The 144,179-nt window shown below is 41.4% G+C and overlaps 5 protein-coding genes across 13 annotated transcripts in view; 4 read left to right on the forward strand and 1 right to left on the reverse strand.

Annotated features, from left to right (window-relative positions):
* Positions 1-10,107: 10,107 nt before the first annotated feature.
* Positions 10,108-85,894, reverse strand: LOC139480329 (FYN-binding protein 1-like). Of its 8 annotated transcripts, none has more exons than XM_071263385.1 (16): positions 84,603-85,894; positions 32,438-33,665; positions 31,794-31,932; positions 31,217-31,317; positions 30,157-30,185; positions 28,864-28,907; positions 28,282-28,317; positions 26,830-26,865; positions 24,513-24,636; positions 23,645-23,710; positions 23,206-23,365; positions 21,478-21,530; positions 16,727-16,786; positions 14,149-14,195; positions 12,132-12,181; positions 10,108-11,056 (listed from the first exon to the last, which is right to left on the reverse strand). In XM_071263385.1, exons 1-16 carry the CDS (start codon positions 84,708-84,710, stop codon positions 11,034-11,036), a joined length of 2,304 nt encoding a protein of 767 aa, XP_071119486.1. In that variant the 5' UTR covers positions 84,711-85,894; the 3' UTR covers positions 10,108-11,033. The 8 variants fall into 8 exon arrangements, with proteins under 8 accessions (XP_071119486.1, XP_071119487.1, XP_071119493.1 ...); XM_071263386.1 differs by lacking the exon at positions 16,727-16,786 and adding an exon at positions 19,246-19,275 and having other exon boundaries at positions 84,603-85,748; XM_071263392.1 differs by lacking the exon at positions 84,603-85,894 and adding an exon at positions 68,682-68,760.
* Positions 85,895-94,307: 8,413 nt separating this feature from the next.
* Positions 94,308-103,314, forward strand: LOC139479902 (uncharacterized). The gene is made up of 6 exons (XM_071262821.1): positions 94,308-95,181; positions 95,554-95,640; positions 96,543-96,710; positions 97,175-97,210; positions 98,784-102,824; positions 103,137-103,314. The coding sequence occupies exons 1-6, from the start codon at positions 94,308-94,310 to the stop codon at positions 103,277-103,279; spliced, it is 5,349 nt and encodes a 1,782-aa protein (XP_071118922.1). The 3' UTR covers positions 103,280-103,314.
* Positions 103,315-105,646: 2,332 nt separating this feature from the next.
* On the forward strand, positions 105,647-117,395 carry LOC139478733 (uncharacterized). Of its 2 annotated transcripts, XM_071261344.1 has the most exons (3): positions 105,647-105,842; positions 113,261-115,975; positions 116,598-117,395. In XM_071261344.1, the coding sequence occupies exons 1-2, from the start codon at positions 105,812-105,814 to the stop codon at positions 115,969-115,971; spliced, it is 2,742 nt and encodes a 913-aa protein (XP_071117445.1). In that variant the 5' UTR covers positions 105,647-105,811; the 3' UTR covers positions 115,972-115,975; positions 116,598-117,395. The 2 variants fall into 2 exon arrangements, with proteins under 2 accessions (XP_071117445.1, XP_071117444.1); XM_071261343.1 differs by lacking the exon at positions 105,647-105,842 and having other exon boundaries at positions 113,221-115,975.
* A 5,539-nt stretch (positions 117,396-122,934) lies between these two features.
* Positions 122,935-130,772, forward strand: LOC139479920 (uncharacterized). The gene is made up of 3 exons (XM_071262842.1): positions 122,935-122,998; positions 123,655-124,222; positions 126,252-130,772. Exons 2-3 carry the CDS (start codon positions 123,940-123,942, stop codon positions 130,292-130,294), a joined length of 4,326 nt encoding a protein of 1,441 aa, XP_071118943.1. The 5' UTR covers positions 122,935-122,998; positions 123,655-123,939; the 3' UTR covers positions 130,295-130,772.
* A 6,365-nt stretch (positions 130,773-137,137) lies between these two features.
* Positions 137,138-144,179, forward strand: part of LOC139480164 (uncharacterized) — a 12,875-nt gene continuing 5,833 nt past the window's right edge. The window contains exons 1-2 of the mRNA XM_071263197.1: positions 137,138-137,201; positions 143,873-143,978. Of these exons, the coding sequence (XP_071119298.1) occupies positions 143,891-143,978 (88 nt within the window). The 5' untranslated portion in view covers positions 137,138-137,201; positions 143,873-143,890. The remainder of the gene's footprint in view (positions 137,202-143,872; positions 143,979-144,179) is intronic.

Below are 144,179 nucleotides of genomic sequence, written 5' to 3' on the forward strand. Positions count from 1 at the left end.
AGTGACAACTCAGTATGGACGTATGACACTCAGTTGGAAACAGTGGCAACTCAGTATGGACGTATGACACTCAGTTAGAAACAGTGACAACTCAGTATGGACGTATGACACTCAGTTGGGAACAGTGGCAACTCAGTATGGACGTATTACACTCAGTTAGAAACAATGGCGCTCCAGTATGGACGTATGTCACTCAGTTGGGAACAGTGGCAATTCAGTATGGACGTCAGACACTCAGTTGGGAACAGTGGCAACTCAGTATGGACGTATGACACTCAGTTGGGAACAGTGGCAACTCAGTATGGACGTATGACACTCAGTTGGGAACAGTGGCAACTCAGTATGGACGTATGGCACTCAGTTGGAAACAATGGCGCTCCAGTATGGACGTATGACACTCAGTTGGGAACAGCGGCAACTCAGTATGGACGTATGACACTCAGTTGGAAACAATGGCGCTCCAGTATGGACGTATGACACACAGTTGGGAATAGTGGCAAGTCAGTATGGACGTATGACACTCAGTTGGGAACAATGGCAACTCAGTATGGACGTATGACACTCAGTTAGAAATAATGGCGCTCCAGTATGGACATATGACTCTCAGTTGGGAACAGTGGCATTTTAGTATGGACGTATGACACTCAGTTGGGAACAGTGGGAACTCAGTATGGACGTATGACACTCAGTTGGAAACAATGGCGCTCCAGTATGGACGTATGACACTCAGTTGGGAACAGTGGCAACTCAGTATGGACGTATGACACTCAGTTCGAAACAGTGGCAACTCAGTATGGACGTAAGACACTCAGTAAGAAAAACAATGGTGCTCCAGTATGGACGTATGACACTCAGTTGGAAACAGCGGCAATTCAGTATGGACGTATGACACTAAGTTGGGAACAGTGGCAACTCAGTATGGACGTATGACACTCAGTTAGAAACAATGACGCTCCAGTATGGACGTATGACACTCAGTTGGGAACAGTGGCAACTCAGTATGGACGTATGACACTCAGTTAGAAACAATGGCGCTCAAGTCTGGACGTATGACACTCAATTGGGAACAGTGGCAACTCAGTATGGACGTATGACACTCAGTTCGAAACAGTGGCAAGTCAGTATGGACGTATGACACTCAGTTGGAAACAGTGGCAACTCAGTATGGACGTATGACACTCAGTTGGGAACAGTGGCAACTCAGTATGGACGTATGACACTCAGTTCGAAACAGTGGCAACTCAGTATGGACGTATGACACTCAGTTGGAAACAGTGGCAACTCAGTATGGACGTATGACACTCAGTTAGAAACAATGGCGCTCCTGTATGGACGTATGACACCCAGTTGGGAACAGTGGCAAGTCAGTATGGACGTATGACACTCAGTTAGAAACAATGGCGCTCCAGTATGGACGTATGACACTCAGTTGGGAACAGTGGCAACTCAGTATGGACGTATGACACTCAGTTCGAAACAGTGGCAACTCAGTATGGACGTATGACACTCAGTAAGAAAAACAATGGCGCTCCAGTATGTACGTATGACACTCAGTTGGGAACAGTGGCAACTCATTATGGATGCATGACACTCAGTTGGAAACAGTGGCAACTGAGTATGGACGTATGACGCTCAGTTGGGAACAGTGGCAACTCAGTATGGACGTATGACACTCAGTTGGGAACAGTGGCAACTGAGTATGGACGTATGACACTCAGTTGGAAACAGTGGTAACTCAGTATGGACGTATGACACTCAGTTCGAAACAGTGACAACTCAGTATGGACGTATGACACTCAGTTGGGAACAGTGGCAACTCAGTATGGACGTATGACACTCAGTTAGAAACAATGGCGCTCCAGTATGGACGTATGTCACTCAGTTGGGAACAGTGGCAATTCAGTATGGACGTATGACACTCAGTTGGGAACAGTGGCAACTCAGTATGGACGTATGACACTCAGTTAGAAACAATGGCGCTCCAGTATGGACGTATGACACTCAGTTGGGAACAGTGGCAACTCAGTATGGACGTATGGCACTCAGTTGGGAACAGTGGCAACTCAGTATGGACGTATGACACTCAGTTAGAAACAATGGCGCTCCAGTATGGACGTATGACACTCAGTTGGGAACAGTGGCAACTCAGTAGGGACGTATGACGCCTCAGTAAGAAAAACAATGGCGCTCCAGTATGGACGTATGACACTCAGTTGGAAACAATGGCGCTCCAGTATGGACGTATGACACTCAGTTGGAAACAATGGCGCTCCAGTATGGACGTATGACACTCAGTTGGGAACAGTGGCAACTCAGTATGGACGTATGACACTCAGTTGGGAACAATGGCAACTCAGTATGGACGTATGACACTCAGTTAGAAACAATGGCGCTCCAGTATGGACGTATGACTCTCAGTTGGGAACAGTGGCATTTTAGTATGGACGTATGACACTCAGTTGGGAACAGTGGCAACTCAGTATGACGTATGACACTCAGTTGGAAACAATGGCAATCCAGTTATGTTTATTATCTCTCCCCCTAGTAATATAGACCCTAATATACAATACAAAAAATGTATATATAAATTCCATGTCTACATCACTATCAGTGATTCAGGAAGCCAGTTGCAGTTTTAACTCCACGGCCAAAAGAATTTCATATAAACAAATAAATATTTGACATAGCTGTTTATTTTTATTTCGACCGACCTTCTGTGGAAAAGCTGGAAAAAAAACTGTGAAACAAAATAAAGTAAGTGTGGTCTTACAGGGTGCACTGCTATCCCTCTCTTAAGAAATGCTCCATCCCTGGACACATTTCGATCCAATCTAATTGATGACTCTGGTGTATAACATTAGCTGACCAACTCTCCTACATATATGTCTACAGTTTCGAGAGACCACTTCCGTGGTCCAGTGGATAGAGACATTCAAAGATGGTACCTTCTGTTACCCTGCCTTGTGCTCAACATTAGGGGGAGATAACGAGGACGGGTTGGCTCATAGTCAATGTACTGCATATGTGTCTTGAGTGGAGTATTCATGTTAAACTGCTACAATGTACTATAAAACCAGAAAGTCTGGACTAGTACAAGCAGCCACACACATGCAATAATCTTGAACATGACGTTAACCCCATTTCATTTTAGGGTGGTCGGGTAGCCTAGTGGTTAAAGCGTTCGCTCGTCACGCCGAAGACCCAGGTTCGATTCCCGACATGGGTACAATGAGTGAAGCCCATTTCTGGTGTCCCCTGCGTGATATAGCTGGAATATTGCTAAAAGTGGCGTAAAACCATACTCACTCACTCACTCCATTTCCTTTTAAACTCCTCACCTCTCCTCACCTCACCTCACCTCACACACCTCTCCTCACGTCACCTCACCAAATGAAACAACCATATTTAATTATGTATTAATTTATTTCAATTGAAATATACAGTCACGACAGGAAATTGTACTCAAGGTTTCAAATTATACATCTTTCTTTACAAAACAATATAATTCAAATACATGTATGATCAATGCCAAAATCAATAATTTCATGTCTGTTTCAATTCAAACAAAAGTTTTACTTCTGTAACTTCAATCTGTTGGATGTGGACAAAAAACGTAGGTAATAGAAAATCATCTAAACATGCAGTGTAGTAATTTACGAAAGCCATTATCAAATAAAATATTTTGACTACAAAATATTGAACGTGCACCAAATTTTGTGGATGTTGCTGTGGCCTTGTTATTGAGAGATAAGGCTAGTCTTAAAACTATCAATACACAGATTGTCTGGACTGGTGTGAGCACATTACTGTTAGGCACTATGAAGGTTATCTCCCCTGGGTGTTTGCAACAGCAAGCGCCTTCCCAGCCCTACGTTACCCTCCCATTATCGTCGCTGCCACCAGTATGCAAACAACCATTACAAATTTCCCTCTAACCCAAAATGTAGTGTCATTTTTTTTTATGTCTTTGGGAATGCCATTATAGTGAATTGAGAAAAGGTTAACGACTAACTTACTATTTCGCCGATGAATATATGTTTGTTAAATCAGATTGGTGGGAGATTTGAGACTAATGGAAAAACACCCAACTTCCCCCTTACCTTCTCACTATAATACTTCCATTATAGTTGAAGAGAAAGAAAAATTCAAATTGTCAAAGAAATAAAATAATTTAGCCGGGGAAAGAATATTTGGTGTTATGATTGTTTGTAAACATAGGATCAGTCGATTGCGAGTTCGACACATGCATGGTTGCAAGCTGCCTAGCACAGTGGGGAGCTTTAACTGGTGGCAGTGATAGTATAAAGAGGTCAGTGAATGGGCTAATGCTGTGAGGAGCTTGTATGCACTCGGTGTAGGCTTAAGTCACTGTTTTTGGACATTCAGTTGCAGATGGCTCTTTTGTAGGACTATCCTTCTGAAGTCACTTTGTAGAGTTCTGTCCCTTGTAAGGCTGAAACGCCTCACTGATGCACCTGGCTGTGATTCACCGTAAGCTAAATTCTGTATCAATGCGTATCATTTCACAAATTAGTTTAAATAATCTTCACATAATTTTCAAACTGACAGTCAACATTTTGGGTTTAAAACAAGCAGTTAATTCTTCAGCCTGATCTATTAACGATCGAAATAATGCATAGTGTCAAAATGTGATTTGGGTTAAAAATCAAAACCTGTATACCAGCTTCAAAAACTTTTTTACTCCAAAAACCTAATCATGCTACACATTGTACAACAAACAATCTATTGTAATATATGTATCGTAGCTTCAGTATATCATTTTAAACCTGATCTCTAAACAAGAATACACATAAATATCTCGAAAACAAAAAATGCATCTTCCTGAGACAAGGGAGTTTCACTGACTGTAAAAGTCCAGTTTCTACCCTTGCTGAACGAGGCGGCAATCATGGAGTTACATTTTGGCTGGACTAACTACCTGTGCATCATCCAATCAAAATCAGATTTCAGTCGATTGCAGGATTTGTGGAGCATGTGTATTGTAAGTTGGGTGTCAACAGATGTTTTCTCAATCTTTTCATGTTTTTAATCAAGGTGCTCAAGTGATTTGATATACTTTGTGAGGTAAGACCCATTTTATTACAATAAAGATCTTGATTATCAATCAGATAGTCTTTACTGGGTGCCGCCATTTTGTTTGAAAAATATGCAAGTGATATGAGAGGTGGAATCTGATTAGTCAATAGGAGGGACAGGAAAGGGACATCACTCGTAACTGCAACTGGTGGAGCTACGATCGAGCCCAGAAATTCCAGCCTAGTTCAGCAAGGGTGGTAACTGGACATTCATAGTCAGTTTATACTCCCTTGCCTCAGGAAGATGAAAACAATTTGTTTGAAGCAAACTCTTAATACATAACTAAAATGTCTTGAAAATACAAATGCAAAATGCTGAAAAATATTACAAAATATAAACTTTCGCTACCAACAATAAGCCTGACTTGCATGCTTAAGACTTGAATGTTGTTGAATTAGCATTTTTGACTGAAAGACATGATTGAGATGGGCGTCCGCACACTGCAAATAGTTTCAATTTACATCGGACACAAAACGTTCAGAAAGGTCTTGCATTGATTTCCTGCCCTACATATCATCATACCAGCAGGTCTTGTGTAGGACTCTACACTCTCAGACCATAACTGCTTCCTCTAGGGCTGGGATGGGTAACTCGGGTACTCGGTGGGTGGGTCCTGAGTAGGGCCCAAATACCCACTGGACTACCCGGACCTGTGGTCAGTCACGTGATATATTGTTTAATGATGATGCAGTATAACTCCATGGTTACATGAGTTGCTAAAATTGTTTGTTTGTTTGTTTGTTTGTTTGTTTGTCGCCGCACTCAGCAATATTCCACCTATATGACGTCAGTATGTAAATAATCAAGCCTGGACCAGACTATCCAGTGATTGACATCGTGAACATCGATCCAAGCAATTGGGATATGATGACATGCATCAACCAAGTCAGTGAGCCTGACCTCCCGATCCCGTTTGTCGCCTCTTACGGCAAGCATAGGCGCCTTTTACGGCAGGCAAGGGTTGCTGAAGACCTACTCTACTCCAGATCTTCAGAGGTCAGTTGCTAAATATTCGTATTTCTTGCTGACTGCGGATGCATTCCTTCTGACTTTTATTTGATTGAGTAGATACAGCTTCTGTCAACTTCAGTGTATGCATGATCAGATCGTTTTGTGCATGTATCTGAGAAGCTTTTGCCAGAACTCCGGTAAAACTTAAGACCTACAGCACGTACCAATATAGGGTTGGGTAATCAGGGGTTGGGTACCCGGGTTGTAAATTTGGACTCTGGTAAAGCTTAAGACCTACAGCGCATACCCGGATAGGGTTGGGTATATGGGGTCGGGTACCCGGGTAGTAAATTTGGACTCATCCCAGCCCTACTTCCTATGATCCTGAAGGTAATCATTAGCATAACAACAAATGATTTAATTGAGCAAATAATAATTGATAAACAAAAAATGAGCACTTGCAATCACAAGTTAGCATATTAAAATCAAATATATCATGTTCATTCCTCCATATAGTTCCTAAGTAAGAATTAAATTTTTTTAGTGGTTCAAAAATACATTAGTCCATAACTTGCTAAAAAATGACATGAATTAATATTGAAAACTATTTAAAAAGTTCAGCCCAAGCAAATTGAAATTAATGAATCTTTTGAGAGGTAATGTGTCCCTTTGTGAAGAGTGAATAAGTGATTTGGGTTTAACACTGCTCTTAACAGTATTCCAGTTATATCACAGTGTGTCAGCTCAATGTGGGAGGAAAGCCTAATGTGATGCAGGTCCTAGATGTTTTCTACATCGGTGAAACCAACGAGGATGGGTATGGTGCTGACAAACCTGGAAACATAATCGGGGAGAACCAGGATTCGAACCCACAATCATAGGTGTCTGGCGTGCCCAAGGGACGCAACTCTGCACAGCGAATTGCGGCGCCTTAGACTGGGCCACCTGTGACCAACCTTGTGAAGAGACACACCCAACAGTACTCCTGGACTAAGGTGACAGTTCACATAGGTTGCCAAATGTAGAGATTTAACAAGTGAAGGACCTCAGTGCAAAGAAAGTCTAGATTCTGGTTGACCAGATTTTGGTAAAGATGGAGAACTCAGTTCAAAGGCAACATCATGAATTTTTTGGACATGATGAAGATGGGTGTCCACACACTGCAAATAGCTTGAATTTACTTCGGACACAAAACGTTCAGAAAGGTCTTGCATTGATTTCCTGCCCTTACATATCATCATACCAGCAGGTCTTGTGTAGGACTCCACACTCTCAGACCATAACTGCTTCCTCTAGGGCTGGGATGGGTAACTCGGGTACTCAGTGGGTGGGTCCTGAGTAAGGCCCAGCTACCCACTAGACTACCTGGACCTCAAAGGCAACATCGTGATTTCTTTTGTCGATCTAACTCTGACTTGTGTTTTCTGTGACTTAATAAAGGAAATAAATAATTGGTTCAAATTATTTTTAAAAAAAGGAAAATGAAGGCAGTAACTCTGTTCACAACTAACCATATTCCTTGTTTCTGTGAAAAAGATTTGAATTGATTTATTCACATTGCAATGCATGTTTCAGAACCCGATATGTAATTAACGAGACATCGAGTTTGCATTCCTAACACGTTTGAGTCATGTCTTAAACACCGCCGTCTTAAACAACCTAAAGGTCATGTATGTGGACCTAACAGTTACGCATCACTTCCTTACACAGAGATAATGACACACAGCACTAATTACACCATCATTGTAGCGTTACGACAACCGTAAGTCTATGTTAACGTATAGGAGCTACGATCACCTCAGAACTACTAATATCACTATGTGGAACAAACCAAGACTGGGTTGGAAAGAAGATCGAGCAGACAGCGAAGCCAGTCCCTTGGAAGTAATACACACGAGACTTTGGTAATCTAATAATTAAAGCTGGGAAATAAAGCTACATATATACAGTAAGTATTTAACATTTGTTAATTCAGGAATAAGTTCTTCATTCATGAATCAGGAAAAAAGCAGACATACTCTTGATTAATGAATCATTATGCAAAATACACAAAAAGAACACACAATAAATGTAACGTTAGCCCATAAGCAAGTTAGGTGGGTAATTAAAACAGAAACGTGCTTGATATTGCATATTATTGAAGTGAGTATATTGAACCCAAGGCATACAGCACAGAAATGTGTTTAGTCGGTTTACGGGTGTTTGCTTTGTTCTTAAATTTCCATGGCCAAAAAACAAAAAATAACTCTAAATGAACATGAACTTCCTGAATTAATATCCCTCGACTGCACTCACAAGGCACATGAATTTTGCAAGTTTCCCGTCTATACGACTCCACATCCAGATGTCATATATCAAAGGGCCGTAACTCTTATCGGTTTACATCACTTCAAACTTAAATGGTAAACACTTCACCATGTATTTCATATTTCACAATAAATCCTCTTTTCAACAAAAACTATTTTGAGTGATATTTCATGTTAACATATTTCTTATTTCTTTTCTTATACCATCAGCAGTATATAAAAAAAAATATATCAAGAACGTCATTTAAATTTTATTTTGTTATTTTCTTTATGTCAGTGGATACTTAACCAACAAAAAAAATTAAGCACCTTTAATATTTTCAAAAACTACAAACACCGGTATCATTTAGTTTTTCTTTGAATCTCCATCCTCTATTTCCTTAGTCAAATGTCTCTTCATGGAAGAAGTATAGCTAAAAGTTTTGGAAATGTGTTTCAAAATTAACCAAGAAAAAATTGCCATAAATGCCGTGTCTGAGTTCACAAATCATCCGAATATCTATGGTAATTATGTACATCCATTTCAAACTTCCACACTACATCATAAACAGTTGTTCAAACTCTTGCATACATACAGAGATTATCATATATATATATATATATATTACTATAAATGAAGCTGGTACACAGATACCATCTACTACTAATATGGCACCAAACGACTACTGTAAATCTTGAAATTAACGCGAGCGTGAACTAAATACCAAAAATGCGAGTAGTCTTTGCTCGCATTTTTAAACATCTCATTTATATCAACAATAAGACATTTTGGATAGCAAAAATGCCAACTTAGACATACGCTGATGTATTCCACACCACTGTTTATTGAGCAGCACTCGTATATAAAGTATATAAACAATGTCATTCAAACACTAATTACATCCTGTGAATTATCACTGCTGGGGTCAATACAAGAGTTCTACTCACTTATGTCATCACTGATCACAGTCCAGACAGACGCCACCCTTTGTTCTTTGCGACTGCGTCAAAGGCCGACACGAGCCAGCACGCATGCATTGTTTTTGCGGAAGTTCTTTACTAAGCGCTAAAAAGCGGTGCTATTTGGTGTGTGATTGGATTAATGTAAGGTTGGATTAAGGTGAGGATTCTCAACCCGACTGAGGACATCTTTAGATAGAAATCCACTGATGCTTGAGAAGAGGGGGTGTCACATTCATATTAAGTCGCATTTTTGGCTAGGGTCCAGTTGTCACATTCTTTTGGAGACGGACTAATTTCACGATTTACAGTATATCAGAACCATAAGATCAACCACTTAATCATCCCTGTGGACTTCGAAGTTTGGTTGTGTTGGCATCCCAAAGCATGAAAAAAATCGAGAAATCATAAAAAGAGAGCAAATCATTTCTTTGGGCGATTATTTACAGAAAGAAAACCTCCCCGTATGTTGGCGGACAAGATGGTCGGCACCTGTGTCACTACTGCTTGCAACATATTATGAACTGTATCGACATCAACACGCCATGGATGGTACGACTTTGTTTTACAAGCTCTCAGATATGTACACATATATATTTACATTTGTAGTCAGTGCCGTTTGAAACAGACCAAAACAATGAAGTTCTATGTCAATGGATGCTTATACATAAACTAGATGCCGTGCAGACAAGAAGACTAAGCAGAACTAGAAATAAATAGTTTTAAGAATAATAATCAAAACTTAGGGGTAATTGTGTTACCGTATTTGACCCAATAAGCGCCATTGTCCCAATAAGCCCCCCCCCACCCTTTTCCCGGATGCCCAAGTAAGATTTACTCACCTGTTTTTTACATACGGTCAAGAATCTTTTTTAGTCGGTTAGGAGATGTTCACCAGTAAAACGTAAGTAACAGTTTATCTCTAGCCCCCCAGCAACAGAAGAATATCGATAGGCTTACTGATGAATTTACGCCAATTTGACTCGGAATTGGTCCCAATAAGCGCCCACCCCTTCTGTCTTTATTTAAAGCGCCCTGGGCGCTTATTGGGTCGAATACAGTTTATCAATTCATCCTTAATACAAAATTCTATGGTTACATCCTTGCTTTTCTTATAAATGGAGATCCTGCATCACGTGAAAGCCTATCTGGAATATTGTTGTTGATTGATTGCACAATACAGGTATTTGATCCATTCACTCACAACATGAACTAAGAAAATTAAATAAATTTAAAAATGTAAAACAAAAAATGGAATGGTTTCCAAGTGACATTTCAGATGTAACACTTATAATTGCCATGCAAATTAACCTAACCATAATGTGACTATAATGCCTAAAATATTGTAGTGTTACAGACAGCAGCAATCTCGACAGCTCCGAAGACAAGGCTACCAGCTTATCACAGTGGATCATCAGCTGGTTATGAGGAGCAAGGACCAGCTCTACACACTGGCCAATTTCAAAGTAACAGTAGTGAAAATTTACATTTACAATCACACTAGAAATGATTAACATTTGTGTATCTTTTGATTGTGGACAAAATGACAATGAATCTAAACTCTTGCTTATATTTTCCATGAATATTTGGTCAGCATATATGCTGTACAAAAATAGCACTGTTGACAGTGATACAAATTGTTATCTCCCTTGAGGCAAGAGTGATCTCCCTTGAGTCAATGTTGTTACATATTCACAATAGACTGCGTCCTCCTGTGTGGTATCTTGTCAAAGGGGGACATCATGAACACTCTTCATAAATTTCTGTAAAATAAAAATATATTTTCTATTCATTTATTCAGAAATTTTGAAATTTCACAAATAACATGTCACAAAAGACGATGATAAACATAATCACTGATTATCACTGAAAACCAACTGGTATCCTTTTTACACATATTCATAAGAAATACAAATATTTCTCAGCTAAAAAAAACACTTTCATTCTGTGAAATAATACTCTTTAGTCGTCAGTCTGCCATCAAAACATAAACCATAACAAAATTGATGATGTCAATAAAATAGATTTGGGAGTAATAAGTTTTCATTAAAATTTAACTTATATACAGATTTAAATCATCTTTGCACATCACACCCTTCATCTACTGCAGCCCAGCTTGTGAAACGTCTATACTTGGTACATTGAGGTACCAATTATTGATTAAATCCAACTACGAGGTCTGTGAATCTCCTGTTTATAACAGAGTATGCGCAATACCTCATGTTTCGGCTGCAAGGAACAAAATGATCTTGAATGCAAATCAGAACAAACAAATTAATAACTACATCATGGTCTTTTTTCTAAAACTAAATCAGGTTTTTTTTACATTTCTCAAGGACTATTGCCATGGTAACATACTATGTATTTATGCTTGCCGACTTAATGCATGTCGTAAGCGGCAACTAACGGGATTGGGTGGTCAGTCTTGGTTGATGCATGTCATCGTATTCCAATTGCTTGGATCGGTGCTCATGATGTCAATCACTGGATTGTCTGGTCCAGAGTCGATTATTTACAGACTGCCGTCATATAGCTGGAATATTGCTGAGTGCGGCATTAAACACCAAAGAAAAAGAAAGAAAAAATTACATCCCAAGGCAGCCGCGTGTGTTCACAGGTAATCAAAGAACTTAGTGTATACAAACCTTAAAGTACTGATGATGTGAAAAATATAACTTCTGTGCTATCAGCCATACTTCATTTCACGAAATACGTTAAAAAATAATGGGAAACGTATTGTTTTGAGATGATGGGATGCAAGACTCACTTCACCATTAGTTCCCATGTTCATGCCTGCCATGGCGCTTCTAGCTAGGAGTAACTATGGTAACCACAAACCTTCCGATTCCGCTTGAAACTCATCCAAATCTTCATACATTTCTTCCTGCCTATAAGTGATAACAGATACCATCACCTTGTGATATATACAGGGATAAACGACATACACGTACTGTCCCCATCGCACATAGGAGGGATTCCTTTTTACAGTTTTTTTTAAAGATTTCTGATAGCTCCAAGAAGATAATAAAAATTCATTTCATATAAACATTTTTATATCATGCTGCAGTGCATTTCCATAAACGTTATGAAAAAATCAAATATTTATCAATATATAAAATTTTATAAAGCAGATATGTTTTCTCATTCTAAATGTATTTTTTCAATTTCATTTTAAAAATTACATATTTATAAAACCAGAAACTGTGCACCGAAAGTTTGCAGGAATCCCTTCAGATCGTGCTGTTTGGAGTCAGTTTGTAAACAATAACTTCAACCACCCATAACAAAGTTGGATGATTATACTGTTATAATACACCAGTTTCAGTTCAACTGTCACTTCATTTTTACTTTTAAATATATTCTTAAAGAAAATGAAAGTAAAGAAACTGCTTCCCGAATTTTAGGGAAGTATTGTTTTAATTTTGGTTTCACTTGAAACCGTAGCATGTTAATATTCCACGTTTAATAAAATACATGCATTTCTGACTTGTCGGCATTGTGAAGGTAGGAGAAACATGCACGCTGACATATTCCATCTTGTATGAGAACACTGGTTCATATATCAGTGGAAGACTAATCACAGTCACTGTCCCCTTCACAAGACAGAGTCTCGCACAAACAGTGGGCAATGGGTGTGAGATGGGTGTGACATGGGTGTGACATGGGTGTTAGTTATACCGAAGCACAGCAGAGTATGTGTTAAGGAAACAAGGCAAGCATCTGTGGATGAGATGACGGGATGAATGAGCAGAAGATCATCACATGCATTGTGAAAATTGGCTAAAGTACAACTATAGAGCTTGTCTTTTAAAATAGAGTCACGAAATACTGTGATTGCCAATTAACAAAAACAGCTGCATGTGTCAAATACAGTAATGAGAAATATTGCAAAGTGCACTTTTCAAGAAATATCCATTTTGATGGTGAGAAACATCATTGAGTTTTGATCACGTGATCACAACGTGGGAAAGGGTCGGCAGTCAGATGACTGCGAGCAATTACATTTAACAGTGCGTGATCTAACTCAAATGCGCATAAGAACTACCTGTGCATGGTTTTTTTCTTCCAGTTCGTGCTCGTAATTTGAAAGTATGTTGCACACCCTGCTAAATATAGCTTCTCAAAACCACCTGACTGCCGACCCTTATCTGAATTGTAACCACGGAAACAAACCTCAGTGCTTGCAAAATGGATATTTCTTGAAAAGCACACTTTGAAAATTTTGTCATTACTGTAAGTTTTATTCCTTATGGCCGGAATGGTTTGTTTCTCTGTATAAGTACTAGAACACATGCAGCTATCTTTGTTAATCATCACGATATTTCGTTATCCTACTTCAAGCGGCAAGGACTACAGACACAGCATCAAGCTGGGATTGAATTCATAACAAGCAAACTCTTTTATTCCAGAGAAAGGTTTGGAGACATTTTGCAAAAAATATTTTTTTGGCGAAAGATAATTTTATGCAAAGACTTTCTGTGCAATGACAAGCAAACAATGTGCCACACCCTCATGCACTGCTCTTAACTTACTGTAAACAAACAGGGTTATTAATCAAAGTTTAAATTTTGTCTGCTTAATCAATGGGTGTGACACATTCAGAAAAAAAAAATAATTGAAAATATTAATCCAATTATCTCAAGAGTTTTTAAAAACCAAATAGAAAAGACAAAAATATGATGCAAGCATATTTCATGCATTTTTCAAAATGGCTGACTTTCACAATAAACAAGGTGAAATCCTTCTTTAACATAGCGAAAACAGGACTAAATGTGACGAGACTAACGGTTCCGGTCGCTCAACGACCTTCCCAGCATGCTTTGTGTCCATGCAACATTCTGCATAGACGACTCACCCAAATTCCCCCTCCATAGCAATGGGGGTATCTACTACTTTCATCGCCTGTGGAGGATGAAACGAACGATGAAATGGATTATGAAATGAAGATGGCACAGGTGATGACATTGGTAAGATAGAGAACAGCTGAAGCAGGAGATATATACAATCTAATTTCTACACTGTTGTACTTTTAGTTACAGAATTATCTTTAAATCAAACAAATATTTTCAACATATCACATGTCAGGTTCTTATTGTGATACTGAAATCTGATGACTGTCGAAATTGACTTTTAAATTTAATTTTTTTTAATTAATGTTTTCAAAAATGTTGAAAATAATTTCATGCAAATTTTTTGTCTTGACTGCGAGCAATTCCAGCATAAACTAACTATTATTTTCTCCAAGTGGAAAATGAAAAAGTCACATGGGGAGGAATGAGGAAAAATACATTAAAGTACCAACACTTAAAAAACGCTCATGTCAAGAATGTGGACATGCTAAAATAAAACATGAAACTCTCACAGTCCTTCGATCAAACATAATAACACATACATAATTTGTTCATGCATCATTTGAAAGGTGATATAGGCAATATGTACATGACAAGTAATCTTTGAAAATCTACGTACCATATTCGACGTAATAAACGCCCTGCTCTAATAAGCACCCATGGCGATATTTGCTAATATATTGGCTAGTGAACAATCCCAATTAGCACCCTTTCGATTGATCAATGTACACAAGACTTATTTATTCGTGTATAATACTCACTCGTGTGTTATATGCACCCTTAATTATGGGCGATTAAATTCTGGAAAATATGTCTGTCGTGTATGATACACACAGACTTTTCTTTAGTATCATTTCAGACTGTCAGCATATACTACAAAATTTACAATCTATCAACTCTGTTTTTTCTCTCACCAAAAATATATTCTAATAAGAGCACCCTATTTCTATTTTTGAGAGAGCCCCGGGCGCTTATTACGTCGAATACGGTAATATGATATTTATCACGTTATTTATTTCTTCAGAAGGCACTGCAAGGAAGGCTCTCCAGAGACCCTTGCTCTGATGATTGTCAACCACAATCTTATTTTGTCAATTTTAGTCTTACAATTCTGATGAAAAAACAATTAACAAGATTTAAGTGTACCAAATGGAAATATGTTGTCATCTAAATGTTGATGGTGGAACCAAACCACTGTGAATACTGTCACAAGGAAGGTATAAACATATACTCATAAAATACATAAATAGTGGAAAAGAGTTTAGATTCTGAAGAAATACAAATACTTACAAAAAAAACAACATAAAAGTTCATACATGAAATCAATTATACCAAATTTGGCATATAAAAAGATATAATACCCTGAGAATAATTTAATGAACATGAAGGGTTTGGGTTGAGGTTGAGGTTGAGGTTGGGAATTGGGGTTGGGGTTGGGGTTGGGGTTGGGGTTCGGGCTGGGGTATCATTTTAACCAAAATATACGAAAATCACTTTGGTCCTCATTAATGGCATTGTCCAGTGGATAAAGATTTGCCTCATCACAGAGAAATCCAGGTCAAATACCAACAAAGGTACAGTGCTTGAAGCCAAATGTGGTGTCGCCTCCCTTGATATGGCTAAAATATTGCTAAAAGCGGTGTAAAGACAATACTTACTCACGCTGACACAATTTGACACAGTCTTAAGCACACACGATTCCTTACAGGACATAGAAGCAATTTGTTTTTTTGAAAATTCTGACACCACTTCTTAACTCTAATACAGTCTGTCCACCGAAACCAATTTGTCAAGTCACTGACCCAGAACCAGTAGTTCCTTTTCAGCCTTTCAGGAGTGCAAGTTTAAGAATATAACACATTAAATCAAAAACATAATGATAAAATGCTGGACTATTTCTAAAGGAAACCAGTGCACCAGTTAATCAGACATGCAATAGGAGTGGGTGGGTATGTCGGAGAACTGTCACTAGGCCTTATACAGTTTTTCCAAGTTGGTTTACAAGACCGACAGACAATAATAACTAAAATTAGAAAGAAAAAAAACAAACTACTTTTGTCACCTTGTTTTTCGTTGATTCTGTTTAGCAATTAGGAAAAATAAAAACCACAGGATTTTATCACTGCTGTTCGTAAGAAATGGTGAATAATACGTATAAAAATCTTTATTCTAACAAAAATAACAATCATTGTCATTGGATGATAAAAAGTGCTTTTACATTTTGTCTTTTTAGGAGGGTCATCCCAAAATATGACAAGCATTAGGGGTGCATCAAAAACCTCTGACCCACCCCTCCCTTGTAAAAAATGACTGGTTTCTTATAGCAGTACTAATTTGGAAGTTGAAAATAATTATATTTTATTTTCAACCACCTAATGGAATTTTAGGCCAATTTCTTTGTAAACCAACCAAAAAAAAATAAAAGGCCCTAGACATGCCAGATTTTCATTTTTTCAAATATTCCATAAACCAATCAACAAAAGTAACAATCTACCGAACAAATACAAAACCTCAAATTAGGAGCATGTTAATTGAAAAAGAACGATTTTGACCACTCCATACAAAAACAGGGGAGATAATTACAGTTTCTCGGTACTGGTAGTAGTCTTGGGGTCGAATCCGAATTATGTACTCAATCATTGCCTGGTGGGCATGAACAAAAGTAGTCATAATTAAAGTCTGTGAATATCTAATATTTTGAAAGATACAGAAACTAGATAGCTCTGCTCTTTGACCTGTGCATCAAGAAGTGTGATGCAAACGTGAGACCACAGGATGATTTATGGAGAAGGAGATATCCTTATGTTTTAATGTTTTAAGATGTTTCTTATCATCAAATAGTTTGGTCTCATAAACAGCTTTCAAACTTTTTCTTTTTCTGATATCTTATTTTTACAAATTCTTAAACTAGGAACAGACAAGGAATCGATACTTGATGAGTGTAATTATTATTTCATATCACAGATGTTTCTACTTTTTATGAGTAGAATATTAACAAATATAGGAGTAATAGTCAACCTTGTCAACACCTTATTGAAGAAACCAACTGTGTTTTGTTTTATCATTTCAGAAAGTAAAAAATCTATTTGATCATGTTTCACAAAGCTGTCCAATGCCATAATTTATATATCATATATTTGGCAAGCCTTAAGATAAATCAGTTTAAAAATTGTTTTATGGATTATCTACATGCCAAAATACTGGAAGCAAAACATTTACTGTCTTCTACTTTTGGTTTATTTAGGTTGACGTTTTGCAAAAAAACGAATGTCCAAATAAGCATTCATGTATTTTCCATCAAACACAGAATCTTGTATTCTTCAAAAATTAGTTTTGTGACATTTACAGCACAAACTAGAAAAGTAGTTAGGTATTGCCTTATTAAAACATACACTATGCGAAACCTGAAACATTGTTTGAACTACAGGTAACCTTTATACGCGTTAACCTACAATGTACAACATATGTACAATGTACAACATATTGTATTCCAGCTGTATTCCAGCCTCGATTATCCAGAGAGTTATATCGCCATTCTATTTAAATACTTCCGACCCATTTGCCACCAAAACTTGTTTCTGAAGTGATGTCAACACCTTCATCACTCCTACTTCCAACTTCAAGACAAACTTGATTCTGTTGCAATACTTAATCTTCCAAGGGAATTAACTGACTTAAAAGGTCCAGTTTCCACCCTTGCCAAACTTGGCGGGAATTACGGAGTTATATTTTGGCTTGGCTAACAAGTCTATGCATAACCCAATCAAAATCGTGGAACAAAATCGACATTGGGTTCATAAACAACATGGCGACTGCCATGCAGATTTCAGTCGATCGCAGGATTTGCAGAGCATGTTAACTGTCAACTGGGCATCAACAGATGTCATTTTCCAAATGTTTTCATGTCTTAAATCAAGGTGTTCAAGTGATTTGATGTCCTTAACGAAGTAAGACCTTTTTCACTTGATTATTGATTAGATTGTCTGGACTGGGAGCTGCCGTTCTGTTTGAAGTATCTGATTGGTCAAAAAGAGGGACATAGAAGGGACATAACTCAGTTTTGCCACTAGTGCCCCAAGCCACGAAATTCCTGCCTATTTCGGCAAGGTTGGAAACGGGCTATTATAGTCAGTTAACTCTCTTGCCTCGGGAAGATGCTATACTTAGTGTTCGACTGTGCTCAAAACAAGGCTTTGCTGTCAGATGGCATGGAGATAAAACACCCTGAATAATCGAGGATGGTCTTTGGTATAGCAGAATAGGAGGAAGCAGTATATGAATCTGATGGTATATGCAGTATATGGCAAGGGTTGTGTATTGTAGGGGAGCGCAATGTCAACCGCAGCAGACGTAGCTATCACACCAGCTCAAGAATACTACCTTCATATAGTTTTGTCACAATCTCTCGGTCAGATGGGCCTGTGTACAGACATTCTATCACATAAGCATGGCATCAACACATAGCTTATTCTGCTGCCTTCTCTTTATCTTTACTTTGTTGTTTAACACCGTGTAGTGGCCATACAATTTCCGATTTTCCGTTGTTATTGCAAATGTAGGAATTGTGTATGCGCTGGTGATGTGCTTCATTCAAATTCGCATTATAGAGAGGTATATAAATTAGCCTCCATTTTGAAGGCTGGTACAGGGGGTCGCCTTATATGTGGCATCGCTTTATAGACGGCGATATACAGTATTATTATTCTCAGATAAGTTTTCTTCAACATCCTTGGTAAGTTTAAACATTTAATTGACTTTTTCTTCGTAGGTCCATTTTTTAGTTAAATTGTTAACACCAAAACACTCGTGATTAAGAACATCTACAACATATTCTCTCACGATGTTTAACCATGAAATACATGTACACTTTTCATGGTTTTTTTAATGACAATTACCTTGCAGTGTGGAGCATGTGTAATCAATTACACAGTGAATGTGGAAAAAAGTAAGCAATATTTAAACAAAGCATAAACATTGCATACCAAATTGTGTAGAAAAACATTAAAACATTTCACAACATTGCATACAATTGACTCAGAAATAAACACTGATGTGGTGCAAATTTAAAAAAGCTGTGAAAAAGTGAAAAATGAACATAATACCTTCAATTTACTGGCTAGTTCCTGCGATTGCTGAATACAGCAAGACGTATTAATAGCATACACAAGGCCAAGTACATAGCGACATTCTAACTGTCTGATTGGCATTCTAGAAGTTAGGGAGTAAACTAGAAAACGTACAACTTCATGGATAAAAACTTCTGGTTTAGGCTAAAAAAAAAACAGTTTTGGTTCTCAGGCACCCCATCATCATAAAGTCTGGCGTTTTGTTTTATAATTTCCATTTTTTAAAAATAAATAAATCCTAATACTTAAACTAAATGCGATCTAATAAAGCACACAGTTACTTCCCTTCCCTTCGTGTTATGGTCATGGCGGCAATAGGAGTTTGTATACTTGTTTATAAAGGGAGGCCTTTTCCCAGGTTGATGGTACTGAAACCGTTTACTGTAAATCGTGAAATTAATGGGTCTCTAAAAGAATGCGACCGCTGGTCCCTTGCCAAAAATGCGTCTCAATATGAATGCTACACCCCCTCCTCTCAAGCATCAAAGGATTCATATCTAAAGAAAATGTCCTGTCAGGTTTACAGGAGAATCCTCACCTTAATCCAACCTTACAATAATCCAATCACACATCAAATAGCACCGCTTATTAGCGCTGAGTAGAGTAGACATAAGTGAGTAGAACACTTGTCTTGACCCCAGCAGTGACAATTCACAGAATGTTATTAGTGTTTGAATAACATTGTTCATGTACTTGTTACAAGTGCTGCTCAATGAACATTGATGTGGAATACATAGTTGTTTGTTTTCAGCTTATGTCTAAGTTGGTATTTCTGCTATCCAAAATGTCTTATTGTTGATATAAATGTGATGTTTAATAATGCCAGCAAAGACCACTTGCATTTAATTCACGCTCGCGTTAATTTCAAGATTTACAGTATTTGGTTACATACCAGTTTGAACAAGCAAAAAAAAAAACCACCACCCACCCACACCATATTTTCAAAAGTGTCTGAGAACCAATTCTTTTATCTTTTGAAGCCTTATTGCATTATCGACATTTCAATACATCATCACAGCCTGCTGAAAATGGTGAAATGTTCCTAATGCTCTTACACAGGAGTTGTCATTGGTAAAGCTGTAAGTTGCCCTAATGTATTCTAGCAGGCTGAAATTAATATAGCCTCTACTTCTATATCACTTGTTAGTTGCACTCTATGGTTTTTAACTGTTATGTGTTCTCCTACAAGATTCTCCTGTAAAGATATGTGTTCATGTCATTCAATAGGAACACAATTCCCTACAGGGATAACCTTAGTTAAAGTGGAATTATTCAAGTAGCGTGTTAATTCAAAGACCATATAAATAGCACCAAAGCTGGAGAACAGAATTACCACGGTGTATATACTAGGGCTGTTATGATTCTCTCACGTATTCGGTGAATCGAACCGTATCCATACGTGAATTGAATTAATTTTTCAGGGTCACTAGAATCAAATATTTATGAATATGCAGTCATGTGCATCTACATACCCTGACCCTTAAAATAGCCATAAGAACATATTATATGCATAGATTTCTTCAAAGACAACCATCTTTTATATATAATTTTACAGTATTGTAATCACTGGTTATTGTTGCATTTGAGCAGATACTAGTACCTGGATAAGTGCAGTATATAACTGTATAACACATATTAATAATTAACAAACCATGTCAAAAAAATGATTTTGTTATCGTTTCACTGAATATCATAAATAATACGTCAACCGCTGACTTTTTATTGTATTCGTGAATAAATATTCGTATTCGTTGCCCTATATTTATGATATGAATCGTATTCGCCTCATAGTGTAATTGTTGCAGCCCTAGTATATACAATAAAAGACGTTTATAACGAACACGCTTACAACGAACTGACGGATATAACAAACTGGGTTTTTTTTATTCTTGGCCAATTGCTGTATATATGCTGTATATACGTTCATAACGAATTACGATTATAACAAACTTAAATTGGTGGTCCCTTTGTGTTCGTTATAACCATAGTTTACTGTAGTTGGACTCCTTAACATATATCTGGCAGAAGTAAGCTGTATTATGTTAGGTCATGTCACAATTAAATTCACATTTTAATACTTTTTGATACATTCAATATATTGGTTGATGCCAGTGGAAAAAATAATTGTTTTATTTACCAAATAAAATTGTCCACATTGTTTTTTAGAATTGTAAAATGATGGCCATATGTTTTGGATATATAACATACCTTTTTAATCGCAGTTTCTTCAATGTCGATGTTCTTTGATTCTACATAGCCATCTGGAAAATAGGATTGTCAATATTATTAAACAATAAAGTGTTTGTTTGTTTGTTGTTTAACGCCGCACTCAGCAGTATTCCAGCTATATGACAGCGGTCTGTAAAATAATCGAGTCTGGACCAGACAATCCAGTGATTGACATCATGAGCATCGATCCACGCAATTGGGATCGATGACATGTATCAACCAAGTCAGCGAGCCTGACCACCCGATCCCGTTAGTTGCCTTTTACGACAAGCATAGTTGCCTTTTACGGCAAGTATGGGTTGCTGAAGACCTATTCTACCCCGGAATGTTCACGGGTCTAACAATAGAAGTAGAGAGTACAGTGGAACCTGCAGTGTCAACACCAACCTACACATAGTGAAATATTCATTAATGTTGAGACTTCATGAGAAGTGAAGGACTTTCCTTTAATGCCTCTTTGGTTAATACTGCAGTTACCGTATTCGACTTAATAAGCGCCCCGCTCTAATAAGCGCTCACGGAGATATTTGATAATATATTGGCTAGTGAACAATCCCAATTAATCTTCCGATTGATCAATGTACACAAGACTTATTTATTCGAGTATAATATGTGTGTTATATGCATCCTTAATAATAGGAAATTAAATTCTGGAAAAATATATCTGTCGTGTATAAACATTTCAGGTTGTCAGCATAAACTAGAAATTTACATTCTTTCAACTTTGTTGTTTTTCACTAAAATAATATTCTCATAAGAGCCCCCTATTTCAAATTTTGAGAGTGCCCTTCGCGCTAATTATGTCGGATACGGTAAATCACGGCGCTTCAGCTTGATGTGGGAAAGTCTGAACTGATGCAAGTCTTAGACGTTACCAAGAAGCACCGGCATGGCGCTGACAAACTTAGAAACAAAAAATGCTGAACCTAGGATATGAACCCACCCACCAGTCACAGCTCCCCACTGTGCCAGGCGGCCTACAACCCTGCATGGAGTTGAACTCACAACTGACAGACTGACATATTTACAAACAAATACCGAATACTCTTCCCCAAGCTAAAATATTCTGCATAGAAATTTGAATTTCTATTTCATTTCAACTAACATGTAATTTGTATATTCACAATGTTTTGGGTAAAGTTTGATGCTTTTCCTTTGGTCTCTAATCTCGAACAAATCTGATTAAATAAATATAACATTTTTATCTGGGAAAGATAACATCCCAATTATCTATAATGACATTCCCAAAGACATACACACAAATATATACCGTATTCGACGTATTAAGCGTCCGGGGCGCTCTCAAAATTGGAAATAGTGGGCTCTTATTAGAATATAATTTTGGTGAGAACAAAAACAGAGTTGAAAAATTGTAAAATTCGTACAGTAGTTTATGCTGACAGCCTGAAATGATACAAAAGAAAAGTACGTATCATACACGACAGACATATTTTTCCAGAATTTAATTGCCCACAATTAAGGGTGCATATAACACACGAGTGAGTATTATACACGAATCAATAAGTCTTGTGTACATTGATCAATCGGAAGGGGTGCTAATTGGGATTGTTCACTAGTAAATATATTAGCAAATATCGCCATGGGCGTGTATTACGTTGAATCACGGACCTATACAAGTCCGTGGTTGAAGACAGTTTTTCACTTGAGGAGCTTGAAACTTTCATTGATAAGGGAGATAACTCTTACATGTTCCTTCTCTGTTCATAACCAGCCACTTCCCGGCTGGGTTTTCGGTCATCCGGATGATGTCCAGAATCTCACCCGCCTCCACTGCCAGCTCGGTCTTCCCGCCCTTAGCCTTTGACCTCACCACTCCCTCAGCGGATTTCTTTTCATCCCCTGTCAGCTGAAATAAAGAAAAGAAAGTTAATTTCACATTTCAGACATACTCTTTTACTTTTTTTTATGTTGTTGCTTGTTTCTTGTGGAACCCCACACGCAGCTATATTCCTGCTATTTGAAGGCGGTCTTTAAATAATCATGTCTGGACCTAACAAATCAATCTAACAAATCAGGCAGTACCATCCCTTAACGTCTTTTGGTATGACCTTCCACTCTCCACGCGGCCACTCTACCACTAGCCCATGGAGGTGGTCTTGACTTGGAAGAAAATGTTCCTGTATACCTTGAACTTCTTCCTCAATTCCTTCTCCTTCTTCTCCTTTTCCTTTCGCTCTTTCTCAAGTTTTGCCTGGAAACCAAACAGAGCATAAGCTTACACCAAAACAACACACACAAAAGCGCCAATACTTGTAAACAGACATGTCTTTCAGTGGTGAATTCCATTGTGATCTATTTATGTCATGTGATACTTCGGGTCTGAAAGCCTTTCAGTAATGCTCAATGATGCCCTTTAGTTATGAAATTTTAATTCCATTGTGATCTATTTATGTCATGTGATACTTTGGGTCTGAAAGCCTTTTGGTAATGCTCAATGATGCCCTTTAATTACAAAATTTTGTCCCCGACCACAAGGCTGTGATTAACCATTCTTTCATTACCACTTCTCTTCTTTGTCAAAGGAGCGGTGGGGTAGCCTAGTGGTTAAAGTGTTCACTCGTCACACTCAAGACCCAGGTTCGATTCCACACACTGGTACAATGCGTGAAGCCCATTTCTGGTGCCCCCCATAGCATGTCCAAATACACTGTATTGCTAAAAGTGGCGTAAAACCACACTCACTCCCTCTTTGTCAAAACTTTGTCGGGAATTATAATGTTCTTTTAAAAAAACAGGAATTTTTTATCTTCAATATTTAACACTGAATTCCTACACTGTGATACCTGTCACTCCAATCTATGAATTCTACCAAAAAGTTGCTGCAGACTTGGGGCCAAGTATAGGCCTCTGAGAATGTCTATCATTCCTTCTCTTTCACCTTGAAGTCGATCAATATATTAGGCAAAATATCTACAAATTATAGTTTTGCACCCAACTGAAATAATTCTACTTTACGACAATTTACCACATTGCTTCAAGAAAAAACACTTTACTTGTTCTGCCTTCTCTTTCTTTTCCCTCTCTTTTCTTTCCTTGTCTTCTTTCTTCTTCCTTTCTGCTGCTTCTTTAGCTTTCCTCTCTTGTTCCTTCTTGTCTTCTTGAGCGCTGATCTCCATCCTGAAGATAAGGTAAGAATGGAGAGAAGGTGAATCAATCTTACACACAATGTCACGTGGTGAGGCAGCCATCAATTCGGCTGTTTCAATCAGAAGGGGTTTATTGTGATTTGATACCTCTGATTGACCAATCAAAATCGAGTATTTTCCAATTTCATAGTAGAATAAGCAATGACATGTTTTTCAATGAACTGTTAGAAAGACAATCAAAATATAAGATTGCTATGGTGAACTTTGCAGTGAGCTGTAACAGCGAAATGTGTATGATAAATATATAAGCTGAAACAATAGGTGAAACAGAAAAACATCTGTAACAAGCATGAAATACTCATATCCCCCACCAATATGACATGTCCAGTTATGTGCAAGGCCAGAAATATTGTACGGTTGTCGAGATCTGCTCCGGAAACGAGCACTTCTGTCATTTTCAGTCTAAATCAAAGTCTTTGCTATGGAAACCCGAAAAATATTTTTTTTTAAAATCCCAAACTATCAAAAGGCACCAGTTTACAAGTAGACCTGTCTATGTGTCAAGTTTGGTGAAGAAATACTGTACGTTTTTTAAGATAGTTCGGGAAAGGAGCACTACTGCCATTTTCAGTCTAAATCAAAGTCTTTGCTATGGAAACCCGAAAAATAATTTTTTTAAAAATCCCAAACTATCAAAAGGCACCAGTTTACAAGTAGACCTGTCTATGTGCCAAGTTTGGTGAAGAAATACTGTACCTTTTTTAAGATAGTTTGGGAAAGGAGCACTACTGCCATTTTCAGTCTAAGTTAAAGTCGTTGCCATGAAAAATCAAAAGGCACCACTTTACCAGTAGACCTATCTATGTGCTAAGTTTGGTCAAGATTTCTCTCATGAATTTGGAGTTCTGCTCCGGAAACCAAACGTGATGGATGGAAGGACAGCATCTATTCCTATATGCCGATAAGAAATTCACAAAATTATTGTCAAAGAATATTTGATATCATTAACCCTTTCTCCCCTGCTACCCCTTATGGATCTGAGTATGCCCCTGTAACATCGGCAGTGGTACGGAGACAGGGGTGAAGCAGAACATGTCAACATGCAGAGATGTAACCATTGCTTCCTGGGTGTGTAACGTCAGCAAATATAGGTTGGAAAACAAGTAGCTTATGGTAATCATTACAATACAATCTCATTAAAATCAGATCTTAGTTCTCGCACCGCTAAACAAAGATCTGAGGACATCCCATTAGAGGTCACGTCAGAACGATCTTTCATCAGACCAATCTGAGCGTCGCTTACTAGACCATGAAAGTGACAGTCGGAATGTGATTTCTAATCATGCAGCCTCGAAAACTTTAAAATGGAGTATTCCGAACGATAGTTACGGGCTGAACGACTGAATCTATACAACTAGACCATATATTAGCCATTCGAGAATGTTCTTTTGTTCAGGTTTCACATTTTTAAGCGAGAATTTGTCAAAATATGTTTAGAAGCGCAGTCGCCAATTTGAAATTAGTGCCGCAAAGTATGAGAAAGCTGCCTTCTGATTGGCTAATGTCGACTTCTTGTCAGTAATTCCATTGGTTGGTCAGAGTTCGCAAAAGGTCGGTCTGTCATGACCCGTAATGGGATGTCCTCGGATCTTTGCTCAGTGGCAGCGAGAACTAAGATCTGATTTTAATGAGATTGCATAACAATATTAAACATCTTGAATTTAGGAGCATTATTGGTTATATCTGTAAAATAATGGTCATGGCCGAATCATTAAAGGCTTGACAACGGTATAAGGATCTCTACTGAAACGTAGCCATTAGAGTTAAAAAAAGATGTTGTTATTCATAAATTGTGTCTACTTTGTCATTAATGGCATTATGTTCTAATATCGACACTCAACTACAGACAGATGTTTTTATCGGCCCCATGACCTTGAGTTAACAAGATTTTACTGTTAATGATTCTGTTACTTTATCAAACATTTCTAAATGTCAAGGTCAAGCTGCATAGTTGCATTCGGCTTTCTGATGCGAGTTGGTGATGTGCATTTTTGACTTTCTGTGAAATGTGAAATCACCTCTTTAAGTTTAGAGGAAATGTGAACGTGATATACAGATCCTCATTAATCTTGAACTATCCAAGGTTTATTTTATCAGATTGTAAGCATGAGAGGTAGGAAGTCAGTGCAAATCCTCCAATAACACAACAAAACAAACTGATTACTTCTTTTTGGGAATCACCAACTCAGGTTTTTGAATTCTACAAAAAGAAAGGGATAAATAAGTTATTTTAATGGTGACTTATACCATCAGCTCACATGGGTCTTCAGTCTTGGTGAGATTACATAAAGTCTCATTCTAAATACAGAGACCCAACACACTACAGCATTGGTGCGGTGGGGTAGCCGAGTGGTTAAAGCGTTCGCTCGTCACGCCAAAGACCTGGGTTCGATTCCCCACATGGGTACAATGTGTGAAGCCCATTTCTGGTGTCCCTCGCTGTGATATTGCTGGAATATTGCCTTAAGCTGTGTAAAACCATACTCACTCACTCACTCACTCACTCACTCACTCACTCACTCACTACAGCACTTGGTAAATATTCAAGTGTCACTGAGATTATAAAACTTTTGTTAACATTTTCTTTAGAAACATCTCTTATTAATTCTGCCCAAGTGGGGCAGCTGATCACCATGGCAACAGTACAACAGATCTCAAAGTTGGATATATACAGTAAAACATGGATATAACAAACTACAAGGGACCGGAGAAATCAGTTCGTTATATCCGCTGTTCGTTATAGACGTTTTCGCCCGGAAACATCCGCCATCTTGTATTAACAAAACACAATACACGTAACTGCAGCATTGACTTGTATTAGCATTGATCACTTCACAGCATTCAATTGATAACACTTTATATCATTCATTTAAGTATAACAAGGTTGATCAGTCACCGCTGATTGGATTCATTCGCCGCGATTGTGTTGATTCACCGCTGATTGCGTACAGCCAATTGTTAGTGACACTTGACACTGAGTAAGATTTCTCAGTTCGCTATACACATCACTAATTAGTGATAGATGGGCTTGTCGGTGATCAGATATCAGTTCGCTCTATTCGTTAGTTAGCTGTAGAGAGTTTTTATATACGTAAATTTTATATGATATAATGTAGGAGATAAATCGGGGATTTTTTAACAGTTCGTTGTATCTGTTTGTTCGCTCTATTGTCCGTTATATCCGTGTTCTACTGTACATATATATATAAACTTAATTTGTCTATGCTTTATCAATACTTGAATTATGGTCATGGCAAAATGATTATCAACACTATGTTCTAATATCGACACTCAACTACAGACAGACATTGTTTTCAGTGCCCCATGACCTTGAGTTAACAAGATTTTACTGTTAATGATACTGTTATTTCATCAAACATTTCTAAATGTCAAGGTCAAGCTGCATAGGTGCATTCGGCTTTCTGATGCGAGTTGGTGATGTGCATTCTTGACTTTCTGTGAAATGTGAAATCACCTCTTTAAGTTTAGAGGAAATCGTGATATACAGATCCTCATTAATCTTGTACTTTTCAAGGTTTATTTTATCAGATTGTAAGCATGAGAGGTAGGAAGTCAGTGCAAATCCTCCAATAACACAACAAAACAAACTGATTACTTCTTTGCTGGAATCACCACCTTAGGTTTTTGAATTCTACAAAAAAAAAGGGATAAATAAGTTATTTTAATGGTGACTTATACCATCAGCTCACATGGGTCTCATTCTAAATACAGAGACCCAACACACTACAGCATTGGTGCGGTGGGGTAGCCGAGTGGTTAAAGCGTTCTTTCATCACGCCAAAGACCCAGGGTCGATTCCCCACATCGGTACAATGTGTGAAGCCAATTTCTGGTGTCCCCTGCTGTGATATTGCTGGAATATTGCTTTAAGTGGCATAAAACCATACTCACTCACTCATTCATTCTCTCTCTCTCTCTCGCACTCACGCACGCACGCACGCTCGCTCCCTCACTCAATTCGATCACTCACTCACTCACTCACAGCACTGGATCAGTATTCAAGTGTCACTGAGATACTTCAACTACTTATTAACCTTTTCTCCAGAAACATCTCTTATAGATTCTGTTGGGTCTGCTTGGGAGATCAGCATGGCCACAGTACAAGAGGCCTCAATGCAGGTGATAGACATAAATTTATTTCGTCTATGCTTTAGCAATACTTGAATAAATGACTCACTCTTCATCATCTGGGAGTGGCTCGTACAGCTCATCTTGCTCCGCCTATAGAAACAAAGAAAGTCCATTGTTATGTTGTACGAAGAGCAGGATAGAAACATGATGCATCTTCATGTGTTAGTGAGGGAGTGAGTGATCGAGTTGAGTGATTGATCACGTGATTGATCACATGAGTGATGAAGTGAGTGAGTGATCGAGTTGAGTGAATGATCACGTGATTGATCACATGAGTGAGTGAGTGATGAAGTGAGTGAGTGATCGAGTTGAGTGAATGATCACGTGATTGATCACATGAGTGAGTGAGTGATGAAGTGAGGGAGTGATCGAGTTTAGTGAGTGAGTGAGCTGAGTGATTGATCACATGATTGATAACGTGAAGTTAGTGAGTGATCGAGTTTAGTGAGTGTGTGTGTGCTCGAGTGAGTGAGTGCTCGAGTGAGTGAGTGATCAAGTTTATCGAGTGAGTGAGTGATCACGTGAGTGAGTGATCGAGGTGAGTGATTGATCACATGAGTGAGTGAGTGAGTGAGTGAGTGAGTGAGTGCGTGCGTGCGTGCGTGCGTGCGTGCGTGCGTGCGTGCGTGCGTGCGTGCGTGCGTGCGTGAGTGAGTTGAATGATTGATCACGTGAGTGTGTGAGTGAGTGAGTAAGTGAGTGAGTGCTCAAGTGAGTGAGTGAGTGAGTGAGTGAGTGGAGTGATTGATCACGTGAGTGTGTGAGTGAGTGAGTAAGTGAGTGAGTGCTCAAGTGAGTGAGTGAGTGAGTGAGTGAGTGGAGTGATTGATCACGTGTGTGTGTGAGTGAGTGAGTAAGTGAGTGAGTGCTCAAGTGAGTGAGTGAGTGATCGAAAGAGTGAGTCATTTCATGGACTGGCAGCAGAGGAAACCTTGCAGTGATGAAGGCCCTAGACATTACCACAAACAGAAACACAGCCAGGGTGAATCTGGCATTCCAACCCCAAATCCCAGGTCTCTGTACAGCAAATTGCAGTGCCGAATATGACGGGGCACTAATGCCCCTCAGATTCTGGGATGGCGGAATACATCATGTATACATCCTACTTCAGGAGAATGACATGAATCAGTCTCCCAGAGGTAATTTACGGAGCCTCAACAAGTAAAAGAATTCAAACATCCAGATATCTGTTATGTTAACAAAACCATAATTACATCGTAGAAACTGTATTTTATGGCATTTTCCAGTCTCACATATTGACGTTTTCCTTCTCAATAATTAGTTCTTGAAATGTATTTAACAGGATAATGATATTTCAAATGTTAATAATAAAACTTACGTCATCGTATATCTCCTCTATGACTGGTGCTGAAATACAGACAGGTCTCCCGTTTAGTTCTCAGATCTACAACAATCATGTAATCACAAAAGTTTCTACCCGTGAAGATCCGGGGTAGAATAGGTCTTCAGCAACCCATGCTTGCCGTAAAAGGCGACTATGCATGTCGTAAAAGGCGACTAACAGGATCGGGTGGTCAGGCTCACTGACTTGGTTGATGCATGTCATCGATCCCAATTGCGTGGATCGATGCTCATGATATTAATCAGTGGATTGTCTGGTCCAGACTTGATTATTTACCGACTGCCATCATATAGCTGGAGTATTGCTCAGTGCGGCTTTAAACAACCAACCAACCAACAGAAGTTTCTTACAGCTGTCTCACTGATACCCTTCCAGGCTGAGTGCAGCTGTTGAGCAATATTACAAACTAGAGGTGTAAGCAAGTTCTTGCATTGACAGAAGCAGGTTCGTCCCTGCCATGTCTTCAAAGCTTTAAGTCTTAATGTGCCACCATGTACTTCCAGTCCAAACACATTACTTCCAAACCTTGGACCGACATCAAGACAACTTCATAAGATCAAACAACTTCCCAAGTCCCAGGACTGTACAAGTAAAAGTGCAGCAGTAACTGGCAAGAAATGATTCAACCATGATTCGCAATAACCTCAAACATGACCTTGACCTTTGTGCCAAAAGAATTCCCCAAGACCATTTGGAAGATGTTGGCGGCAATGGCGGTTAAAGTGCAACAAACACTCAAAGATGTCCCGTTTCACATCTAAGGCTGATAAATATACTTGTGTAGTTGGCTGCAGGTGAATTTTGTCCAATATATTGAGTCCATCTTGCTGCTTCAAGACTGTTAAGGATCAAACCGCTCAAACAACTGAGGGCACATACATTATGTAACCAAAACGGGCATGCTTGTTTATAGTAATATACCGCTGTATCACATCGGTATGTAAATATACATGTCTTTCAACAAGCAAGCTTGTGATATTAGAACACATTTTTAGCAAGAAAATATTGAAGTTATCTAACGTGAGGTTCCTCTAACCTGCCATAGATCCCCCCGAGATTGAGGCTGACCCTCCAGATGCTGAGGCTGACCCTGCTGATCCAAATTCTCTCATCTCCTCCTCCTCCGTCATCGCAGCACTGAAACAAGCAACAAACATAAAGCATATAAACATGTAACTAGCAAACATAGTGCACACCGTCACACACATGAAACACACAGTCACAAACATGAAACAGACAGGCACACACATGACACACATGAAACACAAACAACGCAGCCACTACTCACATCAGACACAGCAGCCGTTACTCAAATTGAACGCAGCAGCCACTACTCACATCAGACACAGCAGCCACTACTCACATCAGACACAGCAGCCATTACTCACATCAGACACAGCAGCCGCTACTCACATCAGACACAGCAGCCACTACTCACATCAGACACAGCAGCCACTACTCACATCAGACACAGCAGCCACTACTCACATCAGACACAGCAGCCGCTACTCACATCAGACACAGAAGCCGCTACTCACATCAGACACAGCAGCCGCAACTCACATCAGACACAGCAGCCACTACTCACATCAGACACAGCAGCCATTACTCACATCTCAGACACAGGCCTGTTAGATTTCCTGTTACCGGATCGATGTTCAATGGTGTTGGCCACATCATCATATACTTCTTGCTCTTCGGGTGCCTTGATGTAGTTGCCAACATCATCATACAACTCCTCATTGGCATTTTCTGTAAATACAAGCGCAAAACAACATTTTATCATTAACAGTCACAGTTTCATAGCATAGAGGATGATTCTTATTTCTTTACATGACAACATCCATTGTTTTAGAAACTGACATATTTGGATCTTTTCTCGTGGTTGATGTTCCTGTCCCATCTGATGGAGTGAGTGAGCTTGGTTTAACGCCGATTTTAATAGTATTCCAGTCATATTGCAGCGTGTCAGCTTAATGTGGGAGGAAAGCCCGAAGTGATGCGAGTCTCAGACGTTTACCACTTCGGTGAAACCCACGAGCACAGGTGTGGTGCTGACAAACCTAGAAACATAATCAGGGCGAACTGGGATTCGAACAGACAATCATAGTTTCCTAGCATGCCCAAGGGACGCAACTCTGCACAGCAAATCGCTGCGCCTTAGACGACTGGGCCACCCATGACCCCTCTACAACATAGAATTTGTACTGATGGACCACATAGATCCAGATATAGAATGACCACTTTTCATACTTACTATATTCGTCGAAAGCTTTTATGTATTCTGCTATAATATCCTTCACATTTGAGCCAAGTAGCTTGAGTGGTTTGATTGGTTTGAGGTCAGTGGTAATTATTGATGACTTTGGCAACTTTTCATACTTTTTACCATCGCCATTCCGTATCACAATAGTCTTTGACTGTGTTACATGCTTAGGAATGTTGGAAGAGGGGCTCTTTGGTGTATTTCCAGGAGAGAATGGAGACGTTACATCTGGTGATCGTTGACGTGGATGATTGAAAGTGATTTGTTTGGGAGTCGTATCCCCCGTACTTGTACGGCGTAATAACGCCTTTGGATCGAACTTCTGCCCCGAATCAGACACTGATGATTTGTTTGTGGGTGAGGATGGTGATGTAGGTTTTGTAGCGGTCCCATTGACAGGCTTCTCCTCAATGGTCACCTCAGGTGAAGGACTTCCAAATTTACCTGGAATGTTAACTTTGTTGCTTTGTCTTTTCCATGCAGGAACATTGGTGACATTTTGGTTTTGGTCGGTTTCTGGTTGAGAGTCTTTGCCGGTTGTCGGGGTCGGTTTCTTCCAAGCTGGTGTTGTCTTCTCTGGTACAGATGGAGGTCTTTTCCAAGAAGGAGTGGTTGTGTGAGTGGCTGTCTTGTTTTCATCAGCCTTGTCGGATGTTGGCGTTGGTTTCTTCCATGAAGGAGTTGTCACAGTCTTGCTTGGTTCACTCTTATCCTTGTCCGAAGAAGTCGGTGTCGGTTTCTTCCATGAAGGAGTTGTCACAGGCTTGCTTGGTTCACTCTTATCCTTGTCCGAAGAAGTTGGCGTTGGTTTCTTCCATGAAGGAGTTGTCACAGGCTTGCTCGGCTCACTCTTATCCTTGTCCGAAGAAGTTGGCGTTGGTTTCTTCCATGAAGGAGTTGTCACAGGCTTGCTCGGTTCACTTTTATCCGCCACAGAAGTTGGCGTTGGTTTCTTCCATGCCGGGGCTGCCTTGTTAGCAGGTGAAGGTTCAGGGGATTTTGGTGGGGCAGGTTTCTTCCAGGAAGGAGTCCCCCCATTGCTGCCTCCTTGACCAGACTCCTCTCGCATGGCATGAAATTTGGCAAGCGCTGGCGACATGGGTTTACTACCCACGGTTGGTTTAGGACCAAACATGGCTATCTTGTCTTTCACTCCCAATACTTTGATATTTGTGATTGACGTCCCATCATCATAGATTTCTTCATCATTTACATCACCCTGTGAAATGGAAAACACACATACAATACAATGACACTGGATTCATTTAGAAGCGTGAATGTTGGGGATTTCCCTCTACATCATCACATGTTCTCAGCAATAGCGGGGGCACGGGTGGCCCAGTCGTCTAAGGCGCCGCAATTCGCTGTGCAGAGTTGCGTCCCTTGGGCACGCCAGAAACCTAGGATTGTGGGTTCGAATCCCAGTTCGCCCCGATTATGTTTCTAGGTTTGTCAGCACCATACCCGTGCTCGTGGGTTTCACCGAGGTGGTAAACGTCTGAGACATGCATCACTTCGGGCTTTCCTCCCACATTAAGCTGACATGCCGTGATATAACTGGAATACTGTTAAAAGCGGCGTTACACCCAACTCACTCACTCACTCTTAGCAATAGCTCTGTCATCATGACAAAGATCTGTCTAAACGACCCCCGCAAATTAATCAAGCTGAAGTTTAAAATGTTCCATGTCTTTGAGATCTAGCATAGCAGTGTTAAAGAGTGAGTGAGTTTGGTTTAACGCCACTTTTAACAGTATTCCAGTTATATCACGGCGTGTCAGGTCTCAGAAGTGATGCAGGTCTCAGATATTTACCACTTCGGTGAAACTCACGAGCATAGGTATGGTGCTGACAAACCTAGAAACATAATCAGGGCGAACTGGGAATCGAACCCACAATCATAGGTTTCTGGTGTGCCCAAGGGAAGCAACTTTGCAAAGCGAATCTCGGTGCCTTAGACGACTGGGCCACCCGTGCCCACTAGTGTTAAAGAGAGTGAGTGAGTGAGTTGTGTTTTACACTGCATTTAGCAATATTCCAGCCATACCATACAAAGTGTTTTCATGTTGGTATTTGAACCTGTATTTACAACATGAAGAGTGAACTGAAGACCTCTGTAAATCTTTCAAAACATAAAATGGACTTGGCTTTTAGTAGAGATTTATCGTGATTATGGACAGGTATTTTCTCGCTCAAATTATTTTATCTTTACATCACCCAACTATGATACTCTTCTTCAATTTTCACATCACCACTCCAACAAGGTCATATATCTCACAGCATATTTCTCAACTGATAACTTACCCTATTGTCTCCGATAGCAAATGTATTGACAAAAGTGATTTAGAGTCTCTATATCAGGTTCTCTATTCTTTTTCGATGTTGATATCACGACTCCAAGGTCAAAGACCGCCTCCGTGGTCTAGTGGTAGAGTGTCCGCCTGGAGAGCGGAAGATCCGGGGTTTGATCCCCGGCCGCGTCATTCCAAAAGACATTAAAAGATGGTACTTGTTGTAACCCTGTCTGGCGTTCAGCATTAAGGGGCTAAAGCAAGGTCTGGTCGGCTCTGAGTCAGTATACTGTGTCTGAGTGGGGTATTCATGTTAAACTGCGGCATGGTATCTCAGTGGGCTAGCACTATAAATCGGCATCAGTCCGGTCTAGTACAAGCAGCCACACACACACACACACGTGCATGCACGTCGCTATAAAAGCGCAATAATCTTGGACGCGACATTAAACCCCATTTCACCTCACCTCAAAGGTCATATATCTAACAGCATATTTCTTAACTGATAACTTACCCTATTGTCTCTGATAGCAAATGTATTGACAAAAGTGATTTAGAGTCTCTATATCAGGTTCTCTGGATCTACCAGCCGTGTTCCTGCATATATCCACATCCTCTGAGCAAAACCCTTGTTCAAGGTCCACGTGGCTGGTTATAGCTACATTGAACATTGAACAGCATTCTGTTCTCGACAAAGCCAGTCTATCAGGATGTATGGCAAATATGACCAGGAAAACTGGAAGAATCAACAGTATCTATGAATTAGTGATAACAAGCTTCCTCATCCACCTCTTCTTCAGGTGATAATGTCTGATTGTTTGCTCGTTTGTTTGTTTTTAACGCCACATTATATATGGGAAACAATGCCATCTTCATTATTGCGTTATTAGTTTGTTTGTCTGTTGTTTAACGTCGCACTTAGCAATAGTCCAGCTATATGACGGCGGTCTGTAAAATAGCCAAATCTGGATCAGGCAATCCAGTGATTGACATCAAGAGCATCGATCTTAGAAATATGGAAACGATGACATGCATCAACCAAGTTGCATCCTAAAACACATGGGTTGCTGAAGACCAATTCTAACCTGGATGATGACTTCTAGGGGGATACTGTCAGATTCAGACCAAATGTCTTTGCTAGATTGAGCTGATATAGACTAAAGTTAATATTTGCTCAATATTATCAGGCAAGACGACTTTCTAGTCCATTTCTATCCCAGGGAATGAACAAGAGAGATGACAAAAGTCAATTCACATTTATTTCATAAAAACGCCGCACTCAGCAATATTCCAGCTACATGAATATGACGATCTGTAGTGAGTGAGTGAGTATGGTTTTACGCCGCTTTTAGGAATTTTCCAGCAATATCATGGCGGGGGACACCGGAAATGGGCTTTACACATTGTACCCATGTCGGGAATCGAACCCGGATCTTCGGCGTGACGAGAGAACGCTTTTACCACTAGGCTACCCGATTATGACGGTCTGTAAATAATAGAGTCTGGACCAGACAATCCTGTGATTGAAAATATGCGCATCGATCCTCGCAATTTGGAACGATGACATGCATCAACAAAGTCAGCGAGCTTGACCACCCGATCCCGTTAGTCCCCATTTACGGCAAGCATGGGTTATTATTATTGTTATCTTTTATCATTTGTATTACTTGAGTGACAATGTCCTTTGCGTCATCATGATTCGTAAACATCAAAATATTAACCTTGAAAACATGAAGTCGATCACAGCATTACCTATAAATTAATATCATGGGGACCCCCTCCGTGGTCTAGTGGTAGAGCGTCCGCCCGGAGAGCGAAAGGTCCGGGATTCGATCCCCGACCGCGTCATACCAAAAGACGTTAAAAGATGGTACTTGTTGTTACCCTGTCTGGCGCTCGGCATTAGGGGTCAAATCAAGGACTGGTCAGCTTGGAGTCAGTATACTGTGTCTGAGTGGGGTATTCATGTCAAACTGCGGCATGGTATCTCAGTGAGCTAGCACTATAAATCGGCATCAGTCCGGACTAGTACAAGTAGCCACACAAACACACACACGTACATGCATGTCGCTATAAAAGTGCAATAATCTTGGACGCGACGTTAAACCCTATTTCACCTCACCTAATATTATGGGTGCTTCACTCATTAAATAGAAATCACTTACCAACATTAACATATGGTGTATCAAACTGCCATTTTATAATCTATTTTTGATTAGTTGATGTAGTCTTGTTATCACACCCAGAACTCAATTAATCAACATAATTAGAACCTCAGGCAATTAACGAAAGGGAAGTCACAGAAAAGCTTAGTGGGTGAAACCATCCTGGATTAGTGTGTGTCAGGCTCTCCTTTGAAGGAGACCCGTGAAGATTCCGGAGTGGACTAGATCTTCAGCAACCCATGCTTGCCGTAAAAGGCGACTATACTTGTCGTAAAAGGCAACTAACAGGATCGGGTGGTCTGACTTGGTTGATCCATGTCATCGATCCCAATTGCGTAGATCGATGCTCATGATGTCAATCACTGGATTGTCTGGTCCAGACTCGATTATTTACAGACCGCGGTCATAAAGCTGGAATATTGCTGAGTGCGGCGTTAAACAACAAACAAACAAACAAACAAACAAACAAACAATCCTTTGAAGGAGTATATTCTTGACAACTAAACATATGTTCTCAGACCCATGTATCAATCAGAGCTTTAATTAATATGCATAATACGTTTTTAATCCGTATAATCTCAGATATAGTCCTGCACCATGACCGTGGAATATATTTATTTTATGAAAAAATAATAATCTGGAAATGCATACAAAAGCAAGTCTAGCCAGCTCAAGCTAGCTCTATTCTGAAATCAGCATAAGGAATTTTTTTATTTTTAGAGTCAAGAAGGATATTGTGTAATATAAGATTTCAGAGACTAAATGTTAGTCTATCTCAGATACTGATAGATCACTTACTCTTCATCAGCAAAACTGCATCAGCTGCAGATTTTTTCATGGAATGTTATTTTTGGAGTGCTAATAAAATGCATAAAAATAAGATTTTTAAAAATGGAGAGCATCCCCCTCTCTTTCTAAATTACACCCTGACAAACTTTACTTGGTGTACAGGGTTTAGCATGCAGGCTAAATGTTTGCTTAAGATAAATATTATCATCATGAAAAATACATTTGAAGTAGTTTGATAAGGGTCGAGAAGTCACTTAAAGAATGTCCTGTTGCCAAAGTTTACCCTTAATCCATACTATAAAACAAAAATTCATTCATCACGGGGATGGTAGGGTAGCCTTGTGGTTAAAGCGTTCGCTCGTCACGCCAAAGACCCGGGTTCGATTTCCCACATGGGAAAGATGTGTGAAGCCCTTTTCTGGTGTCCCTGCTGTGATATTGCCCGGGATGTTGCTTAAAGTGGCATAAAACGATACTCACTCACTCACTCACTCATGCATGACGGTTCTAGAACTAATTCCCCCTCCTAACATATATTCAAAATGTCCTCTAAAATAGGATTTTACACTAATGCATTCATTTGAACCACCAGACCCCATTGATCATAAAGATTTTGAAAAGACAACAAACATTGGCAAATAATCAAACAAACAACCTTACAAAGCATATTTTTGACAGAATTTTCTCCATACTACTCATAAATGAGGGCTGCAACGAATACACTATGAGGCGAAAATGACATGTATAACAAATTTTGGGTAACAAATACATCATCATCATCATCATCATCATCATCATTAATATTATCATCATTATTATTATCATTATCATTATTATTCTCATCATCATCATCATTATTATTATTATTATTATTATTATTATTATTATTATTATTATTATACTGCACTTATCCAGGTACAGTATCTGCTCAAATGTGACCAGTCACCACATTCATAACTGCCAAATTAAATATATAAGAGAGTTGTCTTTGAAGAAATCTTTGTATGCATATAATAAGTTCTCATGGATATTTTTAGGTACAGGGTATGTAAATGCACATGACTACAAAACCATGTTTGCAAAAAATTACCGAATAGGCAAGTAACAGCCCTATCATATAGAAGTCTCAACTTTCAGAGTACATGACAAGCAGGCAGTGAACAATGCTCTTGTATGTCAATATCCTCTCCATCAGAGTGCGACACGCCATTGTTCATATTACTTCCTGGTCTGAAGGAGGATGTTATGTTGAAGTATGGATTCAAATGGCCACCTAGGTCAATGCGCAATAAATGCAGCACCAGCAACACGATATATACTTTTATTACCACACGTGACTCAGTCTAAGTTTAGGCAGGCTTTGTGAAAGGATTCATAGATTGTCGTGCAGTTCACACATACGGACAAGTATGTTTAAGTGGGGGCCAAGGAATCAAGAATGTTTGGAGTTGACCTGTGACAGACTACATGAATTGTTTCAATGAAATATTGACAGCATTCCACTTATACAGCCATTAGGGAAACATTTGATTTGATAATAAGAGGTACTTTATTACGTTAAGAGGCACTTAATATGTGAAAAGGTCCACACAAAACAACTGATGTCATGTTGGATGCCGTGATAATTTCAGAAGTGCCGTATTTGACGTAATAAGCGCCCAGGGTGCTCTCAAAATCAGAAATAGGGGTCTCTTATTAGAATGTTATTTTGGTGAAAAAAACAGAGTTGAAAGATAAATTTTGTGGTTTACGCTGACAGCCTGAAATGTTTATGTACGACAGATATATTTTTCCAGAATTAAATGCCCATAATTAAGGGTGCATATAACACATGAGCGCGTATTATACGCAAATAAATAAGTCTTGTGTACATTGATCAATCAGAAGGGGTGCTAACTGGGATTGTTCACTAGCAAATGTCGCCATGGGCGCTTATTAGAGCATGGCGCTTATTACGTCGAATACACTATATTTAAAGATGATCTTTGCATCTTTGGGCTGAACACTGTCACTGATTTCATATTGTTGTCTACATTTTTTTGTGTTAATGATGACACAAGCAGTCTGTGTTATTAGAATTATAAAAGAAAAAAACAACAGTTTCACAGCCCTCAAACTTGCGATGAAACGGTCACCAATCCGACCTGAATTTCAATTTGTCTACTCACTAAAATTCAGTGATTGAGTATGGTTTTTAAGCCGCTTTTAGCAATATTTCAGAAATATCGCGGCGAGGGACACCAGAAATGGGCTTCACACATTGTACCCATGTCAGGAATCGAACCCGGATCTTTGGCGTGACGAGCAAACGCTTTAACCACTAGGCTACCCGACCGCCCCCAGCCAAAATATAACTCCATAATTCCAGCCTAGTTTGGCAAGGGTGGAAACTGGACTTTTACAGTCAGTTAACTCCCTTGCCTCGGGAAGATCCAGGTTATTTATTGTAACAGAAAGAAGATATAACACACTGAATATCGTTGTCAAGGTAGTTGCAGAAATGTTTTACAATAACGCAGTAATGAAGAGGTACTGTTGCTCATGAAATGAATTACTTGTAACGCAATAATGAAGGGGCACTGTTGCTAACGTGTACGAACAAGGAGCTCCATGTAAATATATCACACAAATTGAAAGCATGACAGGCTTGAAGGAGACACATCCGCGCCAGCAACAATGGTGTAGATTTCAGTCAATCATATCACATCCTGTCATCCACAGTTTCATTTGAATCTCACTTGACGTCTGCCAAACACTTTCAGCCCTCAACCACTCACATAGCTTGTGACAGTGTCACATACAACACATTTGTTGTAATGAGATCTTTCTAATTTATGGAAACTGAAAATCAACTTGAAATGTTCATCGTTTATATGATCTGCTTTCCTTCTGTTAAAGTTTCACCTCCAGGCCCCCTCGATTGTGCCACACTCAACAATACTTCACAGTCATGGACCAAACAAGTTTTGGACATGAGTGAGTGAGTGAGTTGGGTTTAACACTGCTTTAAACAGTAATTGAGTTCCTGTGAAGATCCGGGGTAGAATAGGTCTTCAGCAACCCATGCTTGCCGTAAAAGGCGACTATGCTTGTCCTAAAAGGCGACTAACGGGATCGGGTGGTCAGGCTCGCTGACTTGGTTGTTACATGTCATTGATCCCATTTGAGTGGAACGATGTTCATGATGTCAATCACTGGAATGTGTGGTCCAGACTCGATTATTTACAGACCGCCATCATATAGCTTGAATATTGCTAAGTGCGGCGTAAAACAACAAACCAAACCAAACCAAAACTAGTATATCACAGCGTGCCAGCTTGATGTGCAATGAAAATCCCAAATGATGTAGTCTTTAGTCTTTAGTCTTTGTGAAACCCACGAGCATGGGTATGGTGCTGACAATTCCCTGAAGTGTTTCTCGTTATTGACTGCGCTTAGCCTAATACCCAAAATATCGATATCCCGCTTGCAGAGCCCTCTAATACTATCCCTGCCACCAGTCAAAACTCCCAACAGTGATAGATGACCACAACCATGCTTGGAGTTGAACTCGTAACCGAATGACCGTTATGTTTACAAACAAGTAACAACTGTCGTGACGCCAAATACACTTACCCCTGCTAAATTACTATCTTTCTTTGTCAATTTGAATTTCTATTTCATTACAACTATCATGTAATTTATATAGTAAGAATGTAAGGGAGAAGTTGGTTAATTTTTCGTTTTCGAGTCTGTAATCTCCAACCAATCTGATTATACAAACAACAAAGTAAATTCATCTGGAAAACATGGTCAGTCGTAAACCTTTTCAAAATGAACTATGATGGCATTCCCAAAGACATAAACAAAAGTATGAACATTACTGTTAATGACAATCTACTGCTGATGTCTGTCCTTCTGTTTATGGTCTCTGGCGATGAAAACTCAAAATGATGTAATCCTTACATGTTTTGGTTCCTGTAATGCCAAAGGGAAACAACTCTGTGTTGAGTAGTTGTAAGGCTAGCACAATGTTGTTAAGTCATGTGCCATAGAGAACCATTGTGGACATCCAGCGAGAGCATATGGTAAAGATTACACTTGTAAGTACGGAAATAAACTTGGCCTGTGACTTCAATGTCATGTCATGATTGGGATATGATCACATCTTAATCAGTGGGGGGGCACGGGTGGCCCAGTTGTCTAAGGCGCCGCGATTCGCTGTACAGAGTTGCGGCCCTTGGTCACGCCAGAAACTTGTCATTGTGGGTTCGAATCCCGGTTCGCCCCGATTATGTTTCTAGGTTTGTCAGCACCATACCCGTGGGTTTCACGGAAGTGGTAAACGTCTGAGACTCGCATCACTTCGGGCTTTCCTCCCACATTAAGCTGACACGCTGCAATATGACTGGAATACTGTTAAAAGCGGCGTTAAGCCAAACTCACTCACTCACTCTTTATCAGTGCCCACCCGACCCGAGTAACCGAGTTACCCGTCCCAGCCCTTAACAAAAAGTTTCCACAAACAAACATACGCAGGTTAAAACCTGTCTACAAATGTTTAGATAGTTAGTCATGCATGCATTCACACCAAGCTTTATGTAACGTTGGGGCAATGTGCTGACAAAACCTGACAGGGGACAATTGAACAATGAACCCACTTTTCAATACAAAAACATGCTGGGTAGCATACAGCAGCTTGGATAAAGCAAAGTTACATCTTTTTACAGTGATGTGTGTGTATTAATATGGCATGGATATGTGGTTTCAAATTATGTGGAGTTAGATATGAGGTTCAGATATGAGGGTTCACATTTGAGGGTTCACATATGAGGGTTCAGACATGGGGTTCAGATATGAAGGTTCAAATATGAGGGTTCACATTTGAGGGTTCAGATATGAGGGTTCAGGTATGAGGGTTCAGACATGAGGGTTCAGATATGAGGGTTCAAATATGAGGGTTCACATTTGAGGGTTCAGATATGAGGGTTCAGATATGAGGGTTCAGACATGATGGTTCAGATATAAGGGTTCAAATATGAGGGTTCACATTTGAGGGTTCACATATGAGGGTTCAGACATGAGGGTTCAGATATAAGGGTTCAAATATGAGAGTTTACATTTGAGGGTTCAGATATGAGGGTTCACATTTGAGGGTTCACTTTTGAGGGTTTACATATGAGGGTTCAGATATGTTGGGAATGCAGCATCAGAATCCACTGTGGAAATCTGCATGTCAGTATGCACTGATACATGTCAGTGCACTACATGTATTCACAATAGGAGAGGTGAGAGAGCCTAGTGGTCAGGGCATTTGCTGCTCGCACTGTAGACACTGCTTCAAGCCCCCAATGGAGTCAGTGGTGTTTCCCATTGTAACCTCTTTGAATGACTCACATAAGAAAGAAGTTATAAAGTCACAAGTGAATGAATGGCATTAAATACAATGTAGTGAAACATAAGTAATGTCAGTACTTAAGAAAGACTGACATCAGCCTATTGTTCATTATATTACTATCAATTTGTGACATGATGAACATCATGAACATCATGAACATCATGAACATCATGAAACATGGATGTCTTCTAGTAATGCATGTCATATCACTTCAACTGACCAATCAAAAAATGAGAATTACTAAAATGCACATGTGCAAATATCAGACGTTATTACGCTCGATTTTCCTCTGTTTGGAAATATTGCAGTGTACACCCTACTCACACTCTCATAGTCCTAGCTGTAAAAAATGAGAAATATTTTGCAAACATACATTCATAATGCATGGGAAATCCAAACAAGAGGCCAGGGTGAGTATGATTAAATCAATCCTTTCTCTAAGAATCAGTCCATTTTTATCAACATGAATTTTTATGACATACTGGAAAAACTACTTCCCTAATTTCCGTTTTCATAGAGACATAATCTCTTTTGACATGTGCTTAATGAACCACTTGGTTATAGATGATGTGGGATGGGGAAGCAGGAAGATAACTAGACGAAGCCACCAGACACTCAGCTGAGACCCAGGCAACAAGAAATGAAGGACAGATCAAGTTTGGGATGAATCAAGGACAAACTATCTCAAATATTGTTCTAATATTTTTCAACTCTACAGCAAATAACTGCCTTTTTCTACGCGAATACATAACACAGAGCATAAACATATTTGACAAGAGACTCTAAACAACCTTTCTCCAAGACATCGGTGAAGGCATAACTCTCTGCCCATAATCCATCTGTATATATCTGTTCATCATCCATCCATCCATTTGTCTGTCTGCCCATCATTCATCCATCCATCTGTCCATCCATCCATTTGTCTGTCTGCCCATCATTCATCCATCCATCTGTCCATCCATCCATTTGTCTGTCTGCCCATCATTCATCCATCCATCTGTCCATCCATCCATTTGTCTGTCTGCCCATCATTCATCCATCCATCTGTCCATCCATCCATTTGTCTGTCTGCCCATCATTCATCCGTCCATCTGTCCATCCATCCATTTGTCTGTCTGCCCATCATTCATCCATTCATCTGTCCATCCATCCATTTCTCTACATCCATCATCCACCCCTCCACCGTATCTTTCTAACCATCCATCCAACCTTCTGTACATCACCATCTAACATCCACCAATCCATTGTCCATCCATACCCCATCCATCACCTGATCATTCTGCCACCTGCCCACCATCCACCCATCTATCTGCCCATACACCCATCTATCTGCCCATTTATCCATCTACCTGCCCATCCACCCATCTATCTGCCCATACACCCATCTATCTGCCCATCCACCCATCTATCTGCCCATTCATCCATCTATCTGCCCATCCACCCATCTATCTGCCCATCCACCCATCTATCTGCCCATCCATCCATCTATCTGCCCATCCACCCATCTATCTGCCCATCCATCCATCTATCTGCCCATCCACCCATCTATCTGCCCATCCATTCATCTTCCACCTGCCCACCATCCACCCATCTATCTGCCCATTCATCCATCTATCTGCCCATCCACCCATCTATCTGCCCATCCATCCATCTATCTGCCCATCCACCCATCTATCTGCCCATCCATCCATCTATCTGCCCATTCATCCATCTATCTGCCCATCCACCCATCTATCTGCCCATACACCCATCTATCTGCCCATACACCCATCTATCTGCCCATACACCCATCTATCTGCCCATTCATCCATCTATCTGCCCATCCACCCATCTATCTGCCCATTCATCCATCTATCTGCCCATTCATCCATCTATCTGCCCATACACCCATCTATCTGCCCATACACCCATCTATCTGCCCATCCACCCATCTATCTGCCCATCCATCCATCTATCTGCCCATCCATCCATCTATCTGCCCATTCATCCATCTATCTGCCCATCCATCCATCTATCTGCCCATTCATCCATCTATCTGCCCATCCACCCATCTATCTGCCCATCCATCCATCTATCTGCCCATTCATCCATCTATCTGCCCATCCACCCATCTATCTGCCCATTCATCCATCTATCTGCCCATCCACCCATCTATCTGCCCATCCATCCATCTATCTGCCCATCCACCCATCTATCTGCCCATCCATCCATCTATCTGCCCATTCATCCATCTATCTGCCCATCCATCCATCTATCTGCCCATCCACCCATCTATCTGCCCATCCATCCATCTATCTGCCCATCCACCCATCTATCTGCCCATCCATCCATCTATCTGCCCATCCATCCATCTATCTGCCCATCCACCCATCTATCTGCCCATTCATCCATCTATCTGCCCATCCACCCATCTATCTGCCCATCCACCCATCTATCTGCCCATCTACCCATCTATCTGCCAATCCACCCATCTATCTGCCCATCCATCCATCTATCTGCCCATCCACCCATCTATCTGCCCATCCATCCATCTATCTGCCCATCCATCCATCTATCTGCCCATCCACCCATCTATCTGCCCATTCATCCATCTATCTGCCCATCCACCCATCTATCTGCCCATCCACCCATCTATCTGCCCATCCATCCATCTATCTGCCCATCCACCCATCTATCTGCCCATCTACCCATCTATCTGCCAATCCACCCATCTATCTGCCCATCCATCCATCTATCTGCCCATTCATCCATCTATCTGCCCATTCATCCATCTTCCACCTGTCCATCATCCATCCATCTATCTGCCCATCCACCCATCTATCTGCCCATTCATCCATCTATCTGCCCATTCATCCATCTTCCACCTGTCCATCATCCATCCATCTATCTGCCCATTCATCCATCTATCTGCCAATCCATTCATCTTCCACCTGCCCACCATCCATCCATCTATCTGCCCATTCATCTATCTATCTGCCCATTCATCCATCTTCCACATGCCCACCATCCATCCATCTATCTGCCCATCCATCTATCTATCTGCCCATTCATCCATCTATCTGCCCATTCATCCATCTATCTGCCCACCATCCATCCATCTATCTGCCCATTCATCCATTTTCCACCTGTCCATCGTCCACCCATCTATTTCCATAAATCCTTCTGTCCATGCATCAGTTTGTCTATTCATCCATCAACCAATCCATTCATCTGTATGTCCATCAATTCAGCTGAAGCAACTTACCTCTAGTAGAAGAGCTGGGCCTACTGAGATGCAGTGAGTGTGACAGTGGTATGTATTAGCCTGATGTATTGTGTGGCTAGATGACAACTGAGTATGCTATATATCCTGTATCCAACAGTCTCATGGTGTATGATAGATGTCATGTTACAGTTAGTTTTAATAAAACATTTCTCAAATGACAAATGTTTTTACACTGACAATAAATTTCTCATAAATCCTGGATACCATGTCAAGTGTATGACATAACACAGCACAACATGAGATATGAGCGTGTTGGTAACTTCAGCACAACAAACAGTGACGAGTCATGGCAAGCAAGGGTTTAGTTAGTTCGTTAGTTAGTAACAAGCAAGATTGGAAGGATTTGGTGTGGGCAGGATTCTGACAGTGGATGTGTCAAGTCGATGTGGCGCAGTGACAAATTCATGGCGAGCTGAATCATCGTGTCATATGCCATTTATATCTCCGATTCATTGGAAATAGACTCTTCTGTTGCACATGCCTGTCCTAAAATGTGGTGTTGATGTAGCAGGACGTGGAGTCATCCCACAGATGACATCCTTTCCTAGTCAGCTAGTCCTGCACCCTGACCGTGGAATATATTTATTTTATGAAAATAAATTATCTAGAAATGCATACAAAAGTCTAGCCAGCTCAAGCTAGCTCTATCTGAAATCAGCATAGGGCATTTTTTTAATTTATTATATTTATTTATATCATATATTTATATATTGTGTAATATAAGATTTCAGAGACTAAATGTTAGTCTACTTCTCAGCCTGCTGACGGGGTTAACCTCTTTGGTCATGTGGACAAGGCGTCCGACCTCGGATCAGAAGGTCCGTGGTTCGAATCCAATCACAGGACTCGGAAATTTTATGGCCGCTACATTGACACCAAACTTTCTTCAGTTGTTTTGCTTGAAAAGATGAAGATTACTGTCAATGATGAGTTACTAGGCTGTCAGTAATGCATATAGTATTTGTTTGTTTATCTAACATCCCACTCAGCAATATCACAGCCACATGACAGCAGTCTGTAAACAAGGGCAAAAGTTAGCGTGGCTCACTAATACCCCCGACCCGCCCAGTGTGTCAGTAGTTTCAAATTAAATAATTGATAGGGTTAGGGTTTGAAAAATTCATAATAAAATTGAAAATTGATAAAAACATTTTTTTCTTTTGACTGCACCCCTCCATATGACACATATTATATGTACTAAGTTTGAGATGAATCCACTGAATAGTTTAAGACAAATCGCGCGGACAAAGTTTTCAGATGGACGGACGGAACCTTGGTATAACTATATATATAAAAGGTCGGAGGTATAATAATCAAGACTGAACCAGACAATCCAGTGATTGAAACATGAGCATTGATCCACACAATTTTGATACGATGACATACATCAACCAAGTCAGCCAGCCTGACCACCCTATCCTGTTAGTCGCCTCTTTCAACAAGCATAGTCGCCTTTAACGGCAATAATGGGTTGCTGAGGAGCTATTCTACCCCGAGTCTTCACGGGTCGATACATCCAGTAACAATGTTGTCATATGATACATCTGGTGACCTAATACATTGAGTTGATACAAAAGGGCATTCACATGACAAATATCTATCAGCCCAGGGCTCAAAATATATGCCACATTCCAACCCAAAGATTGAAGATGTAGTTATAATCACTGCAATTTTACAGCCCTGCTGTAGTCATACAGGTCACTAATGTAGCGGCCACAAACTTTCCAAGTACCATGATGGGATCTGAACCACGGATCTCAAGACGCCTTGTCCACGCGACCAAAGAGGTTAACCCCATGAGAAAGCTGACACGGTAAGGATGTCATCTATGGGATGACTCCAAGACATGCTTCTATGGGATGACTCCAAGACGTGCTTCTGTGGGAGGACTCCAAAATGTGCTATACTTACATGACTAAAAGCCTTGATTACTGGAAATCCTCCACAGTTTCATGACACCTTTTTTATCACAATACAAAACACCACCCACTGTACCTGGCAGTCTAACCTTGACATTGACATACTGGTCATAGATCCCTCAACAGTCACACCAAGCTTCCGTTACTCTCTGGTTTTCATAAAACATCTTGACACATTTTACCCAAATTTCTTTCTGATTAATTGATTAGTTCTCCAGGTTTGACTTGACAGGTCAGAGATTACACTGACATGCTCTGCTTCAGGCATGTACACTAATCAAAACTATTACCGTAATTTATATAAAAAACTTAACACATTGTATTACATTAATACATGGAATAGTGAGTGAGCGAGTATGGTTTTACGCCGCTTTTAGCAATATTCCAGGAATATCACGGCGGGGGACACCGGAAATGGGCTTCACACATTGTACCCATGTCGGGAATCGAACCCGCGTTGTCGGCGTGACGAGCGAACGCTTTAACCACTGGGCTACCACGACCGCCCCAATACATGAATACATTACATACCTGTGTGAAGATTTTCTTACTTTATTTATGGACCGGACAGACAGTAGTGAGTGAGTGAGTGAGTGAGTGAGTGAGTGAGTGAGTGAGTGTGTGAGTGAGTGAGTGAGTGAGTGAGTGAGTGAGTGAGTGAGTGAGTGAGTGAGTGAGTGAGTGAGTGTGTGAGTGAGGGAGGGAGGGAAGGAGGGTTAACACGACTTTGAACAGTAGTTTAGTAATATCACAGCATGTCAGCTTCATCATTTGTTGATGAGAGAGATAATGAATACATTGTCACAGACATAAACCACTTTGATGAAATGGGCATGGCGCATACAAAGTATGGAAATCGAAAAAAAAGATCTGGTACCCATTCACTACTGGAATACATAATTATGTCAAGCTTGTGAACAAAATGACAAAAGCAAGCTATATTCCTGATAATTTTCTCTGCATTTCATGAATTATTAAAACATTTAAATGTATAACTTCGCTTTACTTGATCCACAGATTTAGCCAACACTCAAATAACTTTTTTTCAATTAGTGAATACCGTATAAAAAGTAAGTTGTTAAACATTTTCAGAAACTGCTTTTAATTTATCAGTTCCTTCAATTCAAATATCTATCACAGATATTTTCAAAGTAACATTCCAAGAGGTATGGACAGATTGTAGAACATTTACAGCAATTAAATATTTCCAGGAACTAGAGTAGAGCAATGGTGTTCCGCGAGGCTCTGTGGCCATCCCACGCGTGTCGTGCTGCAGGTGCTACTATACTTACAACTTATAAATAGTAACTAGGACAGCCTTTGAAGGGGGTTAAGAGGATGAACATGTCTCTGTTTAACACATCACCTCGTGTCCCTGTCATGTTTAACACTGTCAAGCCTTGTGAACTTTTTAACGAATTACTTGTTCCAATTTAATAGTCTTATTCGGAGGCAGAAAAGAAAGGATGATATTATCCGAACCACTAATTCTACCTGGATGCAAACGTGTAATGTGGTTCTCAATATATGGACTTCCCAATACAGGTGAGATGGTCGGAAACTTATCATGCTTATAACAAGTTTGTTTGTTTGTTTGTTTAACACTGCACAATCCAGTGATTGACATCATGAGCATCGATCCACGCAACTGAGATACTATGACATGCATCAACCAAGTCAGCATGCCTGACCCCCGACCCCGTTAGACGCCTCTGACGACAAGCACAGCTGCCTTTTAAGGCAAGCATGGGTTGCTGAGATTGCTGAAGACCTATTCTACACCGAATCTTAACGGGTTGCTTATTACATGTATTGTCATCTAATTTATAATAATGAATAATTTTTTTATTTATCTTTACTGATTTGATTTAAATGTCAATAAATATATCAAACTGGATATGAAGAAATGAAAAAAAACAATTTGCTAACAAATTAGAAATGCATGGAATGGGAATACTCCTATGTAAATATATCAATGGCAAGTTAATGTATGAACAGTTGACATTGACACCATCGACCATATAATCTTCGATAACACCTGGATAGTCACAATATGTATAATCTGTGGGTAGTCAGTATGTATGACCCGGCATATATACTCTCATGAACTTCTAACAAAAACTGCCTCTAGTGGTAGAGCATCCAACCGGAGAGCGGAAGGTCCAGGGTTCGATTCCCGGCCGTGTCATACCAAAATACATTAAAAGATGGTACTTGTTGTTACCCTGTCTGGCGCTCGGCATTCAGGGACTAAATCAAGGATAGGTCGGCTGGGAGTCGGTATACAGTATACGGTATTCATGTTAAACTGTGGCATAGTATCTCAGAGGGCTAGCACTATAAATTGGCATCAGTCTGGACTAGTACAAGCTGCCACACACACACACACACTTGCATGTGTGAAGAGTGAATACTATCCTACCCTATATTCTATCCCGGGGATGAAATTCTCTAGTGTCAGGATGATTCTCCCTGTGAATTTGAACCCATACCAGTGTGTTTAATCCTATCCTTTACTATACTCTAGAGTAAAACCTCCCCCGGGATAATATTTAGGTAGGATATAATCCTTGCTTACACATGTACATTGCTATTTAAGTGCAATAATATTGGACGCAACGTTAAACCCCACTTAAACAATAATAATAAGTGCATTTATAATGCGCCAGATTCCTTTCACCAAGTGGATGCTCATAGCGCTACACTATTATTACCCCTGTCAATGGATCAGTGAGCATTCGATTTTCATTCTCATCTCCCTGGGGAGTATAAAACCCAAGCTGCCTGTGAGGCGCTAGAAGGTTAACAGGCACATTACCTTCTCATCCTACCGGGTACCCACTCACTGCTGGGTGAACAGAGGCAAATTTTGAACAAAGTCACTTGCCTAAGGAGACACCACATGTGGTACATGTGCTTCAGTGTGGGGCAGGACCGAAGCCCTAGAAACTCGCAGCAGTCAAGCTCAACATGGTTACATCCAATGACTCTCCGAGACCGACGTTGCTTAACTTCACCTGATTTGTGATCTGTGCGCTGTGCACAGGACCACGTGCCACTTCACCTCACCTCACCTCACCTCACCTCACCTCACCTCACCTCACCTCACAATAACAATCTAGCAGCCTTATGGACCTTTGAAATAGCCCTTATGACACGACATATCATATTACCGCAATACCGCTGCGATAGTATGTAACAGTTGCTTGTGCTTACAATGCTTATGCTAAAAACATATGACCCCGACAGTCATCCCGTACTAAGTATTTCGTCAATGGTGATGAATGACATACTACCGTATTTGATGTAATAAGCGCCCAGTGCGCCCAAAATTAGAAATAGGGGGTTCCTATTAGAATATTATTTTGGTGGAAAAAAAACAGAGTTGTAAGATCGTAAATTTCATGGTTTATGCTGAAAGCCTGAAATGTTTATATATGACAGATATATTTTTCCAGAATTTAATTGCCTATAATTAAGGGTGCATTAACACATGAGTGCATATTATACACAAATTAAATAAGTCTTGTGTACACTGATGAATCGGCAGGGGTGCTAATTGGGATTGTTCACCAGCCAATATATTAGCAAATATCGCTGTGGGTGCTTATTAGAGCGGGGCGCTTATTAGGTAGAGTAGAGTTGTATATTACCTCAACAACAAACCACCGCCTATGGTTTCAGATTTCAGATTTGCTCTATACACATATGGCCTACTTTCATAAGAGTTATGCATGATATACTGTGGAAGTTTGCTTATCTGAATACTTTGGTAAATTCCACAACAAATCTAGTTAACAAGACAGGAGTGAGTGAGTGAGTTGGGTTTAATGCCCCTTTTAACAGTATTCCAGTTATATCGCGGCGTGTCAGCTTAATGTGGGAGGAAAGCCCGAAGTGATGCAGGTCTTAGACATTTACCACTTCGGTGAAGCCCACGAGCACGGGTATGGTGCTGACAAACCTAGAAACATAATCGGGGCGAATCGGGATTCGTCCACAATGACAGGTTTCTGGCGTGCCCCCTAACAAGACAGGAAGTTTCTGTTCCCAGGGGTGCTTGTGAAACATGTTTCTATACTAGCAAACTTTTTCTGTGAAGACAAGATTATTCATGTTAAACAGGAAGTTACTCTTTTGTCTTTTTGTTGCTTATTATCCAGTCAGCAAAATTACAGTGATATCACTTTGTTTGTTTGTTTGTTTGTTTGTTATTTAACACTGCATTCTGCAATATTCCAGCTATATGACGGCGGACACACAGATACACTCATCGACACATACACACACATGTTTCCTATAATCTATACAACGTCAAACAAGTACGGGAACACCCACTATTTAGCATATATTTCAGTAAAAGTAAAATTTACTGTACAGTCATGAAGTGATATGAAGTCTAATGGTGCATGTTGTTTGTTTGTTTGTTTGTTGTATAACGCCGCACTCAGCAATATTCCAGCTATATGACTGCGGTCTGTAAATAATCGAGTCTGGACCAGACAATCCAGTGATTGACATCATGAGCATCGATCCTCACAATTGGGATTCGATGACATGCATCAACCAAGTCAGCAAGCCTGACTACCTGATCCCGTTAATCGCCTCTTACAAGCATAGTCGCCTTTTACGGCAAGCATGGGTTTCTGAAGACCTGTTCTACCCCAGATCTTCACGATCACTATATGGAGATCATGAAAAAGGCGAGAATCACCTGATTAAGGGGCAAGAAGTAACCCTTGGTACAAACAATAAGCAATTGTTTTATCCATAAAAAGTGTCATGTCTTCAAGGCCAAACGGATCTATAGGAAATAGATGTAGATGCTAAACTGACTGCACAGTTTCCTCAACTAAACCTACCTCACTTCTAACTACGGAAATAAACATGGAACAAGAAAGTTAATTTGTTTAACAAATTTAAATTCTTTAAACAACTGACAAAAGAAAAAAATATTTACACACGAATGAAAAGATTTTGTAAGTACACACAGACATTCCCCAAAAACATTCTGACCATTTGGTTCAAGGAACACAAATTCGAAAGATTAAAATTACTGGTTTTTGTTAACACAGGAAAAAGTTAAAAAATGAATTCAGGTTTAAGATTAATTAACATGAAAGGTTAAGGGCAAGATGGAGGCTTGATACAGCAGACAAAATGTCAGGAGGTCCTGCTGTATATTTGTTCGGCCATTGTTTTATTTATTCCAATAAGTACTCCCTACCTAACATAGGAACACATCCCATTCTCTCCTTTCTCACCATGAACATCCTATTAAAGGTGACCTTTGATAATCACTCAGGCCTTGTCGGAAACATGACCCATTACAATAGAGTTAGAGCTACTTAGCGTGTTGACGATGTTCCCATTGTTTTTGCAGTAGTGGACACACAGCACTTACAATGACTCCCATGTGGTTCCCATGTGGTTCATATGTGGTTCATATGTGGTTCACATGTGGTTCAAATATTAGCATGATAGAGTTACATACCACACACGTTTAAAAGGACCATGGATTTGTCATTCAAAACAGACAAACGTAATTACTGTAGTTAATATTCCTAAACCTTTACTTGATATTCCTAAATCTTTCTAAACTAAATAACCATAAATTAACGATACAACTTGGAAGACAAACGAAACCACTCACCCCACTATGCTCTACATATTCAACCATCGATGAGGAAAACACTACCTACATCACTGTAAAACACAATCAAGGAAGAAATATGCTCTTCGGAAAATTATCCCACAAAACGTAAATGTCCACAATAATTAAAACAAATTATTTCACTACATCCTCTCAAATAATGAAGCCATCAACATCAATTGCATATGTTTCCATATCTATAATTACAAGCGATAAATATCCATTGGTCATAATCAACCTTTGGTATTTATGAAGTATATCATCAAATCTGAGTATTGATATTTTCTTTCAATGTTTTCTGTGTTTATAGGTATATATGTATGTCTGTATATGTGTATGTATGAATCATAACGGTTTGTCATTTAAATTTTGCTTCTGTTCCATAATGAAATGTTTTCTGTAATAATTATTATCTTACATTATCTTTCTTATCTTATTCCTAAATTTAGGAGTTTAACAAAATAGTATCATCACCCAAAACATTGTCTGTCTCCCAAACCCAGGTGAGAAAAAATTAAAAGGGTAGAATAACTCATGCCTAGAATGATTTGGCAAATCTAGATTGCCTCAGCTTAAATTAAGGATTGTTCTGGGCTCCATTTGGATTTTATTTTTTATTTTATTACATATCTCCATGAACATGGTGAACCTGTGTCAACAATATAATGTACAGCTCCTCCGCACTGTTTGTTTGTTTGTTTGTTGTTACAGCAACATTCAAGCTATATGACGGCGTTTGTAAATAATCGAATCTGAACCAGACAATCCAGTGATTGACATCATGAACATCGATCCACGCAATTGGGATACGATGACATGCATCAACCAAGTCAGTGAGCCTGACCACTCAATCCCGTTAGTCGCCTCTTAGTATATGCAAGCCTTTTATGACAAGCATGGGTTGCTGAAGACATTCTACTCTAGATCTTTACGGGTCCAGCCACACTATGGCCAAGTAGCTATGTACATTACCCAGGGGCCAACCACTGTATCTCCTGGGTCGGGGAGGGAGGAATTTTTACAAATCAATAATCTCTCCCCAAAAGGCAAAACATTGACGGTTTCTCCCCAAAATTGTCGTTAACTTTTGGAAACCGAAAATCTCTTCCAAAATGCAAAACATTGACTGTTACTCTCAAAAATTGTCACTCACTGGACATGAGTGTAAGAAATGTATTTCAAGAAATGTTTTGGTAAATGTTGAAGCGCTGACTCAATATATAATCTGTCTCATTCACTATGCCCCCCCACCCCCACCCCCCCATCCTCCCACTCAATATTGAATGATCTATCCCGTATATGTGCATCCACCAACGACCTGACCTTAAACAAGGACGTATGTACTTACACATCATCTAATCTGTATATTTACCTCACACGGTTTTAGCCTGAATAATAATGATAAATACATTTGTAAAGCGCAGCATTCACTGTGCATAAGTGCTCTGTGCAGTGTGCTGTGAATGACTAGTGCATCTCTGCATTATACAATATCTGCATCAACGCCGGGGCACGGCTGGGTCGGTCGTCTAAGGTGCCGTGATTTGCTGTGCAGAGTTGCGTCCCCTGGGGACGCCAGAAACTTATGATTGTGGGTTCGAATCCCGATTCGCCCCCAATATGTTTCTAGGTTTGTCAGCACCATACCCGTGCTCGTGGGTTTCACCGAAGTGGTAAACGTCTGAGACCTGCATCACTTCGGGCTTTCCTATCACATTAAGCTGACACGCCGTGGTATAACTGGAATACTGTTAAAATCGGCATTAAACCCAACTCACTCACTCACACATTGCGTAAATACCCACCTTTAATTCCTAGTTGGTAACATCATAGTGTTATTTAATGGTTACATTTTAATTCGCCAATGAGGAAGTGCAAGCCTTGAAACTATAACATGCCTTTTAACTGGACTTCACAAGCATTCACGGTTTTCATTTGTGGATTTGCCTGCCCAAAATTTTACGAGAGTAAAAACAATTAAATAACTGCTGTTGCTGATGGACAATATGATCCTTTTGACCACTTTTAGTCATAACTTATATTTCAAGAGGTCTTATTAGGAAATTAACCACAAATTAATTTTGGAGGTTTGATTTGTGGATTATGAAATGGTAAAAAACTATTAAAAACCACATTTAAGACTTTGTCTTCAAAGGTTTAAAGACTCAACAGTCAAAATCAGCTTAAACTTTCTGTGAGACAGCTTTACATTAATTTGAAATCCCCCAAAAGACAGATGCACCTGACCAACCAGGAGGGGGAGGGGATGGAGTGAGGGAGGGGATGGAGTGGGAGAGGGGGGAGGGATTGGAGTGGGGGAAAGGATGAAGGGGGTGGGGTGATCCTGCATCCAGACAGCTGAACATCAAACCCAGCCTAGATGACAGAAGTAGTCAAGTCTAGTGACCGAATAAACTCATTAAAATTTTATTTCAAGAGAGACATTTATTCCGTACTTACACTGATTTAATCATAAGTGGGGGGGGGGGGGGGGGGGACTATGGGTGGGTGGGGAGGTAACTTTCATATCGTTCTGTGTTACATCGGTGCTATTTATCGGCCTGCATAGCCTCGGGCTGATTACATAGCTGTAATATATGACTGCTGTGTTCACATTCAGTCCGGCCGCTTATCTGTCAGTATGTTATACATCAAACCTGTCCAGTCTTGATGTCAACTCTCCCAACCCACTCCTCACCTCTCCTGCATGTCGGACATTGTCGTAGCTGCTACAAACTTGATAAATGAGATTCAACTTTTCTAATGTTTCTGTCTTTATTTTATCACTGTCAAATGATATATTGCTCTGGTTCTTTTTTGATAAGCCATAAAGGGAAAATGTAAATTTCGGCAGCAGGTTAAGAATTTTCATGATAACTACAAGTATTCAATAATAATAATAATAATAATAATAATAATAATAATAATAAATGTTATTATTATTATGATTATTATTATGATTATTATTTATATAACACTATAAGCGCTACGCCATTATTACCCTGGTTACTGGATCAGCGTGCACTTGATTTTATTCTCAGCTCCCTGGGAAGTATATAACCAAGTAGGATGGAATGTTGTCTGATACAAACCGTCTTACTATCAATATAGACTCCAACTTTAAACTCCCATTTTTGTCACATTTTCACATAATCACGTTTTGCACAAGATGTACATGAAGTATAGGCCATTAGTTTTTTCTAAATACAAATATCACGGAAAAAGATATGGCTTTCCACCGACACTGACCTAAAGAACAGCTGTTACACAAACCTCAGCTGCACTCATATTACCGGGGAGATACATAGCCCCATTACTGTTGGTCTATAAAAACTCATACAGTTTTGTGGGCTGTGCCAAACATAATCAAGAGAAATAATATATAACTACATAATAGCATAATAATACTAATAATGATATACTAACATCTTATAAAGGCAGTATTTGTGCCCCCAGTGATGTAAGAACTAATCTCGTCTCACCTCGCCACAAGGTCATTAGGAAGATATTAAACAGTAATCCTATTTTGTGTTTGATTTTTCATGACCTTAAGTCGCCAGGATGTCAAGTATTTTCCTAAAAGACCCTGATGTAATCAGAGATTGTCTATCTTATCTGTCTGTCTTCAAAATTCATGTTAATCTGCTAGTCCAGACTACTAAATTGTGTTGAGGACAAGTACAAATCCGATGATGGTTGTCCTCATTGTTGTGACATTTGAGGGCAGTGATTCTAAATCAGTTCTCAATGCTTCAGTTTTGCTACAAATTGGATGTGAATAATACTGACAGAAAACGTGAACATGGTAATAGTTTGGTTTCATTCAAACAGGTTGGTTGGTTGTTTGTTATTCAACGCCGCACTCAGCACTATTCCAGCTATATGACGGCGGTATTCAAACAGGACTAGCTACAAATAATGGGGACTAGTGAATAAGTTTTCCACTAGTCCTCTAGACTAGTCTTAAATAAATTTCTAAGGCTGGATAAACATGATGAATAGATCGAGCAAGTCCACAGACTACAGATTTATCAAGCAGAAAACATGAAGGACCTCTTATTTTCACCAGTCTCAGTTGTAACCTACTTGTGGTCACGTCTTATCTAGTCCAGTTTCTTACTGCATCTAGCCAACCATATCTTATCTAGTCCAGTTTCTTACTGCATCTAGCCAACCAACAATGAGGTTATTTTTTACTGATGCAAATTGAAAAAGCTTGTCAATAAACAAACTTCACGGAAATGTCTGCACACAATACAAAAACTCTTCAAATTAAAGGAACATTTAAATATATCCTACAAATATTCATCTTATTGAATGTTATCAAGGGAAAAACTATTCATATCACAGGCATAATTTTATCGCATTCACGGACAGACAACAACAATGAATTATTTCCTTTTTTTGTGTCAATACCATATACACACAACAATTTACAGAAGTTATACTCGTGACCCACTTTTAACCATTATTTTTCTTCCCTATATTTTATACAATTAATCGATTTATAACACATAAATATATATTAAGAAACGAAAATTGTGTCTGTACAGTTTCTGATAATGGAAAATTTGAAACAAATATCATACATGTTACTTAAACTGTTTAAAGAATGGGCTTCATCAAAATAATCCTCTTTATGAAAACTCATAAATTTTGTTTCTATAGGTCAATAATCCTCATAAAACACGAACGATCATGAATGATCTGATCACAACAAATTTCATTGACTGCTCCCACAGTAGTTATTGTGAATAAGAAACTACCTGTAGAGGAAATAGAATATATTGTAATAAATAACAATGTCGTCAAGTGGCTAACGGTAATCCGGGTCAATAATCCGATATTATCCGACCATGGACCTTGACATAAAAATCAGATTTATATTTCCCTGTGTGTGGCGATAGAAACCTGATTATCAACAAGTTAATGAAATGAGACTTACCGACATTGTCACTCTATTTCCACTTAGTGTATGGTTTAAACATGAGCCGTTAACAGTATACAATTGTACACTGATAAGTCACTCGATCGAGGAAGTTCTGACGTAACAGTTAGTGGGAGATGGGACTGTGCTCTGTCGACCTCAGCCTAGTCGTAGTGTCATCTCCAATGTCCTTCACGAGGAAAAGTTGACAGCAACTTCCACTGAACTATTTTCTAATCAGAGCGATTATTTGTGATAAAATGAAAGATGTTGAAACAAAACTCGGCTCTTCCCGGTTGTAGCCCCAGCACACCCGAACAATTTTACTTCCTTGTCTGTCACGTGACCTGTCAAATCGAGCACTTTGCATGCTCCGACACTCATCGCCCTCATGCATGGCGTTCGGGGATCGCTACCGGTATAGACACTGTGATGTTTCGTTTCAGGATCCTCTGATAATATTTTTATCTAGATAATCGATATTATACACTTCCTGGTTATATTTTGTTTATATAAGCAGGAAAGTTGTCTTAATTACAGCGCTAGTTGTGGTTAATTGTTTGTAAGATCGAAGGACGATATTGGGTACCTATAACTCGCATCAGTGACTTAACTGCTGTTACATATGATTACGGTTGATTGATGTTTTTGGGATGTAATTATTAAGTAGTTGTTTATTACGCACTCTCGGTGATGTTGAGTCTCGTTAGTGGGGAGAAGGGGGGGGGGGGGGGGGGGGGGGGGGGTGTTGGCGGCGGAGTGGTGTGAACGCGACAAGAACGCGCGTGGTTTCCTTTCCTTCCTCCGTAAGAGGAAACGAGATGCTGTAGATGCGTGGTTGTCATGGTGCGACAACACGAGCAGATTGTCTGTTTCAATTCATGTAAACACCTCACCGGAAGGATATATACATTTCGCTACAGATTTGAGGCCTAGACGCCGTTGATTGAGTTTTTTGTTTATTTTTTTAACGTCTATGCCGCAGAAAAAAACGAACAATGTGCACTAGGCGGCTTCACGTGTTGATTGGATTTTTAAAATTTTACCTTGAACAGTTTACCGAAGCATCGCCAAAGAACGGCTCGCTGTTGTACATTAAGGAGAGGAAAGAAAATTTTAACAGACAGCTTAGTAAGCTTGCAGATACACATACATACACGATATGAGTTGAGGTAGATAAATATGTCGATGTAGACTTAATAAATTTATAATGCATGTAAAGCACTGGTAAATAAGCAAATCAGTCTGCGTGTTTATTATATATTACGAAAAGGGAGCAGTGACAACCTATCAGTACCGTCACAACTAAGCAAACAGAAAATGGTCATTTAAAATCTTTACGAGCTCTAAGAAAAGTACACCAATCTACATATAGTGAGTGAGCTGGGTTTAACGCCGCTTTTAACAGTATTCCAGTGATATCACGGCGTGTCAGCTTAATGTGGGAGGAAAGCCCGAAGTGATGCAGGTCTCAGACGTTTACCACTTCAGTGAAACCCACGAGCACGGGTATGGTGCTTACAAACCTAGAAACATAATCGGGACGAATCGGGATTCGAACCCACAATTATAGGTTTCTGGCGTGCCCAAGGGACGCAACTCTGCACAGCGAATCGCGGCGCCTTAGACGCCTGGGTCACCCGTGTCCCATGATTTATAGTGAATTTGGCAGGAAGCGGCTATACGTTGAAATATACACCCGGGTAGTAACTCTTTGGGCAAAAAAGATAACCGGTAAAAGTTCTAAAATATCATATGAACGTATAAACTACTTTCATGAACATTATGAAATAGGCAAATTAATAAATGGTTAAATCTTGTCAAAAATATTCTTTCAGATTGTGGGTTAATTTACATTTGTGGCATCCATTGAATATTGTGAATATATTTTGTAAGTCATATGCCAGGTGATACGGCCTGATTGCAAATAAAAGGTCAGTTCAGTTCAGACATGGGTAGATAGCGTGCATATTGTTTGTCGCCTATCACGTAATTTTAGATTTTGAATTTATTAAAACCTGTTTTCCCGATATATAATTTGTAATCAGAGAGTGTTAAACATTCAGTCCGCAAAAAGGAAGATCCTGTTCAGATAAAGTATGCAAAATCTGCTAGGGAAACATTTGGAATGTTAATGATGAATACCGTAAATCCTTGAATAAACGCGTGCCTTGACCAAACGCAGCATGCAACGAACCTCTGACTTATAATAAACGCCGGCAAAAAATGTCAACGGGAGCTTCCGAAATAAATAAACACAGGGCGTTTATTCAAGGATTTACGGTCACTGCAATGTAAATAATTCTTCGCGATGTCCTGAGAAAGATTTTGTTTATTATACTACACTTACACTAGATACGGTACCCAGTTCGTCTGCTTCTGGATTTGTTCGACGCGTTGAAGACTTTTATAGTTTACAGTTACGTGAAACCGAGACCGAAATCTTTTACTCACACAATAGCAAACACTGACCAGCAAAAGAAACTATACTTAAAATCAACTTTATTACCATTACCGTTAACGAAACGAGGGGGCACGGGTGGCTCAGTCGTCTAAGGCGCCGCGATTCGCTGTGCAGAGTTGCGTCCCTTGGGCACGCCAGAAACCTGTCATTGTGGGTGAATCCCGGTTCGTCCTGATTATGTTTCTAGGTTTGTCAGCACCATAGCCATATGCTCGTGGGTTTCACCGAAGTGGTAAACGTCTGAGACCTGCATCACTTCGGGCTTTCCTCCCACATTAAGCTGACACGCAGTGATATAACTGGAATGCTGTTCAAAGCGGCGTTAAACCCAACTCACTCACTCACTACCGAAAAATGATGTTCCCGGATGTTTTAAAACCAATCGTCGCGTTCAAGAATATGGTACTTATAAAAGGAGGTGTTATACATCTGTGTGTATGCGTGCGTGCGTGCGTACGTGCGTGCGTGCTTGCGTGTGTGTGTGGCCGCTTTAAATACTAGTCTGTACTAATGCCGGTTCTATCGTGAGATACCATGCCGCAGAGAAACATGGATACCTAACACAGTATACAGACTCCGAGCCGATCAGTCCTTGTTTGATCCTCTTAACGCCGAACGCTAGTATCTGTAGCTGACAATCCTAGAAACATAATCGGGGCGAATCGGGTTTCGAACCCACCCCAAGGGACGCAACTCTGCACAGCGAATCGCGGCGCCTAAGACGACTGGGCCATCCGTGCCCCCCCCCCCCCCCCCCCCCCCCCCTCCTGCAGTCGACCGAAATCTGCATGACACTTTACGAACAGGATTTCGATTTTGATTGGACTATGTATAGACTCGTTAGTCCAGCCATAGTACCAGCCTAGTTCGGCAAGGGTGGAAACTGGACTTTTATAGTCTGTTAACTCACTTGCCTCGGGAAGATGTATTGCGGCCTGCTGGGCCCCCTTCGCAGAACAGAACCCAAGGAGCTTGTTCTATCATCATATTTGAACACCCCTGGAAATTTCCAGACCGTCAGATTTGAACATCCCCGGAACCCTTCCGGACCGTCAGATTTGAACACCCCTGGAACCCTCCAGACCGTCAGATTTGAACCCCTGGAACCTTCCAGACCGTCAGATTTGAACACCCATGGAACCCCCCAGACCGTCAGATTAGAACACCCCTGGAACCCTCCATACCGTCAGATTTGAACACCCAATGAACCCTCCAGACCGTCAGATTTGAACACCCCTGGAACCTTCCAGACCGTCAGATTTCAACATCCCTGAAACCCTCCAGACCGTCAGATTTCAACACCTCTGGAACCCTCCAGACCGTCAGATTTGAACACCCATGGAACCCTCCAGACCGTCAGATTTCAACACCCCTTGAACCCCCCAGACCGTCAGATTTGAACACCCCTGAAACCCCCCACACCGTCAGATTTGAACATCCATGGAACCTTCCAGACCGTCAGATATGAACACCCCTGGAACCTTCCAGACCGTCAGATTTGAACACCCATGAAACCACCCAGACCGTCAGATTAGAACACCCCTGGAACCCCCCAGACCGTCAGATTTGAACACCCATGGAACCTTCCAGACCGTCAGATTTCAACACCCCTCGAACCCTCCAGACCGTCAGATTTGAACACCCCTGGAACCCCCCAGACCGTCAGATTTCAACACCCATGGAACCGTCCAGACCGTCAGATTTGAACACCCCTTGAACCCCCCAGACCGTCAGATTTGAACACCCCTGAAACCCCCCAGACCGTCAGATTTGAACACCTCGGAACCCCCCAGACTGTCAGATTTGAACACCCATGGAACCTTCCAGACCGTCAGATTTCAACACCCCTTGAACCCTCCAGACTGTCAGATTTCAACATCCCTGGAACCTTCCAGACCGTCAGATTTCAACACCCATGGAACCTTCCAGACCGTCAGATTGGAACACCCCTGGAACCCTCCAGACCGTCAGATTTGAACACCCCTGGAACCCCCCAGACCGTCAGATTTGAACATCCCTGGAACCTTCCAGACCGTCAGATATGAACACCCCTGTAACCTTCCAGACCGTCAGATTTGAACACCCATGGAACCCTCCAGACCGTCAGATATGAACACCCCTGGAACCCCCCAGACCGTCAGATTTGAACACCCATGGAACTTTCCAGACCATCAGATTTGAACACCCCTTGAACCCCCCAGACCGTCAGATTTGAACACCCCTGGAACCCTCCAGACCGTCAGATTTGAACATCCCTGGAACCCTCCAGACCGTCGGATTGGAATACCCCTTGAACCTTCCAGACCGTCAGATTTGAACACCCCTTGAACCCCCCAGACCGTCAGATTTGAACACCCCTGGAACCTTCCAGACCGTCAGATTTGAACACCCCTGGAACCCTCCAGACCATCAGATTTGAACACCCATGGAACCCCCCAGACCGTCAAATTTGAACACCCCTGGAACCTTCCAGACCGTCAGATTTCAACACCCCTGGAACCTTCCAGACAGTCAGATTTCAACACCCCTAGAACCCCCCAGACCATCCGATTTAAACACCCATGGAACCCCCCAGACCGTCAGATTTCAACACCCCTGGAACCCTCCAGACCGTCAGATTTCAACACCCCTGGAACCTTCCAGACTGTCAGATTTCAACACCCATGGAACCTTCCAGACCGTCAGATTTCAACACCCCTGGAACCTTCCAGACCGTCAGATTTCAACACCCCTGGAACCCTCCAGACCTTCAAATTTGAACACCCCTTGAACCTTCCAGACCATCAGATTTGAACACCCATGGAACCCCCCAGACCGTCAGATTTCAACCCATGGAACCTTCCAGACCGTCAGATTTCAACACCCCTGGAACCCTCCAGGCCATCAGATTTGAACAGCCATGGAACCCCCCCCCCCCCCCCCCAGACCGTCAGATTTGAACACCCATGGAACCCTCCAGACCGTCAGATTTGAACACCCATGGAACCTTCCAGACCGTCAGATTTGAACACCCCTGGAACCCTCCAGACCATCAGATTAAAACACCCATGGAACCCCCCAGACCGTCAGATTTCAACACCCATGGAACCTTCCAGACCGTCAGATTTGAACACCCCTTGAACCTTCCAGACCGTCAGATTTCAACACCCCTGGAACCTTCCAGACCGTCAGATTTCAACACCCCTGGAACCCTCCAGACCGTCAAATTTCAAAACCCATGGAACCTTCCAGACCGTCGGATTGGAACACCCCTGGAACCTTCCATACCGTCAGATTTCAACACCCATGGAACCCCCCAGACCGTAAGATTTGAACACCCATGGAACCCTCCAGACCGTCAGATTTCAACACCCATGGAACCTTCCAGACCGTCGGATTGGAACACCCATGGAACCCTCCAGACCGTCAGATTTGAACACCCCTGGAACCCTCCGGACTGTCAGATTTGAACACCCCTGGAACCCTCCGGACCGTCAGATTTGAACACCCCTGGAACCTTCCAGACCGTCGGATTGGAACATCCCTGGAACCTTCCAGACCGTCAGATTTGAACACCCCTGGAATCTTCCAGACCGTCGGATTTGAACACCCCTGGAACCCTCCAGACCGTCAGATTTCTACACCCCCTTGAACCCCCCAGACCGTCAAATTTGAACACACCTGGAATCCCTGACACCGTCAGATCTGAACAGGATCTAACCCTCCTGCAAACAGACGTGACCTATCACCGGCACTTATAGAGGGAGGAATGGCGCCGAACACCGAATGACGTATGTATTCCGACGTCTAGCGAATGCTGCGAAAAGTCCTGCGAGGAATGGCGCCGAACACCGAATGACGTATTCCGACGTCTAGCGAATGCTGCAAGACGTCCTGTGCGGTGTTGGTAGTGAAAGGGAAACACGCGCGATTTGACTGTGAATCATTTGATTTGAATTCGAATGTGACCATAATCAAACTTAAATTGTAATACAGAAATTAATTTACGTTAAAATCAGGTGAAAATTAGACAGGTGTATAGAAACGGCGTCACGTTGTTTTCCTGACTTTATCAACAAGACAAGTATAAAAGACAACATCAAACAGACCACAATATCCAACATATGACGCCGACACTGCTTGATAATGTGTTCCATTTGAAACAGAAAGGAAGTAGAGTGTCATGTTGCTTCCTTGTCGGTTCGCCACGTTTTGAGTGAGTATAGTTTTACGCCGCTTTTAGAATTATACCAGCAATATCACGGCCGCGAACACCAGAAAGTGGTTTCACACATTGTACCCACGTGGGGAATCGAACGCGTGACGAGCGAACGCTTTTCCACTACCCCACCGCACTCTAGAACTTGAATGCATTTGTTAAAAAAGGGTTTCTTTCAACAGATCATAAAGAACAGTTACGTAAATCTTGACATCCCCAATAAAATCTTTACAATAAAATATTTTCTCTCTATGCAATGCACATGTAAATTCGACCCGGGGTAGAATAGGTCCTCAGCAACCCATGCTTGCCGTAAAAGGCGACTATGCTTGTCGTAAGAGGCGACCAACGGGATCGAGTGGTCAGGCTCGCTGACTTGGTTGATGCATGTCATCGATCCCAATTGCGTGATGTCAATCACTGGATTGTCTAGTCGAGACTCGATTATTTACAGACCGCCGTCATATAGCTTGAATATTGCTGAGTGTGGCGTTAAACAACAGACAAACAAACATGTAAATACCCACGGGCATATTTATGGTGCAAACAAACCAAGCATAATTCGGATCGACTGGGATTTGAACCCATGAAAACGGATTCTTGAGCTGCACATCGAATTGTTCTCAAATCACTGAAACAATGATGCAAAAACATACGAATAATCTAATAAGTGCTTAGTACATGGTTAAAAAACACTTTCATTTTCGGCACAGTGTTATAAAACCGGTTCCTGATTTTGCTAAAATTTACTGTTTTGGTCTGCAGATCTGAGAAATCGATTTAATGTAAGATGGACCAGCCGAAAGGTAAACGAGAGGCAGCTATCTGCACTCCATACTTTTTTCGAAGAAACAAACTTTAAAAACATTGACCCAAGATCAATGGTGAGCTGATGCTTAATCCACTGCACCTGGATTAGACGCTTATATTGATCTTTCCGTGCACCTCAAGGTCGCATCGACACTTGTCTTTCAGTGGAAATACTTTTCCCCGCGTTAGTCAAATATTTGGTTGAAATAGAAAAACGACAACATATTTCCCCCCAGTATAAACAAGGAAAGAAAATACCACCGCTAAACCAACACTGCAGGCAAGGTAGTGGTTACAACCGCAGTCGTGCACGACACTTTGGGTCATGTCATGGCAAGTGCATGACATTGCAATCGGATCTTGTGCTGGCAGACCTGTTGAATCGACGTCTTTTATGTCCCAGGACAAACACAACCAGGGCCTCGTTGCACTAAGCTGACTTAGCTCTAAGGTGATCGTAACGCTAAAATCGTTTTGGGCAACGGGGCCTTGGGCCTCGTTGCACGAAGCCATAATTGTGCGTGAGTTGGGTTTAACGCCGCTTTTAACAGTATTCCAGTTATATCGCGGCGTGTCAGCTTAATATGGGAGGAAAGCCCGAAGTGATGCATGTCTTAGACGTTTACCACTTCGGTGAAACCCATGAGCATGGGTATGGTGCTGACAAACCTAGAAACAAAATCAGGGCGAACCGGGATTCGAACCCACAATCATAGGTTTCTGGCGTGCCCAAGTGCCCAGCGAATCGCGGCACCTTAGACGACTGGGCCAACCGTGCCCCCAGAGAGCAACTATTGTCGTAAGTCGGCGGTAATGAGTGGGTGAGTGAGTATGGTTTTACGCCGTTTTTAGCAATATTCAAGCAATATCACGGCGGGGGACACCAGAAATGGGATTCACACATTGTACCCATGTGAAGGAATCGAACCCGGGTCTTCGGCGTGACGAGCGAACGCTTTAACCACTAGGCTACCCCACCGCCCCTTTCGCCTTAGAACTAGATATAGTCCCACGGGTCCCGTTCACGAAGCGATCCTACTGCAACGACAATATCGTAGTTCCTTTACTAGAACATATAGTAGCGAGTGATTTGGGTATATGCGCTGAATGTGCATACTAAATAAATTCATGTTGACGAATATAAAATCATATAACTAACTCACTAACAAACGCAAATTGTTTACGGAATTATGTGCCAGCATTTTCATACAGTAAGTTTAAAAAATCAGTTAGCTGAAAAGCATCAGCGCTACTGACGAATTGAAATAAGCACTTGTCAACTGACACAATCTGCTATACCTAACTCGTCACGGACGACCAGTTTTATGTCGGCTGCAAGCATTGATATCTCTAGGTGGTTAGGGTCAAACCGAATTCATCGCTATATTTGTTTTGTATGATTATTGACATACACGTTCCCACACTGTCGCCATACCAGCCTATACACTGAGGAGAGTGGAGGAGGTTTTGTACATTGATTAAACATCCTTGTACGCGTCTCACTGGGAACACCTCACGCATGGCTGCTCTCGCCTGATATATGTCAGATGGTACACTGTGTGCATGGCGTTCTATGTTCAAGTAAGAATTGGCCTCAACAACAAAAAATTGCGTTTATGAAGTTTTAAGCCTAAAACCAGTCTCGATTACAGACCGCCGTCATATAGCTGGCATATTGCTAAGTGCGGCACAAAACAACAATCAATCAAATACCTTTCTAGAGAGCAGGGTACAAAACAAACCTTATCGCTACGACAGTTGTAAGTCAATGTTAAGGTATGGGAGTTACGATCACCTTAGCACTAAGATCAGTTTGTACAACGGCACCCTGGTGTGCTGAGCAATCTCATTAAAATCAGATCTTAGTTCTCGCCATCGCTAATCAAAGATCTGATGACACCCCCATTACGAGTCACGTCAGACCGACCTTGCGCGAACTTTGACCGACCAATAAAATGACCAATCAGAAGGCAGCTTTCTCGTGCTTTACGGCACAAATTTCAAATTGGCTACTACGCTTCGAAATATATTTTGAGTGAGTGAGTGAGTTTGGTTTAACGCAGCTTTTAACAGTATTCCAGTTATATCGCGGCGTGTCAGCTTAATGTGGGAGGAAACCCACGAGCACGGGTATGGTGCTGACAAACCTAGAAACATAATCGGACGAACCGGGATTCGAACCCACAATCATATGTTTCTGGCGTGCCCAAGGGGACGAAACTCTGCACAGCGAATCGCGGCGCTTTAGACGACTGGGCCAGACGTGCCCCCTGTTGACGAGTAACCACACAGTGACTATTGTCTTTACTTGGTCAGATTCCACACTCGAAGACAAATCAGAAGGTACCTTAACTATCACTTTAGTCGATAGACTTACCCGATCCCGCGCTGTTTACCCGTCAACATAAATGGGTGTAGATGTATGGCCCCCGACTTGACGTATAAGTGGATATACAGTGGTTGGCTGTGTTAGTGTACAGGGCTCAAAACGAGGCGGTACTTCCGGGATAGAACAGTATAATATACCTTTCAGATAAGGATGTATTCAGCGGGTTTGTAAGGATTGCTCAATTGAGATGAAAGGCTAGTCAGTATATGTTCTATTGTTAATGTTGGTGCATTGAGTGCAGATTTAACTGGCTGCATTCAGTTAATTCATGGCCGAGTTCCACAAAGCAATCGTAGCTCCCATTCCGTGATATAGAGATCACGATAGTCATACCGCTAAGATCGCTTTCTGGAACGCGAACCAGGGCCCACTTGCACAAAGCGATCTTAGCGCTAAGACGATCGTAACTCCCATACTTTAGCATAGGCTTACAATAGTCTTAGCGCTAAGATCGCTTACTAGAACGTGAACCAGCTGGGCCCACTTGCACAAAGCGATCTTAGCATAGGCTTACAATAGTCTCAGCGCTAAGATCGCTTTCTGGAGCTTACCAGGTGGGCGGTTGTTTCAGCTTCTGCAACTTTCTTTGCCGCATAGACAAGCTGGGGGTTAGGGTTCGAATATTAGATACGACTTGATTATTAACTTTCAGCGTTTAACATTCTACCTGTGGTCGTGGCTTCTTTAATGGAGTGAGCTTCGAGAAAGTGTTCATAGGGATGTCAGAGAAAATGTTCATAGGGATGTCAGAGAAAATGTTCATAGTGATGTCAGGGAAAATGTTCATAGGGATGTCAGAGAAAGTGTCCATAGGGGTGTCAGAGAAAGTGTTCATAGGGATGTCAGAGAAAGTGTTCATATGGATGTCAGAGAAAGTGTCCATAGGAATGTCAGAGAAAGTGTCCATAGGTACGTCAGAGAAAAGTGTTCATAGGTACGTCAGAGGAAGTGTTCATAGGGGTGTCAGAGAAAGTGTTCATAGGGGTGTCAGGTACGTCAGAGAAAGTGTTCATAGGAATGTCAGAGAAAGTGTTCATAGGGAATGTCAGAGAAAGTGTTCATAGGAATGTCAGAGAAAGTGTCCATAGGTACGTCAGAGAAAGTGTCCATAGGTACGTCAGAGAAAGTGTTCATAGGGGTGTCAGAGAAAGTGTTCATAGGGGTGTCAGAGAAAGTGTTCATAGGGATGTCAGAGAAAGTGTTCATAGGGGTGTCAGAGAAAGTGTTCATAGGGGTGTCAGAGAAAGTGTTCATAGGAAATGTCAGAGAAAGTGTTCATAGGAATGTCAAAGAATGTCTTCATAGGGATGTCAGAGAAAGTCTTCATAGTGATGTCAGAGAAAATGTCCATAGTGATGTCAGAGAAGGTAAATTATCAAGTCGGGGCTACACAATCCTGTGATTGATATTGTGAACAACGATCGACACCGTCGGGTCACGATGGCCACCCGATCAACCAAGCCATTCAACCTGACCACCCGATCAACCAAGTCATTCAAGCCTGACCAAGCCTGACCACTAATTCGCCTCTTACGACAGCACATGATGCAGGGGTCCATTCCATCCCGGACCCCCCGTGGTTTTCACATATGTACACTGCAGGGGGGGGGGGGGGGGGGGGGGGGGAGGAGCTGTATGTACCCCATTTAAAACAGTATTTTATTTACGGCATCTCGGCTGAATGTGGTATGTATGTTGTTTAACGCCGCACTCAGCAATATTCAAGCTATATGATGTCGGTCTGTAATAATCGAGTCGGAACAGACTGACATCATGAGCATCAATCAACGCAATTGTATACAATGACATACAACTAAGTCAGCGAGCCTGACCCTCCTATCCTGTTATTCGCCTTTTACGACAAGCATGGGTTGCCGAAGACCTATTCTAACCCGGATATTCCGGGGTGTCATATTTATTAGATTTACATAAATGTCATTACAGCAAATGCCATAAATGTACGTGCCATTATACGAAATGTAAAGCTAAGTAAATATTCGCGCGTTAATCATTGTCATCAAAGTGCGTCCATTGGGAACACAGACTTAATATATACAGTAGCATGATAGTGCCCTCATTAGCAAAACGGATCTAACATAATTACATTAAAGTACCCTAATTAGCACGATGGACCCAAAACAATTTCATTAAAGTACCCCTAATTAATAATAAGGAGCTAATACAGTTACTTTAGCATGCTCCTATTACCTTCACCGATTTAAGACAGCGAGTTGAAGAGAACAAGTCCGAAAAACGGTTTTAACACTGGCATTATTTAAAAGTGCCCTCATCAGCAACCAACACCATGGGAAAACCAGCTGTGATGGTTGGTTATTCATGCATACTCCCTAGAACTGTTTTCACTAGAAAAACTAATAAGTAATATGGTATTTCCATTGCCGTCAGTCGCATTTTATGGTTATCGGTCCGACGAGCTGATACATGTGAGGGTGTTCGTGAAGAAACGTGATCATAGAGAATTGGTGTATCTGTTTGCAAGCAGCTGGTGCCGTGCCATAGTATCAGGCCTGGTGGCTGTGTGTGTTCAACTCCCACGTGTACAGATCGACTATCATGAGATGGATGCGTTTACTTTTGAAGGGTGAGTGAGTGTGAGTGAGCTGGGTTTAACGCCGCTTTTAACAGTATTACAGTTATATCACAGCTTGTCAGCTTAATGTGGGAGGAAAGCCCGAAGTGATGCAGGTCTCAGACGTTTACCACTTCGGTGAAACCCACGAGCACGGGTATGGTGCTGACAAACCTAGAAACATAATCGGGGCGAACCGGGATTCGAACCCACAATCATAGGTTTCTGGCGTGCCCAAGGGACGCAACTCTGCACAGCGAATCGCGGCGCCTTAGACGACTGGGCCAACTGTGACCCCCTCTTGAAGGGCCTATAGACTGTTATCGAGAGTGCCTATGTTTTCTGTCCAGGCGCGGAGTCTAGCGTTTTAACTACTAAGTACAACTTATACTACCACCACCACTACCACTACTTCTACCACCACTGCTCCTACTGCTACTATCACTGTTACTATTGCTAATGACAGCCTCCGTGGTCTAGTGGGTAGAGCGTTTTGCCCGAGAGCGGAAGGTCGGTGGTTCGATGCCCTGGCCTCTTCATGCAAAAGGCGTTAAAAGATGGTACTTGTTGTTACCCTGCCTTGCGCTCGGTATTAGGGGACTAAAACAAGGGACTGTCCGGTTGGGAGTCCGTATACTGTGTATGAGTGGGGTATTCGTGTTAGACTGAGGTATGGTATTACAGTGGGCTGGCACGAGCAAACAGCAGAAGTCCGGACTAGTACAAGCAGCTCAACACACTCGTTCATGCACGTCGCTATATAAGTGCAGTGGGTTGCTAAATGGGTTGGTTCACAGACTCGGTGGTAGCTCAGTGGGTAGTTCACAGGCCTTAGTTGTTGTCAAGGTGATGGCTCCCAGGCTCAGTGATTGTCAAGGGGGTGGTACACAGGCTCAGTGGTTGTCAAGGTGATGGCTCACAGGCTCAGAGGTTGTCAAGGGGATGGTACACAGGCTCAGTGGTTGTCAAGGTGATGGGTCACAGGCTCAGAGGTTGTCAAGGGGATGGTACACAGGCTCAGTGGTTGTCAAGGGTGATGGCTCACAGGCTCAGAGGTTGTCAAGGGGATGGTACACAGGCTCAGTGGTTGTCAAGGTGATGGCTCACAGGCTCAGAGGTTGTCAAGGGGATGGTACACAGGCTCAGAGGTTTGTCAAGGGGATGGTACACAGGCTCAGAGGTTGTCAAGGGGATGGTACACAGGCTCAGTGGTCGTCAAGGGGGTGGTACACAGGCTCAGTGGTTGTCAAGGGGGTGGTACACAGGCTCAGTGGTTGTCAAGGGGATGGTTCATAGGCTCAGTGGCTGTCAAGGTGAATTAACGGATGGACAAACCCAAAAGAGGTCATATGGCCTTCCCCAGTTGAGCTAAATGGACGAGCGAACGTTTTACGCGGCACACAAATCACAGCGTCACACACACGCCCACAGTCAACTTAAAAACTTTTTTGTGTAAAGCAGAAAGAGTGAAACATTGGTTCGGACGGTACCTCAACCAGTGGATTCCTCCGGACTAACACATATCTTGGGTACGGAATTCTATTCCTTTGGGTATAGATGAGAGTCCCCAACAACACGTCCAGAAATCGGAGTTTCCGGACTAGCGGGGTTTCCAGAATAGCGGGGTTTCTGTTATAACGAGGTTTCTGAATAATGGACTTTCCAGAATAATTGGGTTTCTGGACTTATGGGGTTTCTGGAATAACGAGGTTTCTGGAATAATGGAGTTTCCGGAATAATGAGGTTTCTGGAAAAACGAAGTGTCCCGACTAACGGAGTTTCCGGTCAAACGAGGTTTTCGGACTAACGGGGTTTTACTGGGCGATGAGTTTTACATGCATATAATACAACATGACATATCCCTGCTTTCGTTGAAAAAAAGTTTCATTTGAGAAAGGATCCTGGTTTGAAGTTATTTTGATAAAAATTTGATTATCCTGGTGATAAGCTGTGACACACAGTTAAAGTTTCGAACAGCTCTACAATGATATCGTTATCATTTCATGAAATAATATTAACATAAAGGGAACTACAACGAATGTGGCTTTGTATATTAATATTTCAGTTTGTAAAAAAATAATACGGACTCATATATACCTTCAACCAACAATTGTGACTTTGAACCAGGATATAAATTAAGGTATGTGATAAAAGTGAAAGTTGCGAAGCTGTTTAGTTTTTAGATAGTTTTATCAAATAGCCATGCCTTATACACATCAACTGTGAAACAGCCTTTTCTCTCTCGGGTCCCTATAGCAAGTTTAATGGCATCAAGTACTTTTTGAAGCTGTTTTAGGTGTGTATGTTGTTTAACGCCGCACTCACCAATATTCCAGCTATATGACGGTGGTCTGTAAATAATCATGTCTGGACAGACAATCCAGTGATTGACATCACGAACATCGATCCTCGCAATTGGGATACGATGACATGCATCAACCAAGTCAGCGAGTCTGACCACCCGATCCCGTTGGTCGCCTCTTACGACAAGCATAGTAGCCTTTTACGACAAGCGTTGGTTGCTGAAGACCTATTCGAACCCGTAATCTTCACGGGATAGCTGTATTAATTATAATAAATATGATAACTAGTGTGTATAGTTATGATAGGCCGTAACTAACCTGAATGAATAGAATAAGAGTCCCGCGTTTACTCCAGACTGTCTCTCGGCTCTTCCCGAACGCGGTACATCGCCATCGTGGTGTTAAACCAAGAAGTGCATAAGAAACACTTCCTACCTCCTGGTCTACAATGACGCAGATCACTAGGAGACACAGACAGATGCTCTTTATGTCATCTATTCTCTTCCCTGTATCCAATTAAACATTCACCGATATATATCCAGGTTTATGTAAAAGTGTCCCGACATCTGGCCCTGATGCTGTATAACTCACAGCAACGTGTTACATCAGCAACGGTATCCTTTTGCAAGTTAGCACGCATCACACATGATATTACAATGCGTAGATATGTAATGAATATACCAAATTTTGCTTCTCGTTTCAGTCTCTATCCTCCCCTTTCAGCGATACAACCTTCTATTTATGAAACCAAAAATAATGTTTATTTGTTCGGAATGTCAATACAGTTTATTCCAAGGCTAACATGTACGGGAGCCCTTGTTAAATAGGCTCCAAAATAACCTATGCTGAATTTTCGGAGAGTTTCACCAGCCGAGGCATGCGTTTGGAGGAGGTAAATATTGAGATAACGGCGAAAAGTATGGCTGCTTCCTTGTTTGTCGTGTTTGTTGACAGAGAGGAAGGTTTTTTCAGTTACAACAAAACAAACAACGAAACAAACAAGCGTCACGCATTTTATAGTATGCCAGGCGCTCGGGACAAAATGTACACTCCGTCATTGCAAACGTCATATATACACCTGTACATGTATATATGTGAGACATGTTATTTTGCATCAACCAAGTCAGCGAGCCTCACCACCCGATCCCGTTAGTCGCCTCTTACGACAAGCATAGTCGCCTTTTACGACAGGCATGGGTTGCTGAAGACCTATTCTACCCCGGATCCTCACGGGTCCTGGCGAAAGGTAAAATCGTTTGTTGTATTTGCGATGGATACCACAGTGTTTGTTTGTTTTTTTGTTTAATTCCGCACCCAGCAATATTCTAGCTTTAATTGAGTCTGGGTTAGACAATCCAGTGATTAACATCATGAGCATCGTAGTTGGACAGCGTAGTTAGGATGCGATGACATGCATCAACCAAGTCAACCTAACCACTGGTGAGTAATGCTTGATTGCTTGAGTTGATCTGCGTCTTTTCACGTTAACTCGTTCTATTGGGAGGAATTCCACTCTCTATTCAAATTTTACGCCGTTGTAAAGTCTAGATCTAAATATATCCCATTAATCTAATTATATAAATGGCCTAACGTGTCTAAATACAAGGACCTCTTGTGTGTTTGAAATGTTTCTATGTTTGTGCAATATATTGTATATCGTACTATTAGAGTGAGTGAGTGAGTGAGTGAGTGTGATTTTACGCCGATTTGAGCAATATTCCAGCAATATCACGGCGGGGGACACCAGAAATGGGCTTCACACATAGTACCCATGTCGGGAATCGAACACGGGTATTCGGCGTGACGAGCGAACGCTTTAACCACTTGGCTACCCGACCGACCCCTCACTATTATAACTAAACGCAAAACGTACCGCCACTGCGATCATGTTATTTATCGTTTTGTAATTGTCATAAAGATATACTCTTGTAACACCGTCGGTGGAGATTTGAGATTTAAAAAATGAATGGTTAACTTTGACGAGTCAGTGACAAAGTGAGAACGCCGCTTTAACGAAACACCAGGATTATCACTGCAGGAAACACAAAGCAAGGGATTTGTACCCATGGTGAGAATCGAACCCGGGTCTTTAGCGTGACGCGACCCGCTGGCCCATGCTGTGTTTATTTCGAATTAAGTCAGCACCCAAATGCCACAAGCACTTGTCTTGATGTTCTCGCATGGCGATCGATGTGGTGTAGTGGCCTCGCGGTTAAGCGTTTGCTCGCTATGCCGAAGGTCAACATTCGAGCCACCTAATAGCTGTAATGTGTGAATCTAGTTTTTTCTTGGTGCCACCAGCTCCAAACACACACACCCCCCACCCCCACCGCCCACCCCCCACCCCCACCCCCACCCCCGCCGAGGCGGCGTCAACAGAACTCGCTAACAATGCGGGCAGAACACGTGATAGTGTGACCTGACCGATGGTGGTTTGTAGTTTCCCGATTATGTAGATCGTTGTTCATTCTATCAACCTCTGGTTGGATTGATGGGAATTCCACTTACTGCTGCGCAAAAAGCATTCATCCTCTATTACTCGTCTTCCCGAGACCGCCTCCGTGGTCTAGTGGTAAAGCGTCCGCCCGGAGAGTGGAAGGTCCGGGGTTCGATCCCCGACCGCGTCATACCATAAGACGTTATAAGATGGTACTTGTTGTTACCCTGTCTGGCGCTCGGCATTAAGGGGCTAAAACAAGGACTGGTCGGCTCGGAGTCAGTATACTGTGTCGGAGTTGGGTATTCATGTTAAACTGCGGCATGGTATCTCAGTGAGCTAGCACTATAAATCGGCATCAGTCCGGACTAGTACAATCAGCCACACACACATACGTACATGCACGTCGCTATATAAGTGCAATAATCTTGGACGCGACGTTAAACACCATTCCACCTCACCTCATCTTCCCGAAGCAAGGGAGTTAACTGCCTCTTAAAGTGCAGTTACCGCGTCGAAACTGGCATATGTATAGTCAGTTAACTCCCTTGCTCCCTTGAACTCGCCATACTTGGTTTATCAGTGGAACTGTCATACGTTATCGCTCGTTAGAGCAGCTGCTTCATACCCGCGTGAACTCGATCTTGGAGGTGTAGATAATGTACCGTTATCAAATGGTGCAAATACCATCCCTCACATGAGGTGCGAGTAACGTATCTTCAAAATCAAGCACTTAATCGCCACAAGGAACACAAATCCGAGTGCCCGCCACATTTGCTTAAAATAGTGAGTATGGTTTTACGCCGCTTTTAGCAATATTCCAGCAATATCACGGCTGGGAAATGGGCTTCCCACATTGTACCCATGTCGGGAATCGAACCCGGGTCTTCGGCGTGACGAGCGAACGCTTAAACCACTAGGCTACCCGACCGCCCCTTTGCTTAGAATAAGCTGGCAATAAGTCTCAATACTAGGGCTGGGACGGGTAACTCGGGTACTCGGGTCAGGTGGGTCCTGAGTAGAACCTGGGTACCCACAGGACTACCCGGACCAGTGGTTAGTCACATGATATATTGTTTAATGACAAAAACTCACTATAGCTCAGCGGTTACACTACAAGTCGCTAATGTTCGCATTTCTTTCTGACGATGCACACATTCCTTTGACTGGTATATGTTTGAGTATAGATAAAGCTTCAGTCAACTTCAGTGTACCCTTGATCTGATTTTTTTATACATATATCTAAATAGTTTTTGCCAGGGCTCCGGTAAAACAATTCCCAATCAGACATTTTGTTCCCAACTCTTGGGACCTGCACTGGGTACCAAGGTAGGGACGGGTAATAGGGGGTCGGCTACCCGGGTAGTAAATATGGACTCGTCCCATCACCAGGACCAGCATAGTATTACCATATATATTCAATGATAGTCCATCAGTTGGTGATATTAGCATCTGTCAACGAACTACTCACGAAAACAATTGTGTTACTGTATTCGACGTAATAAGCTTCCCGCTCTAATAAGCGCTAGTGAACAATCCAAATTAGCACCCTTCCGACAAATGTACAACTTATTTATTCGTGTATAATACGCAATCGTGTGTTATATGCACCCTTAATTACGGGCAATTAAATTCTGGAAAAATATATCTGTCGTGTATAATACGCACAGACCTATTTTGTAGCATTTCAGGCTGTCGGCATAAACCACGAAATTTACGATCTTTCAACTCTTTCATATTTTTTTTAAAATTGGGTTGATCAAGGAAATCTCTATCATCACATTTGAAATTAAAAAAACACACACAAGCTCATGGATGGTCACACACAAAAATAAAAAAAAGCAACAAAAAAAAAAGCTCATGGTCACGCCGAGTAACGTATTTTAGTTTAACGCAGCATAACGCACAGAATGCGAACAGGATACACTGCTACAGAATGTGCTGCTAGAAATGTGCAGAGTGTCACGTGAACACAACCAGAGACAACCCACAAAGCGGCCAGTGTGAAATAGCCGCGATATTCTGCAATCTGGCACAGACTGGGTGCAGTTCACAACTCCTTATTTACAGATCAGTAAAATAGTTAGCGCACCTGCAAATATGAAGCCTGTCTTTGTCCGTGAGAAACATCTAATACAGGAATTCGGTGTTTACATGACATTCGCTTAAGCCATGTAATCGTATTTTAAAAATGACAGGTTTAAATGTGAGTCCACTGTAAACAGTGCCCGTGGACCCGCCCTTATCTTCATGTCATGGTGTCTTAGACTCACTCCCACATACACCGGCTGGGGGGGTGGGGGGGTGGGGGGGGGGGGGGGATAGCTTGGAATCCAAATGTTACCAATCTTCAGACGAATAAGGGCGATGGGGTAGTACCCCTAGTGGTTAAAGCGTTCGCTCTTCACGCCGAGGACCCGGGTTCGACTACCCACATGGGAACAATGTGTGAAGCCCATTTCTGGTGTTCCCCGCCTTGATATTGCTGGGATATTGCTAAAAGCGGCGTAAAACCATACTCACTATTTTAAGCAAATGTGGCGTGCACTCGGATTTGTGTTCCTTGTTGGCGATTAAGTGCTTGATTTTGCGGCGTAAACCAATACTCACATAAAGCGTCCGCTCGTCACGCCGAGTGTCCGGGTTCGATTCCCGACATGGGTAAAATGTGTGAATCCCATTTCTGGTGTCCCCTGCCATGATATTGCTGGAATATTGCTAAAACGGCGTAAAAACATACTCACTCACATACTTAAACGAATAAGGAAGAGGGACTCGATAGTGAACATTCAGATGCTGATGGTGGAACAACATGTACTGCATCTTGGTGTCGTGTTGTGTACTGGTTATGTCCGTACAGTCTACACTAGTTGGGTACCATGAATTCATTGTGTTGGGAGTGTACACTACTTGTCCGTAAATAGTACATAGTAATAATTATTGGGGTGAAAACAACATGCTATGGTAGCTCGCTTGTTTTGTGTCTTGTTAACCGCCGCAGTCAGCAATTTCCTATTTTAATATAATCGATTTAGGTAATCGACTCTGAGTCAGACAAAGATTGATCAATATATACATCTGGTGTTATAATAGCAGTCACTACTAGAGTAATAATACTGTATAATATTAAGCACTAATAGTCATACAATAATACATACTTGGCCCGTCATAACAGTGAGCAATAATGGAGTTATAGCAACAAATACTCTGTGAGTGTTATCACACAATATTTGAAAAAAAAATAGTTTTGTGTTTTTGAAACTACAGTAAACTACGGTTATAACGAACTCAAAGGGACTACTAATGTTAGTTCGTTATAACCGTAGTTCGTTATAAGCATTAAAACAGCATAACCACAGCAAATAGTCGGGATCCAAAAAGTAAGTTCGTTATATCCGTCAGTTCGTTTTAAGCGTGTTCGTTATAACCGTAGTTTACTGTTGAGTGGATTTAAACTATGGTAAAGTTATTTTGGTCGTAAGTTTGATCTGTTTGATATGTTTGCATCGTTTTAGCTCTCTTTACAGAAAACACTTGAACAGTTTTACATTTCAATTGTATATAAATATTTTTTTTAAATAAAATGCTTCATGGCCCAAAATGCATTGTGTTAAGAGTAGGACAATATCCCATGTTTTATTGTCATCACTCAATCCGGAAGAACGCTTATTGGATTGGCTGACGGAAAATGCCATCAATTCACTCATATCTACGGACCTGATGAGTGAAATCATGCAGTCAGTGGGTACATATAGCACTGAACGTAAAACGGACCATCCTTTTTCCTATAAGGGAATAGTAAACAGATAGGACGTAATGTAACACGTCAGTAGCATGTAAACAGACTAGCTGTTGAAATGTCAGGAATAATCCACCATGCTAAATACATGTAAATATGTATAAATGTCGTACCCCATTCAAGTATGATACAACACACGTACACACAGCCGCACATATACAATCGCACGCGCACACAGCCGCACATATACACACGCCCGCACATACAGTCGCACATATACACACGGATGAACACACAGGCGTACAGATCCACACGCACGCGCACACAGCCGCAGATTTACTAACGACCGCGTACACAGTCGATAAATATACACACGCACGCGCGCCCAGCCGCACATACACACACGCACGCGCACACAGCGCACATATACACACAGCCGCACATATACACACGCACACAGCCGCACATAAACACACGCACGCGTACACAGCCGCACATATACGCACACACGCACATATACACACGCACCAACACACAGCCGCACATTTCCACATGATCGCGTACACAACCGAAGAATATACACAAGTACGCATGCATAGCCGCACATATACACACGCATGTATACTCAGCCGCACATTTACACACGCATACATTCCTCAGCCAAGAACTCTATGATCATGAGATCCGGGTATTTAAATGTAGCCTATTAAATATTGGAGGCCCTCAAGGCTCCGCCATGCTTCCAGTCCTTTCTACGTATCGCGCATCGCCTGACAATAGGTTACATGCAAAATACCAATGCCTAATATTTCAGAAAATTGCAAAAACGACACTGTATCCATAATCACGAGCCCGCACATCTGGTGAGATGAGGTGAAACTGGATTTAACGTCGCGTCCAAGATTATTGCACTTATATCGCGACGTGCATGCTCGCGTGTGTGTGTGTGTGTGGCTGCTTTTACTAGTCCGGACTGATGCTCACTGAGATACCATGCCGCTGTTTAACATGAATATCCCACTCAGACACAGTATACTGACTCCGAGCCGACCAGTCCTTGTTTTAGCCCCTTTATGCCGCGCGCCAGACAGGGTAACAACAAGTACCATCTTTTAACGTTTTTTGGTATGACGCGGTCGGGGATCGAACCCGGACCTTCCGCACTCCGGGCGGACGCTCTACCACTAGACCACGGAGGCGGTTGCCTGCACATGATATGTATTAGAGCAGATCCTACGGTTGCAGACAACAAACATCTCCCTCATGGGGGACTTTTTCTGGAGCAACGTTTCATCTAATACGACACCGTAGACATGTTGGCACTGTTTCAACAAAATATTATCATAAGTTCAGCAATGTACTAAGCATCCCGCCGTAGCATTAACACGTGTGTTTATGACTTCTACAGAAGTATTCACATGCAGCCATTAGGTAGTTATAATTAATAGTTGCACTACAGAAAATTAAACACGTAACATATTACGTTAATGTGAAATGAGTTTTAAATGGCCGTCTGACGGACTCATCCCTGACTCGATTTTTTGTTAGTGTGCGTGTGCGTGTGTGCGTGCGTGCGTGCGTGCGTGCGTGCGTGCGTGCGTGCGTGCGTGCGTGCGTGCGTGCGTGAGCGCGTGTGTGTATGTGTGAGTGAGAAAGAGAGGGAGATATATATAGAGAGGGGGGGTGGGGGGGGGGGGGGGGGGGGGGGGGTGGGAGAGTGAGAGTTTCTGTATGTGTATGCGTTTGTGCTTGCGCGTGTGTCTGAGTGTGTGCGTGTAAACGTGTACCTGTGCGCGATCATTTTCATGAATAGGTAATAATATCCCTAGTTTTTTTCAAAGATAATTTATTTGTTTGTCTGTTGTCTATTGGCTTGGCTGTACAACGCTGCACTAGGCAATAGTACAAAACTCGCATGGCGACGGCCTGTATTTTATCGAATCTGGACCAGACAATGCAGTGATTGTCGTTATAAGCAACGATTCACGATCCGTCGAACACACCATCAAACATGTCACCGAGTCTGACCATCCATTATAAGTCGCCTCTTTAGACACGCTGAACGAACGACCTGAATATGGGGTTCAGTGCCACAATGTTTGTTTATTTGTTTGTTTGTTTATTGTTTAACGCCGGTCACAGCAACATTCCAGCTGCATGACGACGGTCTGTAAATAATAGTCAGGATCAGACAATCCAGTGATTGACATCATGAGCATTGATCCACACAATTTCGATAGGATGACATGCATCAACCAAGTCAGCGAGCCTGACAACCCAATCCCGTTAGTCGCCTCTACAAGCATAATCGCCTTTTACGGTAAGCACGACCTATGCAACCCCGAATCTTCACGTGTTCTGTGACAACTTGGCACGGACTGTGACATGTTAAGTAAAATGTCAGATTACCCTCCTCAGGCGGTTGTTTACAAGTAAAGTTGTGTACAAGCTGCCCCGCTCACTGATTGTTGGGCGATCCAGACACAATCAACACATCCGGTATTGGCTTCACCGAGAAGGAAGAAGATGAGTGCATCATGTTAAGGCATGCACGACTGTATTAAAATATTTCCGCAGGAATTATTTCTTCATTAATATTTCGCCTATTAGGGGTTGATACCTGGACATCCTGACTGCCTCTTTAATGATGCATTGAATTACGAAAATATGAGAATTCTTTATCAACATTTTGTCCAAATATCTACACTGGCTTGTCCCATGGACCCTCAATATGGACAAATTAAAAAATAAATCCAAATCAAGTCTAGAATGATTTGGCAAATCTAGATCGCCCCGTTCCTAAATCCTACAAAAAATAAGCATTGTTCTGAGCTTCATTTGTATCATATTTATAATTTGTAGATATTTTTTAAGCTAACTGTATTTCTGAGACTAAATGTTAGCTTAGCTGGTCTCTAGCAGAGGGTGATACGATTTCTTCTGGAGTACCAAAGGACACCGAGTTTGCGATGTTTTTCAGTACTGGTGTTAATTATTTACATTTTCACTCCCTTCCCTCTCACTCACTCACCCTTCTACCATCCCACTCACTCACATCTCACTCTCCGTGTATACGGTACACATCCACACTGCGGCAAGGCTAGATACGGCGCTACTGGCGCTATTGGGTGTTGTATTGCACACAGATCATCATGCACCACGCTAGCTGGTTCTGGCAGAGAAAGAGCATCGCAGCGGGAACATTAGCGTGTGTGTGCCAGATGCTGAGACAAGAGAAGGGATGACAAAAAGTGACAGACAATACATACACCAGTGGTTGGCAAAAAACATCTATTTCTATCATGGAGGGTATTGTGTGTTGTGTATGAGCCCAGTATACATTGACGTCTTCACGATGCTCTGTGTACACTATATATATATACATATATATAAACGCGCAAACACTCCAATCAATATGACTGTATATACAGGGCCAACACTCAATCAATATGACTGTATATACAGGGCCAACACCCAATCAATATGACTGTATATACAGGGCCAACAATCAATCAATATGACTGTATATACAGGGCCAACACTCAATCAATATGACTGTATATACAGGGCCAACACTCAATCAATATGACTGTATATACAGGGCCAACACTCAATCAATATGACTGTGTATACAGGGCCAACACCCAATCAATATGACTGTATATACAGGGCCAACACCCAATCAATATGACTGTATATACAGGGCCAACACTCAATCAATATGACTGTACATACAGGGCCAACACCCAATCAATATGACTGTATATACAGAGCCAACACCCAATCAATATGACTGTATATACAGGGCCAACACCCAATCAATATGACTGTATATACAGGGCCAACACTCAATCAATATGACTGTACATACAGGGCCAACACTCAATCAATATGACTGTATATACAGGGCCAACTGATGGTTGAACATGTACTGGCATGTATAGCTGATGGTTGAACATGTAGTGGCATGTATAGCTGATGGTTGAACATGTAGTGGCATGTATAGCTGATGGTTGAACATGTAGTGGCATGTATAGTTGATGGTTGAACATGTAGTGGCATGTATAGCTCAAGGCTGAACATGTAGTGGCATGTATAGCTGATGGTTGAACATGTACTGGCATGTATAGCTGATGGTTGAACATGTAGTGGCATGTATAGTTGATGGTTGAACATGTAGTGGCATGTATAGCTGATGGTTGAACATGTAGTGGCATGTATAGCTGATGGTTGAACATGTAGTGGCATGTATAGCTGATGGTTGAACATGTAGTGGCATCTATAGCTGATGGCTGAACATGTAGTGGCATGTATAGCTGATGGTTGAACATGTAGTGGCATGTATAGCTGATGGTTGAACATGTAGTGGCATGTATAGCTGATGGTTGAACATGTAGTGGCATGTATAGCTGATGGTTGAACATGTAGTGGCATGTATAGCTGATGGTTGAACATGTAGTGGCATGTATAGCTGATGGTTGAACCTGCTGTAACCCTGAAGTGAACTTTGCATTTCGGACAGACCGAGCTGAACGAAGAACTGGCTGGAGAACTGATCAGTCATTACGTATAGACTATACACGCATCTATCGCGGTTCACAACAACAGCCTTGACAGTGATGGCTGTACGCGAAGCCCCGAGTTATTATAAGCTGCGGTTCTAGTGTACAGTGCTACACAAACAAATACAGAGAGTAAGTATTACCTACATGTACACAGCCATCCGTCGGAGGGTTTCACAGGCATTTGCCCCAGTCATACAGACATAACCCTTTCACCTGTTCACTACCCTGTTACCTTCACCTGTCCAACTAATCGCCAAGTAAGTAGAAGGTCTTACCTTTGACTTGAGCACTGGTGGAGTCGGACGGGAACACGGAGCGTGCTGCCTCTTCCAGGAGCTATCGTCCCTCAGTCGCACCTTGTAGTTATACCTTTGCCAGTTCATAGTGTCTTCATTGGAATATCACCATACACCGTTACGGAGCTGGCAGTTGTCGTGCATTCCTTACTCAGTTTTCCTTTCGCATTATGTGCTTGTTTTCATTAATGTTGACTGAGAACACGTTCGGGTCCTGGCACTGGAGCTATAGGACGGAACTCGGGTTCCCGTCTCTCTACCTAATTAGCAACAGTGGTCTTTGTTTTGGGGGCATCAGGGTTAATGAATGGTATGGCGTAGATCGTTCTCTCTGCAGCTGTGATTGGGGTGTTCTGGGGACGGTGCCTGCGATTGCACGTGCAGGAAACCGAGAGAGATATAGGGAAGTTTTATCTCTTGAAACACGTTTATCGTTCTGTCTGCCGCGTATTAAATAAGCAATAAGACGACCCGAAGAAAGCTCCAATTCCTTGTCCATGTGATAATATCATCAGCGTTGAAATCCCATCCCACATGTGTTTGAATTCAGTCGTTGAACTTAAGAATCCTGCAACGTTTTAAGCACTAGTTATATTCATTCATTTCCAATTTTATCCTTTTGTTGAACTGGTCATTAATATTTTAGTTATCCTCCGAACTTTAATCCACTTGTTGGCAATGTGTATATTTTGACAAACGTATTTTGTCAAAAAATAGCATGACATATTTCAAAAAGGTATGTTCAAGGGTTGTTAATCCGAGCTTCGATCCCTCAGAACTGAGGGTTTAGACGACGAGTAATAATCCAATTATTGTGGCTACAAAAAACCCAACCTCTGCTCCAGAAGGTGAGCGCTGTAAACACGGACGAAAAAAACAAACAACTTAAGTCTCCCGCATTCACTTTTAACAGCACGAGGCTCACCCCTGTAAACAGTACACTATTTGACGAGTCGTTTCCTTCTTATTTCAATACTTGTGAAACCAGCTTGAAATTCTTCAATGTGAAAACTTCCGAGAAAGTCGACGCTCATCGAAATATTTCCTCTTTCTCGAGAGCATCCCCCGCTCCGACTCCGATAGCCAGCCATCCCTCCGGCCCGGTGTGCCGCGACGTGCTATTCGGCCCCTCCCTCCCTCGGGTTATTCCGCCAGCTCGTAGGGATACATTTCATATTTTCTTTGGGAGGGGGCCCGATTGACGTTGTGCGTATATACAGTGCTAATTTTACGAGGCAGTAGGAGGCAACTGTGTGTTTATTATGCTCGCCAGTCCAAGTAATTTCGGTGAGTGAAAGACACGAGTAAATCTCAGCCAATGATTAAACGATACCACGAGGGGCAAACAGACTAGGATGCTAAGGATGATGCATCAATGTCGTATTAGGTATAAAAAAAAACACACGGGCGTTACTACACTTGCAAGTTCTCGGTTAACGAATGTCAATTTTCACTTTTGCAAACTTTTTCTGAATTATAAATATAAATATTCCGAAAGCACAAGCATCAGCACCTAAAGTCCTGACATTTACAACCTATGCACACTTGAAAACCTAACTGGAGCACGTATAATAACAATGATAACGGACTTGAAGTAATGTTTTGTCCGTGATTTTATCAAGAAGATGCAGCTTTCAACACCAGCTTTTAAGTTGACAATTGAGCTATTAAGCGTGTGTTCATGATGTGAATGAAAGAACCTTTAGTTTCGTGTATTCAACATCTGTTGGTGTTCTTGTTCTTGCTGTTCTTGATGTTCTTGCTGTTCTTGATGTTCTTGCTGTTATTGTTGTTCTTGCTGTTCTTGCTGTTCTTGCTGCTGTTATCTTTGTTGATGGCGGTGTTGGTAACATTAATACTGCTGTTGTTGTCGATAACAATAGTGAGTGAGTGGGTATGGTTTTACGCCGTTTTAGCAATATTCCAGCCATATCACGGCGGGGGACACCATAAATGGGCTTCACACATTGTACCCATGTCGGGAATTGAACCCGGGTCTTCGTCGTGACGAGCGAACGCTTAAACCACGAAGCTACCCGACCGCCCCCGATAACAATAGTATTGTTGTTTGGTAATGCTATAGTCATCCCCGACAGTCAGTAGCAAGTATGATGCGATGTCTCCCCAACTCCCCACCAACCACCACCTGAAATATATTGCAAGTATTTGTTCCTGCGTACAATTCATGTATCCTTTCCCTCCCCGAGCCACGCCCCCCCCCCCAAAAAAAAACAACAACAACAAAAAACAACAACAACAACAAAACACACACAAAAAATCAAACAACTTTTTAATGTAGTCCCATCAGCAAATCCCTCCGTAAGACACCTGACAGTTTCACAAGGTAGAACATATGTGTGTGAAAGTTCCTGTATGGCCGGAACAATCTGTGAGATTGGAACTGAAACTTGACCCGTTATGCACCTCCAAAAGGAACAAATGTTGGTTGTGAAAGCTCCTGAACTTATATACCCATACGGGGCGATGGGTGACATTGTTGATCAAGGGTTCGCTCGTAACGCCGAAGACCCGGGTTCGATTCCCCACTTGGATACAATGTGTGAAGCCTATTACTGGTGTCCTCCGCCGTGATATTGCTGGAATATTGCTAAAAGCGGCGTAAATCAATACTCACTCACTTATATACGCATGAAACTAAACACCACCACCCCCACCCCCGACCCCCTTCACTGCCCAGAATGATGCACGGCCTTGCATTTCAACCGTCGTTAAAACACCCGTAGCCCACATTCCTACGGCTACGGTATCGGACATTTGCAACATGGAAGAAATCACGTGACCCCGGAATTCCCCCGACGAGCAGACGATAGCTACAACCGCCAGCTGTACGTGGCCAGCTGAAGTCTCGGCATCCAACCCCCCAACCCCTCATCCCCCTGCTCTCTCTCATCCTCACACAGATTGGATCTTTTCGTTTCTTACGTAATTTGATCCGGTTGGTATTTGTGTATGACTAGGTGTCCGCCTTCATCACACTCGTGCGTTTGTTCTCAGTAGTCAGGTAAAACGAGGCGAACGGTGGTGTAATCATACTGATTAGGGATGCTCTGAGTTAGATAACGCGCTAATGCGGTATAGTTACGCAGAGGGATCTATAAAACTCGAGTAAAAGAGTATGTTGGAATGAGTGAGTTTTTACGCCGCTTTTAGCAATATTCCAGCAATATCACGACGGGGGACACCAGAAATGGGCTTCACACATTGTACCTATGTCAGGAATCGAACCCGGGTCTTCGTCGTGACGAGCGAACGCTTAAACTACGAGGCTACCCGACCGCCCCAGAGTCTGTGGGTTGATTGTTAGTCTGTCTTACAGACCCTGATACAAATATATATTAAATACAGCCCATGCAAGTCTATAATGTTTGGCAAGTCTAGATTCCTGCAGAGTCACTGGACTCCCTTTTCTTATATTTTTATTAAGATAACTGAACAACTGTTTTTTCTGTACGATATGTTCATTTCAAGGACCAGATGTTAGTCTAGATGATTGTAGACACTAATTATCGAGAAAGGGTCAGTTCCAGCCTCGCAGGGAATCGAACCAGCGTCTTTGGCGTAGAGACACCATGAACCAGGAGACAACGTTTCCGAATTTAATCTTAAATGGAACAAATATATGTCTAACGGAAGACACGTTGGGTGTATAAGCTGTGACAACACAGTGAGTGCTTGTATGGTTCAATGTTGAACATGAATCTTGACAACGTTTAAAGGGGAAAGCTAAGCTAGATTTCTGATTTCTCGCATTTTTGTTATCTGATGTGATACGCATTATGAGTCATGCACAAACAAGTTGTGCGTATCTTATTTTGTTGAGCATGTGTTAGACTAACATCTTGTCTGAAATGAACAAATCTTTCAGAAAAAAACAGTTGTTAAATTATCTTAATTATCTAAATAAATAATAAAAAGTAGCCCGTAGACTCTTCATTTTCATACTGCAGTAACCTAGACTTGCCAAACAATATAGACTTGCGTGGGCTGTATGGGATATATTTGTATCACGGTCTTTATGACTGGCTGAGTATGTGTGTCTGTAAACATTCGCGATTCTTTGCCTCCTGTCTTATTTCTATAAGGTCAGTGATGACTAACTCGTATCTATTTCAGAATTTCTATCAGAAGGAAAAAGAGAAAACTCATGTTTTTTCCGAGAACTTCAGTTTAGTTTTCTCGTTTTAGCGAGATAGAATTATTTAAAATAATTACAATACACTACCATAAAAACATGGAAACAATTGCACTTATATAATAATAAGGCCTTATGCCGTTAGGCGTATATCAGCATCAGAACCCGAGAAGATTCGGGGTAGAATAAGTCGTCGGCAATCCATGCTTGCCGTAAAAGGCGAGTGTGCTTGTCGTAAGAGGGGATTAACGGGATCAGATGGTCAGGCTTACTGACTTGGTTGATGCATGTCATCTATCCCATTTGCGTTGATCGATGCTCATGGTGTCAATCACTGGATTGTCTGGTCCATACTTGATTATTTACAGACCACCGTCATGTAGCTGAAATATTGCTGAGTGCGGCGTTAAACAACAAACAAACAAACAAACAACTGTGTGTGTCGCAGTGCTGTGGAGGAACGCATTGAATTATGTGACGAACCTTCGCTCAAAGGGAAGTAACTGCATGCCAAATACAGCTTCGTTCAATACATTTGAGAGCAGGGTTTGTGTGACGTATGTCAGTTCGTAAACTATTCGGTTGATCAGGCTTGATTGCGGTGGATCATGCACTGTGTGAGTTCTTCTGTACAGCTGTGAGGTCTAGGCCGATCTGTGAAACCTTTACTATACAACTTGTGGCCAAGACCGATCTGTGAAACCTTTACTATACAACTTGTGGCCAAGACCGATCTGTGAAACCTTTACTATACAACTTGTGGCCAAGACCGATCTGTGAAACCTTTACTATACAACTTGTGGCCAAGACCGATCTGTGAAACCTTTACTATTTTACTATACATCTGTTGAACTGTGTGGTCTAGACCGATGTGTGTGACGTCTACTATCGTACTATACAACTGTTGAACTGTGTGGTCTAGACCGATGTGTGTGACGTCTACTATCTTACTATACAACTGTTGAACTGTGTGGTCTAGACCGATGTGTGTGACGTCTACTATCTTACTATACAACTGTTGAACTGTGTGGTCTAGGTCTATGTGTGTGACGTCTACTATCTTACTATACAACTGTTGAACTGTGTGGTCTAGACCGATGTGTGTGACGTCTACTATCTTACTATACAACTGTTGAACTGTGTGGTCTAGACCGATGTGTGTGACGTCTACTATCTTACTATACAACTGTTGAACTGTGTGGTCTAGACCGACGTGCGTGACGTCTACTATCTTACTATACAACTGTTGAACTGTGTGGTCTAGACCGATGTGCGTGACGTCTACTATCTTACTATACAACTGTTGAACTGTGTGGTCTAGACCGATGTATGTGACCCTTCCTATGAAACTTTGACGAGTAGGCAGGTAATATATGGAACATTAAATTCAATAATATATGCATTAAGAAACGGACCATTTTGGTATTTTTAGGAGTTAGCTTCCTCTCTAAGCAAGTTAATATAATTGTCATGTAATTCGGCATTGTGGTCTTTGCTTTATCCAAAAGAGAAATTCATTTATTTTCTGATTGTATTTCTTCCTGTCTCCTCTCCAAGGAGGCAATACTAAACTGGGGGGACTGATGTAACCACCTAACACAATAGCGACGCGGGAAATGACCCACATTGGACAACACAAGAGTATGGTTGGATTACTTTCAATGCGCAGAGTAGGTTGTACGCTGTTTATAGACGGGTTATAGCTTTTATAATTTGACACGGACTGGATGAGACAAAATACAGTAAGTATATTATAAATACAATGGGTGTGACCTTGTTTGTCTCTGATGACATGCTCATCAACAAACTCTGGCCGTTTGCACAAGCAATCTGTCTGTGAGGACACTGACTTGTAAACAGTGAAGCCATGTTTATAAGGACGTACGTACGTGGTGTCCCTAGCTGTGATATTGCTGGAATATTGCTAAAAGCGGCGTAAACCAATACTCACACACAGACAGACGCGCGCACACACACACACACACACACACACACACACACACACACACACACACACACACACACACACTTTTTACTACAATCTATACTATATACTACGTTAAACAAGTATGGGAACACCCACTATTTAGCATATATTTCAGTAAAAGTAAAATTTACTGTACAGTCATGAAGTGATATGAAGTCTAGTGGTGCATGTTGTTTGTTTGTTTGTTGTTGAACGCCGCACTCAGCAATATTCCAGCTATATGACTGGGGTCTGTAAATAATCGAGTCTGGACCAGACAATCCAGTGATGACATCATGAGCATCGATCCACGCAATTGGGATCGATGACATCATGAGCATCGATCCACGCAATTGGGATCGATGACATGCATCAACCAAGTCAGCGAGCCTGACCACCCGATCCCGTTAGTCGCCTCTTACAACAAGCATAGTCGTCTTTTACAGCAAGCATGGGTTGCTGAAGGACTATTCTACCCCGGATCTTCACGGGTGCAGTGATGCGTGTGGAACATTGCAGAGGTAAGGTAATCAGACATGCAGCTACAACCCTGGAGGAAACCATATTGGTTGCGTTTGGGCGACGGTCCAAATGACAGAAAACACGTGGAAATGTTATTGAATGCAAGCGTGACAATTGTCACACGATGGTGTCTGCCACCCAAATAAAACTATCCACGTACGCGACGTGATTCCTGTTCAGTCACTGCACACACGGGTTTAAAAACTGAGGAAGCAGAAATTTGTCAATGTTCAGTTTTGGAGACGTCATGCATTTTATCGAGGCAAGGGAGTTAACAGACATTCCAGTTTCAACCCTTGCCGAACTAGGCTGGAATTCCGGAGAATCATTTTGCCTGGACTAACGACTATAGTCCAACCAAAATCGCGAAACAAACTAGACATCCGGTTCGTAAACAACATTTATTTCAACATGGAAATTTCGGTCAACCGAAGGATTTGCAAAGCATGAGTACCGCCAACTGGACGTCGATAGATATTTGGCAAATCTTGTTTTTAATCAAGGTGCTCAAGTGATTTGCTGCACTTTGTGAGGTAAAAGACCGTTTTATTTACAATATAGATCTTGATTATCGATGAGATCGTCTTGACTTGGCGTCGCCATTTTGTTTGAAGCAATTGCAGGTGATATAAGAGGTGGAATCTGATTGGTCAATAGGAGGGACATTGAGGGGACATAACTCCACAGGTGGCTCTACGATTGAGCCTTGAAATTCCAGCCTAGTTCGGCAGGGATGGAAACTGGACTTTCGGTTGACGCCCTTGACTCGGGAAGATGGCCGTCATGGTGCGAAGAACCCTAAGTGCTTTTGATCGTGGACGGGCGATTGCATGGCTTCTGGGTGATGTAGCCATACGAGAGGTCGCAAGACGCCTTCAGAGGTCATCATCTGTGATCCATCGTCTGTGGGAACGTTTTCGGTCAACAGATAGAGTACAGGACCGACCAGGTTCAGGCAGAACCACATCAACGTCAAGGGCTGATGTTCGTTACATCGTTGTGACGGCCTCGCGTCAGAGATTCATCACCGCCAATGCACTTCGACATGCCACACATGTGAACGTCATTGAACAAACAATTCCCAACTGTCTGCGAGCCGCTGGTATCCGTAGTAGACGTCTTGCTGCTAGGACACCCCCTCCCTTCAACATCACAGAGCAGTTCGTCTTGCATGGTGTCGTGCCTGTCAGCGTCGGAATCGTCAGGACTGGTCACGTGTATTGTTTTCGGACGAGTCTCGATTCAGTTTGCAGAATCAAGATGGCCGTATCCGTGTGTTCAAAAGGCCAGATGAAGGTTTCCATGAGGCGACGGTCCGTGAACGTGACGGGATTTGGCGGAGGGTCAGTCATAGTGTCAAGGGGCATCAGTTTGCATCACAGGACCCCCTATTCATGGCAATCAGACTGGTATCTGATATAGGGATGAGGTTATTGGACTCTTTATGATTTGACCGCCCCCGTGGTCTAGTGGTAGAGCGTCCGCCCGGAGAGCGGAAGGTCCGGGGTTCGATGCCCGGCCGCGTCATACCAAAAGACGTTGAAAGATGGTAAAATTGTTGTTACCCTGTCTAAAGGGCTAAAACAAGGACTGGTCGGCTCGGAGTCAGTATACTGTGTCTGAGTGGGGTATTCATGTTAAACTGCGGCATGGTATCTCAGTGAGCTACCACTATAAACCGGCATCAGTCCGGACTAGTACAAGCAGCCACACAAACACACACACGAACATGCACGTCGCTATATAAGGGCAATAATCTTGGACGCGACGTTAAACCCCATTTCACCTCACCTCACCTCTTTCTGATTTCGTCCCTCTAAGTCATTGGACCTGGTGCCATGTTTCAGGATGATTCTGCCAGGCCACAGCGTGCACGTGTTGTCACAGACTTTCTCACTCAGAGGGGCGTTTGGCGAATGCAGTGGCAAGCATATTCCCCTGACCTCGCCCCAAATTAAACCTGTTTGGGACATTTTGGGACGACGTGTTCGCGATAACCATACTCCGCCTGCAAACCTGAAACAGCTCGTCGGATTCCTTTAGCAAATGTGACTGAGTATGGTTTTACACCGTTTTTAGCAATATTCCAGCAATATCACGGCGGGGGACATGGGCCTCACACATTGTACCTATGTTGGGAATCGAACCCGGGTCTTCGGCGTGACGAGCGAACGCTTTAACCACTAGGCTACCCGACCGCCCCTCCTTCAGCAGGAATCCCAGGCAATGCTGCGGGCTACATTGCGGGCACATGTCATGATCAGGTCAATGAGAGCTCGATGTGCAGAGTGTGTCAGGTACCGGGGCGGTCACACCCATTATTGACTGTGTGTACTGGCGTGTGACTTTTCGATATGACCCCTCACACTTTCCGCTCAACATAGGAACATTATTCGATTTGTTTACTGGTGTCTGGTCAGAAAGATTCATCCATTAAATGCCACTATCTGAAACTACCCAATGTGTTCTTGTTGTCTTTGTTATCTTTGAGATATGATGGAAATATAGTGAGTGAGTGAGTATGGTTTTACGCCGCTTTTAGCAATATCACGGCGGGGGACACCAGAAATGGGCTTCAGACATTGTACCCATGTCGGGAATCGACGTCTTCGGCGTGACGAGCGAACACTTTAACCACTAGTCTACCCGACCGCCCCTGGAAATATAGCGTGTTTCCTCATTTGTTTGACGTCGTATAGTAAGTCTAGTACATCTCCGCCCCATGTATCTTAATGGTTATGTAATTATATCAACTGAATAAAAGATTAAAGGCGCAATAGGTTGAATATATTTCTTATATATCATATTGTCATTGTGTTTGTGTTTTTTTCAGGAAATCAAAACTTAAACCTACAGAAAGTCCGACTGACATGGAATAGAATGTGTAACTAATCATAACCTGACACTTACTCCGGATGCAATGAATCAGGCACAGCAGCCTGAATTGTGAGGCAAAATAGGTTCCTCATCAGTTCACGGTTCATAAACACACACGCAGTCACACTCAACTTGTGCACCTATTTCCAGTGAGTAGCATAAACCGATGAGCACAATGGGAGATAGCCCAGATGAGAGAGATGACGATATTGCCCAGAGACACATCTTCCTCCCCTGGGTGCCCTCCGCACGGACAGCAGCAAGTCCCTTCCTTGCCGCCGCAGAACTTACCGGCATCAAAAGACGATGGTCTAAAAGTGACAGATGTTGCATGCACCACATGCCATCTCCATATGAACCAAAAAGTCGAGATTCATCAGTACCAAGCATTGATCAAACCACGTCATATGGGACACCTGCAGAAGGAGACGCACCTGAATCAAGCGTTGATCAAACCACGTCATATGGGACATCTGCAGAAAGAGACGCACCTGAATCAAGCGTTGATCAAACCACGTCATATGGGACATCTGCAGAAAGAGAGGCGCCTGAATCAAGCGTTGATCAAACCACGTCATATGGGACACCTGCAGAAGGAGACGCACCTGAATCAAGCGTTGATCAAATCACGTCATATGGGACACCTGCAGAAGGAGACGCACCTGAATCAAGCATTGATCAAACCACGTCATATGGGACATCTGCAGAAGGAGACGCACCTGAATCAAGCGTTGATCAAACCACGTCATATGGTACATCTGCAGAAGGAGACGCACCTGAACCAAGCGTTGATCAAATGACATCGCACGGGGCACCTGCCGGAAGAGCTGCAAGTGACTCAAGCGTTGATAAAAAAACGTCAACGCCTGTAGGTGGAGACGGGCCTTTATTACCCGTTCAGAACACATCTCACGGCACAACGGAGGATACCCATCCTCCTCGCAGAAGAGAGATGCCTGACGCAGGGGCCATGTCGCACAAAGGATGGATGTCTCATGTAACAGACCAAGATGTTGTTGCTATGCCATCACAAGAACAAGGTAGGGTTGGCGATTTAATTTCTTTGTACATTTAAATTATTCTGTTACAAATCCATGTTAGGAATATGATATATGATGCTAGACACCAGTGGCACATAACTGAATAGCCCCGTGGGGATTCCTAATAGGATAAGAATAGGCTTATGTTCATCGTAAGATCTAGTGGTAACCACTTGGGTCCGGTGATTAGACTCTGTGACTTGGTGTCATAGTACCCTGACGACGTGGATCGTTGTTCATAAAGTCAGTCACTGGATTGTCCAAACTTGTATATTTAAAGTGGAATGTTTCTGAGTGAGGCTTCAAAAAACCAAAAAAAAACAAAAAAACATAACCGAATATTCTTTTTATTTACATGTGTCTAATTTACAGGTTTGACTGTCAATGTTTACAACATCACGAACAGTGAGGGAATACATGTCACCCAGGAACGGATCGTGTCGAAAGGAAGACTTTTCGGTGAGTGATAAAATAGGACTTCACTTTTAGGCAGCTTCACGTGGCAAATCGTCCAAATTGAGATCAATGAGCTAAGCTGGCGTGCAACAGAAAGAAGTATCTGTTGCAAGAAAAACTAGTCACTATACAATCTCATTAAAATGAGATCTTAGTTTTCGCTACCGCTTAACAAAGATCTGAGGACATCCCTTTACTGGTCACGTCAAAACGACCTTTCGCTAACTTTCACCGACCAATGAAATGACTGACAAGAAATCTTCATTAGCCAATCAGAAGGCAGCTTTCTCGAGCTTTACGACACTAGTTTCAAACTGGCGACTACGTTTCGAAACATATTTTGACGTATTCTCGATTAATTCCCTTTAAACCGATCAAAAGATCATTCTGGAATGACTTATAGTTGGTCTAGATTGATGGATATAATCATAAAACAAGTAACTGTCGTTCGGAAAACCCTCTGTTAAATATTTCGAGGTTGCATAATTAGAAAACACATTTCGACTGTCACTTTCATGATCTGGTAAGCGACGCTCTGATAGGTTGGATGAAAGGTCGTTCTGACGTGACCGGTAATGGGATGTCCTCAGATCTTTGTTTAGCGGTAGCGAGAACTAAGATCTGATTTTAATGAGATTGGTCACTATACAACCCCTCCCTCCCTTATACGGCCCTTCTCCCCACATCTTCACAAGAAGAAGAAAATATTAAGAAAATAATAATAATCATAATAGATATTAAAATAAATTGTACTCTCAGGGCAGTGGTTGCTATACAATTGCTGAAATAAATGTATTTTGACCCAATCAGGGAATTCGCACTTCATGCCAAAGATAAAGCCTATTACTGGTCTCCATGGTGATTTATATGACAATATCTTACTTACCCTAACGCTTCCTCGTCAGAACCTGACGTTTCTCCATCAGCAGCACCAGTCGGCCATGACATGACTACAAGGTGGAATCAGAAGGACAACCCATCTCTACAGTCCAGAACAGATACACACACACCACACTGTTCCAACTCTAAATCACAGTTGAAGGGGCAACAGATACACCATGCAAAAGAGGAAGGTAATCACTTGCTGTTGTTCTTCATAGCATTTCGAGATGGGTTAGGGATTCGAGGGAGTGAAAGCTTCCTCTGATGGACCGACCATTTGATATTCCGGGGAGGGCCTGGGATTTTATCCAAATTAAATTGTTCCAGAAAATTCTTGAAAAGATATTTATGCTTTAGACTGATCAACAAAAGAGGATTTGCTGCCATAAGAATTATATTGTTGTGTTTTTCTTTTAAAAAATATATTCAGGATCATGGTTTTAATAACAAAACTGTCTCCTATTAATGCTGAGCACGAGGCAGAGTAACAAGAAGTACCTTCTTTCAACGTCTTTATTGTGGTACACGTCCAGTGATCAGACTCACCATCCTTCTGTTGTCCGGGAAGCGTTCTGTTGTGGTCTTTGTATTTGTCAGATAACTTACAATAGTTTTTGCATAGAATAAATCTTAAAGATGCTATTGTATGTTTCAGATACCAGTCGTTCACCAAAACTGAAGCGGATATCTGGTAAGTATATTTATCATTCAATATTTGCTTCCACAGGAGATATGACTTGGGTGAGTTCAAGTGATCGCCTATGAGATACCGGTGCAATGAAATCGCATAACAATGCTTTGAAAATCAATATGATGTCACTGGTTACCATGATGTCACAATCAAATGACATCACTAATCCCTCAGCTACTGAAGCTGGTTAACAGCACTTTTTTACACTCAATGACATGGCACTGCTTATGATTCTAACTTAGACTTAGTATGAGGGCTGGTCAAAAAGAGTTAAGGAACAGTCATCAAGTTTTTGACTTTAGAGAAAAGTACTCCCTAAGAAATTCATGTCACAAGTGTATAGGCAAAAGTTCCGTAGCTATTCCACTATTGAACGTTTGGCAGCTATGTTTAAGACTGGGAGAACGAGCCTTGATGACGACCTTCAACTTCCATCAATGAATGTTCAATCAAGGAGGAAGAAAAACGTATTGTCAGATAGACGTATAACCATTGCTGAACGTGAGGAAAACGCAGGTCTAAACCATGGATCCATTGAAACTATTATTCATGAACATTTACAGATGAATAAGCTGTCTGCTCGTTGGTTGCCAGTTTCTAAATTCAGGTCTTAAGGAAAAAGAACTGACATTGCCAGAGTTTTTTAGGAGGATTTTGTCAAATTCGAAAAGAGATTAGTAACTTGAAACATGTGGTTACCATTATGACCCCGAGTCAAAACGTCAAACCATGGAATTGCACCATTCCACTTCTCTTGCATGAAAAGTCTCTAAAATCAGTGAAGAAACTTATGGTTACTGTATTCTGGGATGTAAAGGGTGTGATTCTTGTTGATTACTTAGAAAGTCAAAAGACGATCACCAGTGCCTACTTTGCTGATATGCTTCATCGCCTAAGAGATTCTATCAAAGAAAAGCTGTGTGGAATGCTGCCTTCTGGAGTTCTACCACTTCATGACAATGCCTCTTCTCACACCTCTTCACTTGCAAAGGCTGCTGTGCGACAGTGTGGGGTCACCATCCATACTCACCAGACCTGGCGCCAAGTGATTTCCAACTGTTTCCTAAACTGAAAAAACACCTTCGTGGAAAGCGCTATGACGACAACAATGACCTCAAAGCTGCCGTGAATGATTTTTCAGGGTGGCTTCAGAAAACTTCTCCCTGACTGGAATTATAAAGCTATCAATATGAGAAGTGTTTTGAAAGCAGGGAGATTATGTTGAAAAAAATTAAACACACTTTCACAATTGTTGGTTTTGTTGGTTAGGCTTAGAACTTTTGGGGGCAGTCGGGTAGCCTAGTGGTTAAAGAGTTCGCTCGTCATGCCGAAGACCCGAATTCAATTCCCGACATAGGTACAATGTGTGAAGCCCATTTCTGGTGTCCCCCCACCGTGATATTGCTGGAATATTGCTAAAAGTGGCGTAGAACCATACTCACACACTCACACACTTAGAACTTTTTGACCATCCCTCGTAGTATTGGAAATAGAACCAATAAAGCAGCCGAGTCAGAAACATGAATAAATATTTTATATTCGTACTTCAATAAACCGTGTTGTCCTGTTTCAGACAGAACGCAACAACTATTACTGCTGACAGACAAGGAGCTGTTCACGCCGACAAAGGCACTGTCAATAGCCAAGCAGTCCCTTTTGGAACTCGGAGTAGTACTTGTCACAGGAAGGTCAGGGGATGGGAAGACAACTCTGTGTTATAGAGTTCTAAAGGACATAGCAAATATTCAACATAGAACCCCTCTCATCATCACCACAGCAGATGACTGGAAATATATACCACCCCGAAGACACGTAAATAACATTTCTGAAGATGAAAAGTATGTGGTTTTCATTGATGACATATTTGGTCGAACTAATTTATCCAGGGAGGATCTTAGAATGTGGGAACGAGAACTGCCGATTATGTGGCCTTCAGTTGAATCTGGGCAGGTGTTTCTGCTGCTTGCATCAAGGGGAAACATTTACAAACAGTGTCAGCAAGGTCTAAAAACTTACAAAATCTTTTCTGCATTGAAAGAAGTAGGGTTAAACACGGACATATATGGTCTCAATGTGAAGGAAAAGATGGAAATGCTAGAAGCATATCTGAACAGAAGAACAGCACTGAAGATGACTTATGATGAGATGAGACAAGCTGTGAAGACAAGCAATGAGCTAGGTTTCCCACAAATATGCAGGTTTTACATCAGCAGCAGAGAAGCCCAGAAACGAGGAGTCGAATTCTTCAGTAGACCGTTACAGTATCTGATGGATGAGGTAAACACTCTCAGGGAGTTTGATCCCCAAGCCTATGGAGTATTATTGCTTCTTGCGTTTGAGGAAGGTGTTATCAAACAATCCCATGTTGACCCATTTTCCTCAAAATGTGGCCCTCTCATCAAGAATTGGGAACTGATCAGATCTCTATGCAACATAAGCCCAGAATTTGGGCTTGGTGATGTTTGTAACGTTGCCAAAAGATTATGTGGTATGTATTTGTCCTTTGCTGGGGGATATTACAGATTTAGCCACCAATCCATCCATGAGACTATTGTCTTGGAGTTCACATCAAAGTACCCAGGAAAGGGTATAGAAATTGCTCCAATTAACATTATTGTGGAATTTGTCAGGACAGCTGAATGTGAAGACAAAACTGCCACATCTATTCTTCTCAGCGAGGATTACTACAAAGATTTTGCAGTCAGGATAATTCAACTACTCAAATCCAGAAATTCTGAAAAAGTCATGGACCATTCCGTTCTAAGGAATGATACGTTTCTTCGGTACTTCCATAGTGCGTTCTCTGAGGATGACCGAAAAACTTTATGCTCCACAACCGTACCTTCAACATACACCAACATAGGGGCATATTCAGTGTTTTCAAATGATTACATTACAGCTAACTACCAAGACAAGTTGGAATATGTCAACTCTGAAATGCAGGCCCTACAGCTTCCTGTTCCAGAGCTGTATATAACGTCAGTACTGTTCGCTAAAGGTCTACAGTCCATTGCCACAATGCTTACTCCATCATCATTTCTGGGCTGTGGAATTGATATGAACATGTTTCTTGCAAGCTCCGCATTTGTTGGGGACTTGCCCACTGTTGAGAGGCTCCTTGATAGTGGCATAGTTCCCAATGAAACTTGTGTCTTGGCTGCTCTTTTGTCATTGGGAGACAATGAAAACGTTTTAAGGAAAATCCTATGCCACCATCAAGCTCCACTGCTTGATGCAAACATGCTGTTGTTTTCTTTGAAATTTGCCGTGCATTGTAACAGAGTGAACACACTGAAAGTTATCATGAAGAGTATTGTGAACCATCAAGCAAAGGAGAAAATGGTTGACATTGTTGCCAAATTATTTTTTGTTCAGATGTCAGCTGTACATGGATGTGTGCCTTTAAATTTGCCTGTGACAGTAGCCAGTGAACATGAACACAAATCTTCTGTTGACACATTCCATGTGCTTGTTGCTGCAGATGCAGCATTAGACTTTCCAAAATGCTTAAGCTTTGTAAGCCAGACTACAGACATTGAGTTATTAGAGAGTATCACATGTGAAATACGGAAAAGAGAGAAAGGGACACTACAGTATCAACAATCATTTGACAGACATAATGATTTAGAAACAGATTGTTCTGAAACTTCAAGTCCTGCAACATGTCCTGAATTTCATCTCAAGTCGCTGATCAATTCAAAGGACGAATATGGTTGCACACCACTCCACAATGCAGCTTTTGAGAGCTCAGCAAAATGTGTCCAGTTTCTATTGGACAATAGCGCAAATCCAAACTCTGAGACGATCACACTGGAAACAACGTTACATGAAGCTGCTCGCACCAAAAAAGATCGTTTGTCAAAAATGGAGTATCTTTTGCGAGCAGGTGCCGATGTAAATGCAGCGGACATAGGTGGTTGCACACCACTTCATGCACTGGCGCTGAAAGGCAACTTGGAAGAATTTCAGTACCTTTTACTGAAAGGTGCAAAAATGAATGCTGATAGTCTAGGCCAGACTCCTCTACACCGTGCAGCAAGTGCATATACAGTTGACAATACTGTAATTCAGCTCCTGGTGGAGAATATAGGTGACATAAATCATAGTGATTATTATGGTTGTACACCATTGATCTACATTGCTGGGAAGGGTTCTTTTGCAACGCTGAAACATGCCATAGAAAAGGGGGCTGATGTTAAGGCTAAAACGAGAATGGGGAAGACAGCATTACATGAGTCAGTTTTGTCCTCCATTGAATCAGTTCGTAAGGCAGAGTTACTCTTACAGCATGGTTGTGGTATCAATGAAATCAGTGAGGAGGGGTTCACTCCGTTACTCTGCACTGCCCAGAAAGGTACCTTTGATTCACTGAAGCTACTCGTAGATAACCAAGGTGATGTTTCTGTGAAAGACAACCAAGGGCAGACTGCTCTACATCTTTTACCTCATTACTCAATAGATGAGGCAAAGAAAATCAGCTACCTTTTAAAGGCTGGAGCTGACATTAATGCTGTAGATGACAAGGGGGCTACTCCCTTGCATGTTGCAGCTGCTGAAGGTTGTTTAGCATCCGTTGAGCCACTTATCAAGTACAAAGCTGATATTAGCTCACGTGATACTGATGGACTCACTGTTCTGCACAGGGCTGCACAATCTCTCACAGACTCGGAGGCGATCATTGAACTCTTGATTGCTAAAGGGGCTAATGTCAACATGAGAGATAACTCTGGGTTGACAGCTATATGCCATGCAGCGGAACATGGAACTTTGAACAGTTTACAGATTTTGGTGGCAAATGGAGCAGACATGTTTGTTAGGAGTTCCACTGGGGAGACAGTGTTACACATGGCGGTTAAGAAATACCACATGCCTTTAGAAAAAGTAGAATTCTTAATGGAAAGGGGTGTCAACGTGAACCTTTTGGATTGTTCCGGAACAAGCCCTCTGCATTATGCAGCTCTTGAGACATCTTACGAAACAGTTAAGTTTCTTGTGGAAAATGGAGCAAACATCCAGTGTGCTAATGACAGTGGAACAACTCCACTTCACAACGCCGTAGAGTCAACGATTAACCGAAAGCAAAAGGTTGAGTTCTTGATCAAACAAGGAGCTGATGTATTCGCGGCGGACAAGAACGGTGACACTCCTTTACACGTTGCTACAGACGGCAGCTTTGAACTGTTGGAACTGCTTATAGTTGATCTGAACATAGATATTTCAAATACTGACAAACAAGGAAATACTTTGTTGTACAGAGCGGCCATGTCTAGCCGTGATATCAAGTCGAAGGCATTACTGTTACTCGACAAAGGAGCAGACATCAATGCTACAGGCAAACACGGATGGAGCTTGATACACTGGGCCATTTGTTTGGGGAGCGGAGAGGACCTGGAAAAGCTTCTAGAAAGAGGTGCCCGTGCATCAAGTATAGATGAGGATGGGTCGAGTCTCCTTCACAAGGCAGTCAAATCCAAAACAGACGCCTTGATAAAGGTCCAGCTGTTGCTGAAGAAGGGTTTATCACCAAACCAATTAGATGGAAAAGGTTGCACACCGCTGCATATTGCAGCCAAAGAAGGTCTGTTTCAAATAATGATGATCCTTCATGAGAATGGTTCAGACACTTCAGCAAGGAATATTAATGATGGAAGGACAATATTATACGAGGCAGCGGTATCACAGATAGATACACATAAAAAGGTGGTGTCACCAGTGGAAGACGGTGTGGATGTAAACGCACTCGACAACAATAATATAACCCCAGTGCATGACTTAGCGAGACAGGGGCCATTTGAAACACTTGAATACATCATAAGTCAAGGAGCTGATGTCAATTCCACAGACAATCTTGGAAAAACACCTTTGCACTTAGCTGCGAGCGCAGGGTTGAGTGGTGTAAAGAAGGTTGGGTTACTCCTTGATAAAGGTTGTTCTGTGAACGTGGAGGACTACAAGGGACACGCCCCAATGCATGATGCATCTGTGGCTGGTGATACTGACTGTGTGGAGTATCTTGCTCAGAGAGGTGCAACAGGTCGGGATGAGGATGCAGGTGGAGGTTTAGCCTAGTGGTTAAAGCTTTCGCGGGTTCGATTTCCCACGTGGATTCAATGTGTCAAGCCCATTACTATAGAAATTGTAAAGTAGCTAAATCTAAAATACTCACTAGTTATGAAGGGGCGGTCAGGTAGCCTAGTGGTTTAAGCGTTCGCTCGTTACGCCGAAGACCCGTGTTCGATTCCCGACATGGGTACAATGTGTGAAGCCCATTTCTGGTGTCCCCCGCCGTGATATTGCTGGAATATTGCTAAAAGCGGCGTAAAATCATACTCACTCACTCACTCACTCACTCACTAGTTATGAACATACAATACAGCGTTATTGATGTCAGACAGTACAAAATAAACAACTTCCTACGCCAGTTACAATCTTGAGTATTCTTACAGGGTTTGTCGTACAGATGAATTCAATCTGCTTGTACTAGTCCGTACTAATGCCGTGTTTATAATGCTAGCCCACTGAGAAACCGACCGCCTCCGTCGTATAATGGTAGAGCGTCCGCCCGGAGAGCGGAAGGTCCGGGGTTCGATCCCCAGCCGCGTCATACCAAAAGACGTTAAAAGATGGTACTTGTTGTTACCCTGACGCTCGGCATTAAGGGGCTAAAACAAGGACTGGTCGGCTCGGAGTCAGTATACTGTGTCTGAGTGGGGTATTCATGTTAAACTGCGGCCTGGTATCTCAGTGGGCTAGCACTATTAATCGGCATCAGTCCGGACCAGTACAAGCTGCCACACACACACACATATACACATATAAGTGCAATAATCTTGGACGCGACGTTAAACCCCATTTCACCACACCTCACTGAGAAACCATGCCACAGTTTAACCTGAATAACTCACTAAGATACAATACACAAACTCCGAGCCGATCAGTCTTATCCCCTTAGGTCGAGCGCCAGACAGGGTGACAACAAGTACCAGCTTTCAGCGTCTTTTCGTATGACGCGACCAGGGATCGAACCCCTGACCTTCCGCTCTCCGGGCAGATGCTCATTCCACTAGACCACGGAGGCGGTCTTATCGTCATATGACATCAATTAAGATGCAGAACTATTCTCTACACATACAAACTTTAGTGCATATGTAACATTACTTGATATTGAATATGCTCATTCCACTAGACCACGGAGGCGGTCTTATCGTCATATGACATCAATTAAGATGCAGAACTATTCTCTACACATACAAACTTTAGTGCATATGTAACATTACTCAATATTGAACACAATTCACTCGCAAGGGGAAAAAATAAACTTACAATGCAGGTGAGGTGAGGTGAAATGAAGTTTAAGGTTGGGTCCAAGATTATTGTACTTATAAAACGACGTGCATATACACGTGTGTGTGCGTGCGTGCGCGCGTGCGTGCGTGCGTGCGTGCGTGTTATTATATTTCCTCATTACTTGTATATAATTCCTATGCACTGTACATTTATTCTGCACTAGTTTTATTCAAATATTACAATATAATAAAATTGTACAAAGGAGAAGGCCTCGTAAAGTGTGTCCCTTTAACCTTATCCATTTGATTTTCCGCAATAAAATATGTTTAAATTATATCAAATAGTTTTGACATTGGAGATGAATTCCACATTGTCTTCAAATGTAAATATTTCAATGAACAAAGAGACATGGACATCCCAAAACACTATTCAAAAAGGCCAAATATGTTACAACTCCAGCAATTATTAAACGGCCTTAATATCTCTGTCATAAAGAAACCATGTAAATTTATTAACATTATAATAAAAATTGTAAAAACTCCCCGTAAACCTCTGTCCACCACAGTAAAATACTGTTTGAACTTCATAGAGAATTACTGTTCTGTTCTGTCAATACGGCACCAAGGGGTCTTTTGAAAACAACCAATGTTGCCCAAAAAGTTCGAAAAAAATAATTTGCTATATTTTACCAACATTGATACACCTGTTCATGAAGGATGTTCTGAACATACTGAACTACTGATTATTGTTGTGGGTAAAACAATTGTTTGATGACTTTCGGAGAAAAACGTGTGTTTTGAAGCACAGCTAGGCTTAAAAATATTCTGTTTCGAACAAAACAAACAGCTCATTAACATACGGTATCTATTTCGCCACCATGCCTACATTCACTTTATATTACCCTATCATGCCTACTTCAATATATATTTTTCCCTACCATGTCTACATTCTAATATATTTCCCTACTAGGCCTATGACTGGACATTCGTCATACATTTTCTTCAACAGATATGTCTACTTTCCGTAACTAGTATAATTTATAGCCAGTACAGCGTCATTTTTCGGAACGATAAATACTTTCTGTATAATAAAATGCATGGAATTTGTTTATGCATTAATGCTGAATAAACACAGTTACACTTTGGGAAAGTCAAAGTTTGTTGGACGTTCGTTCTCATTCCAGTTTTGCAAACCCGATCCAAATTTTAACTTTACAGACACCTAGCGGTTGTGCAAGAACATGGATGCGTTTGTCGCCGTCGTGCTTATTTGATCACGAAAGAATCGCGGGGAAGGATAGTGGAATTCGCTACAATGGATAGAGAAGATTTGTCAGGCGAGAAAGGTAGTGATATAACTATATTGTTTCGATGAGGAGCTTAATAGTAATTATTTGTTAATGATTTGTGCAAGAGTTATCGTCCTTGTTTGGCGACAAGGACTGGAAGTTTATTTTTTGCGTTTTCACACGTATTTAAACATGTCTTCGAAAGTAATAAAGAGTATATACATCTGATTCTTTTTTGTCCTTTTATTTAAATAGAATAGTAGTATGGCCCTCTGTGGATAAAGCCCATATTTGACATCACAATGGTAAAGTGGTAAAGCAGGTGCTTGAAGACAGAATCATTGACATTATCAGAAGATTCAGCTTGCCCCCATATCAGGAGACTAGAGCTGGGTGAGACCACATTAGTACCCAGGTGTCTCAAGTGTTGGGTACAAAATGTCCCATTGCGAATTGTTTTACCGGAGCCTTGGCAAAATATTTAAGTACAAAATAAGTGAAACAATCCAGGAGTGGGTTAGAAAGAAAATGCAGACATTATAGCTACTTGTAGTGTAACCATGAGATTTATTGTTATTGTCATTAAACAATAATTATTGTGATTAAACAATAACAGAGTTACAAAGTAGACACAACTTATGGATAACATATTTATTTACTGTAAAGGTGACGTTTTGGTATAGGTCCTTATACCATTGTCAAGCTAGGCTGACTAATGAACATGGTACAGATTAACATGAGTAGGTTAAGTTGTCATTAATTAACCAACTCATATTAATCTCTCTTGTATGCAATTGTTGTTACTGTTAATCCTCCACCTACTGTATATGTTCTGTGCTATGTTCATTATTCAGCACTGCTTGACAACGGTATAAGGATCTATACCGAAACATCCCGTTTACAGTAAATAAAGAAGTTGTTATCCATAAATTGTGTCTACGTTGTCATCTGTCAACTTCTAAGTAATGCCTATACAACAATTCAATATCAGGGTTAGAACTAAACTGAAAAGCTTTACTAGACCAGTTAATGTAATATGCCCTTGTAGTGTTAAAACAATGGGCTAATTGGGAAATTTGTACTAGCCTGCAGCAGGAATGAGGGTCCTGATGGGTGGGTCCCATAAGCAGTAAAATTTAGGGTACTTTTTCATTAAGCAGTAATTTTTCTTTTTTTTTCAATAAAATCGTCGCAAAAAATTCCCAAATCAGCCATGGCAGGACATGAGACTTTTAATTCTGCTTTCGTTTCATCCTGACAATTCATATTTTTGATACCTGGTAAAATCTCAAATCGCTAAACATTCTAGACTGGTCCCCTGGGTCAGTTGCGCCGCCTGCTTTCTGTGGCGAAGCATTAGGGTCTTGACGACAGACTGTTTTTAACCATTATAATCATTTTACGATAAGCAGTTAATTATTTATTTACGTTAAGCAGTTATTTTTTGGTACATATTACAATAAGCATTTACGATAAAAAAAGATGACTTTAACGTTTACGATAGTGTTTGAAGGGTGTTTTGCATTAATCATTCAAACCCATCACAACCCTCAGGAATGTGCACTAGCCCCGGGATAGCGGTCTGGTCTTAAGGGACATGACATCGGCTGTCCTGAAGCTTTGTTTGTAAACAGTAGCTTACTTTTTATATAATATGGTCATATCATGATGTGATTGTAATCATAGTGAGATAAGATAAGAATGAAAATGGGGAGTTACACATGGTTGAGGTACCTAAATTTTTCCAAAATGTATACTATTTCATCGTCAAAAAGGTATGATACAGATGATATCGTGACCTTAGTCTTTTGTCCCTCAGCCTTGTTGGTAATTGCATGGTTAAAAATGAAGCCGAGAAAGAAACCATGCACCTTATTTTTCCTTAAATCTATTGTTTGCATTAACATGATTAAGTCCTATTAATAATCCAAATGTAGTTTTACATATCTATATGTTTTTACATATCTACGTGCAATAAACTTGCAAATGAATTTTGCAGATTGTATATTTTGTTTGCTTTAATAAATTTTTGTTCACCTGGACATCTGTTGGATATTGCCCAGGGATTTTCTAGGAATTATCATTAAAATTTAAAAAAAATAAAAATTAAGAATTTTTTTAATTGTTGATATGGTTACTGATCAATGCTGATGGTGTTGCTTTGTAGAAGTAGCTTGCATTTCCCTGAAAGGGACCACAAGAGAAGATGGAGCATTGGATACAATGCTAAGGTGTACTGAGTATGCTGAGTAGGGCTGGGACGAGTCCAAATTTACTACCCAGGGACCCACACCCCCATTATCCGACCCTACCTGGGTCTCAAGAGATAGGTACAAAATGTCCGATTGGGAATAGTTTGGCCGTAGCCCTGGACAAAATGTATTTAGATACACAGATAAAACGATCTGGTCATGCATACACTGAAGTTGACTGAAGTTTTATCTTTATTCAAACATTCCAGTCAGAAGGAATTGGTGCAGAGTCAGAAAGATATGCGAACATTAGTGACTTGTAATGTAACCATATAGGTCTAGGTAATTTTTGTCATTAAACAATATATCACATGACTAACATGTCTGGGGAGTCCTGTGGGTACCCGGGTCCTTCTCAGTACCCACCCGACCCAAGTACCTGAGTTACCCATCCCAGCCCTAGTACTAGTACTGAGGGATGCTAAAGGAAATACTAACTTTGAAGCATCCCAATTTTAGTGTTTTTTTTCCCAATTTGCCTGCCAAGGGCAGTTAGTTTCGAATTCTAGATAAATCCCTGTTACTGATATTCAGTGAGTCAATCACTTCAGGCAACAGATTGGGGAATCAGTAGGTCTCTGGTAACACATGCCTGTTGTACCTGAGCTTATTGATTTAGCATTCAGTGTGCTATTGGTCTCACTGTATGGTTTGATGGTGGCATTCTGGAGGACGGGTACTATGAGTGTAACAATGAGTGTGTTACTGATAGTATTGATTGCAGCAAACAATATACCGTATTCGATGTAATAAGCACCCAGGGCGCTCCCAAAATTAGAAATAGGGGGCTCTTATTAGAATATAATTATGGTAGGAAAAAACAGAATTGATAGATCGTAAATTTTGTGGTTTATGCTGACACCCTGAAATGATACAAAAGAAAAAAGAAAAGTATGTCCGTATTATATATGGCAGATATATTTTCAAGAAGTTAATTGCCCACAATTAAGGTTGCATATGACACACGAGTGCGTATTATACACGAATAAATAAGTGTACATTGATCAATCGAAAGGGGTGCTAATTGGGATTGTTCACTAGCCAATATATGAGCAAATATCGCCGAGGGCACTTATTACGTCGAATACGGTAGTAGTCCTCAGAACAGTTTGCAGGCTGATACCACTGGCTATCATTATGTAGCCAGCCGTGGCTTGAAATGCCATTTGATCATTGACTAACCCTCCAATAATTCGACTGTTTGAATTGAGGGGGTGCAGCTACAGCACAACTGATCATAGATCAGTAGTACTTATACAATGGTGTGTCTGTCACCAGTACATTTTACCTCTTTGGTTTACAGGTAAGATATTCTGAAATTTCTACATGCAAAAATTTTTTTTGGTGATGATCAGAAAGATGGGTAAATGTTATGCCTGTTAAATGTCGCTTTGCAGACTGCTGTAAGTCTGAGACATCTATTCAAGATAGCCAACTTCATCGTGGACAAGTGATGTGTACAACAGGAGACTTCAGACCTCATGCTTTCATGCCCATCTTCTGGGCCATGTGTCTCCAGTGAAATGTATCGGATTAACCCGTTAACAAGCATATGATTCCATGGTGGTATTTGTTACATAATTTTCTAGCTCTTTTCTTCAAATATGGACTGGCAATATCAGTGCTGGTGATACCTTTAGGACTGGAGTGATTGTCTACATGACTATCAACAGGTGTAATTTAAGATGTTATAGTCAAGTAGACAGCTGAATTGTTTCAGCAACGACTGTGTTTGAAATGCAGTCATAACACTGGTTTACAATTATTTTACATTGAATACATTTGAAGCAATGTAGTCGTGTAAGTGGAAGCCTTTCTTGATTTATCAATGAACAGAAATTCTTACAGCTGTTCACATATGCTCCTGCTTCCTTGAATAAGTCGGGTCAATAAGAAATCAACATGAATAGGAAGGCTATAGAAATCTACTTGTTAACACATGCATCACTTCTTGGGACATTTTCGGGCAGATTTCTGCTGAAGGCAATGCCTTCCATGTCCTTTGTAAGGCACAACGTGTGCAAGGGATGGGATGAGTTACCCAGGTGAGTTACTTCAAACATTCATCTCTGGACATAATGTACATACATTTGTGTGTTTCCCTTCTGTGTGGTCTGGTCTACCATGTCCACTGGTATGCAGTCTGCATTGTTTGTACTGGAGAGAGATGGGATCTGTTAAGCGCACACATTGTGTTTTCAGGGTTAGAAACTAACGGTTTTCGTCCACTAGTCCTTATGATGCTAACATATAGCAAAACCCTTAAAAAGGGCTAATTTCTACTAGTCCTTATTATACCTTTACCATTGGGCAGTTTGGCAAGGACTATAGGACTAGTGCCATTTTCTAACCCTGTGTTTTACCTCCTACAATGAAACTATGTAATGGAGGATTATTATTCTTTCCATGGTGGCACCCTTCCTTGAACAGCTGCTGAAAACTTCGCCTTTTTTGTTATGGTGTCTGGGGCTATATTCTCTTCTTGTCGGATTGCTTGTTTTAACCCCTTCAATCCTATAGACAAGTAGTATCAGCATCCCAGCATCAGGTAGACACCATTGGCTATATCCAACAACTGCAGCTTGTTTTGGACTTGTGGTGTATGTGAAAGGACTGGAGTTTGGGAGAAAACGAATCATCACTCTCAATTTTCACTGGTGTCTGATTACTGCTTATGTGTGTCTATACCTGAACACTGATGGCTACTACATCACTATGACACCGTTTGTGTCCCATTCTGATCAAGGCACAACAAGAAGCTCTGACTGTGTTACAAGATGTCTGACCAAGCAGCCCTGAGTGGAGCATGGTTGGCTAGAAACTGATAAGGAACCCCAAATACCTTCATCTGTGAGCTGGGCGGTCGGGTAGCCTAGTGGTTAAAGCATTCGCTCGTCACGTCGAAGACCCGGGTTCGATTCCCGACATGGGTGCAATGTGGGAAGTCCATTTCTGGTGTCCCCCCTCCATGATATTGCTGGAATATTGCTAAAAGCGGCGTAAAACCATACTCACTCACTCACTCACTCATCTGTGAGATCACCAGTACATGGTTTACCTTGATCAACCCTGGGTGTGGTTCCTATCCCTGCACTGGAGCCCAGGTAAAGAAACATGTTCACTGACAATTAAATACCAGTGAAGTGTTATTAGGTTTTGTGGTGGATGTTGGTTTATCCATTGGCCAGTTGTCATGAGAGTTCATTTTCGTGTCAGTCAGTACACTTTTTGCTTTGTGACCTGTAGTTATTCTTGTGGTCTCAATCTACGAGGTTTTGAAAATGGAGGCTATTCAGTCATCATATGCTTACCTTGGCAATCTTTATGATATATGCTGATAATTTACTGATAGAGTTTCTCTTCCCTGTTGAAGGGGAGGTGGGGGTAGCCTAGTGGTTAAAGCGTTTCGCCCATCACGCCAAAGTCACGGGTTCGATTCCCGACATGGGTACAATGTGTGAAGCCTATTTCTGGTGTCCCCCGCGATGATATTGCTGGAATATTGCTAAGAGCGGCGTAAAACCGTATTCACTCTTTATGATATATGCTGATAATTTACTGATAGAGTTTATCTTCCCTGTTGAAGGAGAGGTAGGGGTAGCCTAGTGATTAAAGTGTTCGCTCGTCTAGCTGGAGACAGGGGTTTGATTCTCCACATGGGCACATTTCTAGTGTCCCCTGCTGTGATATTGCTGAAATATTGCTGAAAGCGGCGTAAAACCATACTCACTCACTTCCCTATTGACACTTATTTGATAACCTATGAAGTGATAATGTTGTTTTCCCCCATGGGCACAATGTGTGAAGCCCATTTCTGGTGTACCCTGCCACGATATTGCTGGAATATTGCTAAATGCGGCGTAGATCCTTACTCACACACTCACTGATGATGTTGCTACGGTTATAATCTCGCCGCGAATAGCTGCAAAATTGCTGATGCTGCGTTAAACAATATTCACTCACTCACTCACGGTTATAATCAGTGATTAATATTTTCAAGTAAGTCGAAGTGTCAAAGATCAGTTAAATAATGACATTTGGCAAGTAAGGTTTAAATTTGTTTTGTTCTTTGCATTTATCGATGTCGGCAATAAGTTTCGAGTAAAATTGGCAGATTCTTTATTTGGTATGTAGAATTTTGTAAAGTGTTCACTATGAACTTTCTGGACTAATCAACATGGAACCCACTTGCCACACAATGTCTGGATGATAGGTATCAAAAACCCATTTCTCGTGTTCACATTGTGAGTGAGATGTGTTCAAGTTCCCACTTGGTATTGTATTTGTGAAGCCCAGATTGTTGTTTAACCCAGCACTCAGCAATATTCCAGCTACATGACAGCGGTCTATAAATAACCTGGATCAGACAATTGACAAGTGATTGACATCATGAGCATCGATCTATGCCACTGATATGTATAATTTTATGCATCGACCAGCGAGCCTGTCTACTTGTTTGCCTATTAAGACAAGCATGGGTTGTTGAATACCAATTCTAACCCACCAATTCTTCACAGGGCCCCATTGTGAAATGAAACCTCACATGCGTAAATCAGCTTTCACTTCATAGTGGTTAAAGCGTTCAGCTGTCATGCCGAAGACCCGAGTTCGTTTCCCCATACGGGGGAAAAATGTGTGAAGCCTATTTCTGGTGTCCCGTACCGTGATATTGCTGGAATGTTGCTAAAATATACTCACTCACTGTCATTCATATCTCATCAAATTCAGGTTAAGTCTCAGAAGGCACTCTCTGTAATTTTCCAGTTGTGAATCTTGATTTTCAATAACATTTGTCTGACAGCTTTCATTTACTAAGGATGACACACCTAATTCAGGTGCCATCAACATGCAGATGGATTTCTTTGTCCTGTGAGGTAATTTGCTTTTTCGTCGTCGTCATTTTCTTCCTTGATGAAGACCTGAAGCTAGGTCCCCATCAGTGCCACTGATGTGGAGTCATCCCTGTTTCTTGTTTCCCAAGGAAGAATAGCCGCTAATGGTTATTCATGTCATTCTCCACATTCTCTGCATCACACTCTGGTCAAATATTCCCACTATGTGTTTCAGTGGAGATTGTTTTGGAATCCACTGAGAGGATGTATTATGCATTCTTAGTCACAACACATTCTTAGTCGCAGATCTGTTGACACTGAACAAAATTGTTTGTTGGCTGTAAATAACATATGATTTTGAAAGTAACGTTTCACCTGTATTTGGTTGCAGGAGGATGTAATGGGTCATCCCACACAAGCCCAGCAGCAGGCACCGACAATCAGAGACTTGCCTTGTTCGCAAAGCTACAGCAACAGATTCCAGGATTTGAAAACATCCCATCACCTAGAGTCCTGTCGGAACCGATAGGATCAGACCGCAGGATGAAAGAGCCTTTGAAGAACGTTTCCAGGAGCAATTTGTTTGTGCAGTGCATTGCCAGAGATGGTGTAGAAAAGGGACTGCAAACTGATCATCAGGCTACTCACAGTGTGTGGTCTGCTTTAGATAATCAGGAAATTCAGTCAACCTCAAGAAACTATGGCCCTGGAGTAAAGATGGATGCTAACGATGCATCAACTGGCAGACCAGGAGAAAGTGGTGCAACTCCAATGCAATATGGTAGCTATGATTACCCGTATATGCAGCCACAACAAGAGCAACAAATATATGGGCATCCTCAATATCATCCATATTATTATAGCCATCCACATCAATACAACTATATGCCTCCAGAATATGGAACACCTGGTGTCACTCAGGATGCGTATGCACAAGACATGAATAGACAACCTGAGAGAAATAGGCAGGGAGTTGACAGGGCTTGGGGGGAGGACTTGGACCGAAGTGATAGAAGTGAGAGATCTAGGAGACGTGAACATTCTCCTGATGGAGAGAGACGTTCACCTGTTCGGCAAAGACGTTCACCTGACAGACATAGACGTTCACCTGTCAGACATAGACGTTCACCTGTCAGACAAAGACGTTCACATGATAGAAATAGAAGCTCACCAGTTAGACAAAGAAATTCACCCAATAGACACAGACTCTCATCTGATAGATATACAGTGGAGCGCAGGAAATCACCAGAAGGTTTAGAGAAAAATTCTTCTAGCTCTGGTGAAGAGAATAGCTCTAAAACATCGTACCGAAGGTATAGAAAGTATCTGTCATCTGTAGGGCAAAATAAATACATTGAGACCACAGGCAAGACATCAGAAGAAGAAAGGATTTTAACGCGGGCACCAAATCCACCATCAATAAAAGAATTAAAGGAAAAGTATGAATTGTTTTTGAAAAACAGGGATGGTATTGCTTCACCCTCTGATCAAATGTCAGAAAAGCAGGATTCAAATTCTGAATCCTCTGTCTTTAAACGACCACTTCCTCCACCCAGTACCAAATCAAAGTCGAGACATTCAGAAACATCAGGCCCTCCAAGGGAAAAGCAGAGTAGATTTTCCGACGATTACTCTTCCGTTCCACCACCTGTTTTTAAGGATGTAAAGCCCAGTACCAAATCAAATTCAAGACATTCAGAAACATCAGGCCCTCCAAGGCAAAAACAAAGATTTTCAAAGGATTTCTGCCCAGTTCAACCTTCTGAATTTAATGTAAAGCCATTTGAAAAGACTAGGAGAGAGAGAGAAAAGGACCCAGGTATTTTAGGAACTGCTCATATTGCTTCTAAATATGTCAATAAAGATTCATCTGGGTGTCATGCTTTCCCTTCAGAGGCTACCAGTACATATGATGCTGAGAAGGCCAAGCTTGCAATGGCCTTAGCCTCAACAAAACCAAACAGAAATTCTGTGGAATGTATCAAAGATCCAAGACAACCAAATCAAGGGGGTACTGTTAGTGACTTTATAGCTAACTTCATTTCCACGGTATGCAAGTCCAAAGGGGGATTACAAATTGTAGCCAACAAGTACAAGTTGCCAGGAAATTGTATTGGGCTTTTGCCACCTAAGATGACCCAAGATGTTTGGTCTATTCTTGCGAAACCCACCCAGGTAAAAGATGAAATGTTGCAAGATGTGGAGAGATGGTTGGCACTTGGTCTTATTCCTATTATAAGATTGATCTGTATATTTGGAACTGGCACACAATCTGCGAAGGAGGTCCGTTGCATGACTAGTGATGCTCTAACCGTTTTGGGGTATGTGTGTCGCAACATGTCTATCAAACGAAGATTGTTGATGCGCAATGCATTAAACAAGAAGTATGCTGTGTTATGCAGGACCTCCAATTGTGTGTCTGATTACATCTTTGGGGAAAACCTAGCAAAGGATCTCATGGAAATCAAACTTGGAAACTACCACATACGAAACTCCAATGAAGAAGATAATGATGATATTTTTGCACCAAACTACAAGCTGAAATTCTGTGCTGGTCTTGCTTTGGTTGGTCCTGATGCTGATGTCAATGTGGCAGGCATGATCAATATGGCATGTGCCAATGATGGAGATGTTGAGGATTTGAGAGAGAAGTATATGATGCCTTTAAATTGTGACTGCCTTCTGCCATCAAAGATTAATCCCGAGATCTGGAGTCTGTTGTCCAGGTCTGGGTTGGAGATTGACTACCGGCTCCAGGATGTACAGCTATGTATTTCAGAGGGGATGATTCCTCTGATGAAGCTCCTACAGTCAATCCATGAGAAGAAATATGACCCGAATGTAACCCTGGGCAGGCTTACAGATGCCTTGGCACTTCTTGGCAATTCCATTTACCAAATGAACAAAGTGAGAATGGAGCTGATGATGAAAACTCTACCTGTAGAGGCCCATGGTTTCTGTCGCTGGTATTGGTCCGGGGCTGAACAGGTTTCCGGTGATCATCTGGAGGTGGAACTTCAAGCTCGCGAGGAGTCTGACACCAGCAAGATGGCGGATGTTATTTTGGGGGTAGTGAAGGCACAGAAGAACAAACACAGCTGAGTGTGTAAGTTGCAGATAAATGTAATTTTGTCCATGGACGGTCACCTGGAAAGCTTTGTGGCTGCTGAGTTCTTCCATTGTGTCTTTGAATGCCATAAAAACAGAACATGTTTTACAAATAGAATCATAAATATATTGTTCCAGTACTAATGATTTAGTGATCTTTAACCTGTTGTCCTGGATCTCAAATCTCAAACTCACTGCCCCCATTTTCGGCTTGTTATTATTTGAAAACCCATCATGTTTGCAAATTATAAAGTGCATTATTAAAGAGTTGTTGGTGATAATCTGTGGCTTAGATTCTTCAGTCCTGTGACCAAACAGTCATAGTATTGAAATAAGGCATCTAATGGTATAATCATATTTTCAAGGTGTTCATTATCCATGTTTCACCATTTTTGAAACTCTCTGCCCCCATTTTCGGCTAGTCATTTTTTGAAAACCCATCATGTTTGCAAATTATGAATTGCATTATTAAAGAGTTGCTGGTGATAATCTGTGGCTTAGATTTTCCAGTCCTGTGACCAAACAGTTATAGTATTGAAATAATGCATCTAATGGTATAATCATATTTTCAAGGTGTTCATTATCCATGTTTCACCATTTTTGCTCACCAATTTTTGCAGCATTTTCGAGTCCTACGGCACTGGACACTGAAGAGGATGAGCAACACAGATCTCAGACCATAAATTTGACTACAAAAACAAATCTTAATGGTCATGTATTCCACAGCCTTGTCTTATGAAAGGACAGTGACGAAGGGGTATTTGTAAGGGATTATTGACAAAGAGGCAGAATGAGTTAATCATGTTGAGATGTATTGATAATAAACCTTTTTGTGTAAAATATTCTGATGGATGTTGATTCTGTATATTAAAATAAATGTTATTTTATCACATTCTTCATTTATATTTGTTGGTGCTGTTTAGTTCAATAGGTCAGTTAAACAGTGATTTACAATCATTTTGTTAACACAGTAAAGTAGGTAATATACAGATGTTTCAAATGTTTTAAGTGCTTAAGGAAACATTTATATGTTGAAGTATTAATGATGGTGAATTTGTGTCTCACAGTCCCCATGTTATTTCCTTTCAATTTGTCTCTCCATCTCTGGGGGCATGGGTGGCCCAGTCATCTAAGGCGCCGTGATTCGCTGTGCAGAGTTGCGTCCCTTGGGCACGCCAGAAACCTATGATTGTGGGTTCGAATCCTGGTTCGCACCATACCCCTGCTCGTAGGTTTCACAGAAGTGGTAGAACGTCTGAGACCTGCATCACTTCGGGCTTTCCTCCCACGTTAAGCTGACACGCCATGATGTAACTGGAATACTGTTAAAAGCGGCGTAAAACCCAAATCACTCACTCTCTCCATCTCTCCAAATAGTAAGCAAGGTTTTTGTAGGGGATACCAGGGGCTACCATAATGAGAGGGTACCATGTACATGAAACTCTGTGTGTGTGTTTCCTGCTATAATCATGACATTGAAAGTACCACGGTCTCAATATGATGTGACAATGTCTGTGTTCACCAACACAGCACAGTTGTTGCCTGCTCTGTTCATAGCCCTGTGTACTCATTGGATGACATCCCAAGACAAATCCAACATTTTATGAATCTGATCATGTCTTTATAGACAATAAAATGTATTTCACAAATCATTATGTCTTGTATTAGTTATGTTAAGTGTGAGTGGTAGGGAATGTTGTTTGTTGTCACAGTCAGCAGTATTCCAGCTTCATTTCTGTGGCATGTAAATAATCAAGTCTGACAAAACCAGTGGTTGATATTATGAGCAAGTCTTTTGCTGTAAGAGCTCAATGACCTGAATACACACAATCAAGTCTGAACATCAGATCTAATTTAGTTGCCTCTTATGACAGACCGCCTCCATGGTCTAGTGGATAGGGCCTGTACCTGGAGAGTTAAAGGTCCATGGTTTGATCCTTTGGCCGCCTCGGAAGGTCCAGTGGATAGATTGTCTGTTTGGAGAAGGATAAGCTTGCAGTGGCCTCAGTCTCGACAAAACCAAACAGGAATTCTGTGGAAAGTATCAAAGATCCAAGGCAACCATAAAAATATCCCCAGCCGTGTCATACCAAAAGGTTGTTGGTTGGTTTGTTGTTTAACGCTGCACTCACCAATATTCCAACCAAGTCAGCAAGCCTGACAACCCGATCCCGTTAGTCGCCTTTTACGACAAGCATAGTCACCTTTTACGGCAAGCGTGAGTTGCATACCAAAAGGAGTTAAAAGATGGTACTTGTTGTTACCCTGACTGGCATGGCATAGGGGGATAAAAGAAAGGCTGATCGTTTCAGAGTCTGTACACTGAGTGATGTGTCCATGTTTAACTGCAGCATGGTATCTGAGTGGGTTAGCGCTATGAAACAGCCCTAGTACAAGCACAAAGACACGCGCTCACATGCACGGACACATGTCACCTACCCGGCACTCAGCATGGAAGGTTTATCTGTACTGTCTGGATGAAAATCATGGTGAGGGGAGGTGAAATTGAGTTTAAGTCACGTCCAACATTATTGCACTCATATAGCGATGTGCATGCACGTGTGTGTGTGTTTGTGTGTGTGTTTGTGTTTGTGTGTGTGTGGCTGCTTGTACTAGACCGGACTGATGCTGATTTATAGTGCTAGCTCACTGAGATACCATGCCGCAGTTTAACATAAATACCCCACTCAGACACAGTATACTGACTCCGAGCCGACCAGTCCTTGCTTTAACCCCTTAATGGCAAACGTCAGACAGGGTAACAACAAGTACCATCTTTTAACGTCTTTTGGTATGACGCGGCCTGGGATCGAACCGCGGACCATGCGCTCTCCGAGCGGACATTCTACCACTAGACCACGGAGGCGGTCCTGAAGATCATGGATGGAGGGCCCATGTATGATGAGTGAACGTTCACAGATACTGTTTTGTTTGTTTAGTTATTGTTTAACGCCACACTCAACAGTATGACGGTGGTCTGTAAAGAATTTACTGTGGACCAGACAATCTAGTGATTGACATTATGAGCATCAATCCACGCAATTGGGATATATGATGACGTGCATCAACCAAGTCGGTGAGTCTGACCACCGAATCCCATTAGTTGCCTCTTATGACAATCATAGTCACCTTTTACAGCAAGCATGGGTTACTAAAGACCTACTCTACCCCGGATTTTCAGGGGTCTCGCAGATACTGCACTGTATTGATTATGTAAAGTGATTTCTAGTTCAGTTTCATTACTCATGCCATTATTAACTTAAATGGAGTAATACATGTAGTTAGAACTAGATGACAAAAAATATGTCGTCTACTAATTTTTTTATTTTTTTATTTTTCCCGCCTAGTGGTGGGATTTGGGGTGGGACAGGGGACCGGGACATTTTAGTCCACTAGTCATTATGATGATAAAACCCTTAAAAAACATTTTGGCCAGTTCAGTAAGGACAATGGGTCTAGGGTTGCTTCCTCAGGTTGCTTCTAGGGTAGGAAGCTGTGATTTGTGCTGTTGTGATAGGGACCCTGGGAGGTTGCTTCTGGGGTAGGAAGCTGTGATTTGTGCTGTTGCGATAGGGATCCCGGGAGGTTGCTTCTAGGGTAGGAAGCTGTGATTTGTGCTGTTGTGATAGGGATCCCGGGAGGTTGCTTCTAGGGTAGGAAGCTGTGATTTGTGCTGTTGCGATAGGGATCCCGGGAGGTTGCTTTTAGGGTAGGAAGCTGTGAGTTGTACTGTTGTGATAGAGACCCTGGGAGGTTGCTTCTGGTGTAGGAAGCTGTGATTTGTGCTGTTGTGATAGGGACCCTGGGGGGTTGCTTCTGGAGTATGTTATTCTTCATGTTGGAAATAGAGACAACGTCCTGTGATTCTTGCTGTAAGGATGGGGACCTGTGACTTGCTGTTGGAGGGTGTAATTTGTGCTGTTGTGATAGGGACCCTGGGGGGTTGCTTCTGGAGTATGTTATTCTTCATGTTGGAAATAGAGACAACGTCCTGTGATTCTTGCTGTAAGGATAGGGACCTGTGACTTGCTGTTGGAGGGTGTAATTTGTGCTGTTGGGATCGGTAGCTGTTATTTATGCTGTTGGAATAACGGGAGAGGGACCTGTCATTCTTGCTGTTGGGCTAGTGATCTGTGATTCTTGTTGTTGAGATAGAGCGCTATGGTTGGTGTGGTTGGAATATGGGAACAGTGGATTACCACTACTGATCTGACTCCAACAGTTTAACATACACCTATTATTGTCGTATCTAAAGCAATGAACCATGTGAGGAGAGCTAGGGACCAACCCCACCCATCCACCCTCCCACACACACCGTGAGTGAGTGAGTGAGTTATTATTTAACGTCACATGGGCAATATTTCAGCCATATCGTGACGACCACACACACCGAATGGCTCGTCACACCAAAGACCCGGTTCGATAGCCCACCTGGGTATGTTTAAAGCTCATTTCTGGTGCCCCCTGCCGTCATATGTCTTCAATGATGCTGTCAATAGCTCTGATTACTCCATTCAATGGGAGTGTGCGTGAACACAATCAGTCGTGAGCCGAATCCTGGTATCGACCGTGATGGCATCACGTACAGGGGCCACGATGACCGCAATGTATGTCACAGTTGTGTGAAAGTGGGGCTTTGCACCGTTTTGGCAATATTCCAGCAGTATAACGGCGGGGACGCTAGAAATGGGCTTCACACATTGTACCACCTGAAAAATCGAACCCGGGTCTTCGGCGTGACGAACTAACGCTTTAACCACTAGGCTATCCCACCGCCCCTCCACAGTTGAATATTGATCTGAGACGGTAGAAGCTGCAGTGGTTGCGATAAATCCTTTTATTTCCTTGATTACCGGCCGGGGTGTTGCTTGTTCAGATTGATCTAGTAAGTAGACTCGACTTTGCGTTGATATGTGGTATCAGCAAACACAGGCCCGTAAAATCCTATCACCTCAGGTCTTGAGAATCAACAGCTTGACATAGGGACCAGTTTTCTAATGAAGTTAATCCTTTGAATTGTACTGTATGATGTACTTTACCAAATCACGTAATTGCATCAAATACGCCAAAACCAAATGAAAAACTCCCGATCGTTTTCAACAGTGTCAAAACGTGTCAAACAGTACATATCACATCTTCCCGAGGCAAAGGAGCTAAAGTGGAAACTGGACTCTTATAGTCAGTTAACTCCCTTGCCTCGGGAAGATGTACATATCACAGTCAGTACTGCGTGAGTGAGTGAGTGAATACGGTCTCACCCTGCATTTAGCAATATCCTGTGTAACAATACCACGTTGGGGAGCACCAAGAATACACATCACGTGTCATATATAAAACGTCAATGCAAGAGAATAACCAGTCTTGATTATCCACCGGAACAGATTCCATTTGGCGTAAAAGGCAAAATAGCTGGAATACTGTTAAAAGCGGCGTTAAACCCAACTCACCCACTTAGCAGTAGATATATGCTTCGTTTGTTATGCAATAACATAATAAGTATATGAAATGGATCAAGAAAGTCCATCATGAATGTGTTTCACTGTCGTCGTTAGTAAGCATTAGTGAAAATGAACAAAGGTGTACTCCGCTAACGGCCAAAGAAAACCGGTAATCAAAGTCGTATACAGCGATGATGCACCATGACTGCAAACTGATCTTAACCCAGTAAATCAATACCAGTCTAGATGATTGAACAAGACAGTCAAACTAGAATACTCGTGAAATCTTCATCAGAAAGAAACGTAAACCAGAGAGAGTTGTGGCCTATTGAAGGATTTTATGCGTAGAATGTTAGTCCGGTGGACACAGGGGTACTTAAGAGAAACTACGGTGAGTGAGTTTGATTTTACGCCGCTTTTAGCAATATTCAGCAATATCACGGCGGGGGACACCAGAAATGGGCTTCACACATTCTACCCATGTCGGGAATCGAACCCGGGTCTTCGGCGTGACGAGCGAACGCTTTAACCACTAGGCTACCCGACCGCCCCGAGAAACTACGGACTTTACATGTTACTTCGAGACAGCCATATACACTTCAGGAACTGGGAGCCTTTTTGGTGCGGGAATGGAACGGGATTCCTCAAGCTTTCTTCCAAAGATTAGTCGAGTCAATGAGACGGCGATGTGCGGGATGTGTCGCAACTATAACGGAGGCCACACACTTGTCATTTTTGTAAAAAAAAAATTATTTATATTTTTTTTTTTTTTTTTTTTTGGTGGGGTGGGGGGGGGGATTTTTCAATAACTACGGATGGTTGTCATCAAACAATTAACGCCCATTTGTTTTCAAATGTTTTCTCTGTTGCAATTTCTTAATGTTATCTACATATCTTTCATGGTCTTAACGTTATCCACATTTTATGTACAACTTACAACTTGCGTTTCTTTTGCTTTTGAGTATATATTTTTCAAACTCCCAAACTGTCAAAAGGCTCCAGTTCACCACTAGTCCTATCTTGTGCCAAGCTGGGTGAAGGAATATTGTACGGTTTTAAAGATCTGTTCTGGAAACGAGCGCTACCACCAATTCCAGCGTAAGTAAAAAACATATTACTTCACTTATGAAATCTTTCACATCTAGAATCTAAAATAATAAAGTGTATTAATTATGGAAATCTGGAATCAAAGACGTATATTCGTCTTTGCTGATATTAATCAAAAACTCATTCCTGGAATTATTCTCGTTATTGTATACTTTGTTTGGATATTGATTGATGTCAGAGTGTTGGTCTGTAGTTTTTAGACAAAATAAGCTGGTTTAACTCACCCTCGCCACTAGAGTTTAATAGCATTGCAAAAGAAGGTTCGTTTCTGCAGCTGGTATCAAGCATACATACTCGTTGCAATATGACTAATACGCTGCCGTTAGATTTTACCCTAATCACTGTAAACACGGAGAATTCGGATTCCGTTTCCAGCTTGAGGTAAGTTTTCGAGTCAACCAAGAAAAAGATGGCGGCCAAACTGTATACTATTTGCTGTAGTTGGTTGAACTGTGATTCTCTGGTGAATGTTTTGGGTAAAGTTGGTATTTTTTGGTAAACACTAGGTCTATCAACGCTCCACCTAGTACCTTGTTTATTTGAGAATATATTATGTCTTACTAGGTAATAGTTCCTCCCGATTTTAAAAGCAAGAACCCGATAGGCCTATGTCTTGAAACCTAGAGTCGAGTGTAGTAGAAGATGTCAGCCTTTCCTAGTTTCCAAAGGACACGTATTAATTTTCTTGTGTTAGGTTAAATGATTTCATTTAGTTAGATAACATTATTCCAGAGGACCACGGATACAATTTAGGACATCAGATGAGATTGGTCGGCCCTAAATGTTGACAAATATGATTTTTTCCATTTCAGGTTTATATTGTTATGCTTTTTGTTTTGCCAGAGTTACATGTATTTCATTTGTTACAGGTTTGTAAAGAACGAAATACTTTGTTGTTTGGATTTTTTATATGCATTATTGCATGAAGTACAATGTTAATATGTCTGAATTTTTAGAAAATGAAGACATGCAAAAGATTCTAAATTTTTGACAAAATAATGGTTTTTTTCCCCATTTTGCTTGCTATGGACACATAGTAATGCTTCATTTAACATGTTATATAAATGACTGCACTACTGTTTAGTTTAATTTTGCCTTTGTACACTACAACCTGCTTCTTGTTTTGTTTCAGGTGGCAAAATTTCTTTAATGCAGTGTTTGTGTTCCTGATGTAGAACTGTACCAAATGGAAATTGTACTCAAATCATCGCAGGTCTAAGACAAAATGGATGACCTTGCATGAATCTGAAATAAATTCAGATTTAGTATCTGTACATGGCATACCCATTTTGGACTGATTGTCCTAAATCTTAGCACATTACAGGGACTTCTGTGTCAGTTTGGAAAACACAATGTCAGTGAATACTGTTGTTACTTGTACTGATTAACAGACACTGTTACTCAAGAAAACTTAAACATGACTGAGGAGGAAGGGAAAGGTCTTATTGCCACAGGGAAAACCTTTGAAGAACTTGCTGATGAATACTTGGGCGACACCGCAGGGTCTGAAATAGGAGATGATGATTTGGGTGATCTGGCAGAGAAGTATCTGACAGACTTGGTCACAGTTGACTTTGGGGAGAAGACAATCAGTTGTTCTGGGGTTTCAAACACTGAGAAGGCTACGTCAGAAAAACCAGCCTCGTCTAGTACGTTGGAAAAAGATGCTGCTGTAACACCAGTTCTTCTTGCTGCTTTCGGTAAGGATGCATATTGGGTAAAAGTCCTTACTTTCAGTGTCTGATTCAAAATTGTCAGTGTCACTAGCAAGGAAGTTTTCTTCCTTATAGCCTGGCAGGTTAGAATCAATTTAATCTATCCCAACAGAAATGTTATCAGCCATGGGAATGTAGGCAGGCAGCTATTTCGGACACTTCATGTTTGGAGGAAGTAATAAGGAAAATTCTTTTGTAGTGTTAAAGGACATGAAGAAAGAAAAAAACAATTTATGGGTATATAAGGAAACGTTTGTTCTATCTGCATGGTAGGTGGGTGATTTTAGTGATAATGACAAACTGTTTTGTAGAATTTACAGCATGAATTGTTTGTCTCTGATATGTTTTAGCTTAGATATAAGCTTGTTTAGATACCTGTTACAAATCTTAAATCTGGATTATTTGCCGGAGATATCTTCACTATAATGGCTTGCATAATATGTGTATGTCGTTTGATGTATAATATATAGCGTGTCTGGACGAGTCTACACATCAACAAATTGAATTTCTATCAGTACCTGATTATTCTAATGATGCTTCAATCATCTCAACGCACTGCAAGTCACTGTAAAGTGAGTTCCTAGGGCGTACACAACCGTATGCTTGATCACGGTTGTTTCTAGGTTTGTCAGCACCATACCTGTGCTCATTGGTTTCAATAAAGTGATGACCCGTGAAGATCCGGGGTATAAAAAGTCTTCAGCAATCCATGCTTGCCGTAAAATGCGCCTATGCTTGTCGTAAGAGGCGACTGACGGGATCGGGTGGTGAGGCACTCTGACTTGGTTGATGCATGTCATCGATCCCAATTGCGTGGATCGATGCTCATGATATTAATCACTGGATTGTCTGGTCCAGACTCGATCATTTACAGACCGCCGCCATATAGCTGGAATATTGCTGAGTGCAGTGTTCACAAACCAACCAACCAATTGGGTGGATCGATGCTCATAGCATCAATCCCTTGATTGTCTGGTCCAGACTCAATTTTTTACAGACCACTGTCATATAGCTGGAATATTGTTGAGTGTGACTTTAAACAACAAACAAACATTAAAGTGGTAACCATCTAAGACCTGCATCACTTTAGGCTTATCTCCCAAATCAAGCTGACATAACTGAAATATTGTTCCAAGCTATGTTAAGCCCAACTAAGTCACTTTTTATATCAAACAAATGGTGAAAACCTTTCACGTCTGATAGTGCTGACTATGGCCATGAACTCTCTTACTTCCCAACTCCACCAAAGAAGAAATCATGTAAGACCTGCATCACTTCGGGCTTTTCTCTCTACTTTGTTTCCTCCCACAGTAAGCTGACACATGATATAAATTGAATACTGTCCAAAGCAGTGTTAAACCCAACTCAATCACTCACTCCCTACTTCTGATGGTGATGTTATAGTTCATTCATACATCATGTAGGATGGTAAACTGTATTATTGTGGTAGTTAATTTATAATGGATTGTAGTGGCGCACGCACTGTTTCTTTTTCTTTGTTCAACTTTTATGACAGAATTGAGCGATGCTAATTTTCTTTCCGTGTTTGGTTAACAAAGTACCTGTCATTAGCGACTCAAGGGCGGGCAACTCTATATTATTGCGGTATCACTATTTTGTGGTGTGATACGTGTTGATTATTTTGTTTACATCACTTCCTGTTTTGGATTATGCTTAATCAGTATGCTTACGACCTATCTTCGGGCAAGGGACTTTGTCGAAACAAATGGGTTCTTTTGTAACAAAGTTCGAATGGAGGTAGGGTAATTCCACTTCAAAAACATTCCAGAAACTATCCTAAAAAAGTTAACTTGTATACTTACAAGTAGCCGTGACATAGCGCAAGGAGTCCTGTATTCGATCAAGCAGTGAAATATCGTGCTTAGTTTTGCATAAGTTAACAGTCGACACGGTTTGTGGATTGATTTACAGATACCCCGATGATATAGAGCCTGGATAATATGGTCATACTATACATGTTCATCATTTTAAGAAAGGACTTTGTGTTTTACAGATTCGCAAAACAAAAGAAAATCTCTGGGTTCTCCTGCATCATCTGATAGGAAACAAAGGAAAACTGAAGTACTCGGAGAGAAGGACCAGGCCAAAGAGAAACTTACCGCCAAAGTTTCACCAACAGTAACAAATACCTCTGTCAATGATAGTAGACCTGGGAATGCAACATCGGCAGAAACCAAAGGAGCATCTAGTTTAACACAAGAAGGGGGCAAACATGAAAAGGCTAAACAAGTCGAAACACAATCTTTATCAGGTGGCCCCAAAACAAAAGAGTCCCGTTCAGGTGGTCCAATACGCAGTCATGGCAGAGGGAACCATCAAGCCAAATATTCCAGGGATGCTGCAACTAGATACTCTAGGCCAGGGCACAGAGAGCAGGATAGGAGAGGGCTTTTGGGACATTTTCCTTCCAGCCATAATCATAATAATGTTATGGCTAGACCGGAGAGCCATAACAGGAATGGACCAAGGAGTGCTAGTCATGATCAGAATACATCAAGATGGAACAGTGATCGATTACCGTATGATTCTACTTGCAACGTGCGGCTCCGTGGAGAAGGAAGAGACATTGGTAGGTCAGACTTTCGTTCAACACATCCTGAGGGTTTTGACAGGCGACAACCTCTCCTTATTGAGAATATTGATTTTCGAGGCCCACCTATACCAAATAGACAGCCTATACTGAAGAAAAGAGATGGTCTACTAGATCCCCCTCAACCATCTTTTCAAAGAAATGAGTATGTGCCTTCTGAATTGTGCAGGAGAGATGGTCTGTTAGATCCTCCTCCTCAACCACCGTTCAATAGGGAGGAGAACAGTCGGAGAAATGGTCTGTTAGATCATCCCCCTCAACCACCGTTCAGTATGGAGGAGAATAGTCATAGAAATGGTCTGTTAGATCCTCCTCCTCAACCAGCGTTCAATAGGGAGGAGAATGGTCGTAGAAATGGTCTGTTAGATCCTCCTCCTCAACCAGGGTTCAATAGGGAGGAGAATAGTCAGAGAAATGGTCTGTTAGATCCTCCTCCTCAACCAGCATTCAATAGGGATGAGAATTTTAAGAGAGATGGCCTGTTAGATCCTCCTGAACCGTCATTCAATTGCGAAAGTAATTTTAGGAGAGATGGTCTGTTAGATCCCCCTCACCAAGCTTGCAGTAGGGAACAGAATATGCAGCCCATGATGAACAGAAGAGATGGACTGTTAGACCCTCCTCAACCGTTGTTCAATAGGAATGAGAATTTTAGGAGAGATGGTCTGCTAGACCCACCTCAACCATCATTCAATAGGGATGAGAATTTTAGGAAAGATGGTCTGTTAGACCCTCCTCAAACATGGTTCGGAAGGGATGAGAATTTAAGGAGAGATGGTCTGTTAGATCCTATGCAACCATCGTTCAATAGGAATGAGAATGTTAGGAGAGATGGTCTATTAGACCCTCCTCAACAGTCAATCTATAGGGGTGAGAATTTTAGAAGAGATGGTCTGCAAGACCCTCCTCAGCCATCATTTGGAAGGGATGAGAATTTAAGGAGAGATGGTCTGTTAGATCCTCCACATCAATCGTTCAATAGGGATGAGAATTTTAGGAGAGATGGTCTGTTAGACCCTCCTCAACCGTCATTCAATAGGGATGAAAATTTAAGGAGAGATGGTCTGCTAGACCCACCTCAACCATCGTTCAATAGGGATGAGAATTTTAGGAGAGATGGTCTGTTAAACCCTCCTCATCTTTCATTCAATAGGGATGAGAATTTTAGAAGAGATGGTCTTTTAGACCCTCCTCAACCATCATTCAATAGGGATGAGAATTTTAGGAGAGATGGTCTGTTAGACCCTCCTCAACAGTCATTCAATAGGGATGAGAATTTTAGGAGAGATGGTCTGTTAGACCCTCCTCAACAGTCATTCAATAGGGATGAGAATTTTAGGAGAGATGGTCTGTTAGATCCTCCTCAACCATCGTTCAATAGTGATGAGAAGTTTAGGAGAGATGGTCTGTTAGACCCTCCTCAACCATCGTTCAATAGGGATGAGAATTTTAGGAGAGATGGTCTGTTAGACCCACCTCAACTGTCGTTCAAGAGGGATGATAATTTTAGGAGAGATGTTCCCTTAGATCCTCCTCCTCAACCATCATTCAATAGGGATGAGAAGTTTAGGAGAGATGGTCGATTAGACCCTCCTCATCAGTCAATCAATAGGGGTGAGAATTTTAGGAGAGATGGTCTATTAGATCCTCCTCAACAGTCAATCAATAGGGGTGAGAATTTTAGAAGAGATGGTCTATTAGACCCTCCTCAACAGTCAATCAATAGGGGTGAGAATTTTAGGAGAGATGGTCTTTTAGACCCTCCTCAACAGTCAATCAATAGCGATGATAATTTTAGGAGAGATGGTCATTTAGACCCTCCTCAACCATCTTTCAATAGGGATGAGAATTTTAGGAGAGATGGTCTTTTAGACCCTCCTCAACAGTCAATCAATAGGGGTGAGAATTTTAGGAGAGATGGTCTTTTAGACCATCCTCAACCATCTTTCAATAGGGGTGAGAATTTTAGGAGAGATGGTCTTTTAGACCCTCCTCAACCATCTTTCAATAGGGGTGAGAATTTTAGGAGAGATGGTCTGTTAGATCCTCCTCATCCATCTTTTGGTAGGGATGACATTATGCAGCCTCTGTTGAACAGAACAGGTGACCTGTTAGCTCCCTTAAACAGAACATTTGTTGGGGATGAGAACAGCCAGAGAGATGGTCTGTTACATCCCCAACACCCTGTGCCAACACCAAACAGAAGAGGTCTGTTAGATCCCCCTCACACCACGACTCTCAGCAGGGATATGTGTCATTTTAATTACAAAGGGGATGGCAATGAACGACAGGTACACAGATCACACCCCAAGCTTCATCTCCCAAGAGGTGATCAAGGCAATGGTGGACAGTCTTTGAACCAGAGGCCTCACCATCAGCCTGTTGAAGAACCCCCCAAAGCATCCTGCAGTGCTAAGGAAATGCAGAGGACGGATGCAAGGAAACCTAGAGAGTTCAGACGAGGTGTAAGTGTACATGAATTCGTTACCAAGTTAGTATTGAGTACGTTCAGCACAACTAGAAGTGCTACATTGACAGTTGGAAAATACAGCATGCCAGCGAACTGTCAATCTGCTGTTCCCCCTGAAATCAACTTTCAACTTTTAAAAAGACTTCCAAAGAATATTCAGAATGCGAACACTGTGTTAATAGATTGTCAGCGATGGCTTGCAAGAGGTATGACCCCACTAGTCACACAAGTCAGTATGTTTGGCAAGGCGCCCCAGACTTCAGGTGAGGTTTGTCGGAGAACGACTGATTCATTGAGGATTTTGGCCAGTGCCTGTGTCAACATCTCCAAAGCGAGACGCCTGCTGATGAGATGTCACCTGCCGGAAAAATATGGAGTCTTGTGCAAAATGTCCAACTCTATCACCAGCTATCTGTTTGGTGATAAAGTTGATGAAGATATTCGCTCGATACAGGCAGGAACCTCTAAGAGCAAGATGCTAAATGGACCCAATGAAGAAGCTCACATTCCAAGAATTAAGAGTGATCTTCTTCGGGATGAAAACATTGATGAAGATGTGGCCAATATGGTCAACAGGGCATGCACAAAAGAAGGGATTGTGAAAGATTTGCGAGAAAAATATAAGATACCTTCAAACCTAAACTGTATGACACCCCCAAAGCTCAACTCTGAGATATCTAGCATGCTTCCTGCTGCATGTGTGGACTTGGACAGCAAGCTGCACGATGTCCAGTTGTCAACATCTGAAGCTATGGTCCCTGGGGTGTACTTGCTGGAGAGAATTCATGAGAAAATGTATAATGACTGTGAGGCTTTGGGCATGCTTACTGATGCCTTAGCTCTCTTGGGAGATGCTATGTTTCAGTACAATAACCTCCGGATGGAACTCTTCAAGGAGAACCTGCCATTGCAGTTTCAGCAGGAGTGTGTTTGGGGTGGTAGAGAGGCTGATAGTAAGGCTCCAGAGTGCAAATAATGAGCTGGTCACAGTCAGGGTCTTAGGAGGAGAGGGTAAGGTCATGAGAGATGTTGGGTCAGAGGGAAGGTTTGATATAGAGATAGATTACATTAGGAAAGAAACCAGGAAAGGTGAGGTGAAAGGTACTGGTGAGGTTAGATTAAAGGGAGGTGAGGTGGGAGGAAAGGTGTTGGCGAGGCTGGAAAAAGGAGATAGGTGAGGTTAGAAGAAGATATGTGAGCTTAGTTTATGGGTACAGGTGTGATTAGAATAAGGGGATAGGTTAGGTAAGAGGAAAGGTATTGATGAGGTGAGAGGAAGGGGGCAGGTGAGGTTAGATAAAAAGTGAGTAGGTGAGGTTAGACTAAGGGGATGGGTGAGGTTATCCGAAGGGGATTGATGAGGTTATCTGTAGGGATAGGTGAGGTTATCTGAAGGGGATAGATGAGGTTATCTTAAGGGAAAGGTGAGGTTAGGATTAGGGGATAGGTGAGGTTATCCGAAGGGGATAGGTGAGTTTATCTGAAGGGAGAGGTGAGGTTAGGCTAAGGGGATGGGTGAGGTTACCCGAAGGGGGTAGATGAGGTTTTTTGAAGGGAGAGGTGAGGTTAGGATGAGAGGTTGAGATTAGAATGTGTACACAGGTGAACATGCCATACACGACTGCTGAGCTAATAAAACATTGAAGTTAGGGAAATTTTGTGATGAGGATAGACTGTATGCAGGAAATAATGTTTTGTATTAATTTATGAGAGGCATTGCAACTTTTTGTTTAGTGTTATGTCCCTTAGGTTCCAGGATACACTGGTTGTGATTTGATAACAGGAACCAGTGCATCATGACCCTTGAGTTCTCCTGATGTTATGGTGTGTGTAGGAATCATTCAGACACTTGATATGTAGTTTCCCAATTTGACCGTTCATCATGTCATCAATGTGTGAAATGAGGATCAGATGGTCACAATGTCTGACCATAGTGATGCATGTGACTAGCTTAAGCTTTATGTAAAAGCCCTGCAATGTTGCTGGAATATTGCTGACTCTGCTTTTATGGGACATTCAATTCTCTGTGTGCAAAATGTGAAACTTGCTTCACATCCTTCAATATTTGCTTATTGTTGTTTATAGTGATGTAGACATTGGCTACGTTTTAAAATGTACAACATGCTTTGTACTGAGAGGGAGAATGGAAATCTGTCGATAGAGAAACATGATTAATATATATGGTCTGTGTTATAGGACTCTTGATTGAGTTTATATCGTATGTACAACTATGAAAAATTTAATGTTTTTTCTTGGTGCAGAAATGAGTGGAAGTTTTTTTGTCAACATATTTTCTTTTCACAATATGTATGAATGGCTTTGTTAAGGGATCTTTGTACAGCAAAGTTAACCCTTTCCTAAGTTTAGCAGTGGTCAAGAACATTCTTTTAACAGTTCAATTTAGTGGAATGATTATGTCATACTGATTTGGAAAGAAATAAGGGAATTTCTTACATTGATATCCTCTAGATGTATCATCGGAGGGAGGACGGCCAGAAGCCTTTAGGTGCTAAAAATCAGATGTGCAGAGTTGTAGGGCTGGGACAGATAACTCGGGTACCCACAGTACTATGCGGACCCATGGTTAGTCACGTGATATATTGTTTAATGGCAAAAAAAACACTTTAGCACAGTGGTTACATTACAAGTCGCTAATATTCACATTTCTTTCAGATGATGCAAACATTCCTTTTGACTTGCAATGTATGAGTAAAGATAAAGCTTCTGTCATCTTCAGTATACAAATGATCTGATCGTTTGATACATGTACATAAGTAGTTTTTGTTATGGTTGCGGAAAAACAATTCCAAATCGGACATTTTTGTACCCAACTTTTGAGACCTACAGTAGGTACTTGGCTAGGGTTGGGGAATAGGGGGCGCAATGCATCACTATGGTACCTGGGTAGTAAATCTGGACCTGTCCCAGCCTTACAGAGTTGTTACCCTTTGGTGGATTGCACTGTCGGCTGTGTGGAGTTGCTTCCCTTTTGTGGATGAGCATTGCACTTTTTGGCTGTGTAGAGTTGCGTCCCTTTGGTGGATGATCATTGTACTGTTGGTTGTGTCGCGTTGTGTCCTTACAGTTGCTAGAGCCACTGTCCATGAGTGCCAATCCTACATAAGCCTTTGTCTGGTCCTTGTGCTCATATTCCACAATAGTGGTATATCATTGAAATCTTATTCCACAATAGTGGTATATCATTGAAATCTGATCATATGGGATTTCTTCCGACTGCAAAACGTCTGAAGCAGTCTTAGGTAGTGGTGAAACGATACAGCATATTTACGTCAAGTCGGGTGGAAACTTCTTGACTATAAATATTTCAGAGCAGGTTCCAAAGGAAAAGCCAGCTGCAGACATGTTCATAGTGGCTATTCTTAGTTTTGCAAAATTTGTCTAACAAAAACGCTGGATTGGGGGTCATGAACAACTAGTAAGTGATTTATTTTAGAAAGTGTATTGCTTTGTATCGATACAGAAAGAACAACATGCGTCGTATCATCCCATGAAAACTCACAATGCACAGGGCATCAGTGTATTGTTTCACCCCATGTTAGGCACATCTAGGGCTGGGACAGGTAACTCAGGTACCCGGGTCAGGTGGGTACTGAGTAGGACCCGGGTACCCACAGGACTACCCTGACCCGTGGTTAGTCACATGATATATTGTGTAATGACAAAAATTATCAAGAACTCTATGGTTACACTACAAGTCACTAATTTCTTTCTGACTATGCATCATTCCTTCTGACTTTATATAAGGTAGAATAAAGATAATACGTCAGTCAACTTCAGTGTATGCATGACCAGATCGTTTAACATGTGTATCTAAATACAATTTGCCAGGGCTATGGTAAAAAATGCCCAATCGGACATTTTGTACCTATGTCTCGAGACCTACAGTGGGTACCCGGGTAGGGTCGTGTAATAAGGGCATGGGTACCCGGGTAGTAAATTTGGATTCGTCCCAGCCCTAGGCACATCCCGTCAACTGTCTTGGGATACCTTGTAAAACTGAAATACTATACAAAGGGGCCTTAAACCATGACTCAGGCAAACCACTCCCCACACCACTCGTACATACCATTTCCACAAGTCTTGTCTTCTTCATAACATTAATACTGAATTCATATCCCTTATTTCTTTGCTATCAGTGTGTATTTGCTATACTTTATCTGACATTCAGTTTCAAAATACTGATGTTAAACATTGTATTTGTATTTGTCTCGGTTAATGTTCACAGGAAGAATGATTTCAAATTGCATTAATGATTTAATGTGTTTGTAATAAACATCATGTCTTACACCATACAAATTAAAACTAATCATGTGTCTGGTTTTTTGTTATTTATTTTCCCAAGTATGAAGTAACACAAGGCATACATACCAAAAAATATGAGTACACTTTTCTGTTTGGGAGCAAAAATAAAGAACATCAGTGCTGAAATCCTCTTAGTCTCTCTGAGGAATAGGCCATCAGAGTGTACTGCATTATGTAGTAATATAACAGATGCACGATAAATCACGAAATACCCACCTGTGAGTACAATGGTGAGGTGAGGTGAGATGAAATGGGGTTTAACGTTGCGTCCAAGATTATTGCACTTATATAGCGAAGTGCATGTAGGTGTGTGTGTGGCTGTTTGTACTAGTCGGGACTGATGCTGATTTATAGTGCTAGCTCACTGAGATACCATGCTGCAGTTTAACATGTATACTCCACTCAGACACAGTATACTGACTCTGAGCCGACCAGTCCTTGTTTTAGCCCCTTAATGGCGAGCGCCAGACAGGATAACAAGAAGTACCATCTTTTAATGTCTTTTGGTATGACGCGGCCTGCGATCGAACCCCAGACCTTCCGCTCTCCGGGCGCATGCTCTACCACTAGACCACGGAGGCAGTTGCAAGTAAAATGGACGGACATTGCCAAAGTCACCCTCATGGTTATTCTCCCTGCAGTGTTTTAATGTACGACAACGACCACAAGTTGTTTATTTCTTAATTATCAGCTCATCACAAGGCATTATTGAAATTTGAAACCTCTGATTAACCAATAACAGTATAGTAGGAGCAGAAATAACTTTACCGCACCATGTATTTCACCTTTCCTGATTCTTGGTGAGAATGGATAATCAATACCTCATTAGAGACGAATAATTAAAGGCTCTCATATGATATCTCTATACATTGGTCATGTTTGTCCTGCTAATTCACAGGTATTTCCAAGCAGCAGTCATACATCTGGAATAATGCAGAATGATGTAAAACAAACAAATACCATATACTAGTATATTATAGCTAACAAAAGAGATCTATGATCGGAATTATCCTCGATGGGAAGAAATATAAATGATTATCAATCTGAAAATGATGTCATCGATAATATCTTACAAAAACTGTTGTAATGAAATAGTTTAGATTTAAAAAACCCAGACTTCTTATTGTCAATAATGTTGCTGGAGATGGAAGGAAACTGTTTTTGTTGTATCTTAAATGACAACAAAGTAATCTCTGCATTAATGTGCCACCACTCACCAGTGCAGTGGAATTTGTTTTGCGTATTTGCTCAAAGTTACTTCTAAAATTATCAATTATTGATGGATATTTAGTTAATGATTATGGATCTCTAAGATCTGTATCAAAGGCCAGCCCTATTATATATATATATATATATATCTATATATATATATATATATATCAGTGATACATCTGGAATATTGTGGAATGATATATATAGAATACTAAACGAGCTCCCGTGTAATACCAAATTTATGAAACGAGTGAATAGTTCTGGTATCTGACGAGCTCTAAATACTAAACTATTCACGAGTTTCATAAAATTGGTTTTACACGAGAGCGAGTTTAGTATTTTATTTATTACTTGTCATTTATAATGTTTTTAGAATTATACTGTTGAGTGTAAATAGGCTGACACCTACACGATCCATGGCATAATCCAATTGAGTTTAACAGAATAATACTTCAAACACGTCAAAAGTTGAAACGTATGAATTTAATATCATACAATGGTCCACCTTTAGAATTCAGGCGTTCGTCCCACAAAATTATCGTAGTGCTAAGGCTATCACAACTCACATAATTTAACTGAGACTAACGACTAGAGTATGATCGCCTTGTGGAACAGGGCCTTGCAGTTCAAGTTTACAATGACGTCACAATACCCGATGACGTAATTTGTTGAATTTTGTTGCAAGATCCATCGGCGAGTCAAAGCAATGTGACGTCAGCCTAGCAACAAGGTTGCTGGGGTCATCGAGTGTGCATAAGCTCCTCCCAGTGATCTATCATCTCCACACACAATGTCGTTGAATACGCCAAGGGATGTTGAGAGCTTTCAATATTTGTTCGTGAAACGTGTTCCGAGAGTACATAAGCACGCGTTTTGGTATTACACAATGTGTAATAAAGCTGTATGTTTATTAAACGGGTGATCTCTTCACGGGCAAGTAATAAATTATATATATGTGATGTAAGATATGTATTACAGTGACAGCACTGTGTGCAAGGAAGCTTACCTCCCACACCAATCTGACACGCTGCGACATAATTAACTGGAATAAAAGCAAAGCAATATTAAAACACAACTCACAGTGCAAGGCTTTGAAAATTTGGTATATACAGAAAAATAAGACTTTTTTTTTTCTTATACAGTGTATATCAATTATTGGTGCTTTCAGTGTCTGATTGTGTTATTGCTGCATTGTAAACAGCCCAAGATATTGCAGAATGCTGATAAACTATATCCGAGAATCACCAAGAATTTTAGAAAGGATGACAATTTGCAGATGGTATTATTGACAGGGTTTTGATTTCTGAGATGAAATCCCTACAATAGGTAAAGTATGTTGTTTTTATCTTATTTATAGAAATTAAAAGGCAATCTGACAACTATAGCAATTACTTCCATTACTAAAAATGAAAAATAGAAAAAAAAGATATGATTATAAAAACCAATTAACAATGAACAGTTTGATCTCATGTTTGTGTGTAAGATTTTTATGGCCTTACATCCAGCCAGTAGTTTTAACTGACCATGCTTTTTCTATATCTATGATAATAATAAAAATTCTTATAATGCGCTAATTTCCACACAACAAAGCATGTTCAAAGCGCTGACAACACACACACACACACACACACGAAAATATCAAGTGATGGGGCTGTTCGGAGAGCAATTGGAAGAGCATTCCATTTTTGGGCAGCAGTTACTTGAAAAGTTTTGGCACCAGAGGATTTAAGTTTCCATGTGTGAGTTTGTCACCAGACCGCAAAATCCTAGATGGCTGGTTCACTTGGACAAGTTCCTTGAGTAATTTAGTGCGGTCTTTTTCAACATGATGACTAAATGTGACCACAGATAGGCTATTTTCAAGCAAGTGACATTTGGGGCGAACTTGGGTGGTGTGTTTATCTTCCTGGGCACCGTTCCACAAAGCGATCTTAGCACTACAACTATCGTAAGCCAGTGTTAAAGTATGGGAGTTACAATCACCTTAGCGCTGAGATGGCTTTGGTGGAACGGGGACCTGTAGGCTACTCGGAAAAGCAGCTGCGGCAGAGATTTACACGAGTTGTCGTTCTTGGAAAATACAAAATCAAGAATATTTATTTCGAAATAAGTTTTTGTTGTTATTGACATCTGCTGTTGCGCTGAGAAAAACAGAAGACAACAAAGATTTGTAAAGACAGAAAATAGGTGTTCATACCTATTGAAGTTATTCCCTATATTTTTGGATGGGTATATTTGCAATTTAATAAGATCATAATTCATTAAAACTACAGTGCTACGTTTACAGTTTGAAAATGGCGACGTGTTTGTCGAGCACAGAGGACTAGAAGTTTGTGTTCAGCGGGAAGGTGCATGTCTATAGTGTATATCACAATACAAGTAGTGGCATATGTTTTTGCTCTACGCATGTGTTCATGTAAAATTCCGTGTTGTCGCTGTTGGAATATCGGAACATCAAATGCCTAAAATATCTGATAGGTTTGAATGCGTGGAACAAATGGGTAACAATATGTTCGCCACTAGGCCTATGTGAATAATGTTTTGAACTGTCCAAAAGAGCGTTTGGTAACAATCTAGTTTACAGGGCGCAGCATACTGTACCGCTAATTTGGCTCAGGCTGCAGACAGTGGATCTCGCGTGACTGATGCTGATGGGGTCGTTGTCCATTAGTACATTAATACAAACAAAATGAATGAATGTTACTATTTGTGTCTTTCTTCATGCAAGTTAATACTTTTTTGATAAGAAAAAGGGGGAAAAAATGTAAAAACAGGCCAAACTGAATTTCTACACAGAGTTATGGGAATTGAATTGCCGCGTGGGCAAGAGGCCACCCTACATTGCCCTAACTGTTGTCTGCACAGGTACTTCAGAGATATATCCCAGTTACGGTTTAGTCTACGGAAATGTACCCCAGACAAATTCAAAATACAGAAACGTATCTGGTACCCTAGACGAGACCATATTCCCCAACCCAGGTCCGAAACCAGTTGATGTTGTAGTTCCGGTACGCCTGATAACGGGTGAATGCTGGCATCACGGAATATTGCAGGAATTTAGATAAATGTATGTACGTCACTGTGTATTATCGTTTCCTCTATGATACACTGGAATGCAAGTTTAGAATGTTGAATTTAACCGTGGTTTAGCATGATACAGGAGGGTGAAGAATAGCCCAAACCCGGTTACACGCATGGCGCCCTGCGGCCCTTCGGCAAAATGGACTCCTCCTTTGGGTTTATTTCTGTTTTTTTATTTTGGCTAGGGTACATTTCTGTAGTACCTGTGCTGACAGCGACCCCTTCAGCATTACTGACCCCTTCACGATCCTAATGTTTGGGCACCACTTGCTATTCAAAGAGAGCAGGTGATAACGGCCTCAACCCATACTCAAAACGACCACACAGAAAAATAGAGTCGATTATAGTGTCACAATATAAACAGTGAAATGTTTTCTCATCAGTATCAAAGTTCTTTCACATTTTCACAACAGATTGGTACGCTGGGAACTCTGCTGGAAGAGATTATTTGTATTAGGGGTTTAACACAGTAACACCCACTAACATGTAGATGTAGGCTTGTTATATCTACCAACCAGCAACACATGTGTTAACATTGATAACTATTCTGCATGCAAATCCTTACTAAATTGATTAAAATATTGCCACAAACTATACAAAATGTATATATCATGGATTTAATGGTGCCTTTGTAGAGATATGATATGACCCTAATATGCAATAACGTCAACAATGCAATTAGAGGAGAAAATGGCGACTGCGTAAACAATCAGGTTCTGATCACTTGGTAAACGAGCACTGAATATTTGTGATCGCACCCATCGTAAAGTGTTTGCTGAATAGATTAACTCATTAGCATAGCTTTGCTTCAAGCTGGCACGGTGTGGCATCCTCCACATGGCTCTAATTCAGATCCAACAAAGTGTGTCCGGCAAAGTGCACTACTCCCAAGTAATCCACCCATTAGGGCTGATACGATACACCAACTGTGCGATTCAATACATACATGTATCACAATACTTGCACCTGCTCTTATCTGTGGTGCGTAAGTCATCTTTTTCATTGACAAGATGGCAAAATACCTGGCGCACTAACAATTTACTGTTGGCAGTGTTAAGTATGGCACAGTGGATGAAAATATGTACGTTTTCACTACTTATTTTCACTTGTAATTAGTGTTTGGTGTAACATTTATTAAAGAATACATTTAAGGTAAGAATCGATACTTTTTACTTAGTGTGCGATTGTGATCGAGAAGTAAAAAATCATGATCGACCGATGCATCAGTGTATCGTTACACCACTAAGGCAAAGTTGCCTGTCTGTGGGTGACGAGTAATTGATTGTCTATACTTTCTTCGCTCTCTTGTAACCCGATTACAATTTGATGTTTTGTCCTATTTGTGTTTTTACAATTTTCAGTATTGACCTGTTTGGTCCTTGTAACCCACTCACTATCTGAGGATTATGTTGTTTGATGGTTAGGGTTCATTTTCCTTTTATGAGCTCGAGTCTTCCCCAACCTGCTGTTTTGAGTTCCTTGAAGTATGAACCTCCATGGAGTGAGGGCCTAAATATGTCAGAGTTTCTGGGATATACAAAGATAATTGAATTATTATTGATCACAGGCATGCACAGGCATGCACAGGCATGCAGTGTCAGTCTTCACTTTTTCAATTTGTGCAAAAACCTTGAGTTCAAGACCATTGTGCGAAAATGATCTAAAACAATGGTTTGTTTTTTATTCATGCTAGAGAATTCCCTGCTGTTTCCATAGGAATCTGGAAGTAGTCCATTTGTGTTTTTGATTTCAGTCTTGTGAAAAACGTATGAACGTCAAAATATGTCATTTATACGTATATATCAACATCAGTTAACAGAACTTCACATTATTAAAGTATATTATGTTGCGCATTTGAATAGATTGTCGGATGTTGGGACAGAGCCATTTGTCATGAAGTCCATAGTAAGTTGCTGCATCAACAGAGAATCATCACATGAATGAACTTAACCGTGGCTGTGACAGGAACTGTGCAATGAACTCAACCGTGGCTGTGACAGGAACTGTACATGCTCTTAGGGACTAGCTGGAAAGATGCCTTCCCGTGACTTCCACCCATCTCAATTTCAAAGACTGCCTCAGAGTTGAACTTGGCTGCATTGACTGAATATTTGAATCAGGTCATTCCAACTTTCTGCAAATTCAAGTACAAAGAAGCAACAAATCTGAAGGTCTGCGTCATGGTGTTTTTGAACAAGACCAGCACATAGAATGGACAGTCACTGATTGAGATGAAAAGTCCATCTTATTGTGTGTACTCTATAAAAACAGCACCTCATTACTAACCAATCCAAGGGGGCACGGGTGGCCCAGTCGTCTAAGGCGCCGCGATTCGCTGTGCAGAGTTGCGTCCCTTGGGCACGCCAGAAACCTATGATTGTGGGTTCGAATCCCGGTTCGCCCCAATTATGTTTCTAGGTTTATCAGCACCATTCCCGTGCTCATGGGTTTCACCGAAGTGGTAAACGTCTGAAACCTGCATCATTTGGGGCTTTCCTCCCACATTAAGCTGACTCGCAGTGATATAACTGAAATACTGTTAAAAGCGGCGTTAAACCCAACTCACTCACTCACTCACTAACCAATCCACCGATATGGTTAGGACGCCTTTCCAAGGATAGCTGGTACTCATTATAGAAGTCAGGCTTCTATGTACTTTGACCTGTGTATCTGTGACCACAATGAGCTGTTCTTGTATCACACTGTCACTATCAGCTCTGCAGTCAACTCTTCCATGATGATCACTGAATGTGATGTATTTGGAAAGTCTTCGCTTTTCAGTTTTGATTCAATTGCCATGGTAGAAATATAGTTTAGTTGGATAACATCAACGTCAACATGGTAAAATCTCTTACTTCTTTTTCAGTCTGCATGGAATGAAGACCTCTTCTTTCATTAATGCCAGAATGCATGTTCATCGTCTAGTACACCTGTTATGGTCACACCTGTCTGATTATATACAACTGAGAACAATGTCTTCATGTTCTTTTGATGTACAAAGCATCACTGTCTGTCACTTTAGATATGTTTGATCCCTGGGTATGTACTTCGACTTGTTGTTTCATCTCGTTTCACCAAGCTCTGTAGCTAGCTTCTTATGCGACCATCAGCAAGCTGACTGAAGGCCTTCAACCATAATTTCTTTCTTTTTCTGTAAAGGAACCTAAATCTCTGTTTTAACAGCACAGTGGGCTATCAGCACTCCTTTGGATCATTAGAATGGAAGTTTGTATGGAACAAGCTACAGCTCCATCAGTTAATGATCAATGAGACTTCCATGTCTTCAGATCTTTAGTGATTTCTTACAAGGTCATCTCACTCAAGCTATTCATGGATGGCATGAGCATCTTCATCAAGATGGTTGTCAACACACCTTGACCTTGATGATGCAGGGGTGAGAATCTTCTGCGGATCCACAAATATATGGACCACACTCCCTGATCATGGTTTCAGCACTGGCAACAGATGGAGAACAGTGTGGTGCATGTCTGACAGTGCCACAGGCAACAGAAGGGGAACAGTGTGGTGTATGTCTGACAGTGCCACAGGCAACAGAAGGGGAACAGTGTGGTGTATTTCTGACAGTGCCACAGGCAACAGAAGGGGAACAGTGTAGTGCATGTCTGACAGTGCCACAGGCAACAGAAGGGGAACAGTGTGGTGTATGTCTGACAGTGCCACAGGCAACAGAAGGGGAACAGTGTGGTGTATTTCTGACAGTGCCACTGGCAACAGATGGGGAACAGTGTGGTGTATTTCTGACAGTGCCACTGGCAACAGAAGGGGAACAGTGTGGTGTATGTCTGACAGTGCCACAGGCAACAGAAGGGGAACATTGTGGTGTATGTCTGACAGTGCCACAGGCAACAGAAGGGGAACAGTGTGGTGTATGTCTGACAGTGCCACTGGCAACAGAAGGGGAACAGTGCGGTGTATGTCTGACAGTGCCACAGGCAACAGAAGGGGAACATTGTGGTGTATGTCTGACAGTGCTACTGGCAACAGAAGGGGAACAGTGTGGTGTATTTCTGACAGTGCCACTGGCAACAGAAGGGGAACAGTGTGGTGTATGTCTGACACCCACTGGCAACAGAAGGGGAACAGTGTGGTGTATGTCTGACAGTGCCACTGGGAACAGAAGGGGAACAGTGTGGTGTATATGTCTGACACCCACTGGCAACAGAAGGGGAACAGTGTGGTTGCACCAGAAGGGGAATGGTGTGTCTGACAGTGCCGAAGTGTTCATGTTTCTGTCTCTGTGATCAGATATCTTCTGCCATCTTGATGTTATCCTTGCCATCAACTTGTGAAGAAACTAGCATTTCTTTAATGGGTAAAGAGGAAGTAGCATGGTCCCATTTTTAAATTTTTTTTTTTTATTGTAACAGACCAAAAAGAACACATTAGAATACCAAAATTCATTTTTTGAGTATTGTTGATTGGTGTTGTTTTTGTTTGCAGTAAGGTCAATGTCAGATGCTACATCCACATCCTTCCGGACATCCCTGACCAGGGGACATGTCCTTATTATTGGCAGAGTTGACCTTTTTCACAGATGGTTCCTCTTCTATCGCAATACTTTGGGTATTCGTGCTCCACGATGAATTTTCCTACAACATAATGTCCTTGTACTACTGGCCTCATGGCCACACATACGAAATAAATCCGTCTGTCTGTCTGTCTGTCTGTCTGTCTGGCTGTCTCTCTGTCTGGAATACTCTGGGCTCTGTACTATCAGCAGAATTACAACATTTCAGCTGATCAGTCTGAGTGTTGGCAGGCTTAGACAGATATGATCTGCATGCCTGCTGGAGCAAGGTCCCCAAGCCAATAGAAGACTTCCAAAAGTTACAAGGTCCCAAAACCAAGGATTTTCAATATTTATAAGGTCCCCAAACCAAGAATTTCCGATAGTGATAAGGTCCTCAAACCAAGAATTTCCAATAGTGATAAGGTCCCAAAACCAAGGATTTTCAATAGTGTTAAGGTTCCCCAAACCAAGGATTTTCAATATTTATAAGGTCCCAAAACCAAGGATTTCGACTAGTGATAAGGTCCCAAAACCAAGGATTTCCAATAGTGTTAAGGTTCCCAAAACCAAGAATTAGTGATAAGGTGCCCTTTTCTATTGACCACATACGGTAGCTATATCTTCAGTGCATGGACAACATTCATAGTCTCTCGTGGACAGATCTGATGCCGGATCAGGGAGTTAGATAACCAACTATAGGAATGATAGCTTCCTGTCAACTCTGAATATGGCTTGGACTAGTCCAGTGGTTGAATGTTTTCTTCTGCACAGAAATTCGATTCTTCATCTTCACTGTAGGAATTATGCCAGTTCTTATGCTTTCACATTGCATAATAAATGAAAGCGGTGAGAAATGCACCTCAGTCAATACAGTGGCACTGATGCTCTTATAACCACTGTCACCATTGACCTGAAGTCGCTTTCAGTTTGAATGAAATGCTGTTTTCCTCAATCACTCTCACTCACTCAATGGGCAGTATTGTAGGAAACTCGCCTCATATTCAATGAAGTTTACAATTTACTTAATCATCCGTCCAACACGTCCAATCAGCAACTGACAACACTGAAGTGCTAAGGCATATATGTCATTCCATCAGCATCCTCGTTCAGGCGTGTCTTGTTCATTTTGAGTTCGAGTCACAGTGGGATAATCCCACGTTGTGACTCAGAAACACAACCATGACTTCAGCTTTGCTGTGATGTGTCATTTCAAATGTGATCTCATAGTCCTTGAAACACAATAGAATAGGATGGTACTTTACTTGAGGCTTTTAATGACCATACCCTTTTTTTTCTTTTTTTGGTTAGGATTTTCTTTTCAGAAACTAATTTTATTCTTCAGGCTTTGTATGAGGACCTTTTTTTTCTTTAGTGTTGTGATGTAATCCTTGCACACTCATTTTTCAGGTTGAGTCTGCCAGCAATATGTTGAAACCAGGAAGCGTGAATGCAGTGTGCAAACATTGGCTTAGCGGCAACTGCCTGCAAGGGGATCGGTGTGTATTTCTTCATGGTAAGGATGGTGCTCTCTTTCTCTCTCTACACAGGTGGCGCCATGTTGGTCTTACTCCTAGGTGCGTTCCTTTTGGTGCCTTTACAAATCCAAGGTTCACAGGATTGGTTTGGTTGGTTTGTTCTTTTACGCCGCACTCAGCAATATTCCAGCTATATGATGGCAGTCTGTAAATAATCGAGTCTGGACCAGACAATCCAG

Source organism: Haliotis cracherodii, unplaced genomic scaffold, assembly GCF_022045235.1.
Source record: "Haliotis cracherodii isolate W230 unplaced genomic scaffold, xgHalCrac1.p SCAF_4, whole genome shotgun sequence".
Taxonomy (NCBI): domain Eukaryota; kingdom Metazoa; phylum Mollusca; class Gastropoda; order Lepetellida; family Haliotidae; genus Haliotis; species Haliotis cracherodii.

Coding starts and splice junctions, on each gene's coding strand:
- LOC139480329 (XM_071263385.1), bottom strand. CDS start 84,710: ATGAACTGGCAAAGGTATAACTACAAGGTGCGACTGAGGGACGATAGC. Junction 31,933..32,437: donor AAAAGCTTTCGACGAATATA/GTAAGTATGAAA, acceptor TTGTATTTACAG/AAAATGCCAATGAGGAGTTG. Junction 12,182..14,148: donor GCTATGGAGGGGGAATTTGG/GTGAGTCGTCTA, acceptor TATCACTTATAG/GCAGGAAGAAATGTATGAAG.
- LOC139479902 (XM_071262821.1), top strand. CDS start 94,308: ATGAGCACAATGGGAGATAGCCCAGATGAGAGAGATGACGATATTGCC. Junction 95,641..96,542: donor GTCGAAAGGAAGACTTTTCG/GTGAGTGATAAA, acceptor CTTCCTCGTCAG/AACCTGACGTTTCTCCATCA. Junction 97,211..98,783: donor AAAACTGAAGCGGATATCTG/GTAAGTATATTT, acceptor GTCCTGTTTCAG/ACAGAACGCAACAACTATTA.
- LOC139478733 (XM_071261343.1), top strand. CDS start 113,221: ATGATTTTGAAAGTAACGTTTCACCTGTATTTGGTTGCAGGAGGATGT.
- LOC139479920 (XM_071262842.1), top strand. CDS start 123,940: ATGACTGAGGAGGAAGGGAAAGGTCTTATTGCCACAGGGAAAACCTTT. Junction 124,223..126,251: donor AGTTCTTCTTGCTGCTTTCG/GTAAGGATGCAT, acceptor TGTGTTTTACAG/ATTCGCAAAACAAAAGAAAA.